Genomic DNA, 115,459 nt, shown 5'->3' on the forward strand with positions numbered 1-115,459 from the left:
CATTTTTTAGCACATTTAATATCGTTACTCCGGAACCGTGTCAGATCCGGACGAAACCCAATATTAGGCTATGGAACTGAGAGATTTTCGATTTGAATCTAGAGTGCAGATTTGCGTTACATACATACACGTATTCACTGACGTTTGACAATCTGGACGAACTAATTGTAATGTATATGACACTCGGGCCACTGCGTAAATTCGATATTTACAGAGATTGCATCTTGTTTTATGAGACAAGCAAAAACTACGAAATATCAACACACGAAACGCAATCCATCATTTCGGACAAGTAAATAGAGAAAATGTTCGGTTATAGATTATTTTATTCAAAATAGCATAATTGTTCACATTAATCAAATCGTTATTTACAAGAACCCTAAAGTTGTTGATAATGATTTTAATTTATCTCATACTATCCCCCTATTCAGTGCAACTTGCTTACGCATACAAATCTTCCCGGTCAGCACCGTTGCCGTCGCTTCCTTCCTCCAGACTGGAAAACAGTAGGAAATGTGACGGTCGGTGTACTTCGTGGTAGAATTCTTTCGGATTCGCTAGCTGCAGTTCGTACTTCATGTTCGGGTCATGCCGAACGCCCATGAAGTTGTAGTTCCAACTGCCCTGACCCGGTACCATGAAGAAGCCAAGGAATTTGTTCGACAGCAGCATCTGAACACGCTCGTAGTGGGACGGCAGATAACCCTTCGGGTTGTTGCCCTTGTCGGTGTTTTTGTGACCCCATTCGTATCCTGATGGCGTGAGTTTATACGCCGTTAGCGAACAAGATCCCGGAGTAAACGAACAGGTTATGATAATAGTTTTTTCGCCATCCCAGTTAGGATTCTCGGACATGATCTTAGCGTGAGTCGTGATGTCCTGGGGAGACAGTTGGGGCAACTCGTTCGGCTGAGTGTGAATCCAACCCAACGGCTCCATATCTTTTAGGTACTGGTGAGACGGGAGCGAATTAGGTAGGTTTATTTGCTGGTGAGTACCCCACTGTGGGGGCATGACTATGCAGCGAATTTCCTTGACCTGAGGGTTATCTGGTGGGCTAACGCCGTACAGGTAACCGGCAATCTGAGCACGAAGATCGGAGATGGTAACAAATTTCTTCAGGATGTTCTTAGGCAGAATGTACGTGTATCCGGTTTCTTTGATATCGTCCGAGCTGACGTAGATATGGTTGGTACGAAGATGCAGATTGGTAGCCGAGATAGCACGAACACGCCACTCGGTCTTCGAACTGAAAGTTGTCGTTTCGTAGTTACTTGTCGTTGAAGTAATGATTTCATCACCGTGTTTGTTTGTAGTCCGGGTGGTCGTGGCCGTCAGCTGAGACTGTTCCTTAGTTTGTTTTTCGATTTCCGCTATCTGCTGACGCTGAGCAGATGGAGCCGAAATTTCCATTCCCAGAATGATGTCACGAATTTCGGATTGGGTCAGTGATGCAACGTTCACATTGTTCTTCTTTCCGTAATCGGCGAGGATCAGATCCTTCAACTGAACTTCAACCTTGATCCATTCTTCGTCACTGAGCGTCGGCCAAATGTGATGAGCTTCCGTTATGGTTGTTTTATCCGGTTTCAAGATCACCTTCGTCCGCTCAGTATTGACATGCAATGCCCGAAGGATTAAAATCAAACGGGAGAATGCCGTGTAGGATGAAATCGTTTTCAACCAATCATCGTACAAGTTGAACAACACCATCTGCGGTTCAGTAGCTTTCAGAATCAAGTCACCGAACTTCTCCACCTTCAAGCAAGCCTGGAACGGCAACTGCAGCTCCGATCCTTTGATCACAATATTAGGGAAATCGAGCAGATGGACCTCAAGGGGATCCAACATACCCTTTCTGGTGACAATGATTTGTTTGGGCTGTTCTTCAACCGGAAGTGATCGGATAAGAGCCGCTACTTCTTCAGCTGTTTTCCATTTGGCCAACTGACCGAGACGTTTCTGACCGGCCCAAACCGACGTATGAATGATTTTCAAAAACAGTTGACCCGTGCGTGGATTGAAAATGAAAATCGCTCCGTTGATTGGTTTTGTGGTTAAGTTTCCTTCGAACGTTTTGTGGATGGTCACTCTGTACACGTTTGTGTCGTCCACAAACCAGATAATCTGATTGGAGAACAGTTCACCGTAATTCTGAGAGGAAAGGTACGGTTCCGTAGGTTCCGAACTGTACAGCTGTAGAGCCTTACGAATACGCTCTCGAAGTACATACAGGGCCGGATTGGCTTTCATAATTTTAGCCATCGCTTGCTGAATCAGTGGCTTGCATCCCGGGAACCAGTTTCCGTAGGCACTGTGCAAATTGTAGGCTAAATCAATGGCAATCAGCACTCCAGTCGGAGAAGGATAGATTGACATATTGTCCGTAGTGTAATCCAAAAACTTAGCACGAGCATACCGTTCAACGTCGTGGGAATCGTAGTCACCCCATCGTAGCTGAACATCCAACCAATATTTCTGAGTAGTCGTGTTGTCCATCGTATCCTTAGTATCTGCCAAAAGGGAGGGACGTGAAACGTTCCATTTGTATGCCGGAAACAGAAGGATATCTGCGCAAGACGAATTCATCTTGTATGACTTTCTGGGATGGATCGTTTCCTTCTGAACAGTTTCGATTTCCAGAGCATCCAATTCCTGATCAAACACCTGACACAGATCCATCACAATCGACTCGTGAATCTTCTGCCACAAATGGGCACGGAAAATCTGAATCAATGATATTTTCAAGGTTGGGATTTTACCATGCATGAAAATACCCGTCAGATCAAGCTGCACCTGGAAACCAACGTAGACATTGGCTCGGTTGATAGTGGGAGACCACCAGAGCGTAAATCGACGGTTCGGAATCTGATTCAAACCGGATCGCTGTGCATTAGTCAGCTTTTTGTATTTCATAGACTCTTCGAAACCCGAAGCCTTCTCCCAGAAAAGACCTTCCCATGTGGGGAAATATGTGCCCTTGAAGAGAGTATGCTCCAAAATACCTTCTACTCCTCCTAGTGCTTGGATCATGTCGGTACGGTAATTGTTCAGGTTCCACAGCTTACCATCGTGCCTTTGATGAGTCCACCAGAATGGATTCTGCTTCAGTACCTGATACTGTTTGAACTCGGTTCTTATTCTCCAACCCTTGTCGTAGGCCAACGTGTGGCGATCCTTCTGGAACAGTGTATTAATTCTAGGAATGCCTCTGTCCCAGCTGTCCTCCAAATCTTCCAACGTCAGTCTTCGATTCTGGGCGTTCGCTTCCTGTCTTTTCAACGCATACTCGGCCCATACTCGCTGGGAATCGATAAACTCGCTCTCCCAGGGTTGAATGTATCGATACAAATTCGGAATCAGCTGATCCTCATCGTGCGACATACCGGAACGGAAATGCGTAATACCCGTATCTGTCTGCTTCGACCATCGCAAGTCGGACTGAGGAATCAGCACGTGACCCATACTCAACATTCCTAATCCTCCTAATTCCTTGGGAGTGTAGAAAACCACCGGCGGAAATCTTGAGGGCATTTTTGAATTTAATCCAATCTTGATACGCGTTTGAATCTTGTTTTCGCATTTCACAAGTAAATCCAACAGTTCCTGGGTGTTGACAACAGCCTCGCGGAAGTAAGTCATCAGTCCAATCAGAGCCGTATTCCATTTGTTCACAATCTTCGTGAAAGTAGTCGATCCGGACGCCATCAGAATTTGACGGACACGGTTGTGGAATCTAGACAACGATTCATCGTCCACTCGGAGGAAACACTGAGCCGTACGCTCCTTGGTTACTTCATTCTGCAAGTTCCACACGCCGTCTCGGTGAGTGAATTCTTCATTTTGAGTGCGACACTATAGAGAATAAAACACCGTTAGATCAACTAAGGATTCATCAATATGAACTGCATTTACCTTGGGCAAAATCCTACACTCAAATCCACACATGTTAAACAAGAGATTAGGATTATCCTTCGAATATACTGAAACGAAAGTGTTATCCCACTGTACCGTCGTTACGGATCTCGGTAAGCGATTCTTGATATCCCAAAACACAGCTCGTCCCAAGTTAACGTCATGCTTCATCAGCCGCATTCGGGCGTCACGTGGCCAACACTTTTTATTGTTGTACCCGACGATGTTCTCATTATTCGGATCGGGATGTTCGGTTAGATACCGTTGAATCAAATCCCTCGCTTCCTCAGCCGTAAAACGGAAGAAGATGTGAATCCGATCCACGTACCGACAGTACAGACGAATCGGATGACACGTCTCGGTAGCGACATCCTGGAACGTCAGGAAATCATTCGGCATCTGCGGTGGACCGGCCATCTCGCTGGCCCGTTGCAGACCTAACACCAGCAGATCCAACACCAGTCCGTAGTACTGCACGATGAAGGAAGCAAATTGCAACCCACGAATAATACCGTAACTGTTTGTGTGGTTCATATCCTTGTAGTTGATGACAACGTTGTTTTTGGCCGTCATGTAATCGGCAATATTGTGATCGACAATCAGACGTAGCAATCGGTTCAGTAAGGTTAAATCGATTTTTTCGTACAATTTCTCGTAGCGGGATTCCAGCAGAACATTGCATTCGCCTTCGGAGACGTCCCATACTTCCTGCAGATTGTTGATGCCTGGAAAAAATGGTTACAGAATGGTCACTGGTTTTGATTTGCATTTATGTGATCAGCAAAATAGGTCCTAAATAACCTTGAAAGGTTTCCGACCGGTGTAGGAAACTCATTGAAAAAAAAATCAGGCGGTATTGATATACGACGAACACCTGCTGAAAGCAAAAGCTTTTATGACTCGTCTCATGTATTAGATATTAAATAGTCTCCCGTTAGAATAAACAATTTGCGACTGAACAGTGCTATATAATCACTTATTCATCCAAACCTAGAGCACGCGGATCTCACCTGTATATAGAAGGCGCCCCCATTTAACTCGATTCATGACTAAAAAGGCGGGTGGGTAATGTCAGAGACATAACTGGATGTCGTGAATACGAAAACAACTGACATGTTCCTTAACACTTCCGAATATCAATTAGTTGATCAATTGTATGAATTATGCAAGCATTCCCCTTTTCCACATTTTTCGCAAAAACAAAGAAGGCTTCACTTGATCTCGATTACTGTGAATTTCACACAGCGAAAAGTGCAAAAATCTAACCAAACTGTTCTACATTTGCACTAAACTGAGGATATTTTCTTTCGATTTGCGAACAACACATCCTAATAGTTCTTCAGAAAACTTTTAGAGCCATTAGAACGGCTGATTTTTTATAATGCTTTCCAACGTTGCTTTTTCATCCATCGAAATGACTGGCAGCTGTAACGTAATCGCTCTTGTCGGAAGCGAAACTAGCTTTGCAAACGGCACAAAATACATCTGCTCGCATTGGCGATAGAATCCAAACTGATGAGATTTTTGTTAGGAGCTTTCTTTTACGTGATTTCGTTTGTAGCTTTTTCACTAATGGGCGGTCCTATCGGCTATAAAAATAGTCGCATACAGAATATTAATGTCAATTATTTTATTTCGCATTTGCATAATTTATTGAAAGAAACTATCAATATGCTGTAGGAATTCGTTTCTAGCATTCAGAAGGACCAAATTGAGGAACTCACTACGATATTCACCACTTTTCGGAACATTTTTCTTGAACGATTTGTTGTACAGCAGCAGCTATTTTGTTCTCTTCCTCAGAACGCGTTCTGATTGGCTGGTGTTGACATGGGTCAAATGAGATAGGTTTTTCAATAGTGTACTATTGAAATACTTCAATGCTTTTGCTATACACGTTTAAGTTGAAAAATTTCGATTCTATTGGTAGTTAGATTATATAAATCCTTCCACAGATCACTGAGCTATGAGCTTTCAAAATACGAGAAAGGCAAACGCGCCATATGAATTATCCTCTTTGATACTCGTTTATACCAAACATTTCAGAAAAGTTTAATTTTGAACTATTTGAGATTATGTCACACAACTGAAAATTTTATCATAAAATTGTGATCATATTTCCGATGGCATGTAGCAAAAATTATGTTGATTCGTTAGATACAACAAGAGATATTCACGATCAAAAACTTATCACTCTCTCAGAGGGTAAATTTTGAAAAGGCACCCCATAGTAAAGTAAGTCGTATTCACGACAAAAGTACGCATGTTCGGCCGACATCAATCTTACATATCTAGAAAAATTCATTGATGTCCCGTGACGAAATTTACGTGTTGTGCACTGTATATGTGTTATGAAATCAGTTGTAACAGTTCGTTGTGAATGAAGATTAACGAGTGAGAAATGGATATTCGATTGTTTTTCAATGCAATGAATAATGATATACTTTTGGATAAGATTATTTAAATTAAATTTTTCCGTATCATCTGTACAATATAAAAATTCGGTGCTCTGCACATCGAGCAAATCTGTCAATAACTTCATCAATAAAACTGACGTTGTAACTGAGACAGCAATTTTTTTTCAACTGCCATAAGCATAAACCACTGAAGTCACGAGGCAAAGTGGTCGGGTTCAGAGAGCCACGTACTGCCTACGGCAATGCGATATGAAAAAGATCGCTTGGCTATTATAGACCAGCAAGCACAAGCAGCTTAGAGTGAATTTTAACATATTGTGCTGTGGACATAGATCATTATTTTACATTCGGTACCATCCGACCTGCTTTCATGGAATAAACTGATAATCTAAAAAATAATTGAACGCAGATGTTCTCCAAAATTTTATCACCATGCTCAGTTCACAGTTGTCGCCCAGCCTTGGTCGTTTAATTCATGGTTCATTCGCCTTCTCCAGACACCGTCTTACATCATTACTTTGCCAAAAACGCTTCGCAGCATCCTCCGTTCGAAATTATCTAGTGGATGTTGATCTTCCACAAGCGTTTATCAACACTCGTAAATGACGACGAACTTTGCTCGATTCAAGACTTCTGCGAAGTTTAAATTACTTTTCCCGAACAAGACGCGTCTCTGAGTTTCTCTGCTCGAGTCATTATTGGCTGCGCCACATTGCTAAATGAACGGACTCGCCGTCGGAAGCCCAAAGCAGTTCGAATCGTTTAATAACTAATCTAAAAGAGATTGTCTATAGTAAGGAAATCTGTTATCCACGTTTTTTCGGTTTTTTGTCCTTCAGCCTTCCGAAATTTCGGCCTTTTGAGTAAGTCTGAACGATTTCGGCCATTTGAGGGGCTCCCCTCCCTACCAACAGCAACACAAAATCTGAAATGCGATCTATCGGAAGAAATTTCTTCCATACATTCCTCCATTAAACACTCGCCGTCCTAAATTTTGTTAATGACCCAATGCAGTACACTCACAAGCTATTCACCCCTATACTGCACATCGATGGATTCGAAATATTCCGATTGAATGTGCAATTTCCATTCTGGATTCCGTTCGAATTGGGTATGAACTCGAATATCATTCGTTCGAGTTGTTCAATTTTCGAACATTACTCGATTGACTTGCGTAAGTATTACTTCTATTCGGTTTAGAATCGTTCTAATTTGTTTATTCAAGTGTGACGGTTTCGTTTACTAAGAAATTAATAATATAAATTATATAGAACCTGTAAGTAGTGTTGACAGCTTTGATGGTTAGTGTTCGAAATTTCAAGTGTTCCCGAACGAGAGTCGATCGAATCATACAAGTCGAACGGAATGAAGAATGCAAAATTCGAACTCGAACGAAAGTGTAGATTCGTTCGTATCACAAATCCGTCGGATTGCAGAATCGAAGTGATTATTTGGAGATTGATCAACGCCAGTGGGATCGTTATGATTTGATCGGTCTACCTCCTTTCTGACTTCTTGGAGATTTGAAGCAGACAATTTGTGCTCCATCAAACGTGTTCCGCTACATTACGCTACATTACGCTACATTACGCTACATTACGTGTTCCGCTACATTACAGTTAAAGGTACTGATATTCAAGAATAACCTAGGGAAGATCAGACTCTAGAGTAGCTGTGCCTTTTTACTTTTTTCTTAGATAGTAACATTTCCAGCTGCTGTGCGTTGTTTCGACGTGTGTTGTCTACCATTGGAACTTTGCCAGATAGTGATGTGTATCTATATTCGATTGATTTAAACACGGTAGATTGGTTTTTCAATTCTTTGGTTATAATAAGGTTGTGAGCAGTGTACGGTAATTATGCTGGAGTTGAAGAAATGATCATCAATTCAAAACTTGCACATCCTTGCGATAATGGACTGCCATTAAATCACTCGCCGAAGCGTCTTACCCAACATTATCAAGCCCGTCTTTCCAGCTCGTTCGTAGTGACATCGAGGTATACGGCATTACATTCCTTTTGTGGAATTTGGCCTTTCTGTTTCAACAGACCACGCAGCCGATTCTTAGCATACAGAATCATAGTACTACGATCCTTCTGACACTATGAATCCTTTCAGATCGGGGCTCGAACCTATGACAACTGGCTTGTAAGACCAGCGTCTTATGCATCGAACCACCAACCGGTTTATCCCGCTTTTAGAAGCCCGCTATCTTCTGTCCCGTCCAACAAAGCTTCTGCATCGCTACGACTCTGAAGAAGCCTGGATTTGGTTTGTCGAGGATTATCCTGTCGTAGCCTGCGAAATCTAACGACTTGCTGTCATATGTTGAAAGCTTAAAATCGTAACCCTTATTTCGTCGCGTAGGTCTATGCCGATTGTTCTGGGTCGTATTCTCACCTATATTTTGTTTGTTAAGCCAAAGCCAACTCACTGTCCAGTCGTGACTTCTCTTCGAAGTACACGTTCATCATTATTAGATGCATAGTTAAACACCGCAAGCGTGAGGTTTGCAACAAGGGGATGATTTCGAACACGAATCTCGTTGTCACAAAGCACACTCTTGCAATATTTTGTAGATGCTTTGATTGAATCAATCTGCTGTACGATAGGATACTATTTTAATTTTCAGGAACTCACCTTGACACCACTTGTAAACCAACAGCGGTGGTGGTTCGGTATCACTAGGTTTAATCCATGGTGGGAACAATCGACGTTTGTCTGCTTCATACCACAGATACTGATCCAGGTAGGCATCAGTGATCTTTTCCAGCGGCTCTACATCATACACCGGAATAAGATGGCTGTACAAATCCATAAACTCAATACCAGTCTGAAACGACACAAAAGATAAAAATCATTATTCAACTATTCTTCGTGCAATCATAAATTATAAATGAAACCTCTTTGAATGCTCTTTGAGTGAGCAAGTGACGCTTGATTCTGGACAAAGCTTCGTGTGGGTTATCGTAAGCTTGTTCGATCAGTCCCAGTTCTTCACGTTGGCTTTGATTTAGTCGAGATTTGACACTGTAAGCTTCCTTCAATCGTTCCAGAGCTAAAATCAACAATTTCGTGTCGTGTTTATACGACAACGGAGGGAACGGTATTGGAGCAAATCGACGGGATTCTAACCAGTGAACCGTTGTCGTATAGATTGCCACGGCCTCTTCCGGTGAAATGTACGGTCCATCCTTTAAGTAGTTATGCTGACGTTCTTGTTCCGCCTTCAGATAGAGACGTGTTAATCGACCCAGATTTTTTTTGCAGACAGTTTTGTCCACGGTGGCACCACGTCGGATACGTTCTCGATTGTAGTGGGCCGTATTGGTCCACCAATCGGCCTTCATCTTCACGTAACGTAGAATCATGTTCTCAATCGGAATCGGTAGACCAGGAACCTTCCACGGAATGTTTGCCTTCCAGCAACGCCAAGCCTCCGAAAGATGCTGCAAAATTGTACGAGCTTTGTTCTGCTTGATGCCCTCCGGCATCATATCGACAATGTCGTGCATAACAGATGCACGCAACTCCAGATCAAAGTGCGACTCGACCCGCTGTTTGGTAACCGTCTTTGCAACACCCTTCGAGTGACGACCTTCGAACTGACGCGACAGCAGATTACCGAGCCAACGTTCCAGCAGTGGTGTTATTCCGCGCATGAAGAAAAGCCACACGCGCCAACCTGGTGCCCAGAATCCACACCCTGGACCTTTTCCAACCGGACCCTGCAAAATCAAACATTTTCATAAATTGGAATGGCTCAGAGCTCGAGAAGATGACACCAACCGTGTTGAATCTATAGTAGATCAAATGCTTCAAATCCTTGCACATACGAATCTGTCGCATCAGTTTGTACTTGTACCGGTACATACCGGTCAGCTGTCCAACATGCGCAAAAATGTACTGTAATCCATCGGCCAGCTGGAAAGCATCCACATTATTCAACCGGTACTGAACATGCGAATCAATTATCAACTTGGTCAAACGGAGAATCTCACGGCACAGATGGAATGCGTTACCGAATCGAGACTTCTTACGTTCCTTAGTGGTCAGTGTTTTCACGGGCTTCAGATTGAAGTTGTAATCCAGATGGAGATAGTTTAGATTCTTGCGATGAATTAACAAATTAAGCATGTTGTAACCCTGACGGCACACCTGCAGACCAGCTTCGACCCAATCCAGTGTCGTAGTCTGGAAGAACTTGGTCGCTTTGAAAGAACGAAACAAATAGCGCTTCTTCTGAGGTTTCGGTTTGCGATGTTTCAGCGCATTCAGCACATAGTATTTAAGAAGTTTCTGGTAGCTCACACGAACTTTAACCGGATGTCCCGGAGGACAATGCTCTTTGTACCAACCCTTGACAAGTGGAATATCGATAGCCCGACGACATCGTCCCGAGCGCATATTGAAGGGGCGTGGAGCCCAAAGCAGAGAGATGCCATTGGCAGTATTGTCCGTATAGAGCGGGGTGTCCTGTAAAAACGGTTGTACCTCTTCCGGTAGAGTAAATTCTTCGTCATCGTCCGGCAGAGGTTCCATCGATTTTACGGCATGACGATGAGCGATCGGATTGATAAGCGGATCAAAGTAGAACGCCGGCAGATCGGGATCCTCGGTTTTGATGAACACCACATTCGGAGTGTGATACCTGAGAAAATTTTAAGCATCTTTCAACCAAAGATAGAAACTAGTTCGATAAAGAGATAGCAAATTCTATTGATGGGAATGTTCGTGACTTCCAACAATCGATACCATTAATTTTTTGGGAAACGATCAACATACAAGTCACAACCGACGAACACAATGAAGAAAATGGTAGAATACAGTTATACAAAAAGGTGATATTATGTAAAGTAGCATATTTGCGAATTGTAGTAAGTAGGTTCTAAGTCGGCTTTGTTTTGATTTAGCCATTGGGAATAGAAACGATCTATAGCTAACCGACCGTCTGATTTTTACAATGGCCTATCATACTGACAAACAACTGAAATGATTCAACTCACCATGACAGATGCACAAAATGGGGCATGTTATTGTACAGATACGGAAAGGCAATTCTGTACTCAGTTCGTATTGGTTGACGAATAATAATTTTGTTTATATCATTAAACTCGTTCCAATCCTCATCCCTGCAAAGAGAAAAGAAAACAGCACAATCAAGTTCTTTTCGGCTGTAGAATAAAAAGATGCATCCTTACCCAACGTTGTGATCTTTAATAAGAGGCTCGAACTTTGGTCCTCCCGGAATAGCCATATTTAGGGCCTTGGCCGTGAAAAAACTTTTCGGGTCAAAAAGGTAGAAGAAATTGCTATCTACCAGATCCGTCAGCAACTGGTTGGCTAGCCGATAAAGAGTTGCCATCTGGGGCAGAGCCAAGTTCCACTTTCGATAGGTTGACCCATTAACATACGGTGTGCCAATCAGAGGACGGTGTTCGTAAAACCAATCATGAACACTTCCGTCTTCTTCAGTATCCAATTCAATTTGGATGGCTTCCAAAGGTTCAACATCCAACACGTTGTCAGCATAATCCAACGGAGGTTCTTCGTCGTCAAATGGAGGAAATCGCATTCGTTTAAAATGTCTACGATCGCGCTTTTCGCGGCGCATCATTATCCACATCGTTCCCCACTGGGCTATATAAACGGGTTCGATCACCCACGGAATTTCGTTCACAAACGTAATTGCTCCCGTGATGTGATACAACACCGGAACATCTCGGATTTGCTCCCACGGCATAGGCATGTTCTCCAGAAGTTTCATCACAGCATGTGGCATGTACTTTAGCGCTCCCAAGTAAACGCGCTTATCGTGCCGATATTTTCGACTGGTCATATCGCCGTGATCGCGAATAATTTTGCGAATATGTTCCGGTGGCATGTCCTCCTTCTGTGCGTCAACAAACCCAAACTTGCGCTTCTCTGCGAATCGCTTCGTCTGCAATTGTTGCCATTTCTGGGCTTTCTCTATTAACTTTTCCTCCGACAGGACATTGTCCGGTTTAGGCGGACCCGGTGGTGGAATGTGTCCCATCGGTGGAGGAATCTGCATCTGCGTTGCGGCCAACTGCTGTGCATGCATCTGTGCTGCCGCGGCTTGATGTTGATGCTGGGCTTGAGCCTGCTGAACAGCGAAAGCTTGCTGCTGGGCCATCATATGGGCCGCCCATTGATTGGGCGGTATCATATAAGGCGGAAGAGACATTTTGGTAAGCTGCAATATACGAAAAAATCATATTTAAAAAATAAAATAAATTCGCTAAACATCGATAATTCCGTGTATCAAAACAGCAAAAGGAATCGATGGAAAATATGCTGTCGGCCATTACAGTTGCGGCGGTGGCGAAGGCCGGCCCGAAGCCTGCTTCAAACCGCATTCTCTTGCCGAAATAACTAAAAATATAGACAAATTCCATTCTTACCGCTTACACTATTCACTTAGGAACAAATTGATACAAGTATTCATTAGTTTTGAATGATTTTTTCACTAAAAATTACCAATAACACTACTATTGAAAACGCGTTCACGCTAAACGTTTTGGCAATTTTCGTCAATTTTCATTCCAGGTTGCCAGTCTCATTATCAGATGATCGTTTTCAAAGTGTCAAAGCATATTCGAGTAGTTCCCCATAAAAACATTCTTCCTCAGCAAGACGAAAATATTTTTAACGGAAGTGCATTGAACCTTTGGCCACCCGTAAAAAAATAAACCATTGATTTTACAGCAAAAACAATTGATTCACAATTAGATCTATGGCTTACAATACATTTTATTGTATCTTGACAAGTTTTTTTTTCTTTTCCAACGATTCAATATATTGTTTCTACGATTCTACAATTGAATTTATTGTACACGTGGTGTTTCAAACAATATGCAAACTGTACATTTGATTGTTTTCCAAGAAAACATGTATGAAAAAATTTTATGATTTGAATTGTTACAATTCTTAACAACCTATATATTCTATTGTAAGAAGTATGTTCACAATCAATTGAATAGTGTATAACCAAATACAAATTATAATACGGGGTACTTCGACATATTTTCGAGGACACCTTTTGCGCTATGTGGTACATTGACAAAGGTACATTGTCATAGTGACAATGTACTCTTCAAGAATATCCATAAAACTGGCAACGCTTCAAGCAGAAAATAAATATTGCTATAGATACCGTTTATTATTTACAAACATGAAAAATTGCTAGAAACGATGATATCTACTCCAACTTTGTTACAAGTGATATCGGATACGACAAATCACTCGTAAATAAAACTTTGTGATATTATTTCAAACAAATCAGTTGATCATATACAATTAATCTTCCCATGTAATCGATCGTCACACAGAAGGACCGACTTAATTTAAATTTTTGCTGCGAGGAAAATGAAAACCGTGGGTTCAATATCAACACTATATACGAAGCGGAAAAGGGAACTTCGAATGCTTTCTTTTACTCCACCATCACAGAATTTGTTTGTAATATTGATCTCAAAGAGCCAGTGTGAATATATGAATGAATCGGGTGTACACACTGTTCTAATCGTGGTCATCCAGAAGTTGACTACTACGAAAATCTCGTTATTTTGAATAAATTTATTATTATCGATTGAAACATCTCCTCTATATGACTGAATCACAAGATTTGATCTCGATTCTAGTGGTGTACAAGAATAATTTTGATTCAAGATCGCTCTAGTAATTCACCAAATTTCAGATTGTTCAGAACATGAAACTTTTTGTGAAGAACAATCAATCGGGTGGCGAGGTGACTGTTATCCATTGTGTCACAGATTAGAAAATCTTTGATGGATAACTTCCAGCGAGGGGAAGAAAAGTAGAATTAAAGAAAGGAACCGTTGACAAATGTATTTTTTTATACAAATAGAAACAGTTTTTGAGATGTTGTTATTAATTATTTAAAATAGCTTGCACCAATTGCAAATATAGTTCTTCCACAATAAATATTTTGAAATACTTCGTACTACATTGTCTAAAAATATACATCACTGTTAAAATGTCCCGAAACTATTTAACATCGTTTATCATCACGCCGTTTCTTTCCTTCCGGATGACAGAAACAAGTACAGCTTCGATATTCAGTATTTGCAGCATTGAAGTGTTTGAGCTTCCAACGATTTAAGAAGCGGTGTATGAGTTCTGCAATCTGTGGCGATAGTCAATGTATACTGCAACAAACAATAAATTCTTATACATTCTTACTGTATTATTTATTCTTTAGTTACCTGTTGAGCTACGATAAAATTGCTTCAAGCACATCGACTAAGACTGGCAAACGATCGTTGGAGTTTTTTTTTGTAAATAAAACGAAAATAACAAGATGAATATAACTTTACATAAAGTTGCCGGTTGGAAACATTTTCACTTCATTTCCGTTGTCAAAGCTTAATAAACCAAAAGGCTAGGCTAAACTGATCTTTTAGTGAACCAAACATTAGCTAAACGTTTGTATGGGACCTAGGCGTATTATAATTTGTATTTGGTATAACAATACAATAAAATATTTTTCAATGGCCAAAGCAAAATTGTGGCAGGTTTTGTAACAGTAAATCGTATTGTTTTTCTACAATATTTTTTATTCGGGCAACGATTCGAAACTTTTGTTTTCTGTTTTTAAAACGGATTCATTGACAGTTTTCGACAGTTTGAATCGTTCAACAAATTTGAAAGACACCAACACATTTGCGATATTACATCAAAATTGCTACACATCAACCCGGGTTTACGGGTTGTCGTATGTTCGAACCTTGACCCGGAAGGATTCCTAGTACAAGCCATGCAATGATTCTGTACGCTAAAAATCGGCTGCGGAGTCTGTTGAAACAGAAATGCCAAATTCCACAAAAGGAATGTAATGCTAAGACTTTGCTTTTGCACATCACTACTCACCACTGATATGCAGCGATTACGATATAATATCACAACCATCTCGGAATCGTTCTAAAGGTTGTATTTATTTCACGAAAAGATGCATAATTTCCTATTAGAATCGTCTAAGTATTCAGACAAGCTGATGTAATCTACTCAATACGTTGTTTCGATGTAAAAACGTGTGCTTTATTTGCATTATTTCTCGGAAACAAAGAACTAGTGCATTTAATGTTCAGTACATCTTAATATTTTCCGCATCGATTGATAATTATATTGAGATTGTTACAATTCTTTTTTTGCTGTGTATACTAAAGTATGGCGAATTCATGACACACTAATTACAATGCACAAATTAATAAGGCAGGACAACAGAGAGCAGAGATGTCCATCTCCTCTGTGTGACGAAGAGCAAGTATAATTTCTCCCATCGCACTGATAACATCAACGACAGCTCTTCTCTTTTACACATATACACCACTGTTATATAAAGTGTGCACGCATCATGAGAACGCGTGATTATTTTCTTTCAACTCTAGCACTGGATCACACCAAATTGCTAGAGCAGAGCTCTTAAATTATCTGAAGTGGATGGAGACTCACTCAAATTCTGTTTATTTGACACTAAGAAGACGTGCGCTTTCCTTTTTGTGCGATGTTTGCCGGCGGCCTCCTCAGTGTTGAAATGAAACTTACTCGATGGTGTATCACTCTAGTGAAATGCCATCACCTAGTCAAAGAGTACGAAATTGTTCGCCTGCAGAAGTACACACGGTACGAATTACACTAATTTAAAATATCAAAAATTTATTTAATATTGAATTTACTGATACTAACAGTCAACTCGCAGGCTAGAACGAATGAAACGTGTCAATGAATTGTGATAAATTCATATGCAATATTTTTGATTCGACACTAAGAAGCAATACCGCATAACAAGTAGTTCGAAAAGACTGCTGTTATAGGGAAGTGAAAATTCGAAGCGAATGCTCCTAAGTTCATCTTACTCTTGAAGTCAATTTTCGAACAGAGGCAATAGATCTCTAACTAATGGTATTCGTATACGAGATGACTTATGGCGCTAAGATTAATGGGAGTACCGTTACCCTAGTCCATTTTTACATTTTTACGTCTTCCAAGTATGAGAAAGACAAACGAGCGTCATAAGTTTTTCTTCTTGATTGTCGTTGATACCGAACAATTTTGAAAACTACAATTTTCAGTTATTTGTGGTTATTTCATATTATTGAAAATTGTATCATAAATTTCGATAGCAATTCTTGAACAGGGTAAATTTGGCATTCATGTACAGAATAAATTTTGAAAATACACCCCATAGTACAGTAAGTCGTATTAATGACAAAAAATATTTCGTACCTATAGACGATTCGTACTCCGGGTGGAAAAGAACTATTTCATAATATTGTTTTCTTTTATTTTGACTTAAATTGTACTCGAGATAATCTGCACAATACTGAAACATACTCACTAGTTTAGTGTTGATGACGGTCAATATATCATCTATTAACATTCGCTTTAAAGAAGAATCACTTATGGTTCAGTAATCGCTGAGAATCATTATTAACGGAGAACGAAGAAGAAAAGTATTCGGTTTTGTTTAATGTTAAAATCAAAATTTGGTTATCATTCACTTGCAGTTTTTATTCAAAGTGGCTTTAAAGATTTGAAACTTAGTTTTGCAAAGCTTTTTCAATTGTCGGAAAGTAACTATCGAACTTTCAGAAACATTCATTCACAGAACAAAATCTTACAAAAAATTCTAATTCAAGGTTTTCAGGAAAAATTACTTATGAATAATTTCTTTCTATACTTTCAGTAAAAGAAAGTAGCGCAATGAAAGGTTTCAATACGTTGTCAAACGAAGTAAGTTTTTCTCGAGGTTCTTCTTACGTACACTGTATTGCATTTATTGCACCACTTAATATCATTCAATTTTCAGTGCAAAATAAACCCAAATAACTTTCAATCAGTCAAACTTTGAAATGGGCCGCAGTTTTAGTTAAATTTAACTACTCGATTAAAAATAACTGCTCGATTGTCAAATTTTAAGTCAAAGTTACAATAATTTGCGAAATGGTCCACGGCATTAGTGATTGACATATCTCATGAATGTAACATTGGGGCCTGTGAATCTCGTTGGAGCAACACAGCAAAGCTAGAGAGATGTCGCATCCGAGTTTTTTTTTAAACGATATAAGTGATCCGCATCAGAGCTTAAAATTGTCACGCATTCTCAATGAAAGAAACCTTTCCAACAGTCTCATTTCCAATGTTTTACTGTCTCATTCGTAAATGACCGATACCAGAACAAACGAAGCATTTTCGTTTCTCATCGAAAAAATGAGAGAGCATAATTGCCAACGTCACTCTTTCCTCTGTGACAAGACGAAACCAAACTAACGTCTTCAGGTAGCAACAGCAGAATTTTAATTCTCATTCGAGGTATTGAAAATCTGTGATGCTTGGCTATAAAAAGTGACTAAAATATGACAAAATCAAAGTAATTACATCCCAGAACTTCTTTGGAAACCAAAACTACTACAGATTCGAGCACCAACAGTTAAAACTTATTGTGAAACCTTTTTCTGTCGTTTTCAATTCTCACAGCTTTGGTTGAATATCGATACTGCATACTATGGGATTTTCACTGAAAACTGCAAATGACTGAAAGGGCAAATGAAAGAAAAAAACACGATTTTGAAACTATTGTCCCGCTTATGTCATTGACTGGACATGAATTTCGTTCTCATGGTTTGCAAGCGGAGCTGAGAATGACAGTAATTTCTTGTCATTTTCGTCTATTTTTCAGTCAATGAAAATGACTTTTATTAGCTCTGATCCGCATGCAGCGAGTTGAAATTGATATTATAATTTTTTTCAGTGCACAATGCATATTCGAGCAGTTAATAAAATCGAACAGCAACATTACCCTTCTCCACCACCTGACATTAGCATCATCTTGAGCTGTGTATCTGTCACTTATTCATAAGATGAAAATTTTCTTACACGTAGATTTTCGTCTTGGCTGCTTTCAGAATCCCGTTTGTGCAAGTGATTTTATGTAAAATTTGTGGAAATTGTATCTTGTTACGACGTTTCAGCAGTAGTACAAAACTTTTTCCGTTTTTGGGATAATGATCGCCTAAAAGGTGCTTCACATGCGACAGTGGAAATGTTCAAAAAGTTGAAGGAAAAAATCACCGAAGAGGTGAAGCAATCGCCACAAAGATTGGAACAATTGTCCAAGGGATTACAGGTGAGGAACCTTACGGAAGGGGAAAGTGGATCTCTTGTGCCAAAGTCTGCAAAGAAATAGTTCAACTTTGCGGACAGTGCCTTATACTAAACGCTTATTGCTTCTGTATGTCTCTTGAATGACTCCCTTCGCTAATTGATATTTACGTGTCGTAATGGTTTTACGCTTCGATGTCGATTTCGAGCGAATGTTACGATGGGGCAGAAAACAAAATCAACCTTTGAGAAAATTTCTCTTGTTTTGCAAAATTTGTTTTCATTAACACACATTTCACGCCTCCGTGATTCAGTGATCGGCTTGGTTGCATTCGATGTAAAGATGCGCAGCGCTTATCGGTGACCACTCCTTATTGTATAAACAATTTATGACAAATTTTTGTTTGCTACGGAGGTACGCTGCCCACTGGTTGACAGTCATTGACTGAATTGCGAAATTTATAGCAAGAAAAAGTTATTTGTGGTTGCAAATCAACTAGTACTTTTTAGTTCTTGCACCGCAAATATTCACCAACGGTGATTTAATTGTCGTATGAAATCGTCTTGTTTGACGACGCGAGTTAAGATCAGGATTGCTTAGTTTGGTTTGTTATTTCTTATATTTTTAGGCTGCTGTTAGTTCGGCTTCTTCAACAACGTCGGAAATATCCGGGAGCGAAAATTTTTTCAGCATCACAGAAGATGGTATTTATTCGTTTTTTCGGCTATTTAGGAAAATAGATTAAGTCCTTTGTATTTTTTAGATACGCCTCAAAATTCTCCTTTCCGCAAATCACAAATCAACCTGAATAGCGGTTCCATCACCAGTACTCCGGTTCAACAAAACCAAATCAACAACACGCTGGGTAACAACAGCGCTTCTTCGGGATCGACATCTAATACATCAACCATCAGTAGTAACAGCATCAACAATAGCGGAAATTCTTACGCGTCCAACCTGACTGGGGCAAGTGTAGCCAACAACAATAGCAGTAGTAACAATGGCGTTTCGCCAACCGTCAACAGACTCCGGCGGTTGTCCAACTCGTCGATGGCAAGTGATGTGTCGTTTCGTTTGCCAGCCTATGATTCCCCTGCAGTGAGTTTTAATTTAAATCAGGAAGTGGAACACACAAGTGAATAGATTTTTCTTCTTCTGATTTTGTAGATCTACCACCTCGAAACCGATATCGACGTATCTGCCAGTGAAACAGAATCAGTGTCCGGTGCAGCGTCGACTAATGGGCAGTTGGATCTGGTGAGCAAAGACAAGCTGTTTCAGGCGTACAAAAAAGCCCTGGATCGATACCAGAAGTACCGGGAGCGGTATACCGAACTAGCCCGGCGCTATCGGGAACTGGAGAGGGATAACACAAAAGCACGCTCGGTGCTGGTGGAGACACAGGATAAGGCACTGCGACGAATCAGTGAACTACGTGAGCAATGTTCGCTAGAACAACAAGCAAAAGCGCACCTGGATTCGGCTCTTCGGATGGAAATTGACGAACTGCAGTGTGTTGTAAAAACATTAAAAACAAAATTGGAAGCCGTAGGGGACCTTCCTGATGGGAGTGGCAGAAGCGACGAAAAAGATTTGATATCCCTATCCGGTGATGATTCCATTAATTTGAGTGATAAAATAAATTCGTTGGAAGTCAAACTAGCGGAGGAGATAAAATTAAAAGAGTCTCTGTATTTAGAGCTGAATTTGTTGAAAAAGCGAGAAGAGGAACATGTGCTTACTGTGGCGGAAAATAAAATGGCCATTCATTCCGAGCTAGAAAGTAAGGAATCAGAGGTCCGGAAATATAAAGAACAACTGGTAAGCGTTGAGAAGAACATGAAACAGGTGTTGGCCGAGAAGGATGGCTTGGGAAAAGAGGTTTCAGAGCTAAAAAGTAAACTAACGGCGGCGGAGAAGATTGCATCTAAAGTGAAGGATCTTGAAGCTACCATCGGTACCTGTAACGAGCAGAAAAATAAGTTGGAATCAAAATTTGTAGATTTCGAGAAAAAAATCCTTGAGCTGGAAAAAGAAAAGCATCGCATAAACACGGATTGTCTGAATTTGGAAAAGGAAAAAGAAAATCTATCTAAAAAATTAACGGATCACGAGGCGAACCTTGAGAAAGTGACTTTAGAAAGAGAGCTCTCGTTAGCAAAGATAGAAGAGCTCGAAAATTTAATGAAAAACATGAGTCCGTCAACGGAAACCGAAGCTCTTCGGCAGCAAATTACAGATTTATCAACGAGCAAGGATGCTCTGGAGCGAACAGTTTCTGCATCGCTGGCGGAACTAGACAGTTACCGAGTGAAGCTAAACGAATCTGATGAATCGAAGCAGAATCTGGTTGCATTGCAAAAATCAGTAGTCGAAAAAGAAAGCACAATCAAAGAACTTCAAGATCAGCATAAACAGCACGATGGCAATCTTAAGGCATTGAGTCTCGATTTGGAAACGGCCCGAAAAAGCTTGGACGATAAAAATAGAAAACTAATTGAGCAGGAGGATGAAATTTCCAAATTGAGGAAAACCATTTCTATGGACCAGGAGAGGTTGGCAGAAGTATCTAAAGCACTTGATGCTCAGAAAGAGCTGCACGATCGCGATCGTGCCAGCAACGAAGCTAGCTTGAAAGAGGTATTTGATCAGAATAATCATCTGACATCCGAGTTGAAACAGTTCAAAGATAAGCTGGAGAAGGTGAACGCAAAGTTCAAGAAAATAACAGAAGAAAAAGGTAGCCTTAAAGCACAGAATGAGCAGTTGCATTCGGATATCAAAAGTTGCAAACAGGAAGTGAATGGTCTATTGCAACAAAAAGCTTCCCTCGCCGAGGAAATTCGGAACGTGAAAATAATCAACGAGAACTCAGAATCAGAAGCCCTGCAATCGCTGCAGGAATCGATGAGGGTAAGTCTAGCGCAGGCTGAAGAACGTTTACTGGAAGCAACGCGTGATTTGAATGATGTTATCGAGCTGAAGTCTGAGGAAAACCGACGACTGTTGGAGGAAAAAGATGAACTGATGGAGAAACTGGACGGAGCTCAGAAAGAGAAAGATGATCTGGCAACGGAAGCAGGCAGTCTGAAGTCGAAGGTTGAGTCGTTGCGAAATGAGAAAAAAGATTTGGAGAAAACGCTTGAACGAGAAATTCGTGAAAAGACTGAGCTTAAAGCTCAGGTCACCAATATTTTGCAGGAAATTGGACGCCTAGAAGATCAGTTGAAAGACGTCAAGAACTCTCATTCTAGCATCTTGAACGAAAAACAATCACTGGAGGAAAAGATTGAACGATTGCAGCGCCAGCATACCGAAGCCCGCAGCAAAGCAGACAAGGATTCGAGCCACAAATGGCAAACGAAAGTGAAGGAAAGTGAAACCAAGCTACAGCAGGTGGAGTGCGAAAATTCACAGCTGGCGGAGAAGAATTGTCTGCTGGAGGAAAGCAATCGACGAACTTCCGAAGAAATCAAGAAACTCCAGATGGCTTTACAAGAGGCTGAATCGGCGTTGAAACACGAGAAAAAGAAAACAAAAGACGCGAACGCAAATGCGGAAGAGTTGAAAAAGAAATGTCAAGAATTGGAAGAAAAAATCAAATCTACTGCCGAACAACTGAGTCAGTGCGCTGGAGACCACGCAAAACTGTTCAATGAAAAGGAGCTTCTTGATCACCAGCATCGTTCGCTCCAAGATGAACTGGAGGCCAAAGAAAAGGAAAAGTTGTGCGTTCTAGACAGCAATAAGTGTGCGATGGAAGAACTCGCTCAATTGAAACTGTCTAGTCGATCACTGGAGGAAGAGAAGCTAAAGTTAACCGAAGAGTGTGATGCATTGAAAGTGGAGATTGAAAAAGTGCGGTCGGAAAACGACTACCTTAAAAGCAAACAAGGTGAACTGAAAGCGAAGTTTGAAAAAGAAAAACAAGCTGTTCAGGAGCAGAACAATGCCCTGCACAGTGAAATTGATTCCATGAAAAACAGTAACCAAAATAGACTGGTAGAGCTTGAAAGCTTGATAAAGAAAGCAAACGAAGAAAAACAGTCATTCAGCAAAAATGCTACCGATTTGGAGAAAAAACTAGAAAACTACGAAGAGATTAAAATCGAGAACGAATACCTTAACACTTTGATAAAGCAGCTGGAGGGCGAGCTCCACAGCTTAAAGGAAGAGAAAACAAAACTTTTAGCATCCAGTAATGGTAAAGAGACCGAAATTACTGCACTTAAGTTAAAAATAAACCAACATGAATTAGCAGTGGAGGAAAAGGATCAGGAAATCAAGAAACTAATCAATGAGTTTGTGGGCAAAGAAAACGAAATGAAAGCGAAAATTCTGACCCTAGAACATGGGAAATCCGAGGCAGAGAAACGGTTATCGGAAGCTACAACGACCAATAGTAAAACCCTCGAAGAACTTAAAGTAGAGAAAGCTAATCATGCTCAGTTCGTCAGTCAATCTACGGAAGACAAACGGTCTCTGGAAGCCAAATTGGCAGACTACGTTCGGTCAGAAGAAGAAATGAAAATTAAACTGGAACAAACAAAGACTGAACTTGAAGAAGCTGTCACCAGAGCCGGTACGTCTCAAGTGCAAGAAATAACCGCACTGAAACAACAGCTAGCAACGGTAAGCGATGAAAATAATCGATTGAAATCGGAGCTGAGTGACGTTGCGGAGTTGAGACAACAAAATGAGAACTATGTCCGCGATTTAGAGGAGATGAAAAGTGAACTGAATGTTGCAATGGCAGAAAAACTGGACCTAGTGGAACAGCACTCGACATTGAAGGAAAAGTTTGATGCGTTTGGAGTCGAAACGGAGTCTAACGTGCAACGGTTTCAGACAGAAATCGAGCAGTTACGCAAGCAGACAACCTCCGACGAAGATCGCGAAGAGAAGGACAAGGCGTTCGACGAGATGCGCACCCGGAAGGACGAGTTGGAGAACAAGCTGAAAAAGATTATGCACGAAGTGCAGGACGTGTCGAATCGAAACTTGTTCTTGGAGCAAAAGTGTGAAAATTATCTCATCCTGGAGCAGTCCAACGAACGATTGAAGCTACAGAACGACAAGCTGTCCCGGCAGCTAGATGAAACGCTGGTGAGTTTGCCGAAATGATTGTTTAGTTTGGCACCATTTCATCCATCCATTTCATTCGGATCGATGAGTTTTTATGACTGAAAGTGTATATTTTTTTCATTATTTCATCGCATTGAATTTTTTATCTATTTTGTTTTTAAATAAGTTTTCATTCTCATACTTTTGGGCACTTCGAGAGCATTCAGCTTTTTGTTATTATAGAACCGCCCAAATTTTTAAAATAAATAAAACCCTGTTCGAGTCACCTTCCCTCACCAAAGAGGCTAGTTTAATATTTTAACAGAATTTGCTACAGACTCATCATTGTACGGAATAATTGCATGTATATCAGGGCCGCTTTTACATAGGGACAGTGGGGACAAGTGCCCGGGCCCACGGCCTTGGGGCACACAGAAAAATCTTGCCCCCGGGCCCATTATTACGTAAAAGCGGAGCTGATGTATTCTCCTGCTGATACTACGAATCCTTCCTGATCGAAACTCTACCATACAACACCTGACTTGTGAGGCCAGCGTATCATACTCTGAATCACTGGACTTTCTCAAATACTCGGTTCACTAATCGCGTCTTCGTCCATTGATTCGTCGTTGCTGCTTGTTTGTCTTTATTATTTTTTAAATTGTTTATCTCGTTGTTAGTCGTCATCTGGCATTTTATTTGTGACATTGAACTGTATGCATTTTGCGAAGAACTGTATAAAGTTTGTTCAACTGCAGATCGTGTATCTTTTTAATGACGATACGATTTTTATTCCTCCAGTAAGGTTTCACACTGAAGGTCGACATCGCAGTGTCGTTGCTTTTTATTTGCTCATCTCGATATCGTTCTATCACTGAGACCGTAGCGACATATCATATTTTTTACTTTTATTTATTTTATATTCAGTAGATACATTACTGTCCTCATGAAAATTAAAAAAAACTAAGCAAAAGATTTGCTTGCATTTTAATACGTAGAAGATTGAAATCGAACTCAGATGATACTCGATTGAACTGCTCATACTTTCATATTAGCCCCATATCATAAATCAAATAAACATAGATTTCCCAGTATAATAGTAATGTAGTTGAGCAACCCATGACAGCAAAAGCACCGTCTGGTGGAGAATGGGTGCGTAAATGCTCCTAAAATGCATGCATAAAGTTGCCTGCGCATTTAACACAACCACAGTAGCTAATGGAAAAAAGTACACCCGTTTCTCACTAGAGGTGCTGTTAGTGTCACCGTACAGTGAGAAATCTATGTTTATTTGATTTATGCACATATGTAATATCAGTATGTCGAGAAAAAGACGATCAAAATTTTATTTTCGAATTTTTGGATTTATTGTGCTAAATCATGGTATTATTACATGGAATATTGGTAATCCACCTTTGCTATTCTAATATTGCAACAAATAAAATTATTGAAATTTGCACTGAATGGGACTGATATGCGGGTACTTTGCGTTTGGGACAATGAGTTGATATTTTTTTCATATTTTACTGAATAAACCCTCAACTTTTATTGAAATTTTTGAGAGTATATTGAGGATAAATTTCATTCCTCAAGCTAACTCAAAATTGGCGAAAATCGTTATGGGACTGATATGCGAATATGGGCAGTTGATGCGGCGTAGTTGATGAAATGTAAAGGCTTGACGTTAAATACTTATCAGCCTAGCCATATGGTGTTATTTGATGTATCTAGTAAACGTCTTCAAGGTACTCTCACAAATTTTTTGCCGTTGTCTCTCACCAATAGCTAAGGAATTAGTAAGACCGTACCAAGCGGCTTTTACTGGAGCCCGCGCCACTACGGATCATATATTCGCAATAAGATAAGTACTCCAGAAATGTCGTGAATACAACGTACACATGCATCACCTATTGATTGACTTCAAAGCGGCATACGACACAATCGATCGAAAACAGCTATGGCAGATCATGCACGAATGCGGTTTCCTGGATAAACTGATGCGATTGGTGAAAGAAACGATGGATGAGTGATGTGCTACTACCGAGTATCTGGGACGCTCTCGAGTCCCTTCGAATCTCGGAGAGGGCTACGGCAAGGTGATGGATTCTCTTGTATTTTGTTCAATATTGCTTTGGAAGGTGTGATTCGAAGAGCGAGGTTCGACACGATTGGCACTGACGATATTGATATTGTGACACGTAACCTTGAAAAGATGACGGAAACCTACATCGGACTGAAAGCTGAAACTAGGCGTATCGGACTGGCCATAAATGCGTCAAAACAAAATGCATGAGAAAGAGACTCTAGAGAAGAAACACTACGCCGCCTACCACGAATATTCCTAGGCGGTGACGATATCGAGGTGGTTTACGAGTTCGTGTATTTGGACTAACTGGTAACCGCCGATACTGACACCAGCAGAGAAATTCAGAGGCGTATTTTGGTAGGAAATCGTGCGGACTCAGAAAATCCCTTCGAACGAGTAAAGTACGCCACCGCACGAAATTTACCATCTGCAAAACGCTCATTAGACGGGTTGTTCTCTATGGCCACGAGACCTGGACTATGTTGGCAGAGGACCAACGCGCCCTTAGTGTTTTCGAAAGAAAGGTACTGGCGGAGTGCAGATGGGAGACGGAACGTGGAGACGGCGTATGTATCACGAATTTCTGCAGCGGTTAGGATAACCACCCATCGTACAGTGCATATCATATCATCACGTATCAACGAACAGCTAAAATCGGACGTCTACGATTGACTGGGCATGTCATAAGGATGTCGAACGAAAAAGATTCTTGAATCTAATCCGACTGGTACAAGAAGGAGAAGGAGGCAGCGAGCAAGGTGGATCGATCAAGTAAAGGGTGATCTACGAAGCATCCGTGCCTTGAGTGGCTGGCGACGAGCAGCCATGGACATGGACCGAGTTATGTGGAGACGTATGCTTGATACAGCAAAGGACACCCCAGCAACTGTTGCAATTCGTGATTCATACTTTGTCTTCTCGTTCCGTCTTCCATCTGCACGTCACATGTGGCAGCGCTTTTCTTTCGAAAACATAGAACTGCTGCCACCTGTTGATCACCTCACATTCGTATCTCTTTATCATGTCAACCTGTGGTGTATGGCCTCTACGTGTGCGATTCACATTCTCATAGGAACATGCTTGGCTCTTCTAGTGAATTAGGCTATGTCTTCATGTGTTTTCATAGGCAGGGTAGTTTAATTGGCAATTTTTGGGTTCGAATCCCGTATCTGTGGTAACATTTTCGCGGTTTTCATAACATAGTTGCATTCGCTTGTCATTTTTCAAGCCCAAGATGACTACGTCTTAACAAGATTAAAACAAATCATATTAAAAGCTGTTTAAACGAGAGTTCCTGGCGTTGTATCTGGGTTTGGCTAACTGCCACAACAAGGTCGACACTTATATTGTGACAATAAGGTGTATTTCATCGACAGGAATATCAATCCACCCAAACGAAAAGTATTGGACCAGACAGAAGCAAAACTGGAAAGATAGCTTTGATAAGTTAAAGTCCGCGAGTTTACCTTAGCGAGGAGGGAATTTTAATTTTTAGTTTTAAAGTTCAATCAAATTTCTTAATTCTGATTTGTAGCAATTTTTCCTACCGCGGATGTATTACGTGGAATATCATCGTTCGACATCAGATCTGATTTGTTTTGAACCAACAACCAAATTGTTGGTACTATAATGACCTACACCGTAAATACAAACTTATGTCCTTTGTCATTTTCAGGTATCTATGCATCACAGTGAAGGAATAACAGCCAACACCGAGTTCGAATATTTACGAAACATTCTGTTCCAGGTTAGTTCGATTATTCTTGTGGTGAATTATGCATTAGTTAAAAAAACCTATCTTTCCAGTACCTAAGCGGCAACGTGACCGGCAACAACTCTACGCTGGTAAAAGTGATCTCGGCGGTACTGAAGTTCACCCCGCAGCAAACTCAAGTCGTGCTAGAAAAGGAAGCCCACCGGCGGTCTTTGGTAAGATATAAATATCGAGCATCCCATCGCCTGGGAAGGCCCTTGCTTTCATTCGAACTAATGCGATTATTTGTAGATGGGTCAGATCAACAATCTTCTATAGCAGGAAAAATCCAACACGGTCCATCAGCAGCGGTTGCCACCTCGTACTACGTTCTATCGGTACTACTAGCATAGTCGCCACCAAACGGAAGAAGGTTTGTGTAAATACATGTGTCTCCGCGTCCCTGTGTTTCGAATGAACTATGGAGCGTTCGTGTTTCGAGCGTTATCCCAGAATTCAGATACGCAATGTTTCCGATTGATCAAGACTGAACTCGGAACGCAGAAGTTTGGCTGAATTGCCGAAGTTTTGCTTAGGTAGAGTATTGAGAAACACACACTCTTCAATTGGTTCTGATTATAGCGTAAGACATGTGTTCAATCGGCAAAATTAAGTATGAAAGCCCCACCCTCCAATTTTATTGCGAAATGTTACCACGAACAAAGAAACATAACGACCATGTTTGTTAGATGTATTTAAATTATCTGAATATTCAAACAGAATGATTAGTCTAATTCGAAGGTAATCAAAACATTTATTTTACGTAACAGATGAATCTAGCTTATCTCCAATCATATGGTTATTAGCTGAATACAGTGCAATTGGCACCTAATCCTGGAAGGTGGGTTGCCAATTTTATCAAAAGTTATAAACTTATAACACACTGTAAAGTGTGCTCCAAAACAGGCTCCCTGTATTCAAAAGATTGTGAATTTGGTTTCTTCTTATAAAACAATTAGGTAATGACATATAGCTAATATCTACATAATGAAATCAAACTAAACACTGTAACTCAAGTAGGATTAGACAAACGCTACATCTAGTATCCTCAATTCAACATTTCACCCGGCAAGGCAGTGCAATTTCCCAAAGTTTGAAACTACTTTATCGCTTGTGCTAAACTAAGTTAGGTTGTATTTAACACGGGCCACCCCCCGTCTATATTCGTCGTTGTGCATTTCTTTGTCTGTGACCCTTCGGTTTATATGTATATTTTTCTGTTGTCTAATGCTTTTAATATGCAATAATTGCTGTTAGGGATATAGTTTAATTGTTAGGGTTTGTAACCGTGCTAGCTCTACTGGGTTTTTAACTACCGGCTTTTGAGAGAAAATGCTTTTAATTTGTTGTTCGTAGCCAAAAACAAAGGCATCAAAATAGAATGAAATGAAATACGTCGAGTGTTGTTTTTGAGAGGATATTGTATAGGGTGTCCCACGAAAAATGTCGCAATCATAAAAAACGGTTTGATAGTTTTCAATGATTATACATTTATTTGAAAGGTTTGAAATTGAATTCATGAAATTTTTATGAAAAATATTTTTGTTCAAATGATCCCCATGGCTGGCTTGGCAGTGCCAATGCGATCCACCCAATTGTTGAGTACATTTCCAATTGTTTCTGGCCTTATGCCATCAATAGCAGCTTGAATTTCGTGCTTGAGGGTTTCAATTGTTTTTGGATGGTTGGCGTAACACTTATTTTTAACCTCTCTCAAACGAAACTAATCCAGCGGTGTCAAATCACAGCCAAATCACATCACAATTTCTGCTGATTATTCGATTTTCAAAGATTGTTTGCAGAACATCGATTGTTTCGTTGGCTGTGTGGCACGTAGCACCGTCCTGTTGAAACCAAATATTTTTCATAAATAAATTTCATTAATCGACCTTTCATATAAATGTATAATCATTGAAATCTATCGAAGCATTTTTAAATTGAAGATTTTTCGTGGGACAGACTTTAGTTTTGACATGTGAATCTGGTTGGGATGATGTTCGATACTATAATCGCCATAAACATAAATGTTTACCTGAAAGTTGGTTCGACCATAGTTACTCTGGTCTTGATTCTGCTGATTAGATTTTAGCATATTGTAATATACAATGGATTTTGCAAAATAATGCCATCATTTATTTTTTTTTTCGCTTGTGTTTAGCTTCACCTTTTTCAGAGGCAGAAAATTGCGTGTAGTCTCCGAAAATAGCATTATATTAGTATCCCGTAGGGTTTCAGAGTTGCGAGATTGTAATGTAATTTTGCTATATTTATGCCTTTCATTCAATTCAAAGTATTGTTAATCACAATCGAAGAATTTGAAGTAACACAGTTTTTTTTTACAAGAATGGTTTCACGTTACTTTGAAACGATAATCTTGATACGAAATACGAACACTAAAACTATTCCGTATAGATAAAATTATTATGAAAAATATGTTATTATATACGAACGACAAAACACTGATGGTGCGAATGATAATAAGTTTTGCAGATTTAAAAGTTTCTATCGACGATTTGGTTCAGTGCATCTACACACTAACAGCCTAAGCTTCTCTTTGTTTAATTTCTCTTTTATTTATCACGAAATATTTTGCGCAAATTTGTAAAGCTATAGTACCAATAGTCATCGCATTAGCACAGCCGCCATGTTTTTTGCCGATTATTTGAATTTCAATCAACGAATTGTGAATTAATTGGATACAATATCTTTACTTCGGCTCTAAGAAGCAATACCGCTGGAAAAGTAGTTCGACAATTGTGCAGTACTTCAGTTATAGTGACTCGAAAACTCAATCTATTTTTATCTTACCCTGAAGTCAATCATAGCACATCTCACTAATGATTTTCTCATATGTGATGCCTACTAGGGCTGAGAAGACTTAATGCCGTAACCCTATAGTTTCAAGTATTATTATTAAGACTATGGCTTTTGCTTGAACACAATGCGTAGAGTTGAGTGTAGAACATTGGGGCAATCTAATTATTCGCGAAAGAGAAACTGTCATTAACAGTTAGGCCCTTTGATCGTGAAATTGTTTAAATGCAAATCCGTCTCAAAGAGATTTGTTTTCATTACAAAATCTATCTTAGGCCATCTGTCAACATCCACTTTGAAGAGGAATTTCTGACAAACCATGACTGTTTCAGTGTTAATTCTTACAGCGACGAAACCGAAAACATTTTTTGCCAAAAAGATTGTCGGTGTGAATTGAAAAAATGAAACCTACTAGTGTGCCCCTTTTCTGTCATAATTTTGAATGCTTATAACTCAGTCATTTGTTAATGGATTTATATAATTTACCTGCCAATCGATTAGTACACCATTGAAAAAAAAAACGGTTTGAATCGACCTATGTTTTCACGAGCCAATCGCAGCATGCCAAAATAATGTCATCCTCTTGATACTTCTAACACGGTCGGCAGTTTTGACCGTTGCTTTACATCAGGCATTTCATTCAGTAGCAGTAGTTCTACTTCGGTCGGTGTAGGAAGGCTTCGCGTTAAGCATAAAAAATACCGCACCCTTGTGCACCGTATGAAATTTTGCACAAAACGGAATATATAAATATATGCTCCGTTACATTTTGCAGTGTTGCTGCAATGTCACAAATTTTCGTAGATCAACGAATTCGGAGATTTTCTACGATACAACGGATCCGTAGAAACAATCTACGGAAATTGTTTTTTTTTTCTACGGAACACTACGGAAACTAGTTTACCTGGTGAGCAAAAAAAAAAGGTCTTCTCTAATACGCTCCTTGCTTGATTGACACCGCTAGAGTTTCCGGGAAAAATGTCAATCTACGGAAATAACACTACAACTACCGGGCATCATTGAACAGTATCGAACCGACTTGCACTCGGTGCGGTTCGATAATGCTGTAGAGAAGGTTGCTTGTGCATTTTTAATGTCATCATGATCGGTTGTGTCTAATACACAACCCTGTAGTTTTGTTCGAGTACTATTATGACACGCTTACTAATTCTGATAGACTATCCGAGCCACAGAGATCAATTTTGTACGTTAATTATATGACCTGTTCATTCTACCATTGGTTGTGTTGTTGGTAACGTAGAACCTAATATATTTTTGCCATTAAGTAAAACTTGTCCACGCGCGAAAAAAATATAAGAAAGCATTTTTTGTCAAAAAAAATCGAATAAAGTCAGTGCCCCATATTGGTTTCCGGGAGTAGAGGGAATCTTCGATCGACGGAAACCTTCAATGTCAGCCTGAAACAGAAGGTTAGAGTTAAAACAGAACTCAAGCATATTGCACGATCCAAAATCATTTATTTTCCTACTATTGTTTGCTCACAATGCAATAACCTAGCATGATATGTCTGTTGCGTGTTTAGCGCATCTGCCCGGGCACGAGCGATACGATTCACTATCAGGAACAACTACTCAACTTGTATAAAACGTACTAAAGAGCTAGCCTAGCCTAGGTTCGCATTATATCTTCTAGTTTAAGTAACATTTAGTGTTTAAAAAAAGTCTAGAAACAAATGCAGCAAAGGATTCAATTTTAAATTGAAGACAATTTATTCAATTTTTAACGCATTCAGAAATATAAAAAACATACTACAATTACAATTTAAAAAACAGAATCTGCTCTCTGTGAAAGAAATCACCATGCAACAGTCTGCTGTTCTTAACACAAATCTAAAAGTGTCATATCACAAATCGACATTTAACACAGATAAATTAAAATGCAACTGCCGAACTCATTATCTACTGCTGCTGCAAGGCTCAGCTGCCAAATCTGTCAAACAGGATATCACTTTTGCGTCAAAAAGTTCAGAAACGACTTTGTGTGGGGATTGATTTTTTGCGGTGATTCATCCTCCAGTGTCAGATCGTCCCAGGCAAGATTTTCGACGTTGTCCTCCTGGGCTGTGGTGGTGACGTGCAGCTTGCGACTTACGCTGTTACTTTGCGGACTGGAGTTATTGGCCGGACTTGTGGAATTTCTCGTGGGTCCCTTAAAGTTCTGCGTTAGAACCGTGGGGTTTTCCGGTGTTTTCGTTCTACTTTGACTGGTTGGTGTCTTGGGAGGCGTTCGGTCGGATTGCGTTGATTTTAGCTTCTCCTGTGGAGGTCGACGATGCGGAGGTGTTTTCTGTACCGCCGGTGGTTTCGGCCGTTGATCTTTCCTAGGTGAAGTATGGTGTAAAGGCGGTCTGTGGTTGATGTGAGTAGTCTTTTTAGGTGCTACGTTTTGTGTTTTGGGCGCCACAGGCACAAGCGGTGATTCGACTTTATCTTCTTTTTTCTTCGGCTTGGAAGGCAGTGATTTCGCACGTATCTTTTTTCCACTCTCAGTCTTTTCTGTGGGTTTGTTAGGCACATTATTGGATTCAGTTCCGTTAATTTCTGGCTTTTTGGTCGGTTTTTCCGTTCCGGTCTGGTCTTTCTTAGCTTCCGTTTGCTTCACAGTTTCCGACGATTGATTCGACGAAACGCTTTCGTCCGGATCGAACAGATACTTTCCATATAATTTATCTAGCAATTTCGTCCCGAGGCTAAAATTGGTGTAGAACAAATCTAGTGCCATCAACAAGTAGGCCTTCGTTCTGGAACACAATCCCCGAACGTTGATCAGACATTTCCGTATGGAATAGTTAAGGTCGTCAATCTCTTGCGTATGCTCGATCTTAGCTTCTCCTCCGTTCAACGTAACCTGCGAAAGTATTACCTTAGCAAACTCGGGATCGATTGTGTGAGTTTCGCTTTCTTCGCACATTTTAATTTCCTTTTCCAACTCCGTCGTCAGTAGCAGCAGCAAGCTCTGTCCGAGGATCCGTATTCTTTTACCGTTGGCGAACCTTTTGCGGTGGTAGTATTCGCCCAGTAGCGTAACGGAATTGTAGAACTTCCCGATGTTTTCCTGTTTCAGTGCGTCGATATTTTGGAAGTTTTGCTGCAGGATTGTTAGCATAGCGTTTCGCAGTTTTGTTTCTTTTATCACCAGGTCGTCCAACTGGCGCGAGGCAAATATGACGGCCATGGTCACGGCGAACTTTCCATCGCCCAATGCAATTCGATTTAGGAAGCCGAACAGGTCACTAAGGAGTAAACAGAAGAGAAAGAAATTTTGTTAATTTTAGGTAAGCAATTTCAATGTTGGACTACTTTCAGAAGAACAGGAAAAATCTAAAAAGGTAGATTTACATACATTGATTTTTCACGGGAACAAGACTGTGTTTTTCAAAAGAACATTCAGTTTTGCTTTGAAAGTATATTGAAAAATGAACAGCTGTAAAGTAACTTTCCATTTAATCGCTTGATCTAAATATGTGCATGAGAATTGATGTAAATTCACAAAATGGTTTTGTCTGTGTAGAAATGAAGAGTTTCCGTCGATTTGGTTTTCTTTCTGACTTCAAAATTGTCATCGCATTCAAATTACTGCAAGAGTTCGAAAAAGCCATTTGGTTTTGGTCAAATTAGACGAATAATATACTTCTTAAGAGATGTGATGTGAAGTTCAGCCACCATCAGTTCAAGGACTTTCCAGTGAATACGAGTAGACATTCAGTAGCCCCGATATGACTCATCCATTCACCTTCTTACTATAGCTGTTGCCGAAAAGCTAATAAAATGGATTGGGCGGATATGTAAGCAGAGTCACTTACTTGTATTTCGCGGGAATAAAAAAAGGTCTTCCAAACATAATATCCAGTTCATGGATGAAGCCTATCGCTATACATGTTTAAACCCGCCTGATGGTTTGTTTGAGAAGGGTGCATCAGACTCATTTCCAACCTTTAGAAAGAAACAAGTTTCTTTTAAAGGACTTGTACTATAACATAATATAATGTAATATATTATAATATAACATAATATAATTAATATTGTAAGTTTGTCAACAAAATGTGTGTGCTCGATTGGCGTCACCCGGTGGATACCTGCTCCCTTACATGTAACATAAAATATGCGACTTATAATCGAATCACAACACAATTAAATTGGCAATGATATGAACTGATGGAAAGAAATGATAGCATTGCTGACTAATCGCTATTTGAAAAACAGCGACAAGGGACGCGGACGAAGTGAGCTCACCACCACCGCTGTAATACTCCTAAAGAGATGAGTATATTCTCCTCTTATAGGCAGTTCATTCAATGTTCCTAATTTCAAATGAATTTCTTCACATTTACTAAAAGTCACAAAATTCATATTGCTATTTTGACATTTCTAAAAACCAAATGACAAAATCGAAAAGCAATCCATAAAGACTGTCCCAGAAAGTATGGACGCACTTTGATTTCGCTGTAAATAATTCACAAGTGTTAGATATTCAACGTTTATTCGATATACTGATAATATTAGACTACAACAACAGAATATTATTCGCAACATTTGCTGTTTAACCATTGTAGACTAGCTGGCGCACCTTCTTGCGAACGTTCCTCATTAAATTCCGTACAGACTTCTTGGCGACATGTTTTGACACTTTTTCCAATCGTTTTCGACCTGTTGAATGGTTTCGGCTGCTGAGACATGTTTCCTAAGATGTGGCTTCATTAATGCTTAAAATTCTTCAGTTGGTCGAAGTTGTGGGTAATTTGGTGGATTCATGTCTTTTGGGACGAAAGTGACATTTTTGGTAGTATACCATTCTACCGTTGATTTCGAGTAGTGGCAAGAAGCAAGATTTGGCCAGAAGACAACAGGATCCTTGTGGCTTCGAATCATGGGTAGAAGTCGTTTTTGTAAACATTCCTTGATGTATATTTCGCTGTTCATTGAAGCAGTGGTGATAAAGGGTTTCGAAATCTTACCGGAGCTACAAATTGTTTGCCAGACCATAGCTTTCTGACCAAATTTTTCGACTTCAATCGATGTCTCGGACTGGTTTAACACTTGCCCTTCTCGCACCGTATAATATTGTGGTCCCGGCTAGGATTTGTAATCGAGTTTCACGTAGGTTTCGTCGTCCATGATTATGCAGTTCAAATTTCCAGCAAGAATCGTATTGTACAGCTTTCGACCCCTCGGCCTGATCGATGCTTCTTGTTTCGGACTACGTTTCGGTTGTTTCTGCTTCTTATCGATTCGAAGATTCAAACGTTCTTTAGCACGAAGAACATTTGACTTCGAAGTGCCCACAAAGCTCCTTCTTTTGCTCGAACGCCTTCAGTTTACGTTTATCCAACTGAGGGTTTGCAGGAGCTTTTTTTTCGACCCGTTTTCGGTTTATCCTCACCGTACTTCCACGGCTTTTTCACTTACTCCTTCCATTTTTGCTATCTTTCTCAGTCACAGTCCGCGTTCTGTGCACCATTTGTACACAATTTTTCGACGTTGTTCTGCTGAAAGTCCACACATTTCGAAACAAACTAATGAAAACGAATAAACAACTGCACAAGTGGTTAGAGAAGGGTGTAAACAACAGGACGCAGCCATAAAAATTGACAGATTCTGAACCATTGCGAAATGGCAGCGGTTTTTGGTTGCGTCCATACTTTCTGGGACAGTCTTTAGTATGTGATTTATCGATAAATCGAATTACTGGAACGGGAAGGTGGAGTCGCCAGTTTTGTCCAGTTTTGTCAATTCACAAATCGAGTACTCCATTGCTGCGGCGTGTTAACAATTTCAATGTACTGATGAGTAAATATAATTCCTATAATTAATTCGTGGAATAGCCGGTAAACGAAACCGAATGAATGAATACTTCATACTCAATTCTCTGCTCTCTACTATTTCCGTTTTTTTCCATATGGCATAGCTTGTTTCTTTTCTGTGAGAAACCCTTCTACAATCGATATGGTTCTAGCTAATCAAAGTCACATTTGTAGTGAACTCGAACCAGTACCTGGGGTGGACACATCACTATCAAATGTTGGCATTACGTAAGGTGATAGTCACCACGATTTAATCACCTTCATGTCAAAATGGAGGTGATAGCAATTTGGTTATCACTTTTAGTAGTGATTTGATTTTTTGAGAAGTGGCTTTATAAATTACTGTCCGTTAGGTGAATTTTAAGCATAACCTACCAAAATTGGTAGGAGAGGATATTTTTTTAATAAAATTCGTACTGATATTGTGTCAAAATTAAATACCAAAATGAAAAGTAACTTAGTTTGTATAGTTTAAAGAATTCATAGAATGAACGGTAGTATTTATCAATTAAATCAATTCATTTATGTTGTAATTATTATTTGAAGGAATATTATTGGGGTATTTGTAGAGTCAAAGATAAATTGCTTTCTGTTGCACATAACGTAACAACATAAAAATCTATGCTATCATTTTCAGTAGAATTAGATGGTCGTGACTTAGTGAGCGACATATCAGTCTCGTTCAACTGAACGAGTAAAAAAGATTAAACTGCGTTCTTAATTTTCTTCTTGTGAGTTGAACTACATAAGGCAATATATTTGGACAATTAGTTGCTAACCATAGTGAATATTCGTAGTACCGGTGTGTAAAATTTCCAAAATGGAACTAGCATTCGAAAGCTCTGTGAAATGCCATAATCGTTAAGTGAATGAAAACTATACACAAAATTATTTAACGGATCTTTCTCATTCGAGAGGAATGCCTTCCGTTGTGGAACATCAAGAAGATCTAACAATTCGTGTCATTTTAAAACTAGCAAATTTATCCCAAAGAACTGACTGTGACGTTGATTTCCATTGAAAAATAAAAATCGGCATTAAATTAAACCAAGCAAGGGAATTTTTTATTTGTTTGTGCGCAGTTTGTAATACTCGCGAGGCAATTTTTTTCAACGTTACTCTTCGATCCATACAAATCATCATTGATAAACATGACTCGAATTAATAAAAAGGATTGAAAACTATAGGAATAAAAATTTAGATTTTAAAATATTATATGGGTATACGCCACTTTCATATGTTACTCCCCTGGGGTGGAATCATGTATTTTTTCAAACTCGTTTGAAAGCTACTTTATTAAGTTGTTTGATAAGCTTACGAGGATAGAAACTCATAAATGTTGAGTTGAGACTATCTAAATGGCACGATAAATGCATTATTACACCACTATGTGGATTAAGAAAGGTTTCTTAATTTTACTTGACGTCTGTCTTCGACTCATCAGTGCATCAGCAGTTTATGTTGCAGTACCATGCGGAACCGGATCCCTAAATGAATACCATCTGTTAACGACCAGAAAGCCGTCACAAAGTTTCTTTCTTTCGAAATGTCAGCAAACACATGGCACTTCGGTTCAAAAAGTGTATAAGTGTAAACAGTATTAATTTTACGTCTGCTTAGTATTTCATGTTGAACTGTTAGGTGGCATTAGCAGTTCAACACAAACTGCTTGATCCTGAGTAGCACAATAGAAACAGTACCCAACTGATCACGTTTACTCTTGTAACTTTAGAGCTGTATTTATGATGAAGAAAACAAGATGTAGAAGTCAACAGTTTTTGTGTAATATTTAAATCGGTTGGATTACTATAATCAAAGAGCCGTATGATTTTCGCAAAGCAAGCATATTTTAATTCAGTCCCTTTGAACACATGGTCAGGAAGCATCGAAAAACTATACTCATACCATATTGTTATTGGTATTTCTTAGTGCGGTAGCTCATTTAAATGAAATGTTTCCAAATTGGAACGATTTACAATATCTTTATCGGGAAATTGATCCCTTCCAGGCGCGCACCCAGAAAAAAATTTCGGGGGGTGTTTCAGAACATGTTGATCAATTTCCATACAAATGGAACTTTTTATATAATTATTTGAAATTTTTTTATTGTGGAGTCGTTTGTTGAAAATTATTCATTTTATTTTTTACTTATTTGAAAAAAAGAGTTTACATAATATCATACTTTTTTGAGTTTCGGAGGGGGTTTGAACCCCTAAAACACCCCCCTGTATACGCGCCTGATCCCTTCTTTTTTCTTTCGTCACAATTCTGACATTGACATTCCCATTCTCATACACACCACATTACTGTTGTTATATTGTTTTGTACCCGTTGATCGACTTTCTGATTCAAATTAGTGGTAAGAGCATTAAATTTTACATCAAGTCTTAAGAAGCCAGTATCGGGTATGTTTCACGGCACACATACTATGAAACGTGACAGCAATTGTATTCGAATTATTCGACACATTGAATCGCTCTGAGTCGTTCCTATTAATAACGTGTTATTAACACGTGAATGAGATATTTAGGGTGAGAGACCTATAATTATTTTGACTGTTTTTATATGTTGCCTTATTTTTATTCGACAATTGCTGCGAAAATCATATTATCACAATAATTATTTTAATTTTTCCATAGTATGCTCCAATACTGGCGAAATTTAACTCTGGAGTCTCGAGAATGTAGTGCTCAAGAGTTCGACACATTTTTTTATGCGGAGTGCCCCAACCTACATTTTCTATTCATGTTTCCAATACATGAGTCATACGATTCCTTCATTTTTTGACTACTCTTATAATACACGTAAACATGTTTTCTAATCCATTTACAAATTGTTTAAGGTTCTCAAGCACTGGATGTAATGCAAGCGATCGTTTGTGACCAGTTAATATTTTGGGAAACGGTGCCCAAAAGTAACTTTCTCGTCCAACGTATGCCTTAGTTTGTGTGGTTTTCGATCGCAAGCAAAACGTGTTTTCTGGGACTTTCGTTAGTGTGAAGAATGTGCTATGCTTTTCCCGTTTCGATCAATCACTCTGGAATTGAACACCAGCCAACCTACACTCACCTTAAAGTTTCATCGTCTACGATATGCCTCTGGAAAAGTGCTGCAAAGTTCCGCAAATGGTAGGACACTTGGATGGTATCTGCGTCGACATCTATCCGACGGATCTCCCGCTCAAGCTCCGCAAACTTAGTTGAATTATCCATCGTAGATCGTGGGAGATCTTGTTGACGTATTTGCTCACACTTAGGCTATCTGCCAGCCAGCTGGGAGATTTCAACTTCGTCAATTATAATGTTGTAGCGACGTCACTCAACAGCAAGAAAAAAATAGCGCAGAAATTATGCGCACATCTATCGCACTGTTGCACGATTTTGGGGTTACTTCATCCGATCAGAAATTAACAAACTCAATCACGCACCTACGGAACATTTACTGGATCCTCTCATAATTTTGTACTGTTTAGATAACAAACAATCCATATAATGTGTGTCTGCTTCCTGTTTTGGTTGTCGCAGACGAGCAACAGCCACTACGCTTCTCGAGTTACTGAATGGTGATCGGTCGGTCGGAAAAGCTTTCATTCACACCTTGAGAACAATTAAAGCAACACAGGCACAACGAACACACGGACGTGTTGAAGAAATACGACCAGTTGCACGTAAGAAGCGCGAGATGTTAACTCTACCAGATGTAAAACACAAATAAATTTGACATTTTTTCCACAGATTTGTATCGTCTTCGCGCACAGAACCTTGACCGGCTACGATGTTGTCGTACGAAACGCTCGCAGAGCTGTAAAGGTGTTACGTACATACGCTAGAGATGACTCCATCACAACTTTGTCTGGTGGCCTGTTGTTGTCGGTAGCCGTGTGGTGGAATACTATCACTAACACAGTCGACAGCATCCGTGATGGTAGTCAATCTCCCATCGGTAACCAGTATAGGTGAGAGTAGCTTAAGCCGGGTGCATTTCTTGAATGGTTGTAGAGGTAGAGCCGGTTTGACTGCAGCAGGCCGCATATTTATGCTGTGAGTGCTATGTGGTGGCTAGATGATCTACCTGTGTCGATGGACAACAGTCACACTGATCATTTGTCACCTGGGTACTTGAATTCCATGAATTCGTGCCTGGATGAAGCGATTATTTTAAGTCGCGTATCGTCCTACTAAGTTGTTCCACTGTGATCCTTTGCTAAAATGTGCGGAAAAATAGCACATTTTCCAGGTTGATCAGTCTTATAATAAATGTTAGATGTTAGAGCAATATACGATTGATATAAAAGTTTTTTTTTGCTGAGTGAAAAACAGTGAGAACTACTTTAGCCAAGACACAAACATTTAAAAACAAAATCGCCATAAAATGCATACGTACGTGAAGAACACCTGCAAAGTATGCTTGTATGTACCGTTCGCTGCTAACACAAGGAACCGTGAGCATAATTTGTGAGGAATGACGCAGATTTACCGTTCTAAATGCTGATAGTTTTACACGTGTAGGTAGTAGCAGAGTAACATCTAGAATTACCTGTAGGAATCTGGTGTGTGATATAAAATTTGTTTGCACAGCAATACCAACATCATCGGTCGCTATGACGTACGAAATCGTTTCACTTGGTATTGGTAGGACACAGTTGTTTTGATACATTGAGTACCATTTTTAAATGGCTCACTAATCATAACTAATGCTTTTATTTCACGCATCTAGATTTTTATATCTATCCGGAATGGACTGATGTGATAAATGTTACTAGAATGTTAGTGAAAGAAAAAGTAAACAAAGAGAAACTGTCATTTGCAGTTAGGCCCTTTTGTCGTGGGACGGTCGAATTGGAAAAAGTTTAACGGTATTTTGAAGGTTGGTGCTTTTATTATGATTTTTCAATAGTATAATCCGAAGGCTTATATTCATTGAGGACATTAAATCCCTTCAAATACAAATACCGAAATTGTGGGTTAAATTCTGTATGAATCAGTTATCTGAAACGAAAAGTAAAAAAAGAATTCTCGCCTTCAGAGAAAATAAAATCCATTTTATTCTACTCCAGCTCTAAGAACGTAATTAAAAAAACTAATTTCTGTTTATGTTTTCGATGTACTGATGTATGGCGAGATTTTATAAATGAAGAAATGAATGAAAAATTTCGTGTTCGTTCGAAACAATCCGATTCGAACGAAACACATAATCGGGGTGATAATCTTCGTGCTCGATCTACAACTCAATTTTGGTCTCGAACGAGCCTAAAATCATTGAAATCGGTTCATCGTTTAGGTCACTCATACCATTATATCTCCGGAACCAGAAGTGATGTTCGAACTTGATCAATGACCCAATAGTAGCTTTCAATCGAGTCTAAGCTTGTTAAAATCGGCTCAGTCATCTTTTAGGAAATAGTGCGTCGTTTTGATGTCAACAGATGATGTTAGTTGGATCCCTCTCGCCAAGACGCCGTATGAATTTGTTTACTTGGTTCCGAGCTAAAAACAGACTATCATTTCATGCCCAATTTTTACCATTTGCGGCATATGATGATTTTCTGTTCAAATCAAAAGAAAAAATCACCGGAAAGTTATCCAATTCTGGTTGTGACTTATGACAACCCTTCTCCAACCGTCAAAACTTGTGAACGCGGGTTTCAACGTTAAGAAAGGCGAAAATCGATCGAAATGACGGAGAAGCAGATGAATGTCACTCGGCAAGTCATTGTTGGACATCCAAGAGCCATGGAAAAAATTCAAATGATTTGTAAATTGGTTCCACATAAACTAAACGAACGACAGATGGAAATACGAAAAACCTAGTCCTTTTAAGCATCGAAAGAAAGAGTTTTTTTTGCATTGGATGGTTGCTGACGACGCAACTGCTGGATTTATTTTGAGAATCCGAAACGCTACAAAAATCATGGATAACGACAGGAATATCAAGGCCGAAAAACCAAACCGTTTTGAGAAAAAGACAATTCTATGTGTGTGGTGAAATGAGAATGGTAGTATGGAACTACCAGTTTCTTAAGCCCGACAAAACAGTTAGTTCCGTCCGCTACCGTTAACAAATGATCAATTTGAGAAACGCCAATGTCGAAAAATCGGACGGAATGTGCTCGAAGACACGACAAACTTATTCTGCAGCAGAACAAAGCTCTTGCATATCCAACCAAAGGGCTAAAAAAATAAAATTTCCACGCTTGGTTTGGAACATCCTTATACCAGTCATATTTACCAGACCTGTCACCTTCTGATTATCACATCGGAAATGGTTAGATGATTGGATACCAATCAGAGCTAATAAAAGTCATTTTCATTGACTCAAAACAGACGGATTTTCAGTGAAAATCCCATATCGACACATTCAACTGAAGCTGTGAGAATCGAAAATGACAGAAAAAGGTCGAATTTGTAGTAGTTTTGGTTCCCAAAGACGTTCTGAGATGTAATTACTTCGCTTTGTCATATTTTAGTCACTATTTATAGCCAAGCGTCACAGATTTCCAAAACATCGACGAAAGAATGAGATTTGAAATTCTGCTGATGCTCCCTGAAGACGTTAGTTTGGTTTCGTGTTGGCAATTATTCTTTCTCATTTTTTCAATGACAAACGAAAATGTTTCGTCCCTCTTCGTTTGTTCTGGTTTCGGTCATTTACGATTGAGACAGTAAAATATTGAAAATGAGGATTGGATTGGATTCTTTCATTGAGAATGCGTGAGAATTTTAAGCTCTGATGCCAATAAAAGGAGAAGATTTCTTTTGGGATGGTATCCATCGATTGCCCAAAAGATGCATATAATGTGTTGAAAGTGAGGGCCAAGGTGCACACTCTCATATCATCAGAGATTCATGCACACTCATATTTTCAGTAATATTACTAAGAGATTCTTTAAAAATCTTGAATGAAAAGAAGCAAAGCCATGGTATTACATTCCTTTTATGGAATTTAACCTTCTATTTCAACAGATTTCGCAGTCGATTTATAGCGTACAGAACCATTGCATGGCTAGTATTACGATCCTACAGACATTAAGAATGCGAGTTTGGGGCTCGAACATACAACTGGCTTAAAAGATTAGCGCCCTACGCATTGAACCTGGTTGTGAAAAGCCGGGAAGTGAAAAGAAGCTCATTTTGGTATAGCATAACCTGTTCAATTCGTAAACAGTGTTGAGCCAGATTTAGAATATTTATCTCCGTTTTTCGAAAATTCCGTCGCTCTAAAATTAGGGTTTGAAGGTTTGAGATCTGGATGAAATTCAAACCTAATTAAAGTTCTGTGAGATAAGTTTGAGAATATGTATTTGAAAATCAGCCTTACCAATTCTGAGAAAAATCAGTGATTTCCGTTTTAGAGATATTTATCACTATTTCAGGTACTTCAAGAAAAAGTTTTGTAAATGTCTTCAAGTTGTTTTAGCAGAAGCTTCATTTTTTTAAAGGCAGCGTTTTGCCAATCGAATACATCTTTGCTGTACGCGATCTATCTGTAGGATCCCGACACCAAGCTAAGCTTGCATTTTGCAGTATAAATCAAACAGAAGAATATAACGCCTTCAAGTAATGCGGTGCTTTGAAGTCACGTTAGATCTTTGCAACAAAACCTTTCGGTTTGCCTTTGAATTACCTTAACTACCTGACATTTCGCAATGGTGATAATAAGCCAGTTTCTACGACACCAGGCAACGGACGTATGAAGAAGCTTTTGATGTAGTGGATAGAGCAGACTACGAGGTACGATGTGGACGCTTTCAATCTGACATCAATAAAGAAAAGTGAGAACAAGAGTGGACTCATATTACAACCTTGAGATACAGCTGATGAATTTATTAGTAGATATTTGTTTATTTATTTATTTATTTATTTATTATCAACGGACATTACAGCCTAAATTATATGAGTGGGGAAAAGCCCGTTTGAGTGTACCAGAACATTTCAATGGCACTATTCTCAAAGAGGCATAAAAACCACTATCTTTTCCAATATTTGCACATAATACATACAAAATTGTCGTTGTTAATAAAGAAAACTATACAAACATCATATGTTAATCATACAAACACCAATAAATAATATAACACATGGATCAATAAGTCCCGAGACTAACAATGGAAACAACATTTTTTTTTGCAATTTTTTTTTATTCATCAACATAATCACCTTTTAGGGTGATACAATGGTTCCAACGTTTCTCCAATTTTTCAATACCATGTTTTTAAAAAAATTTATCTTTCGCTTCAAAATAAGCTTCAGTTTCAGCGATGACCTCCTCATTTAAGCCAAATCTTTTTCCCTGGAGCATTTTTTAAAGATCAGCATAGAGCCAGTAGTCACTGGGGGCTGAATCAACGAGTATGGGGGGTGGGGAAGCAGATCAAAGCCCAATTTGTTCAATTTCGCCATTGTTTTCATCGACTTGTGGCAGGGTGCATTGTCTTGATGAAAAAGGATTTTTTTCTCTGCATGTGCGGTGGTTTTTTTTTTGCGATTTCCTCCTTCGAACGCACCAGTAAGTCAATATAATAATCACTGTTGATCGATTTACCTTTTTCGAGGTAGTCAATGAAAATCACACCATGCGTATCCCAAAAAACGGACGCCATGACTTTGCCAGCTGACTGCTGCGTTTTCGGACGCTTCGGACGGCTTTCGCCAGCTGTGCGCCACTCAGATTACTGCCGCTTCGACTCTGGAGTGTAGTGATGTATCCATGTTTCGTCCATGGTCACGTAACGACGCAAGATATCTTTTTTGTTGCGAGTAAATAGCGATAAACTGCTTTCTGAATCATCGACTCGTTGCTGTTTTTGTTCCATCGAAAGCAATCGCGGCACCCACTTGGAAAAAACCTTTTTCATGCTCAATTTTTCATGAAGGATAGTAAATACACTTCCATATGATATCTGTGTCATCTGAGCAATCTCACGGAGCTTCACTTTACGATCTTTCATTATAATTTTTGTCACTTCACTCCCATTTTCCGGTGTAACGGCTTCCACAGGTCTACCCGAGCGTTCCGCGTCATTTGTGTCGGTACGACCACGTTTAAATTCGGCGAACCACCGACAAATCGTTGCTTTTATTGGACAAGAGTCTGGATAACATTTTTCAATCCATTGTTTCGCTTGCACGGTGTTTGTACCCATTAAAAAACAATGTTTTATCAAAACACGAAACTCGGTTTTTTACATTTTTTAAACAAACTACAAAACGACTTTACTCCAACCTCGATAACTCAGCTGTTTCTGGTCGGATCGACTTAAAATTTTGACCCGTTTCAAGCAAAGGTTAGTACTCTAGAAAGACGTGGTTACTGGTTTACTACGAGCGCCATCTCTGCTTTAGTCTCGGGACTTATTGATCCATGTGTTACATAAATATCACAGCAGTTGTAGTCTTCGTATAGAGGATGCAAATTTTTTTGATGAGTGGCCAAACTCGAAGGTACACTCTACTCGTGAAAAAGTACGTATTATTGAAGAGACTGGTTCGTGATATCCATAACTCATACGATGAAACCTCGTTGATAATAACGACACATCGTGAGTTCTTGCAGTTCAGGTGCATCAATTTCACCATTCAGAATTTTCGCAACTGTTAAGGCTTGTTGAATACGACGACGACGTTCCAATGATTCAAGACTTAGTAGCTGACAACGATCTTGATATGGCGGTAGGTTCTCCGGGTCACGCCATGGTAGATTCCTGAGAGCTAATCGTATGAATCTTTTTTGAACTCTTTCCACTTTTAGGCACCAAGTTAACTGATACGGACTGCAAACTGGCGATGAAAACTCAAGAATTGGATGAACTATGGAGCAATAAAGAAATTTTAAGCAATATGGATCACTAAAGTCACGGGATATTTTAGATATGAATCCCAGTTGTCGATTCGCTCTTTCAGTTATATGAGCCATGTGAGAGCTAAAGCTCAGTTTGTGGTGCAATATAATGCCAAGATAACTGATTTCATTGTCACTAAATTTCTGTTTGAGCTGTTAGTAGAATGTTCTCACTAATAGTACTGTTGTTGTACCGTTGAATTCCACTATGTTATATCACGTCATTACACTCTCACAAAGTCACTATTTTCACAGTCACTATTTTTCCGAAAGTGTATCAAACGTTATAATACAGATACGTATTTCGGAATGCTATTTGCATCCTTCTTCAGTGTATCGGTTTTATAAGTTTATTGAAACTTATAAACTTATAAAACCGATACACTGAAGAAGGATGCAAATAGCATTCCGAAATACGTATCTGTATTATAACGTTTGATACACTTTCGGAAAAATAGTGACTGTGAAAATAGTGACTTTGTGAGAGTGTAATGACGTGATATAACATAGTGGAATTCAACGGTACAACAACAGTACTATTAGTGATTTCATTGACTCTACGTAACGGGATACCGTCAATGCTGTAACTGAAGATGATCGGATCGCTCTTCTTATGAAAAGTCATTACGGTGCATTGAGCGATGCTAATGGTCAGCTGATTTGTTCGACACCAATCCACGAAGCTATTCAATAGTTTTTGCAATCGAACGCAGTCTTCGGTCGAATTCACTGTCAAATAGAGTTTGAGATCGTCAGCAAATATCAATTTACATGCAGTACCTAAAACGGAAGCTACATCATTAAAAAAAATTTGAAAAGCAGGGGACCCAGATTACTACCCAGTGGTTCTCCTGATACATTGGTAAATGCGGACGATTCGCAAGAACCCAGTTTTACACGAATGATTCTGTGGGTAAGGTAAGACCGTAGCCAAGTGGTTAGCTTGTGTGTGGTTGTTTGATTCGGTCGAATGCCGTTTTTAGATCAGTGTTAATTGCACCAATTTGCATTTTTCCTTTCAAACAGAAAATTAATTGAGTGCGACATCCTGCGTGTGTGTGAGCTAAGTACATGTTTTGTCTAGACAAATAATTCAAAATACTGACATGATGGTAAATGGTTGAGATTCAATGAATTCACTATTGCAAATAATGTGTTTCAAAAAACTTGTGGACGTTGTGCAGTCTTGGTTTATTTGTTTATTGATTTTTGAATTACAAAGTGACAAGTGACAACAGTATATCGTTGGATTTTCAAGCAGCACCTGTACGAATATTTATAAAACGAAGATGTTTGAATCGTTTAATAGTTCTCCAAGTAACGTACCGTCAGAAGCATTCAAATCTTCGACTTGTTCATTATTCGTTTTAATTTCTCTCTGTTAAGGTGGTCATTCTACCTTTCTACCGTAGAATGATGACTTTGGCAAGATTAGTTTTTCTTCTTTTTTGGTTAGCATGTATTGTATGCACAGAAAACTCAACTAATGACACTAACGCTGGAATTCGACCATACGTAGTAGGAGGTGGTGATGCCGGTCCAACCCCATACCAAGCGTCTCTTCAACGGTCTGGACATTATTGCGGCGGTGCCATCATTGATCGCCTATGGATCCTAACGGCTGCTCACTGCTTAACTGAGTGAGATCAATTGAAAAAAAAAATCTGTGAGGGTAATTCGGTGCATGGATAAAGTACTTACTCAGCGATAACCTGTAACAGATTGTTGTAGCGGAATTAGCGTTTCTTACCGATTTTTCCTTTTAGTCTGACTCCAGGCGAAATGACGGTAGTTGTGGGAACAACCCAGTTGAGCAGGGGAGGTTTGCGGTACCAAGTGAACAAACTGATTCAACATCCAGACTATGACAGGAGAAGGATGGCCAACGACATAGGGCTGGTTAGAATATGGGGATTTTTCGTATGGCTGCCGACGTTGATTGAAAAGATTGGTTTTTCTGAAGAGTATGTGACCAACGGAAAAGAAGCAATACTGTCCGGTTGGGGAGGTCTACAGCAGAATGGAGCGCCGCTTTCCGATAAGTTGCAATTTGTTCGGCTGCGTGTGCTTGGTGAGAAACAGTGCAAAGAGAAACTGAACTTCATTGGCACCGAACATATCTGTACTTTCACCATGGAAGGAGAGGGAATTTGCTCGGTTAGTAAAGTTTGAATAACGATTGACTGTCGCGTTGAGACTGAGCTTTTCGTTTCAGGGAGACTCCGGTAGTCCGCTGGTTAGCGAAGGTAACGCTATCGGAATTGCCAGCTTCGGGGTAGGTTACTCTCCTCAGAAACGGTGCGCCGTTGGGATGCCGGATGGATTTACCAGAGTGTCTTATTACTATGATTGGATTAAGCATACTACACAGCGCAATTTATTAGATATTTTTTTCGGATGAGAAATAATTGAACACACAACTTTTTTTTTCTCACACTTGAAAGCAACTTCATGTTCGTTTGATTTACTGTTAAAATACTGATGTTGATAATTTCACTGGCATCACACTTCAACGAGGTTTCATTATAACGTTTGAGAAAATGTCGAGCAGAGTGTATGAATTATTAAAAGTCTTTATTTTATGCGGTATTCTCCACCACGGCAAACTAGAGTTCACCTAGATAATATCAGTCGGTTGTCCATTCAGATGTTTTTCTTCTCCGTTATACCGTTGGGCATCGAAGGAACTACGGGAACTGCAGTGCACCCGTTCGCTTCTAAAATGTGCTTTGATGGCTGAGAGTTGTGCGTTTCGTTGGTTTCATTCACGATGAGATTATGTTGGCTAACCTGACCGGTGCTGTTCTGCGTTGGATGGCTGTGGTTGGCCAGATGGGATAATGAATTGTGATAAATGCTGGATTCTAGATGACTGCTGTAGTTGAACAGGGCCTTCAACCTGTGTCCGAAAAGAAATAGGACCGATATCGATCCCGAAAACACTGGGTTAAAGAACTAACACGTATGATGTGAAACTAGTTGAACTATTGATGGGATTAATATTAATGGTCGCGTTAAATGATAGCACGAAGAGTTAAATGGCAACGCACAAAACAGTTTATTTCTACAACAAGGTGAAGGTCATCGATAAATAAAAAATAAGGAAATAATCTGAACAACTGAAAATCTTTACTCTCTTCTACAAATCTAAAGCGTTCAATATTATAATATGTTGTTTCTTGTGTAAGAAAATATCATTCAATGTTTCACTTGGCAGATACCACTTAGCCTAATCATTGATAGGTTAGGAAAATTAAATATAAAAATAAATATAAAAAGTGTCTTCCGTGGGTTTTTACTACATGAAGAATGTAATAATGAAACAATCGATAATCGATAGTGACAAAAGGAATTAAATGCATTTGATTTACTTGGCAACGAAGCTTTTTTTCGCTTATTAAATTGTAAAAGGAAAATGTCGGCATATTTCCGATGCCCACGATAAACAATTTCATGCAGTTCTGCTTCTTTCCAACAGTCTTATTGGTGACGGAACATATGTGCATTTCGACAGAGTATACTTCGGAGACTAGATTGGAGGAGGACGTTCGAGGCTAAAATGGATCTGTACTTAGCCTTTACTTTTTGTTCCAGTATAAACGAATTGAGATTTAATCATCGGTTAAGAAAAAGTGGAACAGTTTATCATCCTTATTATGAATAACGACGTATTGGGTTTTCGATCGTATTTCATTTGGTTTCCCAGTACTTGCAAAATTGTTCAAATCGATAAAATCATAGAATCATGGTCGCGACTCTAGGCCTTCTTATAGGTTAGAAATCTATCGTTTCTTCCTTGGTATAAAAACATATTGACTGACGTTTCCATTGTGTGCAATTTGAAACCCTTTGCTTATCCTTGATAGATTTTAGCAGATTATTTGACATCCCTCATGTAGTGCCAAATTTACTTGTACTCATAAAATATTGCGATTATTCTGCATCCGGGGGTTGGAGATTTTATCAAATGTGCCTTTTGGCGCCTGCAAATCGTTCAATATCGCCCCACACTATCCGCTCCACAAATTATCTCCTAGTTCCTTTAATCCTTTCCTTCAGGAAAATAATGAGAAGCCATGGTAAGATACAAATCTCCAAATAACCAGGGGAACATGCTACTTGAGCCAATTTGTTCTAACACCTGATCCGTTACTTTCTATGATTTTCCATCAATCAGAAATTCACATCCAATGCTCAGTAGAGTATCCATTTGACTATTTTAGTTCACCATACTTCACAGTTGAGTCCTAGTGTATAGAACCATTGAATGGCTAGTAGTACGATCTTGTTGACACTAAGAATCCTTCTAAAAGGAGCTTGACTCGTAAGAACAGGTGACTATGCATTGAACCACCAACTATTAAGGAACTGAGATAAAACTGAGACAGGATCAGCCATCTCAGAGAAAATTGAGCGCACTCGAGCCTTTTTGCCTTTCTCATATAGAAAGGCTATTCAATCACTGTGAAAACCTACTTTACAACCGAGGCCCGGATGATCGAGTATCATATACCATTCGACTCAGTTCGTCGAGATCACAAAATGTCTGTGTGTATGTGACAAATAATGTCACTCTATTTTCTCCAAGATGGCTGAACCGATTTTTACAAACTAAGATTCACAGGTCTTATAGCTCCATACAATGTTCCTGAATTTCATTTGGATCCGACTTCCGGTTCCGGAATTACAACGGAATATGTGCAAATTTATGAAAATTATGCACTCCCAATTTTCTCGGGATTTTTTTTTAACACAAACTAAGAAACAAATAAAAGGTCTTGAAATTTTTCAAAAAGTCTTCGAAAAGTTGATCCAGGTCCGACTTTAGGTTCCTATATTGCAGTGCGATTAGCGAAAATTTTCAATTTCATGAGTATTTTTTCACGAGCGATGGCGAAACGAAGTGCACATTTCCATAAAACTTACTGCCAAATTCTTCCAGTTGGGGCAGCGCTTGTTAGTTAGTGAATAAATAAAACTACTTTTCAATCACTAGAAATTGCGTTGTCGCTCTGAATGTTTATGGCCAATAACTAACAAGACGTACACACTTATTTTTTTTCGCTGAATCTCAGTAAAATAATTGCCGAGATTTAAACAGACGAGTACTCGGTAATCATCTCGGCAAAAGATAAATTGGCGGAGTCTCGGCAACCTTAAGTTTGACCAACGTCAGTTATTACCGAAATTGTCAGCAAAAAGTTTACTGTACATTCGGCAAAACTTTTACTGCATGTTCAGCAAGTAGAGTTTATGAATTACCGAGATTCCAGCTACTGAAAGTAAACAAAAAAATCTATCTATCTATTTTTTCGAAATTATAAATGTTCAATGTGTGGTCAAGGTTTCGTTTTATTCTCGTATAAATGTAAAAAAATACAAAAAAAATAAGATTAAGGATTTTTTTACAGGTAGTACTCAATGCCTCTACTTCGAAGCAGAAAGCTTTGAAAAATTAAAAATAGGCTCGCATTTCACGCAAAAAACAATAAATTTAGAACATATCCGATTCAATAGGGATTTCGATATTCCTCCAGATAGAGAGCAATCACCATTATCAAATTCGTCTGATATTACTACCAGTCGTGGCGTCTCGTAATTTGGCATCCCGTAAAAACTTTTTGATTGTAAGAGCAGGCTATGGAAGGCGATTTCTATAATTAACAATTTTTAGTTATTGTACTTACTGAAAAGATAGTAAATTCTCACATCTTCCTTGTGGACTACTTCCAAAATATACCCCATGTTTTCGAGTGATCATCGGAAAACTTCTGCAAAATATTGCGTCAGAAAATAACTGCTTCCTTACGAAAATGTAAAGCGTAAATGACAGTTGTCTTGCCGAATTTCATCAAAAGCTAACACATATTTCAAAATTTCGACAAACGTATTTGCTGATTCCGGAATAATCATCATTCACTGATGAATTTAGCAAAAAGTTATGCCAAATTACGGTAAAAAGATGCACTCTGCCAAAAAATCAGAAAACTTTTCATTTGAATCTAAGTTTGTAAAAATCGGTTCAGCCATTTACAAGAACATGGAGTGCTTATTTTTGCACATATCACTCTAGAACTCTGAAAACCGGAGCGTTCTATGGGAAAGCATGACCTTTCATATGAATCTAAGATTTTGAAAATCGGTTCTGATATCTCAGAATAAATGAAGTGCATGTTTTGTTGCCATTTTTCACACATATCACCCGGTAATTCCCGAACCGGAAGCCCGAATCGGATAAAATTCAATAGCGTTCTATGGGACCATAAGACGTTTCATATGAATCGGTCAAGACATATCCGTGAAAATCTAGTGCATATTTTTTGCATATACACACGCACAGACATTTATACACAGACATTTTTCGATCTCGACGAGCTGAGTCGAATGGTCGGCCCTCCGGGTGTCGGTTCCTTCTGCTTACTTAAATGACACTTGTCACGTCTCACTTTTCCCCACTTTATCTTTACATCCTTGTTCTCTCTAGTTAGTTTGATATTATTAAAAACCGAAAAAAGTAAAAATTACCGAAATTAAAAAATTTATAGTGGAATGTAATGGAACTTTCTTTTTTGTTTTAAAAAAGGGCTTCATGTAATGTTTGAATCCATTTGATGAAAACAATGCAAAGAGGCGGGGCTGGTCGATGGAACGGTGACCTCGAAACACGATTTGTTCTGTATACGAAATAGATCATCCAAATTTAATTCAGTTAACATCTCCCTGACTGTTGGACTAAAGTTATTTACATGTATAAACTAAACATATGGGAACATCTTTATTCTGTAAGCCCCTGCTAGACTGTGGTGCTTAAGAATGGTTAAATTTTCACACTAAAAGTAAATTGGTACGCCCTTCACGAATCGAAAACCTGTGGTTTGTGACAGTGGTTTGTATACATTGCTATAGAGAACCACTGGTACAAGTTAACTGGAAACCCACAAGGAAAACCCTGAGTGTGGGAAAGAATCAGTGGATTTTTGAAAAAACTAGAACCAGGGATCATCAGCAGCGCAGCAAAATGTTGAGGTTCGGTTAAACCAACCCCGATCCGAGATGTTGCTAGCTTTAAAACGGTGCGGAACATCCTTTCCATGGAAGGATATTAGTCGTACAAAGCCAATCAACATCCGGACCGATACATGAAGCATAATTCCGTTGAGCTGCACTGTTATTGATGACGAAACATATGTCAAATTTGATTTCAAGCAACTTCCCGATCGAAAGTCTTACATCGCGACCGGACGAGGGGATGTACCGAGAATATTCAAGACTGTATTTACCGACACGTTCACAAAGAAGCCCATGATTTGACAAGCGATTTGCAGTTGTGGTCAGTGTCACATCCTTGACGATGACATCTCAAGAACGTCAGAAAATCGTGCCGTTCATCCGCAAGCATAGGTAAACTTGGCATTACATTCCTTTTGTGAAATTTGACCCTTCTTATTTCAACATTCTTCGCAGTCGATTCTTAGCGTACAAAATCATTACATGGTTAGTATCCAACTGACACTAAGCATACTTCAGATCGGGGCTTACGACAACTGGCTTGTAAGACCAGCGCCCTATACATTGAACTGCCAACCTGGGATGATAGGGGCAAAGAAATCTTTTGGCTTGATTTAGCCAGCTGCCACTACTCCAACGTGTTTCTGGAATGGAATGTTGCCAACAAAATCGATGTTGTTCCCAAGCTAATAAATTCTTCGAATTACCCAGAGCTATGTCTATTCTGTACATTGGCTCAAAGGATAAAGTGAAAATACGTGCTTTCGCATTGAACTTTCACGTAAATAAAACAGAAGTATTGCACCGTTTTCAGAAACATTGCTTCTTAGGACCAAAGCAAATATACATAGATCGATTACAACGCAATCCGTTGATTGTAGAACGAGTACGCTCTGCACAATACAATGTCAAATAAATAAAGAATTGACAAGCTTCAGTGAGAAAATCATAAGAGTATTTCGCGATTAACTTATGCAAGATGAAGTGCCGTTTATTGTCGGTACTGGGATTCCGTTTTCATTATTATAATTTAAAATTTAGTACAGTTTCACCAGTTTTTCTTATTTAGGACAGACGTGGTTTTAGACATAAGGTTTAATGACTCGACAAGTAAGTCTCTTAATAAAAAAAAACAAGGTTTTAGTACATTCTTATAGCAAACCTGCAGGATGCCGAAATGTTTGGTATAGTACCTACTCTAAGACTATCAACAGGAATGGTTTAGAACTGTAGTCCTCGTACATTTCATGCGTCTTCTACGACCGAACTATATTTTTGAAAACTATGTACAATCAAAGTTACAGCGATATGTACATGGATGTCTGAATGTTTTAAACAACTACTTGTTGTATAATATAAAATTGCAAAAATTCTACTACTTTGAGTAGGTATAATTTAGTATCTAAAATAATTAGTTCGCTTCATTTCCCACAGTCGATTGCTTATACAGTGCGCTTACTAATAATACAAATAAAATAGCTTAGTTTATTACCTGAACTGTTATGTAAACAATAATTCAAAATATGTATAATAAATAAAAATAATTTGCAACCATTTCGACAGCATTGTGCATGCTACTAAACATATCTCGCTACTCATTTCCGTACTCACTCTCACACTCTTTCTATTTCTCACTATCACGCACGTAATCTCATTCAGTGTGCAATTGTTTTTGTGCACTGGAAACCTATGACTCGAAGCGCCAAAGCGTAGCAAGTGTGCACTATTGGCTGGGGTGTGGTGATGTGGCAGTAAGCACATGACTCTGAGCTACAAACACTTGCTAATTGATGATAAACGAGAGGTAGCTGGTGAAAATGAAATAATTTTCCACTAACCGTGCGCACAGCTCCCGCCTCACGGTCGCGGTGAATTTGTTCACCAGGCAGAGTGTGGCCGCCGTACCAAAGATCACATTGTACAGCAGCACAATCAGGAAGTTGCCCAGCCACTCGATCTGGCCGAAATCGCCCAGAAGATCGAAATTTGTGATACCTGGAAATAGGGCGGAATAAAATTAGTTTTGTTTTTCGATTCCGATTGGAGTTGTTAAGCTCAGCAGACTTACCTAGAATTCGAGTCAGTAATGGCAGGGCAGAACTTAAAATCAGCACAAGCGCACAGTTGGATATTAACTGCGAGAGCGAAGTTTTTCGTCGCTGAGGCCGAACGTTCCGCATGAATGGCATTGTGTAGAGACCTACCGCCGACGTCACGCCCAAATACATGATGATACAGACCTCCAAAGCCGCCCCCAACGGACCCAGCTTGGAAAGGGATGTAATTCCCAGGGTAAATTGCTGCAAAGTAGAATCAGTGGTCAGTGGAAGGGATAGTTCAATCTAGTTCAATTTTACCCGTGTACTCAACGGCACTGCTTTGATCCCAATCAGCAGTTCCAGTGTGTTCTGTACCACCAGCAGCACTGTGATTCCGGTGAGAAGAAGCAATAGCAACATTGCTACCGGATACACAAGGTTTCTTTGTAGCGCAGATGAGCTTCGTTGCTTATCTGTAAAATATTTGTACGTTCATATTTGATTGAAATTTTGCGATGAACATTGAAATACCTAACGTTTTCCGCTCGGATTCGAGCGATCTCAGTCTTTCGAAGAGTTTTGTCGACTCACTGATACCGTTGGTGGCTGGGATTTGATACAAATCCTTCAGTTCCGAGACTAACTTTGATGGACCGTAGTCGATCGATGTGACGCTTTTGAGTTCTGGAGATACAAAGAGAGACGGTTCATGAGAATCTGGTTAATTACAGTTATTGAAATCATTCATTATTCTCTTACCAATGTTAATATTAGCATTCGCAAGCTTTCGTCGCACGGTTGCCTCCTCCAAATTGAAGACGTGGAATTCTTCGTTTACGTCCCGCAGTAGATTCGGTTTGACCAGTACCTGACCGACGACACCGAACAGTCTTACGAATCCCATGGGAGTGCATACTGGAAGAAAAACAAATCGGAGTATTATTACGCTTTTTTTATATCTAGTTTTGTTGAATTTATCGTTGGCTGGAAATAGATTCATTCTTCATCTCGGTGGCATCAACTCATTTGAGATGACGCCGGCTGATAGAACAGCTGTGATGCCAGCTATGTTTTGCTCATAGTTCGATGGACTTAACTTTCACTTACTACCAGTAATAGACCAGCTATGACACAATGACGCAGAAAATCATCGGGCAAAAACACGAAATGGACCGAAGACTTTCAAGAAGCTGAAAACCCAAAATCAAGAGAAAACGAGCCGCACCTGCCAAATCGAGGGAGTTATACAATCAACTACTGTGCGGGAAATCAGCCTGCGTAATCATCTTGGATGATTATAAGATGCTTCCGGGTGACCAGTTCTACAAGGTCCGCGCTGAACAAAGTATTGAAGATGCCGATAAATCGATTTATACAGAAAAAAATCGGTAAAAACCAATGATCAAGCCAAGCCATTTGTAAATGTGGAATGCTTTCGAATCTATTTGTGACAACAATGCTTGCAACGGCGCCTACTTCCCATGATCCGAAAACATCATAATCCAGCACTGTGGTGGCCGGATTTAGCATTACTGCATTACGCGCAAAGGACACGGTAGCCTAGTACAAAACCAACAACGTCAAGATCGTACCTAAGAAGATGAATCGTCCAAACTGTCCCTAGACAAGAACTATTGAACCGTTTTGGGTTCTGATAAAGGAGTATTTGCAGGCTGTGGATTCCATTACCACTCTCGAAAAATAACACATCACTCAATAAGTCGTGTGAATTACCAAGAGAAACACATCTGTCTTAGTCAAAAATCGGTTTTAATTATCAATCTCCTTCAAGAGCAATACAACCATTCTAAAGTTTCTCTAACTTTTCTTGTAGTACGATTTGCTTCAAAACAGGCTTCATATTTAGCAATTGTCTTTCATTTGAGCTAAATTTCTTACCGGTGAGCAGTTTTTTTAATTGGCGAATAGTCAGTCGTCACCGGGAGCCAGATTTGTACTATACGGTGGACGAAGAACCATTTCGAAGTTCAATTCGTTCAATTTAACCATCGTTGCCATCGACCTGTGAACCGGTGCTTTCATTTGGAGAAATAATGGATTTTTGCATTCAAACAATCGAACAACGCATTGTAGTATTCACAATTGACTGTTTTTCCTTTCTCAAGATAGTCGATGAAGATTATACCATGTGCATTCCAAAATACTTAAGCCATAATCTTCCCAGCTAACTGTTGTGCTTTTGGACTTTACGGAAGTGGTTCACCAATTGCAGCTCACTCAAATGATGATCGTTTTGATTCCGGAATGAAATGATGGATCCATGTTTCATCCATTATTTATTACTTGTAAACATGGCCAAACACTACTCTGAATCATCAACACGTTGTTGTTTTTGATCAACTGTGTAAACAATGCGATACCAACTTTGAAAAGAGCTTTCTCATGGTCAAATGTTCATGTATAATTGTAAATACACTACCTTCTGATATCTTTACGGCCTCAGTTATCTCACGCAATTTCAATTGACGATATGATATAACACATTTGTGAACTTTTTTATGTTAATTGGAGTAACCACCTCAATTAGACGACCAGAACGTTCACCATCATCGATATCTGGACGACCACGTTCAACTTCAGCAACCCATTAACAAATGATTCTTTTCGATAGAGAAGAGTCCGGATAACACATTTGAAGCCATAGCTTAAAAACGATACAAAATTGCTGCAATTGAATAATGTCATTAAATTTAGCACATAGCCTTTTAAAAGTTGGCACCTTGAACGTCAAATGGATTTGACAATGACAGCGCTATCTGTGTGTCAGTCACACGACTGATTGAGTGATGTGTAAGTATTCAAATTTTGTAGCAAACAATATGTGCTGATATGCTAATGAGCACCGGACGATCGATGGTCCGCTCCTTAGCGTACAATTGAAAGGATCTCGGAAATAATAAGTGGAATGGTAGTAGAATATAATAACGGATGTTTTTTAGGTTTTGTTTTTTTTCCAATTCTATTGTCTGATAGTTTTTTCAACTCTTTTGTCTGAAAGTTGTTTTGACACTTGTCGTATGTTCCAGTCCCGACCTGGAAGGATTCGTAGTGTCAGTAGAATCGTAGTACCAGCCATGCAATGGTTCTGTACACTCTGAATCGGCTGCGAAGTCTGTTGAAACAGAAGGTCAAATTCCACTACAGTAATGTAATACCAAGGCTTTGCTTTTTACTGTTTGGAAAATAATCATGAATAGATTAATTTCAGAACAACGCTTCCAAATCGTGAAAATTTATATTCAACATCAGTGTTCAATTAAAACTGTTTATAGCGCAAAATTTTCTTCAGTGATGAGGCGCATGTTTTGGTTGGATTGATACGTCAACAAGTGAAATTGCCGTATTTGGAGCAAAGTTAATCCACACGCCGTTCAAGAATTACCGGTGCTTCCCGATAAATGTACTGTTTTGTGTGGTCTATGGGCTGGTGGAATCATCGGTCCTTATTTCTATAAAAATGAGGAAGTCACCGTGAATGAAAATCGATACAGAACCATAATCAATAAATTTTAGTTGCCAAATCTTTAAGATGTGGTTCCAACAGGATGGTGTCACTTGTCATACTGCGCCCGAAACAATCGTCTTATATTCGGCCATATGCCCGAAATCATATTTAAATATTAAATACCAAGAAATTATCTAATTGGAAATATGTTATGATTTGGACACTAGGATGACTATTTTTATGGTCATCTCTAATTTCGTAAAGCGGTAGTGGACTAAACTTTAAGCAACTCAAAAAAATCCCTAGGCAAAATTTAAGCTAAATCGGATATGGGTAGAGGGAGTCACCTGGCGGTCAAAGTTTGAAAATTTTCGGTCTTAAAAATTACCATAACAGATCGGCTGAAAAGTTCGTATCGTTTCTATGAAAGGGCGCCACTAGAATTGAATCCATACCATTTTCAGTTAGTACCAACCTTCAAAAGATACGTGTATAAATTTGACAGCTGTCTGATTATTAGTTTGTGAGATATTGCATTTTGAGTGAAGCTACTTTTGTTATTGTGAAAAAAAATGGAAAAAAAAGAATTTCGTGTGTTGATGAAACACTACTTTTTGATTAAAAAAAAAGTGCCGCCGCTACCAAAAAATGGCTTGATGAGTGTTATCCAGACTCTGCACCGGGCGAAGCAACAATTCGTAAGTGGTTTGCAAAATTTCGTACTGGTCATATGAGCACCGAAGACGATGAACGCAGTGGACGTCCAAATGAGGCTGTTACCGATGAAAACGTGAAAAAAATCCACAAAATGATTTTCAATGACCGTAAAGTGAAGTTGATCGAGATAGCTGACACCCTAAAGATATCAAAGGAACGTGTTGGACATATTATTCACGAATATTTGGATATGAGAAAGCTTTGTGCAAAATGGGTGCCGCGTGAGCTCACAATCGATCAAAAACAACAACGAAAAACCATGCTGAAATTGAACGAATTGGGCTTCGAATTGCTCCCTCATCCACCGTATTCTCCAGATTTGGCCCCCAGTGACTTTTTCCTGTTTTCAGACCTCAAGAGAATGCTCGCTGGTAAAAAATTTAGAAGCAATGAAGAGGTAATCACTGAAACTGAGGCCTATTTTGAGGCAAAAGACAAATCGTACTACAAAAATGGTATCGAAAAGTTGGAAGATCGCTATAATCGCTGTATCGTCTCTGATGGCAATTATGTTGAATAATAAAAACGAATTTTGGCAAAAAAATGTGTGTTTCTATTAAACGATACGAACTTTTCAGCCGAACTGTTAGTACATGAGATTTCCAAATTTTTTGATGCCAAAAGACTTAGAATTGCATGAAACATGGAGATCTGTTAACAAACAATAACAAAAAAATCGATGAATGAATACACAGTAGGGCGTTGAATCTGAAGATAATTTAATGAGCGCAAAATAAATGAAAACGTGTTCGAATGGACTGTCTGTTGGATTGTTTTCATAGTGCGTGAGTGTTGTCTCGAAACTTCACGCCCTGCAGTACCAAACAATTGATGTTGAAACTGACTTTAAAGTCTTTATTGAAGACTATTTGATTGTTTCGCTACATATTAGGAATGTTTTGCTAAAATTCTTAGTAAATTAAGTTTTATTGAGTGATGAAAAGTTGAAAAAAATATGGATATTAATTTCAAGATATGTTTCAAGAATCTGTTGAGAATTTCAAGTCAAACATTATGTGTCCGGTTGAATCCCACTTTTTTGTGTGGTTTATCTTCGCACTGACAATTCGTTTTCGAGACGCAATAATAATTTTATTTTACACGTAATCTAAAGCACCCAATAATCACTGGATTCAGCACGAAATGAACATTTGAGAACACTAACCAGAACGTCATTACAACAAAGATAAACTCAAGATTACAATGTCTCATAAGATCAATTGAAAAAGGTGGGTCAGTAATCGTGAACCAGTAGGCTCAATAATAATGTAATTTTATTCACCCTTTGTTAATAAGCGTCGACTAGCTCCGGTAAAATGCCATGGAAACAATAAAAGATACAAAAGAAGCAAACATATGTTCACCTTCAGCACATCTTGCTTCAATTGAATTTAATGCTTCGTGGAATGATACAATAACAAACTAAACAAATTCTAAGAGCAAATTCAGCAGTTAAAAGTTCTATATGGAAGATCTATAATAGAACAGAAACTGGAACAAACGTGTCCCCAGCAAGCCGTTCTAGTTTTATTTATTCGACCAGTTCTTCTGTCAAATTTAAAACTGGTCTACGATGCCGTTCTATTTTTTGTATATCTGAAACACGAATAAAACACTGTTGGGGCTGCCAGTTTTTCTTGTTATAAAATTCAGATTTAAATTTTGTAACTGGCACAAATTATGCATCTAGAACTAGAACACTACTGAATGTGCCCTAAGAGCAAATTCAGCAGCTACAAGATTCATATGGGTGGTCTATAATGTAAATGAAACTGAAACAAACGTAGCCCCAGCAATCCGTTTTAGTTTTATTTATTCGACCAGTTCTACTGTCAAATTTAAAACTGGTGTACACTGCCGTTCTATTTTTTCTATATTTGAAACACAGATAAAACTCTGCTGGGGTTACCAGTTTATTTTGTTATAATTTCTATATTTAAATTTTAAAACTGAAATAAATTATGCATCTAGAACTAAAACACTCCTGAATATGCCCTAAGTAATTTTAACTTTCTTATTTTAAGAATCGCTGAATATGCAGCAAAATCACTCAATATAGTTCGTACTGAAACTTGATATTTTTTCCAAACATAAACAAACATTGTCATGGTTACGACGCATGTAGCGATCAGATGCTTGTTTTTTATAAATGCATTCATTTCATAGGGCAATATACATGAGTTTTTCTTCGCCGTAGCATCCACAATACCTAATTTCCTAATTTCGAACATCATGTTGATATGTTTAAATTCATTAGTTAATATAAACACTATCACTATCAAGCGATAAATTACATTAATACCCGCGGACCCATAAATACGTGCCAACGTCACCTGGAGGACTCACGGGTTATTTTCAATCCACCGGCCATTTGCCGATCACCAGCTGAAGGCTGGATCTGCCAAAATCGACCATTGCGACCCCAATACGACATCACCTAATGATACTATCCTAGTTTAAAGTTAGTTATTAAATAAAATCAGAAACTGCCCTTGGCATCGTATAGCTTAAGCAGTGTGCCTAAAATATTATGTTATTGAAAAATAAAAAAAATTACATTAAAAATAAACATTTATTTAGTACATGATCCTATAACTGTTTCAGGTTTGTTCGTATCAGTTCATAACTTTCTTTCCATGTAAGATAGCTGTCTATTGGTTGAACTCATGGAAGAGGAAGGAGTCTAACATAAACATAAAATTGGAACTCCAATGCACTTAATGAAACGATAAAGAAGTTTCATGTAAGAAAGTTCACGACAAGCAAGAATGTCGCGAACTGGGACATTGGATAGTCTGCCTTGGGTACGCAAGGAATTTTTTAGTTGAGATCTGACATCACGCTACTCCTCGCATGTCCAAACGACACGATCAATATCGCGATAACCTTCGCCACAAGCACAATGATTAGTCTCGGAAAGTTTAATTCGAAGGGGATGTGCAACTAACGTGTAGTGATTGGACATGATTCTGAACATCACACGAATGAAGTCGCTACTTACATCCAGTCCCCTGAACCATGTTTTTTGTCGATATTTTAGGAATAATTGAGTGCATCCACCGACCCAGATTATCTTTATCCCAAAAAGCTTACCAGCTGGCAAGTGTGCTTTGGTCAGACACGCTATAGTATTCGTTGAACGCAATCGGTCTCTCATAAGTTTCACCTTTAACGTTAGGCAAAACTATCTGCTCTTTCATTGCCTGGAATGGAGCAATGAGCCAGAACCCAGACTATAGTGATTTGATAATTATTATTCAATATGACGTCCAGGCACTAGACTATCTGTGAAGAGGAAAAAATGGTTTGGAGATAATGTGACGATTATACTCAAGCTATAATGAACTGCTGCTAACTCTGCTATATAAACAGATGCAGGTTCTTGAAGCCTAAATGAGGCCGAAACATTATTGTTGAACATACCAAACTCTGTCGTCTCTTCAATTCGTGATCCGTCCGTGTACAACATTTTCTCAGAGTCAATATTAATATGAAAAATATACTTCCTATATAATGTTTATGACTCTGCAATATACATCTCATCTATCACTATTATAGTTTTCATACGAACAACTTTTGAATTCCAGTATATAAGAGAAGTTATTTTTGTCATAGAAATTTCGCACAATGTTCCTGAAAACTTTGTATGAATTTCATCAGACTTTTCATTTCCGATTTCCGTGACTTCATAAGACGTTGTTATGATTCACATGAAAGCGAGTGCATGAAAGCGCGTTTACAAAGTCAATCCATGGATCGAAATAAAATATGAATATTTACTTCTGGAAAACAGTTTCATATCCCGAGACAATAACATTTACTTCAGTTCATTGACATGGATCGAAACAATTTAAATAATAGGAAAACACAATCAACCAAAGTTAAAATGGTAATGTCATGAAACAAAGGAGTGAAACGGGTGGTAGAGATCTACCTAGCAACGGTCATCGTTTACATTCATTGTGGTATCCAAGGGGAATACTGTCGTCACAAATCCGGGTGTAGAAAGTAGGCTATGTACTGTCTTGTCTTGTTACCAGACAGTGTTTGCTACTTGAATCGAAAGGTAGTGGAATCCGCTCCGGGCAGAGTTAGGGTTTTTCCAGTATGTCTAGTAAAATGGACGACGATGAATTTCAAGCTTCCATGAGCAAGGTTGACGAAGTAATGAGGATACTCGGTATGATGAACAGTGGAGATAAGGACAAGGAACAGATGGGAATTGCTTTCGCGGATCGGTAAGTTCACTGTTGTTCAGCTGAGTGTGCCTGTGTTGACCGTGCTTTGATTTAGATTTTTGGGCGAAGACAAAAAGGACCTGGAGAAAATCGATGTCAATAATTTCATAGTTCGTGTCAATCAGGAGCGAACAATGATTAACAAAAAAGATGATCCCTTGGAAAAACCGTCGTCGGATAAATTTGCATTTATGGCTGATGTTGAAAAGGATGCGGCACGTCGTGCGGCAGAACGGAAGGAACGCGAACAAACTGCTCAGGGATTGAGGCGAGCCGGAAACCGTGCCTTTCGGAAGGGAGAGTACGAGAAGTCAATCAGTATGTACACGAAAGCGATTGATTACCTCCGGGACAGTCCGATACTGTACAACAATAGGGCGTTGGCCTACATCAAAATAAAGCTTTATAAACGAGCAATAATTGATTGTGACTTTGTGATCAGTAAGCTAGACGATAAAAACCTGCGGTCGTGGATTAACCGGGCGACGGGTTATTATCTACTGGGCGAAACCAGAGTATATGAGAAGAGCATTGCCGAGGCAAGAAAGAATAACCCCAAAGATTTGGACTACATTGATCGGATTGTGCAGAAGATTGAAGGGACGGTAGCAGGCGAAGGCAATGATTCGGAAGGATTGGAAGCTACTGGCGGCGGAGGAGATGCCGCCGAAAGACCTCTGCCGATGGACGATGTACAATCCAATTCATCAAACGATTCATAAACGATGCTAATGCGACAGGTTATTCCGTGACTGCAATAAAGCTATGACTTTCATCAAATCCAATCGCTGACAAATGAGTTTGCTTATTACACAGGGGCTGCTGTTGCAAATGATGGCCTCAGTTTGCTGTGCAATTTTATCGATAAAACTTTCCCAGAACATCAACTTGTTACTCACGCTCAACGGTGAAGGGGTGTGGTAAAAAGTTTGACTGCAAGGAAACAAACAAACCGCATGCAAAACCAAATGTTGTTGTTGGCTCCAGGACAAGCTTGTGGGGGTGCATCCGTTATGGTGGCTATGAAGCAAGAGTTGTTTACGTGCTGGGCGTACACTGAACTGTTCTGTGTTACGTGTTTTCATGAAGACGCACGTAGAATGAAACTTTTTTTTTTAAATTATGCAGGCCAGGAATTTCCTTCTTCTTGTTGTTATATTTTATACTGTATTTATTAAATCATTTATCAACTTACCTAGCAACAATAGCACACCCAGAAATGAAACGCATGAGTACAAAAATGGCAGGTGATATTTTCCTAGATCTGGAAAGCGAATGTAATGGTAAAGAATGTGATATCAAAAATATTTTTAAAAAATACTCACTAAATAAGGCTTGGAACGTACTCCGTTCGGGATCACGGAGCGCCGAGATGATATATGTCAATCCGAACACAATGAAGGCGAGCAACGAAAACACGGTAAATGTTTCGTAGACCCGTGCCATCACACCCTTTTTATGGCCACTGAAACCGGATGATTCGGTGAACAGATATGCGAACGGTAGTAGGACGAACAACGCCAGATTGGAGAACAGAAACACGTGATTCCAAAGACCTGAAAACAAACGCATTCGTTTCAATCAGTGCTTCCCGGAGCGAGTTCCGTCGAACCTTACCTTGAATCAGTGAACTGTTAAGCCACTTCACGTAGTAGCTGTTGGGGTACAGTATCAGAACCTCGTTGCTGGCAATCGATATCGGTAGGAGCAATGCCGCACCCACGGCGACGGCCAAGGAGAATGTGCATAGCCATAAACTGCAACGTGAATAATAATAGAATTGTTAACAATAAAAGCGATTTAAATAAACAAACAAAAAAATTAACCGATCTTATTTAACTGCCATCGATTGTGATCGTCGGGATTTGGGTGGGTTTCAAAAAACAACAAAAAAAACAATGCTATTATTGCTCAAAATAGCCTCATTTCCTCACCGGTAAATGAGAACGACGAGTAGCAGCGGAAGCACCTAATTTTGCAATATTGCAACGGTGTTCTGTACCTACCTAATTCTATAAACTGTAATCTCATCGTCGTCTGTGGAAAACAAATCCTCCCGGTCGCGTCGTCTGAAGCGGCCGATTAGTGCAAAACTGCCAAGGTAAAGCAGCAGAAACAGCAATAGAAATATCTGCGGATAAGGGAAAAAGAACAAAAGAAATTAATTAGTTTACCGTCGGTGTGCATTAAAGGCTTGTAAAAATGTACTTTTTATTACAAATAGACTTTTAGACTGTTTCTCGTTTGAGTTACTAATGCGTAACGAACAACAGCAGTCGAAAAGTATCACTGAAACTATTTAATTCAAATAACTTTCCACAAACACACAACACATGAGACGCTTCCACCTGTTGAAACATGTTTATTGCCTCTTAGTACCAAGTGCTTCAATTGTTCACCGGTAATCTATTGCGTCATATATGGCGCCGTCTACATCAATGAACAAAGTGTCTATTTCTGCTCCGAATCAAAGTTCAACATGCAAAGTTCAGCACACACAACATACGACGAATAACAATGACATTTACAAGGTGAGATGAAAAAACTGCAACCAACTTCAGACTGCTGTCATTTCTAAACCGCTCGTCCCACAGCTGTCAGATTTATTCTAGTGACAGCTCATTATATTATTTACAAGCGCACAAAAGCATTTTGGTGGGAATTTTTCAGAAAAAAAGTTATTTGTGATGGAATTCAAGTGTGATAGTGTGATTGCTTTGCATTTGGCTGGAAAACCACAAGTGGCTATCGTTAGAGCCCTCCAGCATTCAAAAGTGAATAAATCTTTTGTGTCTCGTACCATCGCTCGTTACCGTGATACTGGTAGCGTAGCCCGACGTCAAGGAAGTGGACGAAAAAAAACAGCAACATCGGCAGAAATGGTTCGAAAAGTGAAGAAGCGAATTGAACGAAATCCGCGTCGCAGTGGCCGAAAAATGGCTCGTGAGCTGAACATATCGCAATATGCCATTCGGCAAATATTGAAAAATGAGCTTGGACTAAAGCCATTGAAGTTCCAAAAAGTGCAAGATCTTACTGATGCGCAAAAAAAAGTTAGACTCGAAAAAGCTAAAGAGTTGCTTCGCTTGGCCGAAAGTGGTGAACTGCCGAATTTGGTTTTCTCCAATGAGAAACCATTCGTTATCCAGCAGTTTGTAAACAAACAAAATGATCGTGTTTACTTGCCAGAGAGGTCAGCTGAAAATTTGCAACTTCGGTTGGCCACCAGAACTCAAAAGCCGGCCATGGTGATGGTGTGGGCCGCCATAACAGCCGATGGTCGCTCGCCGCTCGTATTCATAGACCGTGGGGTCAAAATAAATGCGCAAATCTATCGCGAAAATATTTTGGAGGGAGTTCTGAAGCCCTGGGCACGCAAACATTTCGGCCGCAGACCTTGGACATTCCAACAGGACTCAGCACCATCGCACTCAGCACGCGCCACCCAAGAATGGTTAAGAAATGAGGTTCCTCGCTTCATTTCCACCGCACAATGGCCACCAAAATCTCCGGATGCCAATCCGTTGGACTATTGTGCCTGGGGTATTTTGGAAAGCAAGGTTGGCACTAAAAAATACCAAAGTGTCGATCATCTCAAGCAAGCGCTTCGCCGAGAATGGGACAGAATACCGCAGAGCCACTTTCGGGCAGCGTGTGATGGTTTCATTGGCCGTTTGAAGGCCATAGTTCGTGCCAAAGGTGGCCAATTCGAACAAATCTAAACCGATTCTCAAATTTGATGTTATTTCCGACATTTTTTGCTTTCATTCAATAAAATTAAAAAAAAAATGAAAAAATTATGGCGTTTTACTTTGTTGCAGTTTTTTCATCTCACCTTGTAGTGGATGAGTTGAATGGCTGTCTATCTATCTGGTCGTGTGTGTGCTAAAATTACAATTGATGAGCACTCTTGCTGTGATAACATCCGAGCAGCGTGAATGAAGTGACTAAAACGGTATTTTCTCGGCCGATGATTTCGATGGTCACTGAAGTGTGTTCAAAGACATGCTCCTCGTTAAATCGTTGCGGGTACGGTTTGAAATAACATAAATTTTATTGTTTCTTTATTCATGACATAAAAGTCCCAATAAATTATTTTCAAATAGCGATCAATATTGTGGTTGAGAATAAGATTCCACCTTTTGCCTTTCTCGTATAGAAAGGCTATGCAATCACTGTGAAAACCGACTTCGGAAGGCCGAATGTCGTATACCATTCGACTTAGTCCGTCAAGTACGCAAAATGTCTTCCAGCTCAGAAGTAACAAGGGAAAATGTGAAAAAAAAAACCTTTTTTAATCCACCTAGTGGTGTAATGATGCCTTTCTCATATGTCTCATATTCTCATACATACCTTATGATCAAAAAAGACCCGGAATTTTCATTTTAAAATTCCCGCGCTTGTCCAATCGGTAAAGTTTTATTCTATCAACGTTGGCAACACTTTTATACACATTCTGTCAAATTTTAACGCATATCGTACGATTAGTTTTTGTTTGACGTCTATATAAAGAAGTTGAAAAATTTTCGTGTGGCGATTTTTATAATGGATGAAAATTTAGAACAACGTGCGTGCATCAAATTTTGTGTTGCAAATGGATTTAAGTGTTCCGAAACGTTGAAAATGTTAGAAAAGGCCTTTGGTGAATCGTGTCTAGGAAAAACACAGGCATACACGAAATTTTTTCAACTTCTTTGTATAGACGCCAAAGAAAAACTAATCGTACGATATGCGTCAAAATTTGACAGAATGTGTATAAAAGTGTTGTCAACGTTGAGAGAATAAAACTTTACCGATTGGACAAGCGCGGGAATTTTAAAATAAAAATTCCGGTTCTTTTTTTATCATAAGGTTAATGTGTGGTATTATTTAAAATAACTTTGATTCTTGGAAAACAAAAAGGTTTGTCCATAAACTAGTATAACCTACAGAGTGCAACAACACTCAGGTCGGTTAGGCCATCTCGGACTGAGTAAACGGACTGATTTTCACTATTGCAGATACTTCCGGAACACGTATAATCGAAGTCGGTTCGAGAAAAGTTACTGGGATCCATTTTTGAGTCTACAGCTACAATCTCCAGCCGTTAATCGAAAAGCAGGAACCAGGAAAGCCGAAATTAATTTATTTGGCCGTCTACCGACAATGACTACAGATTGGAATAGTTTTGAAAGAAGTAAAGAAATTCTTTTAGGTTTTTTACTTCGGCGCTTTTAGTTACGGTGATTATTTGAAGGATTTTCAACCTGTAATTCCGAAACCAGTTGTCGGATCCGGATGAAATTCAGAAACTCAATATGGGACCTTGCATTTGGATTTAAATTTGTGAAAATCGGTCAAGCCATCACTGGGAAAAGTGAGTGAGATCCATTTCTCAATATATGATCACTATTTTGGGTGCTTCCGGAAGCGGAAACCGGGAATCAGGATAGCCGGAATCGGCTACAGATTGAAGTAGTTTCGAGACCAGATTAGAATTTTGTTTCGCCACTTTAAAAGACGGTATCAAATTTTAAACACACTTTACCTTATAATTCCGGAACCGGAAGTCAGATCCTTGTGAAACTTGGAAGTTTTGTATAGAACCATGAGACCTTTCACTTGAACTTAAGTTTGTTGAAATCGGTGGCGCCATCTCTGGGAAAAGTGAGGAAGTAATTTGAAATTGAATTTTTAAACCAATCAACCTGTAATTCCGGAATCGGAGGTCGGATTCGAATGAAATTCAGGAACTTTGTATGGGGTTACCTTTCATTCAAATCTAAGTTTGTGAAAATAGGTTCAGCCATCTCCGAGAAAAGTGAGTGCAGAAAAATGTTACTGTTCCGTAGAACAAGAACGCGGGGCGCGTGGGAATCCCGAAATGCTTTAGCAAATCAAACCACCGTTTCAGTGTAGTTCAATTTTAGCTGTAATTTATTTTCAATTTAGATTAAGTTTTAGTAATAATTGTAATTTTACTCACACAAATCGATATGCCTTTATAATTTTACGCAGTCTCTCGCACCTAGTGTAAACTTCTAGCTCTATGTAAGGAAAATGTAGGTTAGAATTGAATTTTTACATAAGTTTCAATTACTTACAATAATCTTTCTTCGTAGATTTAAGCTACCAATAAGTTTTAACTAGGTTCTAAGTTTAAACAAAATTTTAAAGATTGTAACTTTTAATTACTTTTAATATTAGGTTTAAGTTTTAATTCTTCACAGAGATACTCGTGTTCGGTTTTAGATTAAACAATTTCTGACAGTTCTTTTCGCTACACGCTTAATAATTTCCCGCCAATCGCTTCGTTAATTGTTTCATCGATAACAGTGCTGCCAGTTTCAACAGTTACATACATACATACATACACACACATACACACATACAGACATTTTGCGTACTCGATGAACAGAGTCGAATGGTATACGACACGCGGCTCTCCAGGCCTCGGTTCAAAAGTCGGTTTTCACAGTGATAGCATAACCTTTCTGTATGAGAAAGGCAAAAATGGATTTTATTCAGTTTGGCCAGAAATAATGGTCAAAAATTCGATAAAGGACCTCACTTAGTTTGCTGAGACGGCTGAGTCGATTTTTACAAATAGAGACACAAATGAAAGGTTTCATGGTCTATAGATTGCTTTTTTTTCGGATCCGACTTCCGTTGCCAGAACAAAACTGTTGATGAATTGAAAAGGTTCTGCTAGTTTGTAAGCAAGCGAACTTTTTTGTTCTTATTCAGGATTCAAAGAAAAGTGTGTTGAAGGATCCCTTCGTATTATTTATGAAAACATGGTTTATATGAGAAAGGCATCATTACACCACTAGGTGGACTAAAACAGGGTTTTTACTAAATCAATATGTTTATCGTGATATTCCTGAAGATGAAATGATATTAGCCGTCTCCAGAAGCAACGAGTGTCTGATTAACACTCCTTGCGATATTGTTATTAACCGTTTAATAAAAGTATAAGTATGAACAGTGAAAACGATTTGCATCGTCCTGATAGTTCATTACTGGTTTGTTACTTCCCGAAGTGCAATTATTGACTGTGAATTTCAGCCGTGCAATTTCAAAAATCAGGATCGACTTCTTCCGATTGGGATGAAACTTTTTCTACGCATGAACTAGCATGAAAAAACAATTCGATTTGTGCACCAAATATCCCTCAGCCATTGCTACACGGAGCGACCGAAATTAGCTCTGCGACTAATTTGCATCACTGTTTTTTTTTTCTAATTAGTTGCTTTTAACAACAAAGTTTCCAAAATAACTATTAAATTACAATTTAATGTACTGAAAACACTTTTGTTTTTAGAGAATGTGTTTAGTTGGCGAATATCCTGGACACAAACCAGTAAAATTTCAATCCAACACGAAATTCTCATTGGCAACTAATTTTGTAATTAAAATCATAAAATTTCACTCTAGCTATCTGCTGTCACCATCACTGCTGAAAGACAGCACAAAGAAAACAAAAATGAAATTGGTTTTATTAGCAAGTTTACTAGCCAAAAACTTATGAGAAATGTCAAAGCAAAATAATTAATTAAAAAGCTCAAAACTTCAAAACTGCTTGCAAATTGTTTTGATGGTTTTCGCGTGCGTTACGATATATCCATATTTAAATTTGTAAACCGATATGTAAAAATGCCGTTAACTCTTAGTAGAAAGTGTATTTATTAAGAATTTATGCACATTTGATGCGATTGTACGTAATAATATTTTTACGTGGAACAGTGAAGTGAGTTACGGACGTAGCACTCTAATTGTATATGTCTAAAGGTGTTTGTTGTATCTTCCAAAGTATATTGCAACTGATTGTAGTTTTTCCAGCTGAAGGTTATATCGGAACAAAAAGAAAGGTAGGTTTATATTTGTTCAAAACATAGTTTTGGGTCGAGAAATTAAGATCCTTCACAATTTGTGTAGAATACTCGTAGTAGGCGGTTACTCTTCTCTGTGTCTTCTTGTTATTTCATGGTATGTTTCGCTCGGGTTACGCTATCTGGAGTACTACTTGTATTTGGTTTTTGCTTTCCGAATGCTCAAAGTTTTAAATGAGAGAGTCTATTTCGCTGAGTCGAATGAAGAAAACAGTGATTTAGAAGAGAAATTTTATGTTTAGTTTGCTTTTTCCTCCAATACAACACGGTAAGTCGCTATCGTATTTTTATCTGCCAATATAGAAAAAAACCGCGACAGCAAAATTATTTTCGGTAGGAGTGTGGGCTTAGTTGTAAAAAACATTTTATTTTTCTAGTTCAACTAAAAAAATAGTTTAATGAGAATGGAGTGTGCCTTAGCTAAGAAATGACAGCACGTTTAATTGGTGAATTCTACTAAAAATAGTTATTTCAACTAATATTTTATCATTATTAAGGGAATGAGAATCAAATAATCTAAATTAGCAAAATTAAGATTTTTTTAGCGTTTTCAAAAAATAAAATAAAAAAATCAACGAATTTTTTCGCCAAAATGCTGATTTCGGTCTTTCCGTGTAGACATCAATAAGAATATCTCTCCTCGAGCCAATTAAGACTTTTGAGCAGTGTCAAATAAATAAGTGAATAACAAGAAGGAGCACTGTGGGGAGTAAAATCAGTGATCTTAAAACCTACTGGTTGAGGTAAGAAGTGTCCTCCCTACCTGCCAGAAAGCGCAGCAATCGCAAAAGAGATTATGATAACTTATAATCCATTCCTATTTAGATTAACATGACAAATTTCAGTACGATACAGTAAATTTTGGTTTCACGAGTTTGGCATCATGTTAAGTAAGGGAATATGCAAATGATTTTCGCCATTTGCATATTTCAACAGTTGAACAACTTTTATAGCTCTTTCGTAAACTTTTATAGCCCTTAGAAGGGCTGATTTGTGGCTTTGTGTCGTTGTTCGCTTTTCTGTGTATTTTGCTCCAATACAAACTCATACTGCGAACAGTGAGCAAAACAAATCGCCCCGTATTTTTTTCTCAGACCAAAGCGAGCACTGCGGGAATTACGAACGGCGTCCAAACCTAATATGCAAAAAGCCGATTTGCTACTACCAAAGGAAGAAAATATATGCGAGGATCTCACTTAGGAGTGATTTCCATGAGTGGGTTCATATATTCTTCCGATTGCTTCCAATCACATTGGCACTTATGTGAGATGACTAATTCAGAAAAGGAATTAACAGTTTCTCAGAATGAGCAACTCTCCCGGTAGTCGACTGCTCAGAGCTTTACGAATTTTGGAAAGAAGTCGTTTCGTGCCTCTTATTTTCCCCACAAAGTGCAAAACAAAATTTCAAAGCATTCGCGATAGTCAGCTTCACAAAGCAAAAAACACATGACAATATTAATGGGACATTTTCTTTTCTTCCTTTCTCAAGTAGGGTCTGCATTCGGAAGTGGCCGGTTTCGGTGGTTCTCAATATGCAGGGGTCCATGTAGTGTAGTATATTGTGAAATAGTTCGTTATTTCCAAACAGGTTTGCTTCAAAAGATCATTTGTAACCTCAATTGGTCCAGATCAAAGACGGAATAGCATCACTCTAATGCAACTGTTAATTCCAAAATTGACATCATTTTGTTAGGATATAAAACAGTTCTGCAAAACGTAGCAAAAGCAAGTGCGGACTGCCATTTGATGTTAATTGAACAAAATATACAACACAGATTTCTAACCATCGTAAAAATGTATACCAAAAAACTTAACTAGAAATAGACTCGTCGAACAGCCGACACACCTTACATAGTAATAATGTCTTGGTTGAACATTCTGATGCGGAACTTGACCTTCCGTTTCGACATATTTCACAATCGATTCTTAGTGTAGAAAACAATTGCCGGACATACCGATCCTAACAAAGGAAGATGTTCGGACAATCGAGGCTCTTATAATTACTCTTTGAGGCAAATAGTCACCTGTTGGAGGCCGCCAGTTCTGCGAGTGATACGATAGCAACCGCTTTTCTCCATTCGCGTGACTCACGAGACTCGCACCGGCAGCTAGCAATAATGGAAACATGAATTGGTTCGTTCGTTTCACCTCGTTTTGAATTGACCCGATATCACTTATTTGCCAACAACGTTGATTGACTGACTTGTTGCACCGTCCGTTCACGGGAATTCCTTGTGTGTACTCTGCAAACTACATTTGTATTCGTTCGAAAACAGAATTGAGTGAACGATTAAATGAAATTTGTTTACTCGGCTTAGTCGGTATTATTAGTTATTATCAGTCGCTAAAACTTGACTTGAGCAATACTCAGTATGGCTAGTGCAACTAATCTCACTAAAAATCTTCCCGCGATGGGGTTCCAATGAATGACAACTGTACATGACAGGCGGTATGATTGTGTTATTACATTCAGTCAAAGAGCATGTCCCATTCCTCTACTGGCGTCCCTATAGTTTTCTTCCAGCGGTATTCCCACCAGCGTAGTGGCGTAGTGTGGCACACGATGCACTCTGCTTAGCATGTAATTGCTACTAAGTTATATTATAATATACAATTCATTCGCTTGATTGCATCCACCGTGCGGCGGCGGGTTGGTCTACCCGAGTACTGTACGGTTCAATAACCGTTTCACAACTCATTGCTTCGTTTGGCGTTGCTTGTAGCACTTTATACTATCTCTGTTTCTGCTCTAGTGTAGTAATTTATTAATGTCAATCCGTCTTTTCGGTATTCCTCCAATTCAGTAGTTTCATATTATTTATACTCTAGAGATGGGAAGATGTGGTTAATTTTCACTCAGTATATTTAATCTAAAATCTAGTTCTGTTAGCTTCGTCACAGAAAAGCAACCCGCACGAGGCAGCGTTTTATATGTGGATGAACAAACAAAAATTGTGAGTCAATTCCGTTGTTCGTTGTTGACTATTAAATAACATAGTCGCGTAAAACTGCACTTGATATAAATACAAACAGAATGATGCGGTATTAAATTGCAAACAAAACATGCACAGCTAAGCAGCAGGTTACACAGACAGATTGATAGATTCTCTTCGATCGATTCGGTTATTGTGATGCGATTGTAATGATTAATTTTTTCTACACACTAAACATATTTATTTAATTTTAACGGATTTTGACTCTTCATTATGTATTATGTAGAATTTTGTATGCAATGTTATATACATTTCAAAACTATATTATTCAATGTTATGTTTGTATCGATATTATGTTTGATTACAAATTATATTCCACACAGTATTCTTCTTCTTCACTTCTGGTGGCGTCACCTCATTTTAGATGACACCGGTTCATGGCACAGCGACTTAGCTATATTGCCAGGTATTTTTCGTTCATAGTCCAATGGACTTTCTTTTCACTGGACTACAAGACTACAAATACCTCGCTATGTGACAACGTGGAGTCGCCAAAGTACGGATGAAAATCCTTTCTTTCTAGCGATACACTCTAATTTCACCGCACTAACACGATACAACGTGTTCACTCGTTGAGGGTTTCACCGGAAGTGACACACAGTATTAACTTTGAAATGAATCAAACACATTGCTTTGTTTACCAACGGTATTTTACGTCATAACTGATAGAGTTTTACATGTTTCTTACGTAACTTCCACTCGCCTAGCACTCAACTATACTGCCCATACTCGCATATCAGTCCCATATCGATTTTCTCCAATATTGAGTTAGCTTGAGAAATTAGATCTATTCTCAATATACTCTCAGAAATTGCAATAAAAGTTGAGGGTTTTTTTTTATTCAATATTATAATATAATTTTTAGGCAGGTCGTCAAATGGTGAGATAACTAAGTCCTCACAAGTCCCTATCTCATGCCTCCCCGAGCGTCTATTATGACATTTGGTCAATAGAACGGCGTCGACTGGGTGCTATCGCCTTCTGCGTTAGTAGCAGAATGAGAGGGTGCGAAATGCTTGTAGGTTGAAGCCCATCCTAAAATGCAGTGTTTATCATAGTATATTACAACATATAATTCTGTTGTTTATTACATCATGTATTATTATTATTATATTAATTATTATTATTATTATTATTATTATTGTTATTATTGTTATTATTATTTTTGTTATTATTATTTTTATTATTATTGTTATTATTATTATTAGAAGAGCGTAACTTACACTGCGACATTAACTGTTATATCGTATCGTAGCATATTATTTCATATATTATCGTCTTACACTATTTTATGTTATTATATACTATGTTGTATGGTATTATACTGCATTGCATTATATCACATTATATTGTATTATATTATAATATATTTTATTATATTATATTATATTGTATTCTATTATATTATGTTATATTGTATTGCATTATGTTATATTATATTATATTATATTATATTATAGGGTTTATTATGAGTAGTACTACGTACCTCTGCGCAAAATATAAATTTGTTTTCCTTATAAGTTATCATTTTTAAAGTAACTTTCAACTAAATATCAAGGTCGTCACAAGGTGAGCTTGGTTCTCACTGGTTCCTGTTTCATGCCTACACGTGTGTCTGTGGTGACAAATGGTCTATGGAATGCGTTGATGGCAGAATGAGAGGATGAGAAATGACATATAAATTCAAGTAATATAATATCATAGAATATCGCAACATATCATTTTATTTATTCTATTATTTATTATATAATTCATTGTACTATATTATATTGTTTTTTATTGTTATTTTCATAATTATATTTATTGTTATTATTATTAATTTGTCATCAATAATAATAACATATTATTTTTATAGATGTAGATATTATTATTATTATTATTATTAGAAGATAAATATTCTACTTCCTGCAGTATTGCGAAGATAGAAGAGCATAACTGACATTCTACATTAACTGTTATTTTATATCATGTTTCGTAATATATTATATTATATTATGTTATATTATATTATTTTGTAATCTATTATATCATTATGTTATATTAATTTCATTACACTATGTTTCATTGTATTTATCAATATAAAACATTTTGCACGGGAGCGTAAAGAGGAGGGAGCATCAGGGCATCGGACGAATTGATGACTGGACGAGGGATTGTGGATAGCCAGCCCAAGTCACTGGAAGGAAACTTGTTTCCTTCTGAAGGTTTGACATGAGTCTGACGCGCCCTTCTCCAACAAACCATCAGGCGGGTTCAAGCATGTATAGCGATATGCTTCATCCATGCACTGGATATTATGGTTGGAAGAGCATCTTTTATTCCCGCGGAATACGAGTAAGTGACTCTACTTACGTATCCGCCCAACCCTTTTTGTTCGCTTTTCGGTAACAGCTATAGTAAGAAGGTGAATGGATGAGTCATATCGGGGCTACTGTAAGTCTACCCGCATCCACTGGCAAGTCCTTGAACTGATGGTGGCTTCACTTCACATCACTTCACTTCACATCACAATATTATAATATAATTTTTAGGCACACTGCTTAAGCTCTAAGATGCCAAGGGTATTTACTAATCTTAATTACGACTAACTTAAAACTAGAATAGTATTATTATGTAATGTAGTATCGGGGTAGTGGATTCTCGACAATTCAGCTTTCAGCAGGCGAGGTAAATTGAATATTGAATGAGGGTCTTCCAAATGGCGAATATCCATGTTGGCCGCATCCTTCGGTCCGTGTGGGTCCGCGGGAAACACCCCCAGGCTACGAAGGCCCGGCGGGTGGCCCGCATGCTGGTTTTCGACTGGAGCGGTCTAACGTTGACGATGACGGTGATGTTGCGGAAGAGAATGAAAAAAAAGGAAATATTGTGGAAACGGGGTAAAAAGGGGATGTGGGAACAAAATGTCTGAAAACAATAGAGATCTAATTAGTTGCCATCGAGATGGTGAAGAGACAGGGAAGGGGGAACGAAAAGGTTAGTGACAAAAAAAATCTTGTTAGTTCCAATGAAGATGGTGGACAGGGACGGGGATCGAGAGAATCGGGCGGATGTTAGTGTCGAACCTGTGGGGGGAGTTTATACTTTCTGAGCGAGGGATAACACATTACACTTGTATATCAATGTGTCTAAGGTACTGGTATATGAGAAGCATATATGAACTATCCCGACTCGCCAACACATCCCGAACCGGAATCTCAGGCGGTCTACCTCGGGCCCTGAGGGATTCAGTAGCTTCGACCTGGCGTCACGATACTCTACGCACGACCACACGACATGCTCGATGTCCTGATAACCGTCGCCACAGGTGCAGAGCCCGTTCTCCACGATCCCGATACGCCGGAGATGTGCGTTGAATGTATAGTGATTTGACATGAGCCGTGACATAACGCGAATGAAATCACGACTCACGTTCATCTCCTTGAACCAAGGTTTCGTCGATACCTTAGGGATAATGGAGTGTAGCCATCGTCCCAGTTCGTCATTCGTCCATGAAGTTTGCCAACTTTCGAGAGTTTTCCGACGAGAGATACTGAAAAATTCATTGAAGCAGATTGGTCTTTCATAAATATCACCTTCTAATGCGCCCACCTTATCTAATGAGTCTGCCTTTTCATTTCCCGGAATGGAACAATGCGAAGGGACCCAAACTAACGATATTAAATAAGACGTTATTGCCTCTTAGTACCAAGTGCTTCAATTGTTCACCGGTAATCTATTGCGTCATATATGGCGCCGTCTACATCAATGAACAAAGTGTCTATTTCTGCTCCGAATCAAAGTTCAACATGCAAAGTTCAGCACACACAACATACGACGAATAACAATGACATTTACAAGGTGAGATGAAAAAACTGCAACCAACTTCAGACTGCTGTCATTTCTAAACCGCTCGTCCCACAGCTGTCAGATTTATTCTAGTGACAGCTCATTATATTATTTACAAGCGCACAAAAGCATTTTGGTGGGAATTTTTCAGAAAAAAAGTTATTTGTGATGGAATTCAAGTGTGATAGTGTGATTGCTTTGCATTTGGCTGGAAAACCACAAGTGGCTATCGTTAGAGCCCTCCAGCATTCAAAAGTGAATAAATCTTTTGTGTCTCGTACCATCGCTCGTTACCGTGATACTGGTAGCGTAGCCCGACGTCAAGGAAGTGGACGAAAAAAAACAGCAACATCGGCAGAAATGGTTCGAAAAGTGAAGAAGCGAATTGAACGAAATCCGCGTCGCAGTGGCCGAAAAATGGCTCGTGAGCTGAACATATCGCAATATGCCATTCGGCAAATATTGAAAAATGAGCTTGGACTAAAGCCATTGAAGTTCCAAAAAGTGCAAGATCTTACTGATGCGCAAAAAAAAGTTAGACTCGAAAAAGCTAAAGAGTTGCTTCGCTTGGCCGAAAGTGGTGAACTGCCGAATTTGGTTTTCTCCAATGAGAAACCATTCGTTATCCAGCAGTTTGTAAACAAACAAAATGATCGTGTTTACTTGCCAGAGAGGTCAGCTGAAAATTTGCAACTTCGGTTGGCCACCAGAACTCAAAAGCCGGCCATGGTGATGGTGTGGGCCGCCATAACAGCCGATGGTCGCTCGCCGCTCGTATTCATAGACCGTGGGGTCAAAATAAATGCGCAAATCTATCGCGAAAATATTTTGGAGGGAGTTCTGAAGCCCTGGGCACGCAAACATTTCGGCCGCAGACCTTGGACATTCCAACAGGACTCAGCACCATCGCACTCAGCACGCGCCACCCAAGAATGGTTAAGAAATGAGGTTCCTCGCTTCATTTCCACCGCACAATGGCCACCAAAATCTCCGGATGCCAATCCGTTGGACTATTGTGCCTGGGGTATTTTGGAAAGCAAGGTTGGCACTAAAAAATACCAAAGTGTCGATCATCTCAAGCAAGCGCTTCGCCGAGAATGGGACAGAATACCGCAGAGCCACTTTCGGGCAGCGTGTGATGGTTTCATTGGCCGTTTGAAGGCCATAGTTCGTGCCAAAGGTGGCCAATTCGAACAAATCTAAACCGATTCTCAAATTTGATGTTATTTCCGACATTTTTTGCTTTCATTCAATAAAATTAAAAAAAAAATGAAAAAATTATGGCGTTTTACTTTGTTGCAGTTTTTTCATCTCACCTTGTAGTGGATGAGTTGAATGGCTGTCTATCTATCTGGTCGTGTGTGTGCTAAAATTACAATTGATGAGCACTCTTGCTGTGATAACATCCGAGCAGCGTGAATGAAGTGACTAAAACGGTATTTTCTCGGCCGATGATTTCGATGGTCACTGAAGTGTGTTCAAAGACATGCTCCTCGTTAAATCGTTGCGGGTACGGTTTGAAATAACATAAATTTTATTGTTTCTTTATTCATGACATAAAAGTCCCAATAAATTATTTTCAAATAGCGATCAATATTGTGGTTGAGAATAAGATTCCACCTTTTGCCTTTCTCGTATAGAAAGGCTATGCAATCACTGTGAAAACCGACTTCGGAAGGCCGAATGTCGTATACCATTCGACTTAGTCCGTCAAGTACGCAAAATGTCTTCCAGCTCAGAAGTAACAAGGGAAAATGTGAAAAAAAAAACCTTTTTTAATCCACCTAGTGGTGTAATGATGCCTTTCTCATATGTCTCATATTCTCATACATACCTTATGATCAAAAAAGACCCGGAATTTTCATTTTAAAATTCCCGCGCTTGTCCAATCGGTAAAGTTTTATTCTATCAACGTTGGCAACACTTTTATACACATTCTGTCAAATTTTAACGCATATCGTACGATTAGTTTTTGTTTGACGTCTATATAAAGAAGTTGAAAAATTTTCGTGTGGCGATTTTTATAATGGATGAAAATTTAGAACAACGTGCGTGCATCAAATTTTGTGTTGCAAATGGATTTAAGTGTTCCGAAACGTTGAAAATGTTAGAAAAGGCCTTTGGTGAATCGTGTCTAGGAAAAACACAGGCATACACGAAATTTTTTCAACTTCTTTGTATAGACGCCAAAGAAAAACTAATCGTACGATATGCGTCAAAATTTGACAGAATGTGTATAAAAGTGTTGTCAACGTTGAGAGAATAAAACTTTACCGATTGGACAAGCGCGGGAATTTTAAAATAAAAATTCCGGTTCTTTTTTTATCATAAGGTTAATGTGTGGTATTATTTAAAATAACTTTGATTCTTGGAAAACAAAAAGGTTTGTCCATAAACTAGTATAACCTACAGAGTGCAACAACACTCAGGTCGGTTAGGCCATCTCGGACTGAGTAAACGGACTGATTTTCACTATTGCAGATACTTCCGGAACACGTATAATCGAAGTCGGTTCGAGAAAAGTTACTGGGATCCATTTTTGAGTCTACAGCTACAATCTCCAGCCGTTAATCGAAAAGCAGGAACCAGGAAAGCCGAAATTAATTTATTTGGCCGTCTACCGACAATGACTACAGATTGGAATAGTTTTGAAAGAAGTAAAGAAATTCTTTTAGGTTTTTTACTTCGGCGCTTTTAGTTACGGTGATTATTTGAAGGATTTTCAACCTGTAATTCCGAAACCAGTTGTCGGATCCGGATGAAATTCAGAAACTCAATATGGGACCTTGCATTTGGATTTAAATTTGTGAAAATCGGTCAAGCCATCACTGGGAAAAGTGAGTGAGATCCATTTCTCAATATATGATCACTATTTTGGGTGCTTCCGGAAGCGGAAACCGGGAATCAGGATAGCCGGAATCGGCTACAGATTGAAGTAGTTTCGAGACCAGATTAGAATTTTGTTTCGCCACTTTAAAAGACGGTATCAAATTTTAAACACACTTTACCTTATAATTCCGGAACCGGAAGTCAGATCCTTGTGAAACTTGGAAGTTTTGTATAGAACCATGAGACCTTTCACTTGAACTTAAGTTTGTTGAAATCGGTGGCGCCATCTCTGGGAAAAGTGAGGAAGTAATTTGAAATTGAATTTTTAAACCAATCAACCTGTAATTCCGGAATCGGAGGTCGGATTCGAATGAAATTCAGGAACTTTGTATGGGGTTACCTTTCATTCAAATCTAAGTTTGTGAAAATAGGTTCAGCCATCTCCGAGAAAAGTGAGTGCAGAAAAATGTTACTGTTCCGTAGAACAAGAACGCGGGGCGCGTGGGAATCCCGAAATGCTTTAGCAAATCAAACCACCGTTTCAGTGTAGTTCAATTTTAGCTGTAATTTATTTTCAATTTAGATTAAGTTTTAGTAATAATTGTAATTTTACTCACACAAATCGATATGCCTTTATAATTTTACGCAGTCTCTCGCACCTAGTGTAAACTTCTAGCTCTATGTAAGGAAAATGTAGGTTAGAATTGAATTTTTACATAAGTTTCAATTACTTACAATAATCTTTCTTCGTAGATTTAAGCTACCAATAAGTTTTAACTAGGTTCTAAGTTTAAACAAAATTTTAAAGATTGTAACTTTTAATTACTTTTAATATTAGGTTTAAGTTTTAATTCTTCACAGAGATACTCGTGTTCGGTTTTAGATTAAACAATTTCTGACAGTTCTTTTCGCTACACGCTTAATAATTTCCCGCCAATCGCTTCGTTAATTGTTTCATCGATAACAGTGCTGCCAGTTTCAACAGTTACATACATACATACATACACACACATACACACATACAGACATTTTGCGTACTCGATGAACAGAGTCGAATGGTATACGACACGCGGCTCTCCAGGCCTCGGTTCAAAAGTCGGTTTTCACAGTGATAGCATAACCTTTCTGTATGAGAAAGGCAAAAATGGATTTTATTCAGTTTGGCCAGAAATAATGGTCAAAAATTCGATAAAGGACCTCACTTAGTTTGCTGAGACGGCTGAGTCGATTTTTACAAATAGAGACACAAATGAAAGGTTTCATGGTCTATAGATTGCTTTTTTTTCGGATCCGACTTCCGTTGCCAGAACAAAACTGTTGATGAATTGAAAAGGTTCTGCTAGTTTGTAAGCAAGCGAACTTTTTTGTTCTTATTCAGGATTCAAAGAAAAGTGTGTTGAAGGATCCCTTCGTATTATTTATGAAAACATGGTTTATATGAGAAAGGCATCATTACACCACTAGGTGGACTAAAACAGGGTTTTTACTAAATCAATATGTTTATCGTGATATTCCTGAAGATGAAATGATATTAGCCGTCTCCAGAAGCAACGAGTGTCTGATTAACACTCCTTGCGATATTGTTATTAACCGTTTAATAAAAGTATAAGTATGAACAGTGAAAACGATTTGCATCGTCCTGATAGTTCATTACTGGTTTGTTACTTCCCGAAGTGCAATTATTGACTGTGAATTTCAGCCGTGCAATTTCAAAAATCAGGATCGACTTCTTCCGATTGGGATGAAACTTTTTCTACGCATGAACTAGCATGAAAAAACAATTCGATTTGTGCACCAAATATCCCTCAGCCATTGCTACACGGAGCGACCGAAATTAGCTCTGCGACTAATTTGCATCACTGTTTTTTTTTTCTAATTAGTTGCTTTTAACAACAAAGTTTCCAAAATAACTATTAAATTACAATTTAATGTACTGAAAACACTTTTGTTTTTAGAGAATGTGTTTAGTTGGCGAATATCCTGGACACAAACCAGTAAAATTTCAATCCAACACGAAATTCTCATTGGCAACTAATTTTGTAATTAAAATCATAAAATTTCACTCTAGCTATCTGCTGTCACCATCACTGCTGAAAGACAGCACAAAGAAAACAAAAATGAAATTGGTTTTATTAGCAAGTTTACTAGCCAAAAACTTATGAGAAATGTCAAAGCAAAATAATTAATTAAAAAGCTCAAAACTTCAAAACTGCTTGCAAATTGTTTTGATGGTTTTCGCGTGCGTTACGATATATCCATATTTAAATTTGTAAACCGATATGTAAAAATGCCGTTAACTCTTAGTAGAAAGTGTATTTATTAAGAATTTATGCACATTTGATGCGATTGTACGTAATAATATTTTTACGTGGAACAGTGAAGTGAGTTACGGACGTAGCACTCTAATTGTATATGTCTAAAGGTGTTTGTTGTATCTTCCAAAGTATATTGCAACTGATTGTAGTTTTTCCAGCTGAAGGTTATATCGGAACAAAAAGAAAGGTAGGTTTATATTTGTTCAAAACATAGTTTTGGGTCGAGAAATTAAGATCCTTCACAATTTGTGTAGAATACTCGTAGTAGGCGGTTACTCTTCTCTGTGTCTTCTTGTTATTTCATGGTATGTTTCGCTCGGGTTACGCTATCTGGAGTACTACTTGTATTTGGTTTTTGCTTTCCGAATGCTCAAAGTTTTAAATGAGAGAGTCTATTTCGCTGAGTCGAATGAAGAAAACAGTGATTTAGAAGAGAAATTTTATGTTTAGTTTGCTTTTTCCTCCAATACAACACGGTAAGTCGCTATCGTATTTTTATCTGCCAATATAGAAAAAAACCGCGACAGCAAAATTATTTTCGGTAGGAGTGTGGGCTTAGTTGTAAAAAACATTTTATTTTTCTAGTTCAACTAAAAAAATAGTTTAATGAGAATGGAGTGTGCCTTAGCTAAGAAATGACAGCACGTTTAATTGGTGAATTCTACTAAAAATAGTTATTTCAACTAATATTTTATCATTATTAAGGGAATGAGAATCAAATAATCTAAATTAGCAAAATTAAGATTTTTTTAGCGTTTTCAAAAAATAAAATAAAAAAATCAACGAATTTTTTCGCCAAAATGCTGATTTCGGTCTTTCCGTGTAGACATCAATAAGAATATCTCTCCTCGAGCCAATTAAGACTTTTGAGCAGTGTCAAATAAATAAGTGAATAACAAGAAGGAGCACTGTGGGGAGTAAAATCAGTGATCTTAAAACCTACTGGTTGAGGTAAGAAGTGTCCTCCCTACCTGCCAGAAAGCGCAGCAATCGCAAAAGAGATTATGATAACTTATAATCCATTCCTATTTAGATTAACATGACAAATTTCAGTACGATACAGTAAATTTTGGTTTCACGAGTTTGGCATCATGTTAAGTAAGGGAATATGCAAATGATTTTCGCCATTTGCATATTTCAACAGTTGAACAACTTTTATAGCTCTTTCGTAAACTTTTATAGCCCTTAGAAGGGCTGATTTGTGGCTTTGTGTCGTTGTTCGCTTTTCTGTGTATTTTGCTCCAATACAAACTCATACTGCGAACAGTGAGCAAAACAAATCGCCCCGTATTTTTTTCTCAGACCAAAGCGAGCACTGCGGGAATTACGAACGGCGTCCAAACCTAATATGCAAAAAGCCGATTTGCTACTACCAAAGGAAGAAAATATATGCGAGGATCTCACTTAGGAGTGATTTCCATGAGTGGGTTCATATATTCTTCCGATTGCTTCCAATCACATTGGCACTTATGTGAGATGACTAATTCAGAAAAGGAATTAACAGTTTCTCAGAATGAGCAACTCTCCCGGTAGTCGACTGCTCAGAGCTTTACGAATTTTGGAAAGAAGTCGTTTCGTGCCTCTTATTTTCCCCACAAAGTGCAAAACAAAATTTCAAAGCATTCGCGATAGTCAGCTTCACAAAGCAAAAAACACATGACAATATTAATGGGACATTTTCTTTTCTTCCTTTCTCAAGTAGGGTCTGCATTCGGAAGTGGCCGGTTTCGGTGGTTCTCAATATGCAGGGGTCCATGTAGTGTAGTATATTGTGAAATAGTTCGTTATTTCCAAACAGGTTTGCTTCAAAAGATCATTTGTAACCTCAATTGGTCCAGATCAAAGACGGAATAGCATCACTCTAATGCAACTGTTAATTCCAAAATTGACATCATTTTGTTAGGATATAAAACAGTTCTGCAAAACGTAGCAAAAGCAAGTGCGGACTGCCATTTGATGTTAATTGAACAAAATATACAACACAGATTTCTAACCATCGTAAAAATGTATACCAAAAAACTTAACTAGAAATAGACTCGTCGAACAGCCGACACACCTTACATAGTAATAATGTCTTGGTTGAACATTCTGATGCGGAACTTGACCTTCCGTTTCGACATATTTCACAATCGATTCTTAGTGTAGAAAACAATTGCCGGACATACCGATCCTAACAAAGGAAGATGTTCGGACAATCGAGGCTCTTATAATTACTCTTTGAGGCAAATAGTCACCTGTTGGAGGCCGCCAGTTCTGCGAGTGATACGATAGCAACCGCTTTTCTCCATTCGCGTGACTCACGAGACTCGCACCGGCAGCTAGCAATAATGGAAACATGAATTGGTTCGTTCGTTTCACCTCGTTTTGAATTGACCCGATATCACTTATTTGCCAACAACGTTGATTGACTGACTTGTTGCACCGTCCGTTCACGGGAATTCCTTGTGTGTACTCTGCAAACTACATTTGTATTCGTTCGAAAACAGAATTGAGTGAACGATTAAATGAAATTTGTTTACTCGGCTTAGTCGGTATTATTAGTTATTATCAGTCGCTAAAACTTGACTTGAGCAATACTCAGTATGGCTAGTGCAACTAATCTCACTAAAAATCTTCCCGCGATGGGGTTCCAATGAATGACAACTGTACATGACAGGCGGTATGATTGTGTTATTACATTCAGTCAAAGAGCATGTCCCATTCCTCTACTGGCGTCCCTATAGTTTTCTTCCAGCGGTATTCCCACCAGCGTAGTGGCGTAGTGTGGCACACGATGCACTCTGCTTAGCATGTAATTGCTACTAAGTTATATTATAATATACAATTCATTCGCTTGATTGCATCCACCGTGCGGCGGCGGGTTGGTCTACCCGAGTACTGTACGGTTCAATAACCGTTTCACAACTCATTGCTTCGTTTGGCGTTGCTTGTAGCACTTTATACTATCTCTGTTTCTGCTCTAGTGTAGTAATTTATTAATGTCAATCCGTCTTTTCGGTATTCCTCCAATTCAGTAGTTTCATATTATTTATACTCTAGAGATGGGAAGATGTGGTTAATTTTCACTCAGTATATTTAATCTAAAATCTAGTTCTGTTAGCTTCGTCACAGAAAAGCAACCCGCACGAGGCAGCGTTTTATATGTGGATGAACAAACAAAAATTGTGAGTCAATTCCGTTGTTCGTTGTTGACTATTAAATAACATAGTCGCGTAAAACTGCACTTGATATAAATACAAACAGAATGATGCGGTATTAAATTGCAAACAAAACATGCACAGCTAAGCAGCAGGTTACACAGACAGATTGATAGATTCTCTTCGATCGATTCGGTTATTGTGATGCGATTGTAATGATTAATTTTTTCTACACACTAAACATATTTATTTAATTTTAACGGATTTTGACTCTTCATTATGTATTATGTAGAATTTTGTATGCAATGTTATATACATTTCAAAACTATATTATTCAATGTTATGTTTGTATCGATATTATGTTTGATTACAAATTATATTCCACACAGTATTCTTCTTCTTCACTTCTGGTGGCGTCACCTCATTTTAGATGACACCGGTTCATGGCACAGCGACTTAGCTATATTGCCAGGTATTTTTCGTTCATAGTCCAATGGACTTTCTTTTCACTGGACTACAAGACTACAAATACCTCGCTATGTGACAACGTGGAGTCGCCAAAGTACGGATGAAAATCCTTTCTTTCTAGCGATACACTCTAATTTCACCGCACTAACACGATACAACGTGTTCACTCGTTGAGGGTTTCACCGGAAGTGACACACAGTATTAACTTTGAAATGAATCAAACACATTGCTTTGTTTACCAACGGTATTTTACGTCATAACTGATAGAGTTTTACATGTTTCTTACGTAACTTCCACTCGCCTAGCACTCAACTATACTGCCCATACTCGCATATCAGTCCCATATCGATTTTCTCCAATATTGAGTTAGCTTGAGAAATTAGATCTATTCTCAATATACTCTCAGAAATTGCAATAAAAGTTGAGGGTTTTTTTTTATTCAATATTATAATATAATTTTTAGGCAGGTCGTCAAATGGTGAGATAACTAAGTCCTCACAAGTCCCTATCTCATGCCTCCCCGAGCGTCTATTATGACATTTGGTCAATAGAACGGCGTCGACTGGGTGCTATCGCCTTCTGCGTTAGTAGCAGAATGAGAGGGTGCGAAATGCTTGTAGGTTGAAGCCCATCCTAAAATGCAGTGTTTATCATAGTATATTACAACATATAATTCTGTTGTTTATTACATCATGTATTATTATTATTATATTAATTATTATTATTATTATTATTATTATTGTTATTATTGTTATTATTATTTTTGTTATTATTATTTTTATTATTATTGTTATTATTATTATTAGAAGAGCGTAACTTACACTGCGACATTAACTGTTATATCGTATCGTAGCATATTATTTCATATATTATCGTCTTACACTATTTTATGTTATTATATACTATGTTGTATGGTATTATACTGCATTGCATTATATCACATTATATTGTATTATATTATAATATATTTTATTATATTATATTATATTGTATTCTATTATATTATGTTATATTGTATTGCATTATGTTATATTATATTATATTATATTATATTATAGGGTTTATTATGAGTAGTACTACGTACCTCTGCGCAAAATATAAATTTGTTTTCCTTATAAGTTATCATTTTTAAAGTAACTTTCAACTAAATATCAAGGTCGTCACAAGGTGAGCTTGGTTCTCACTGGTTCCTGTTTCATGCCTACACGTGTGTCTGTGGTGACAAATGGTCTATGGAATGCGTTGATGGCAGAATGAGAGGATGAGAAATGACATATAAATTCAAGTAATATAATATCATAGAATATCGCAACATATCATTTTATTTATTCTATTATTTATTATATAATTCATTGTACTATATTATATTGTTTTTTATTGTTATTTTCATAATTATATTTATTGTTATTATTATTAATTTGTCATCAATAATAATAACATATTATTTTTATAGATGTAGATATTATTATTATTATTATTATTAGAAGATAAATATTCTACTTCCTGCAGTATTGCGAAGATAGAAGAGCATAACTGACATTCTACATTAACTGTTATTTTATATCATGTTTCGTAATATATTATATTATATTATGTTATATTATATTATTTTGTAATCTATTATATCATTATGTTATATTAATTTCATTACACTATGTTTCATTGTATTTATCAATATAAAACATTTTGCACGGGAGCGTAAAGAGGAGGGAGCATCAGGGCATCGGACGAATTGATGACTGGACGAGGGATTGTGGATAGCCAGCCCAAGTCACTGGAAGGAAACTTGTTTCCTTCTGAAGGTTTGACATGAGTCTGACGCGCCCTTCTCCAACAAACCATCAGGCGGGTTCAAGCATGTATAGCGATATGCTTCATCCATGCACTGGATATTATGGTTGGAAGAGCATCTTTTATTCCCGCGGAATACGAGTAAGTGACTCTACTTACGTATCCGCCCAACCCTTTTTGTTCGCTTTTCGGTAACAGCTATAGTAAGAAGGTGAATGGATGAGTCATATCGGGGCTACTGTAAGTCTACCCGCATCCACTGGCAAGTCCTTGAACTGATGGTGGCTTCACTTCACATCACTTCACTTCACATCACAATATTATAATATAATTTTTAGGCACACTGCTTAAGCTCTAAGATGCCAAGGGTATTTACTAATCTTAATTACGACTAACTTAAAACTAGAATAGTATTATTATGTAATGTAGTATCGGGGTAGTGGATTCTCGACAATTCAGCTTTCAGCAGGCGAGGTAAATTGAATATTGAATGAGGGTCTTCCAAATGGCGAATATCCATGTTGGCCGCATCCTTCGGTCCGTGTGGGTCCGCGGGAAACACCCCCAGGCTACGAAGGCCCGGCGGGTGGCCCGCATGCTGGTTTTCGACTGGAGCGGTCTAACGTTGACGATGACGGTGATGTTGCGGAAGAGAATGAAAAAAAAGGAAATATTGTGGAAACGGGGTAAAAAGGGGATGTGGGAACAAAATGTCTGAAAACAATAGAGATCTAATTAGTTGCCATCGAGATGGTGAAGAGACAGGGAAGGGGGAACGAAAAGGTTAGTGACAAAAAAAATCTTGTTAGTTCCAATGAAGATGGTGGACAGGGACGGGGATCGAGAGAATCGGGCGGATGTTAGTGTCGAACCTGTGGGGGGAGTTTATACTTTCTGAGCGAGGGATAACACATTACACTTGTATATCAATGTGTCTAAGGTACTGGTATATGAGAAGCATATATGAACTATCCCGACTCGCCAACACATCCCGAACCGGAATCTCAGGCGGTCTACCTCGGGCCCTGAGGGATTCAGTAGCTTCGACCTGGCGTCACGATACTCTACGCACGACCACACGACATGCTCGATGTCCTGATAACCGTCGCCACAGGTGCAGAGCCCGTTCTCCACGATCCCGATACGCCGGAGATGTGCGTTGAATGTATAGTGATTTGACATGAGCCGTGACATAACGCGAATGAAATCACGACTCACGTTCATCTCCTTGAACCAAGGTTTCGTCGATACCTTAGGGATAATGGAGTGTAGCCATCGTCCCAGTTCGTCATTCGTCCATGAAGTTTGCCAACTTTCGAGAGTTTTCCGACGAGAGATACTGAAAAATTCATTGAAGCAGATTGGTCTTTCATAAATATCACCTTCTAATGCGCCCACCTTATCTAATGAGTCTGCCTTTTCATTTCCCGGAATGGAACAATGCGAAGGGACCCAAACTAACGATATTAAATAAGACGTTCAGATAAAGTTCTCAAGTGTTCCCGTATTTTCCCCAGGAAATATGGGGGATACTTTCCTGGTTTCATTGCCCGGAGAGCTTCTATTGAGCTTAGACTGTCCGTGACAATGAAGTAATGGTCTTTGGGCAAGGTTTCAATGATCTCAAGGGTGTACTGAATGGCAGCTAATTCTGCGACGTAAACTGAAGCCAGATCACTGAGTTTGTACGAAGCGGTGATGTTCTGATTGAAGATACCGAAGCCTGTGGACTTGTTGATGTTTGATCCGTCAGTATAAAACATCTTTTCACAGTTGACTGTTTTAAATTTGTTATTAAAGATAGTAGGGGCCACTTGAGGGCGTACGTGATCCGGAATTCCATGAATCTCTTCTTCCATGGATGTATCGAAAAACACAGCAGAATCAAAAGTATCCAAGAAATGAGCACGGTTGGAAACAAACGAAGAAGGATTAATATTCTGAGCCATGTAATCAAAATACAAGGACATAAAACGGGTTTGAGAATTAAGCTCAACTAACCTTTCGAAGTTTTCAATCACCAGAGGATTCAAAATGTCGCATCGAATGAGCAAACGATATGAGAGATCCCAGAAAAAGTTGAGGGTTTGTTCAGTAAAATGTGAAAAAAATATCAACTCATGTCTGCCCCGTATGCAATATATCCGCATATTAGTCTCATTCAGTGCAATTTTCAATAATTTTATTTGCTGAAATGTTGGAATAGTAAAGGTGTATTACCGATATTTCATGTAATAATATCATGATTTAGCTTTAGGTAGCACAATATATCAAAAAATTCGGAAATAATATTTTAATCATCTTTTTCTCGACTTGTCGATTTTCCATATGGGACTGATATGCAAGTATGGGCGGTATAGGTTGTGCAAATCCAGTGTTGGCAAAACCATGATCAGAAAAAGTCCATTTCATTATCACTCGTGAAAAAAAAACAGATTTTCCTAAAAAAACTCAGTAACTGAAGAATCCTTCTGAGATTTTCATTTCCAAACTCTGAACCTCGAAGTTCACAAGTGATTTTTTGTGTCAGTGAAACATGAAACACGAATTTTCACCCACAAAAATATCGCTTAAGAAATAATCGAAAGGAAGAAAAATCAGTGACGAAATTTCGATACTGAATTTCTCCTTCGACACCGAAATGATTTGTGAAAAATTCAATTATAATATTGAAATCAATAAAAAAAATCTCTGCTAAATACATTTGCAACTGATAAATAATGATTGCGATATTTCGATACACGATTGACAACTGTCAATATGAAGAAAAATATTTTTTTACTATCGAATCATTGCTCTGTTTGTTCGACTCAGTTCGTCAAGTACGCAAAATGTCTGTGTGTGATTTTCTCGGAGATAACTGGAGCGATTTTCACAAATTTAGATTCAAGTAAAAGATCTCTTGATCTCATATGTTGTTATCGAATTTTATTCGGATCGAGCTCCCGGTTCGGGAGTGACAGGGTAAAATATGCAAAGAAATGAAAAAAATGCGCACTCGATTTTCTTAGAAACCGCTTAATCGATTTTCTTCAACTTAAATTCAAATTAAAGGCCCTATAATCCCAAAGTCTGCTATTGATTTTCATTTGAATCCGACTTCCGGTTCAGGAGTTATGGGGTCAAATTTGCAAAATGAACTAAAAAATTGCACTCGATTTTGTAAGAGACCGCTCGTGTGCTCCAAACCGGAAATCACTCCAATTTCTCAGAAACGACTAGACCGATCACTTCGAAAACTCAGAATCAAATGAAAAGTATTATGTTTTCATAAGTCAATGTAGAATTTTATACAGATCCGGCTTCTGGTTCCGGAAATACAGGGTAGTGTGTATGAAATTGAAACCTGTCATATAGAGCGATAATGCAAAAAATGTAAAAATACAATATTTAGTTCAAATCTGTTTCCATTTATAGGTTATATTAGTTGCTTGACAAACGAATCGATTTCAGCTAGGCCGATTCCTAGCTCCCGGTTCCGGAAGTACCGGATATAGTCGTCGAAAACTCAAAAACGGAGCTCTCTTCATTTTTTTCAGGAACAGCTAAGTCGATTTTCACAAACTTAACTAAAAGGGTCAACGTCTATAAAAATAGACTGCTTTCAACCTTTGTTCGGATCTCACTTTCGGTTCCAGAACAACAGGGTGAGATGTGTTTAAAATTTTAAACTGTCATTTAGAGCGAAAACGAAAAAAAAGAGAATTCCTATCAACTTGAGATAAATCTGTTTAAAATTGAAAAGGTTATGCTAATTTATGCAGAAAAAAAATTGTTTTGTCCCTATTCAATATTCCAGTAAGTTTTTTGGAGAATTCCTTGGTAATATTAATATATACATGAGTTGTATGAGAAAGGCATCAGAGCACCACTAGGTGGATTTAAACAGGCTCTTTTAAATACCTGAATCGATTTTACGAATCTCAGGCTCGTTTGTAAAGCAACTCTAGTTTCATTTATAAACTTCGGAGGGCGCATGGCTTCGACTTCAAAGACATAATCGCAAAAGTGACGTAACCCACAAACAGCCATCTTTAACATACGCTTAACTTTTTCGGAGATGACTCAATGGATTTCGACGAACTGAGGCTCATTCTAAAGTTGCTATGAGTTCATTGATCGAGTTTGAAAAGGTCATGGCGAACATTTCCGTAGTGGAAGATAAAATCTTATATATGGCGTAACCGACGAAACGGAGTTTTTTTTAACCGTATACATACCTTCCAAATATTTTTCTCTTTGCACAAATTTCTCGGAGATGGCTGAATCAATTTTAAAGGTTCTTTTGAAAGCTACTTTTGTGTTGTGAATCAAGTTCAAAGATCAATTTTTTTTTCTCTCAGCTCGTTTATTGATCAGAGCAGCCCGAGAGCTGACCCAGAGTCGCCCAAACAACTTTTGATGTGTTTGTTTTAGCAACCTGGGGTCGCTCTAGATCGGACTCCAATTGCGTAGTTTCGCTCTGAACATTTTCTCGGATTGCACCACGCATCCATGCGAGTTTGTTTATTTTTTCATTTTTTATATGAGTAGTTGTTTAGGGCGCGGACTACGTGTTCGTTTTACTCGGAGTCAGAGTCGCCCGCGTGTAGGTTCAAAAACGAAAACGGTATATGAGAGATATGCTAAGCCGATTTTAACAAGCTTAGGCTCATTTGAAAGCTACTATCGGGATGTGAAATAAGTAAAAGTCTTGGTATTATGTTCCTTCTGTGGAATTTAACCTTCTGTTTCAACAGACTTCGCAGTCGATTTTTACCGTAGAGAACCATTTGAATGGCTGTTGCTACGATCCTACTGACACTAAAAATCCTTCCAGGCCGGGGCTCGAACATACGACAACTGGCTTATAAGACTAGCGCCCCATGCATTGAACTGTCAACACGGGTGAAATAAGTTCGAATATCAATAAACTGTCGCTTCCGAATTCGGAGATATACAGGTATAAGTGACGTAACCGAAAAAAACGCATTTTTTCTCTGCTCAACTTCCTCAGAGATGGCTGAACCGAGTTATACAAGCTTTGGCTCGTATGAAAACTACTTTTGGGATGTGGATCACGTTTCAAAGTCGAATGGCTATTATTGCTGGTCCCGGAGCAATAACAGTTTGATTGTCATATCCCACATAACGTCATTTCTCGTCTCCGCTAACTTTTCTCGAGTCTACTAAACCGATTTTAACAAGCTTAGGCTCGTTTGAAAGCTACCATCGGATCATAGATCAAGTACGGAAATCAAATTGCAAATATATTCAGTTCTGAAGATATAATCGTATAAGTGACGTAACCGACAAATCGCACATATTTACAGAAAGTATCTTACGATTAAATTCTAATAAAGAGGAGAGTGTTCGGTTACCGGCACCCTTTTCGTTCAAGCTTATAACTTCTGACTAAGTGCACATTATGCGGAAATATATACATCAATGGAAAGCTAAAGTCCCTGAATAAGAAATTAAGTTGATTCCATCGATTGAAAAAAACTTTATTATCAATTTAGTAAAGTAAAACATTTTGGCCATTTCAAAAAAAGTGTTCGGTTACCGGCTCCCCAAGAAATTTCGCTAAATATGGAAAAATATATGTGGACTGCAATTATTCGAAGAAAAAACGGAATTTATTCTTTTTGGAGGCGTTTTGGACCAAAGTCTTCATTATATGATGATAACTTTGCATTGGCTCTCTTGGCCGATGATTTGGATGGTGGCGCCTTTGAGGTTGATTTGAACACGTTGCTGCAGTCGAATTTATTGGTTTTTTATTCACTAAACAACGTTTAATGGCATTAGTGTAATCAAGTTCATTTTCCTTGGCTTGAACGATTTGTTTGAAGTCGTCATGGCTTACAGAAACAGAGAACCAAAGTTTTTACTTATACGACGGATGTATTGAATCCGTCAAGTTGTCCACGTGTTGCATATCTCCACAGATGCCAGGCAATACAATAACTTCAGCTAGCAAAACGAAAAGATCGCGCCAATTAATTTCTGACGAATGTCTGCAAACAATCGAAGTTTCAAAAATGTGTAAAAAGTTTTTAGATGAAAAAAAGTTTTCATGTTAACTAAGAAATTTGATAATTTACAGACAAATTTGCAGACTTGGCATATCACTGCCAATTTTTCGCGATTTGTCGAAAAAAAGGGGTGCCGGTAACCGAAATCGGTAGACATTTTGAAAATGACGAAAAAAAACTTTGGTTGCGAAAATTTTGATAGCATCCGGTATCAAATCACGAAATAGATCGATTTCACCTCATAAATATTCAATCCACTCACCTGTTCGATTGATGCTTCTCAATTTATGATACTATAAAAAAATCACCAAAAAACTGGTGTGTTGGTTTTCACGCAATTTAAATTTTTTTTGAGCAGCAAAAAGTACAAACGTCTGTTTGCACGCTTTTGTGAATTAACCGAAGCAATCTGAATGAATATGTATTGAAAATCAGCCCTAATTCGTGTCAGAAATTTCCTATTGAAAAGAATATGATTTAATGAGACTGTTTGAGTGATAAGAGAAAGGGAAAAGGCACGCCCCTAGGTGGATTAAAAAGGTTTTTTTTATTTTGGAAATATTTTTGACTTCGTGCTGAGAGAGGAATTTTTCGTATATTACATTGTTAGTTACATTCAGATGAAACACTTACACATAGATGGTATTTGATTTAAAATATTCCTTTTAATGATGGCCAAATTCATTAAAAAATTGAAACTAATGACAATTGATCTTGGTTGTGGAAGTTTTAGTCTTTTGTTAATTAGGTTTACACTCAAGTTTTTATGCGGTCTTTCCATGCTTGAATGTATTATTCTCAAATCCATCTTGTTGTACGGAGCACTATCTTGTTATTTGTTTTTGTTGTCTCGAAGTGTTTTCTACTATTAATAATACTGAACTGAAATCAAGTAAAGCCAGATGTGTTCATTGTATATCAAGTCTCATATTCCCATGCCCAGATCACAGTTGGATATATAATGGTAGAGGGTTTGTAAGTTAGATAAGCAAAGTTGTATGTCACACAGAATATTATGAATGCAAATTTTATAGCATAGAAAAAAAAAAATGGAATTTATAATCTAAACATAATGCATTACTCCCACTAGCAAACTACTATTAACATAACGTTACAAAACACTTGCACTCATCTTAGAAACCGTGTAACCTGCATGTTTGAATAGTCTACTTTCCAGGGGGAGAAAAAAAATTAAGTGTGGTCTGTAAACATTTTTCCCGCTAGTCTAGTTCTCCAGCATGCCGGTTTAGTGATATAAAAGGAGGTAAAAACAGTCCATAAAAGCATCATCTGCTTTGACTCGGGTCGATTAGTTGGTTCTTCTTATTTTCCAGCCATCAGCCGGCGAAAGCCGGTTTCGAACTTACGGTAAATGGTTGGTTAGTGCAAGTTATAATGGTTTTGCGAAATTCCGCACCGCCGGAGTTGGTTGGAGTGTTGGAAAAATCGTTCGATGCCATAGAGCAACGTTAAAACGGTTGCGTCAATTACCGTTGTGTATATTTTTTTTTATCTATACTGCGATGTTTGGTGAAGGTCGAAAATGGAAACAGTGACATAAATGTTTATATTCTAGTAAGGCAACGATATCGAAATAGCGTGCAAGTGTGTCGGAGCGGACAAGCAACATTTCCAAATAAAGAATTGTGTCAAGTTTTTCTCGTAGAACTTGAAAGCAATGGCACGGTTCATCAGATCTTTTCTTTCTTTATATGCGTTACTCATAGAAAATTTCATAGTATGACCAACGAATTACGCATGAGGATGCTTTGTATAGGAACGTAAAGCGACAGCTGAGAAAATGTAACAATTTGGCGTGAAATATATGAAGTAACAATCAACCAAAAATAAAACTGCATCGCACGGTACTAATTTGGGTCAACCAGTAGAAATCAATATCCAAATGCATTGTGACGACGACTTTCCGCGTGACTTTCAATTTATGAATTTCTCTCGTGACTGTTCGCACCGGGGAACACGAACGAACCTTTCTCTTTTCGGTATCGACAGTTATTGTTAACAACGCAGAGAGTTTTGAAGCGTACTTCCCTCAATCGTCGATAAGTTTTTTTTTTCGAAAAAGAACACATGTTTTCACAGAGAGCTCTGGCATTAGTTCGATTAAGAGGGAAAGAATTTATCTGCGGATGAAATTCGCAAAAAAAAAAAACAATTATGGTTGGTTGACTTTCGAATTTTCATTGTTGACAGAAAGACAAGGGTTTCTAAATCATTTATTAAAGATAGCTTCGCATTTATTCGAACAGATGTCTGACCACGATTACTCGAGTACAACACACTGACTTTACCGAATTATTGTCGCAAAAAAAACATCAACGGTATTACTACGGGTGTTTGACCAAAAATAACCACACCGCAGTTAAAATTAGTATTTATCTGTAACTAATTTTATCCGCCATGCGTTTGAGACGTTTCTCACTTTCGCTTTCCATTTCCTCGGAACCGTTTAGTCCGCATAACCGAATACAAAGTAAAACCGGTTAACACAAACGATCAAATATTTATGTTGCTCTCGACGTCAACGTCAACGTTGTATTCCGGTACCTTCCAATATTGGTTTCGGCAGGGGGATGATGACTGAAAATAAGATAAACCGTTTAACGTACGGTTTTCCACCCCGTCAATGTTGGATAGTCAAATGTAAACAAAACTATCGGAATAGAGGTGTGTGTTGGCATCTGGCGCTGAACGACGTCAAAGTACTAATAATATTTGTTTTGACGTATTTGCTGACTCCGTCCCCACTTGATTGTTTCAGTTTTGGATGCTTGAAGTTCATTAACTTTCCGAGAGGTATTTGAATAAGGAATATTGGCTATTTTCAAACATCGTTGAAGTCATGGTCCAGTCTTGATGTAAACAAAATATGAGGGGTTTCAAGAAACTACTTAGACTTGAATAAGGTTTGCATTGACACCTGTGTTATCCAATTTTTCTTCCGTGGTTATGGTGACTGTACCGAACTAAGGTAAAATGCGCCATCTCACGAGTCATACGGTTCGAGTCGTCCAATGACTAGTCGGAAGTTCTCTTTTATGGGATACGGACTAGGCTACGATGCCCACATGAACACTAGTAACACTATAGGAAACCGAGGCCATCGTCGAAATGATAAGTTTCTTTCTATCGAGATGATTCTATCGAGTAACCCAAATGACAGACTCCTTTGCAGTAACCAATTTGCAATGAGCGAAACGAATCTCTTCTAATGCAAGTTAACCAGAGAATTTGACACTTGGGTAGGAAATATGCTTCGCCCGGTCACCAGTCCTGCATCTGTATCGTATCGGTATTTTGTCATCCTATCGACTGCTTCATTGATTTTAATGTACTCGTTAGTGAAACTTCGAAGAATTTCATATTGTGTCCGCTTCGGTCTCAACCATGCTTTCGTATATAGTCTTCTATGTCTGAGGCGGTACCAAGCATTCTACAACGCAATCAACTCTCACAGAAAAGACGTGAATAGTTTCAAACCGGGTATATTTTTGCTGAGAATAAGCCCCTAGATCAGTGGTTCCCAAACTTTTTCGGTCGAATGCCATTTTAAATATAATAATAATATATAATAAAGCCCCATGGGGTTGTTTGAGCCATTGATATGGAACAAGGCTACCAAAATTTCTATTGATCGACATTTTCAGTTAATCGTCACACTTTTGAATCCGCAAATGCACGATAATCTGCTTAGATTGATCTTTATTAGGAACCAAAATCGAACCCGCGAACCCAGAATATAGACTCTATTTGTCATGATTTGTATTTGTTTTGTAGCCGACGAAATTACATCAATAGCCCAAATGTATGCAATTATATGTTTGTACATGTTTGCGATACGGATATCGATATTTAAGCTTCTCTTCGCCAAGCATGTGTTCAAGTTTTGTATGCAAGCAGTTATTTTTGTAGTGTTTCTCTACCATTACTACCATTCTGCGATTTCAGTTGAAGCGATAAACTATTTCTCATTATCAATCGAGTTCATCTTATATAAATTAAAAATTAATTTTAAGTACTCAAAATTTATCCTAGGATAGTTGTCAATTTCTCAGGTGGAACGACATAACATGGAATTTCATCCGAGCTTGCATGACACAAGATCAGAGCATACCAATTAAAGCTTCAAATCGCTTTATAGCGCTTTCTGTCTTACTGTCTAGCAACAACGTACCTTTGGCATGCTACATGTAGGACTGGAAGCTATAATTTTGCTTCTATTTATAGATTCACGTGCTTCTAACAGCTTCGCTTTTGCATCGATTGATCAGCGATGCTTTCCCTTTGATATATCGCTCACTCCTTCAAAACCGTCGACTATGGCAGGGAAATCCGGTATGGGGATTTTTTGCAGTCAAAATAGGACATTAATCAACATTTCAATGATATACAATTAAAAATACATGGCTATGAACATTCAACTCAATACGTAGAAATATTTCCAATCAAATGTCACCATAATATTAATAATTGATACAAAATTGACTAAGCTGTAATTGTTCAAAACCTGCCCACATTTCTACGTGTATTTTTCTTGAGTTTCTAATTTGCACCCCTATATAGAAAACAAAAATGTGTTCCACATTAAAAATAATTTGCTTTCCAATCCCAACGCGATAGAAATTATTTGTTAATTCAAGACCAACAACAAAATCTCACATAGCATTGCTCAACCGGAGAAATAAAGTGACATCGACTAGTTGAGGAATGACGTTTTTGAGTGCGAAATTGCATCACAGAGGATCAACAAAAATGTGAACTTAACCGACCGTGCATAGTCAGATCAAATACCAAGTTCTTTTCTAGCCGGAAGTCTTCTGCGTTGTGTATCATAACATCCACAGTAGTTAAGTTGGTAGAGCGATTTCTCCGGATTGTAGAAGGTTGTGAACGGAATTATAACTGTCTCTGAAAGCTTATGTCGTCAGTTTTTGGATTTCATTATTTTCATTTGATCAGTCATAGTTTCAGACTGTTTTTTCGTTGGGTAATGGAGAAAAGTTCTGCAATAGGCGTGTTTGCTTGTGGCGCTTTTAAGAGCTTACTCAAAAGTAACTTTTCGAGTCATTTCTAATTCTGGTTTTACTTCTTGTGTGAGAGACAAAAACGAAAACATTTTAAGCCAAACAGTTTTTTTCAGATTTTCCACAGGAGATTTTAAATCCGAACTTCTGGTAGAAACCTTAACCTAGATTCTGGACCTGAGTTCTGCGTCAGAATTCTGTTTTCTGAACTTCTGACAGAGTTTCCGAAACTAAACTTTGAACCTATTTTGCACTTGGACTGCGAGCTTGAACCTGAATTCTTGACTTGAGCTCTCGATGAAGGTTTTGGGTCTAAATCTGGAGCAGGATTCTGGAGCTGGATTCAGGATTCCAAACAAGATTTTTGCATAAAAAAATTTGACAGATATACTGGGAATGCACCAGAATCGTGAACCTGGAATTTGACCTTAATTTTGGATTTTGAACCTGAAGCTGAATTCAGAAACATAACTCTGGACTTGGATTCTGTGCTAAAATGTTGAAGTATGATTAAGGACCTGGTTTCTGGATTTGAGTTCTGGACCTGCATTCTGACCTTGGATCCTGATTCTGTATTCTGAAACTGATACAGAATTATTCATTTGGATTCTGAATCTGGACCTGGATTCTGTATATGGATTCTAAGCCAAGATCTGAATTCCAGACCAGTATACCGTACTATAATTTGAACTCAGAACCTGGACCGGAATTGAGTAACTTTAGGTCAAGTTACTCAACTCAGGGCCACAGGTTCCTCTGAACATGATTTTTTGTGGTCTGAGTGCAGAATCTGAATTCTGAACCTAAATTCAGGACTTCAATTCTGGTCCAGAATTTTCAGACTGAATCTGAATTCTGGAACGGGATGCTGGACCTCAATTCTTGATATATGAATATGAATTCTGAAATTGGACTCAGATTCTGAACTTGAATTCTGCCTCATAGATTTTGGAATTTAATTTTCAACATGGACTTGAACTTTGGTTCTGGGCCAGAATTATGACCCTGGCTCTTGACAGTTTTTGTACCTGAAACCTGAATTCTTGAGCGAAAATCGGGATCCGAATTCTAGGCCTGCATTTTGGACTTGGGTTATAGATCTGAACTTCTGATAGGAATACATAGGTTTTCGTGTGTTTTGGAACTGATTTGTGATCCCAGGTCTAGATTCTGCTTTGAATTTCTGACAGTAATTTTGTATATGAACCTAAATTCTGAACCTGAACTCCGAACATGAATCTGAATTCTGGGTCTGACCTCAGAATTCTGAACAAGATTTTGGACTCGAATTGTGAAAATCATGTCTATATAAACTTGTCATGGATACATTCAAGCAAGTTCTAGTTTTCATCAAGCTGTGGAAAAATACGAGTTTCAGCATTCAACATAAAAGTAACGGTGAAATTAAAAGATTGGTCTACCATCCCCCGTATTCTCCAGACCTGGCCCCCACCGACTATTATCTATTTCCAAACCTGAAAAGGTTTCTCCAGGGAAAGAAATTTTCGTCGAATGCTTAGGTCATAGCAGAAACCGAAGTCTATTTCTAAGGCCTTGACAAATCTTTTTTTTTAAAGGGTATCAAAGTGTTGGAGGACCGATGGATCAAGTGAATCGCTCTAGATGGAGATTAAACCGAAGAATAAAAAAGTTTTCACAGTAAAAAATTGATTTTTTCTTTGTTAGGCTTTTTTCTCATTCCGTGTAGTAATAGAAAGCTACGTTCAACATGCAACTTAATTACTAGGTTTGTTGTTGTTAGTCGGATCCAAAGGAATTTTATTAAATTTTGCCTTTCTCATATAGAAAGGTTATGCAATCATTGTGAAACCCGACTTTTGAACCGAGGCCCCGAGTGTCATATACCATTCGACTCAGTTCTGTAACATTTTTTGCACTCACTTTATTCGGAAATGGCTGAACCGATTTTCATAAGCTTAGATTCAAATGAAAGATCTCATAGCCCCATACAAAGTTCCAGAATTTTGTTCGATTCTGACTTCCGGTCCCGGATTTACATGATATATTCGAAAAACGTGCTTAATCCACCTAACAGTGAGATGATACCATTCTTTTTTATCAATCAGTATGGATTTTTCGCATGAATATTCTTTGATGTTTTTAGTTTTCATGAAATTATTTTAATGAAAGTCGTTTCAAATGACAGTTTGAAATTTAGATCACTCCTTACCTTGTGATTTTGGAACTGCAAGATGAATCGAAGAGAGAAATTGTATGAAACTCTACATTTTTAGTTCTAAAAGTGTGACAATCAATCAAGTATTCAATGAGATGTAGAAGTGAGTTTCTTCTTTAAAGTTTTTGTTATTCGTTCGGTATTCAGAAATTAGCAAAACCAATAATAGTTCGTAGTTTCCATGAATTGGTATGACGAATAAATGTATATAGTTTTGAGCCCAACGTTGAAGATTTCTCGGTATCGTCATCTATGTGGCCGAATGTCAGTTGAATTCGCCTAATGGATTGTTAACCATTTCATTAGATTCAAAATTTTTGAATATCAGTGTAGCCATCTTAGAGAAATCGTAGTGTGTTCTACATAAAATTTTTGTGTACCTTCCAGAATCGAAAACCAAATATCGGTAAAACTGAAACAAGTTTATTTGATCATCGACTTTCAAAATCTGTGAACCAGATAAATTTATGTGAAATTTTTACACTACAATCACCCTGTATCTCCTGAACCGGAGGTCGAATCTGATTAAAAAACAAGCGGTTTTTATAGGACCTCAAGATCGTTTATAGGAATGTTAGATGAATGAAATCGGTTAAGCCATCTACTAGCAAAATGAGTGACATTGTTTTAATATTATCATCCTGTATTTTCGAAACCAGAAGTTGAATCCAAATGAAATTCAGAATCCTTATTTAAGAGCATAGGACACATGAGTCTAAGTTTGTAGAAATCAGTTGAGCCATCTCTGAGAAAAATTATCGAATTATTCCTCACACACAAATTTGCTTCTCTCGACGATGTTCTTCGAATGGTATAAGGGTGTAAGAAGTTGTGTTATTCCAGCAATTATCGTTGCAATATAAATATCAATATAAATCAATATAAATATTAATAATTGTTTTGAATTTGAAAATACTGCCATCTTTCTAAAACATATGTCATATTCGAATGATTATGTTGCCAAAAAACGAACCGTGCTAAAATTGAAACGTCATGAAAAAGGGTGCTGTGCATAGTCTTTTAGGCATAAAACAGTATTGAAAATCGTGTTCCACTTTGCTCCGAAACATCGCTTTATCATCAAACGCATAAAACTCCTACTAATTAAATAAGGCGAAAAATCACGTCGATATCTCCGTTAAATATGGACGGATTTTGACAATCTATGGCTTGTTGGATAGCTATTACCGTGCGGAATTGAAGTCTAAAAATTAATTAATTATTAATATTAATGAATTATTCTGTTTTCAAGGTCAGTTGTGACAGATATTGTCAAAAAACTGAAAATGTTGACATAAAACTTCGTGTAACTCACGAAGTAAACATCCGATCTCAAAACCATTCAATAGCGTTCAGGGTGGAGGGAAAACCTGTCATTTGCGACAAGTTTGATCAAAATCGCTCCAGCCATCTCTGAGATCTCGACCTCTTTGTTGACAACACACACACAAACACACACACACACACACACACACACACACACACACACACACACACACGGACATTTGCTCAGTTCGTCGAGCTGAATCGATTGGTATATGATACTCGGCCACCCTGCCCTCGGAAAATGTTTCTAAAGTTTGAGCGAATTCTATACCTATTTTTTTATATTTATAAAAAAGGTAAAAAAATGAAAATAGGTGCACTAATCTTCCTCAGAGATGGCTGAGCCTTAGACTTAGATTCAAATGAAATGTAAAAGTTTCTGAATTTTATTTCGATTCGACTTTCGGTTTCGGAGTTACAGAGTGTTAAAATTCTAATTTCAAATTACTTGCTCACTTTCCTCAGATATGGCGCGACCGATTGTAACAAACTTGAGTTCAAATAAAAGGTCTTATGGTACTATACAAAACTTTCCAATTTCTTCCGGTTCCGCATTTATAGAGTAAAGTGTATTAAAAATTAAACTCACCTCGAAACTATTCAAATAGGTAACCATTATCAGTAGGTAACCATACAAATCAATTCCGGCTATCACCGGAAATAGTGGTTATATATTCCAAAATGGATTTATTTTAACAATCTTAGGCTAAAATAAAAAGTGATCCCTTACAAAATTCTTAAATTTCATCCGAATCCAACTTCCGGTTCCGAAATTATAGGGTAAAGTGTGTTAAAGATTTTGTACCCTCACTTGAAGCGGCGAAACAAAAATTGAAAAAAAAATTGAACTTCTCAAGCCATTTTTGAACATAACATATGAGAATATGACTGATATGAGAAAGGCATCATTACACAACTAGGTGAATTAAAACATATTTGTTAGTATAATGATTTGCTCATATTGGGCAATCGATTTTCTACGACCTTTTCTTGAACACCATTTGTGTACAAATTCCGGCTTCCGAGTTACAACGATTTTTAAAGTGGGGGCATGCCAAAAATGCATTCGCCCTTTTTAATAGTCGTTCTGGAGTCGAATCGATCTCTCTATCAAAATTAATGGCTTGCCATACTGGAGATTTGCATCAAATTCCTTCGGAATCGGAGCAAATCGATCCAGATGTTCCTCCTTTTTCTACTGGTGATTAATAGAGTTGCTCTAAAAGTAACAGAACTAATAGAAGGAGAACGACAAAAAATCTCATGGCCGTATTAACATGTTCAAAACTTATTCCAATTCATTTTGGGAATTGGTTACGAATGAATACTCTATGTTAGGGTGCATAGTAATTTAATTTTTTTACGTTTCGTCTTTGACATGTTCATATTATTGCAATTTGTTTTTTCACACGAGCACGATACAAAACGTACATGTTTAAATACTTAATCGATGTTTGAAAATAGAATAAATACAACATGTCCACGTATTCAGATCACCAATCATCAACCAATGTGATTACAAGTCTCAAAAATAATAAATGAATCATCGATTTCAATCTTTTAAATTGAAACGCGAGAATCGTGAACATAATAGAAAAATAATGACTTCAACTTCCTCTCCGTTTGAAAATCGAATACTCGATTACAGCATTGTCTGATGCTTAGTTGGTTACGTCAGGCATATCTCTACAAAGTAGTTGAGTACGATGAATATCAATCATCCTTATCAGAACAATGATTTTTTCAATCGACGATTGACAATCTTCCACCATTTAAACTTCCCTACTGCATCATGCTCACCAACAGCACAGTAAATTAAATCGTTGTGATTGTGACATACAATCGTTGAAAAAAACGAACTGAACCGAACCGTTTTTCTTGGAAGTTAGAAGCAGCTACAGTGCATAAATTGGCAATGCCAGTTTGCGACACCCAAGTGGAACGACAAGAATTGCAATTGGAACTCAAATGGCAACAGGCCTTCGCTTATCTTAAAAGCAGAAAGTTACTGCAAATTGCTACACGTTGGTAAATGCGTAGGAAAACCGATGTTTACCAATTAAATTCAGACATTCCTCGGTAACCTAAATGCATAGAACATGGTGGGTAAGCCAGAACTTGCCGAGTAGCAGATGTTTCCATGTTTTGTGCTATGCACTTCGATTGGTTTCTAGAAATGAATTAATGAATAAGCTTAGCAAACCCCCAGTGCGGAAAGGTGTTTGCAATTGCAAGATCAAACTCACAGATGAAACCTGGCAGAAGCAGATGTGTTAATGGATTTTTGTTTATCAGAGAAATCAAAAGAACGACGAAGACAAAGAATGCTACCAAGTAGGATCCGTTCGGATCGACCGGAGTCTTCAGTTGAAGGTCATTTCAATTTGGGTAATATTAGATTCACACGCTGCACCGGAGAAGGAAGAGTCACGAAGAAGTAGAAACAAAAAAATACGAGTTTAATCCTTTTTCGTTATCTACATCAGCTTTTAATTTTCATTCATTACGCTTTGGTTTCATTGGTTTCAAATGGAGCAAACTTTGATGTATTTAATGTTTTCAACTAATGTGAAACGATGATATTCGCGTTTAATTGATACGTATGTACGTTTTCAGAAGTAGCCGTAAGGAAATAATGGATAAATAATACGTCGAATCCAGGGGGAAATGGGCCTTCCGAGTGAAAGCAACATCAACTGGAGCAACCACGAAAAAAAGCCAAATCGGTTTTGTACATGCTCAGGTTGCAATGCGCTACATTCTCTTTTGCAATGAACAAAAAAAAACTGCTAAAAAGTTCACTTGGAAATCAGGTTTGACGGGTATACGAGCTTTTGCTGAGACTTTTTTTTTGTTACCGAATAAAAAATTATGCCTTTAAGGGGAGTGAAAGATGCAACAGTATTCTGTTACAATTTATTCTGAATATAGCTTCGCTTTCGACGATTATGTCGACAATAGAATGAAGAACTGACGAATTAATTAAGTCTCATGTTAGCGACAACAAACAAGACAGACATATGCGCAGTCAATCTTCGCTGGTTCTTCGACATTTTTCGATACCTTTTGTGATGCCACAAAACGACTTGAAAAAAAACCTGTTTTAATCGACCTAATGGTGTGATGATGCCTTTCTCATATAACTCATGTTCTTAGAAATGTAACTGTGGTATCGAACAGAAACAGGAAAGTTTTTTCGGTCCTAAACTGGCATAGCCTACAAATCGAAATAGTTTTGAACCAAATAAAGCTTGCTTCAGATATAATTGGAACAAAGACAATTGCCTGTATTTAAGTTATTTATTATTGAATTCAAGATCTTTTTTTATACAAATGTAGCGTTTTCTTCATACTTTTAAGAAAAAATACGGATAAAATTATTCGTCACGGTTTCGAAGGAATTCTCGAATTTTTCCTGTAACACGGCTCATTAGGCGGCGCACACCTTCTTCGTACATCGTTTTAGCTATCTTATTCCACCAGGTCGTCATCTGATTGATGTCTTTGACAACCTTTCCCTTTGCCTTGAGTCTCCTCTTCATGATTGCCCAGTATATCTCAATAGGGCGGAACTGGGGGCAGTTTTTTCGGAACAAACTGGACCCTTTTCTCTGCATACCATTCTTGAACGACTTTGCTGTAATGACAGCTTGCCAAATCTGGCCAAAACATCACGGGATGGTCGTGGGATCGAATGAACGGCAAAATTCGTTTTTGGAGACCCTCTTTCTGGTATAGTTCCGATGTCATTGTCTTATTTGTAACGAAAACTTTCATTTTTTTGCCACAGCTGCAAATGCCCTGCCAAATCATAAATTTTCTTGGAAATTTGTCGGCAAAAATAAATTTAAATTCGGCTGGAACATCCCTCCGAGCCGTTTCCAAGTACAATTTTGGACCTGGGATCTGCCGGAAGTCAGCCTTGACATAGGTTTCATCGTCCATCAGAAGACACCCATCGAACTTGGTCAGCACCTGGTCATATAGTTTCCGAGCACGAATTTTGACCACACTATTCTTTTTTATGGTCCGATTTGGCTGTTTGCTAGCTCGATACGACTTGATTCCTTCCCGGAGTCGAATTCTCCTCACGGTAATATGGGCCGAATTTTCTGGCCAAATCACGTTCCGACAGATTAGGATTCCTCTTAATCGTCTTCGAAATCTTACCACGCAGTTTCCGGTCGACAGTTCCACTCCGACGATTGGCTGGAGGCTTCCGAATCGTCGTAATGTTTTCTTATACCGTTTGATAACGCGCCATACGGTATTTCTGGGCAATTTCAGCTGTTTAGCTAGCCTAGATGAAGACCACAATGGATTTTCCAAATAACTGTGCACAATTTTTTCCCTTCTTTCGGCTTCCATATTGATTGTTTACAAAGTACAGTCGATTTGTGGAATGTCAAAAATCATACGTGAAGTTGACAAAATTCCCGACACGTGGGCGCCAAGAACTTCCAAATCCGTCCACCAGGAGCGCCACAATATGAGCAAAAGTTTGTTCCAATTCTAAATGAAGCAAGCTTTAAGAAGATCTCTTTTCTATTTTTTTGCAGCATCGGTCTAAATGACAGTTGGAAATTTCAAACACACATCACACTGTCAGACCTGGACCAAATTCAAGAATTTCGTAAAACGTTAAACTTTTCACTTGACTTTTAGTTTGGGAGAATCATTTTGTCCGTCTCGGAGAGAAGTAAGTGAGTTCCTGTTTTGAAGGTTTTGGACCACTTTTTCCGGTACTTCTGGAACCGGCTTCCGGAGACCGGTATATCCGATGTGAGTTTGTGTGATACACTTGCCAGACCCAAGAACTAGATTCTTCACACATTGTTCTATAAAAGCAAACTAATAAATTTGCAGTTTTTTTCACTCGTCACTCTGTAATTCCGGAACCAGAAGTCAGATGCATATGATTTGAATATCATTTGAGCAAAAGTTTGTTAAAATCGGTTAAGCCATCTTGGAGAAAAGTGATTGCAAATTTTTTTTATAAAATTATCTAGTAAATTCTTCTAGTTGGCAGATATTGTTAGTTGGTGGATATATAAATCTATTTTGGCACTGCTAGTGCCCGATTTCCAGTTCCGAAAGCTCCGATAATAGTGAAGAAAAACTCCGAAAACGGAACTCACTTCGATTTCTCAGCAACGGATAAATTGATTTTCGCAAATCTGGATTCAAATTGAAGCTCTCAAGCATATCCTTGGTATTACATTCCTGTAGTGGAATTTGACCTTCTGTTTCAACAGACTTCGCAGCCGATTCAAAGTGTACAGAACCATTGCATGGCTGGTGCTACGATTCTACTGACACTACGAATCCTTCCAGGTCGGGGCTCCAACATACGACAACTGGTTTGTAAAACCAGTGCCCTGTGCATTGAACCGCCAACCCGGGACAAGCTCTCGTTGTCTTGAAAGATACTGCACAATTTCATCCAGATGCGACTTCCGCTTCCGAAATTATAGGGCGACGATTGTCAAAACTGTGTATGAAAGAACGAAAGCTTACAACGTATTCAAGATACAATCGAATTCATTGCTTATAAATGATTATATCATATCATTATATCACAAAGCATGTTTCATTATGCTGCTTGAAAAGTATTTCTACCCATTTCACTTGAATTTCTCATACAACAGTAACAGGAGCACAGGTTTTCGTTCGGTTTCATTTTCATTGAATTGACTCATTCGAAAGAGTGCATAAAAGCTGAATCAACCAGCTTTAATTCAAACAAAGTCATTGTCGCTATAATCAACATTTGAATGAATTAGGTTTTCCGCTGAACGTTGTTATTATGTTGGTAAACGCTTATATGTTGGTAAAAATGTCTAATCAAAATTTTCTATGCAGATTTTATAACTATTTTAACTGGCCTGACTATTCGATGACCGCGAAAACTTTTTACGACTGTGATGGTTTTAGAGTTTCGGCTCTAGAAATAGATCGTCAAAAACTCCATCGGAACTTGTATCGAATTCTAAGGAAATGTTCATTAGAAAGGCTGATGCACCAGAAGGTTCCTGACACGAATTTTGGGCCGATTTTTAACATAAATTCATATTTGGGTTGTTTTGGTTAGTTCACAAAAGTGCTATACGTTATACGCAACGCTTGAGTCATATATTCGACCACATTCTCGAATCCAAAAGTAATTCGAGTAGTAATTCACAAACCAGTAGTAGCTTTCAAACGAGCTTAAGCTTGTACAAAATTGTGCGAAGAAAGAAAATTTGCGTTTTGTCGGTTGCGTCCCTTATATCTTTATTTCTTTGGAACCGAAAGTGACAGCCATTTGATTTTCGAACTTGATTCACAATCCAATAGTAACTTTCAAACGAGCCTAGGTTTGTTTAAATCGATTCAGCCATTTCAGAGAAAAATTAATAAAAAAAAACCACACATACACAGATATTTTCCGATCTCGTCGAATAATGTATATTACTAGGGGTTTCAGGAGCTCAAAAGTCGGTTTCTTCAACAATTCTATTTTCTTTCTATCGAGAAAAGAAAAAAATGCCTTTCACTTGAGCTTAGGTTCGTTAAAATCGGTTAAGCCATCTCAGAGAAAATTGAGTGCATATTTTTGTCACATACACACACACACACACACACACACATACCCACAGACATTTTGCGATCTCGACGAACTGATTCGAATGGTATATGACACTAGTCCTCCTGGGCTTGGATTAAAAAATCTGTTTTCACAGTGTTTGCATAACCTTTCTTTATGAGAAAGGTGAAAAAAATTCGACAAAAAGTTCGGTTTATAAACGTAACTTGTTTTTGATGCTTTTGATCAAATGTCTCGTTAATGTTCATGAGGAGAGATTCCAGATACGAGAGTAGGAATGTATGGCTTCGAAATTATTATTATGTCATTCCCTAAGACTATTATTTTCAATCTTACAGATAGCTTTTTATCTTTTCTTTATAGAAACGATCTAGAATTGTTAAAAAACAGACTTTTGATCGGATATATTTATATTATACAGCTCGACTCAGGTCACTTAGAGCCGCAGGTAGCCTTAAAATTAGAACCACGCGAAAAGTGTTCCATCGCATTTGCACTGAGCTTTCTTTTTACGCGGGGGTTACGTTCCATGTAAAAAAACCGCGCACGTTCGGAAATCTGCAAAAAAAACTTCGTAGCGTAACTTCAGAATTCCGCGTAAAAAACGCAAAACTAAAGAATACTTTTTATGTCAAATATCTTAGAGTTGCATGAAACGTCCAGATATGGTGTAAACTGAAAAAAAAATTGAAAAATATCCACTGAACAATTTTGAGATTTCCGAAATCGAACAATTTTTTTTGATGCCGAATGTCTTAAAAATGCATGAAACGTTGAGATATGGTGTAATCTCAAGCAAAATTTTTTGGAAAAAAGTGTGATACTTCTGAGAATTTGAGACCGCGTAACTTAGACAAAACAAGAAAACCCGATAACTTTGAAATCTCACGTTAATAAAACCTCGTAACTTCGGAAATCCGCGTAAAAAAACAAGTAACTTCGGAAATTCGCGTAAAACAAGACCTCAGTGTAGTGCAATTGGTAGAAGGTTTTGAGATCTGAGTTCTGCCACTCAATAAAATTTTTCCGTAATTTTTCATTTTCATGCTTTCTTTCATCTTTCATCTATACTGTTTTATTTATAACTAGGCACTAGAGATGGACGGGTTTCGGGTATTTTTACTCAAAACCCGACGATTTGGGTTCAGAAAAAAAATGTTTACCGGGTTCGAGTTGGGTACGGGTGACAAGTTTTGCATTCTAAACGGGTACGGGTCGGGTCCGGGTTCAACAATTTTGTCGGTTTTCGAACCCGACTACCACAGTTTTATCGGATTGGGGTCGAGTACGAGTAAAGATCTTTATTTTTTAACGGATATGGGTCGGGTTCGGGTTTGGATGAACATTTTTTCTCGGGTTCGGATCGGGTACGGGTAAACTTTTTTTTTTATTTTCGATCGGGTAAAGGTAAGGTTCGGTTTTAAGAAAATGCTTACCCGTCCATCTCTACTAGGCACTACCTCTCTCAGGAGGTAGTCAAATTTTGCAAGACACCATAGTACACTTGACAAATTTACTATGTTTGCAAGTTTTACTGCATATACTTCTAATTATTTTTTTTTCATATGAAATTGGCGAAGCCGCCCTTCCAAATATGCTTCAAAACAAATCGAAGCCCAGTGAATAATTTGTTGCTAATTAGTTACGGTAATTTTGAATTTGTTGTCTATATTTTATTCATTTTTTTGGGGTATTTCGCTAAAAATAAAAATAAAAACAAAGGAGGTGAAGTGACTACCCGAACTCCGCCAGGTCCCATAAAAGATGGAAGTCTTCATCGTCGTTGTACATAATTTTCGTCTAGTTAAGTGTCATTACTGTCGTCCTACACATAAAACCTGTAAGGTAATGCAGTAACCTAAATTTTAACCACTCTTTTTTGAACTTGTAAAGTTTTGTCTATTCGAATCGAGACGTATAAGTGTTTACTAGAAACCCATGGAAAAATATTACTAATTTATATAGAATTCAAAGACCTGTAAAGTTCAAAACCTGACAACTTTTCGCAAAATTTTTCAAATTTGGGAACGAACTATTTCAGATAGTAAATTAAAATGTGTCTCACATCAAAACAATCGAAATTGAGAAAAATCCCATCGAGTATAAATAAACATTCACCAATCTGCTTCCATAGTCCATGTGTCTTATCAGTGTGCATGCACATTATTTCAGATTTTGCGTCAAACGTCTAACGTACAGGATAGACGCCAAGCGTCTATTCAGTAAACTTATCTTCGAGTTTTGTATACTCTCAGGCCAGTGCCGAACGTTGCAACCAGTGTTGAAGGAACACGTATCGACTTTTCAAGTTTGCGTTGTTGCTTATCTGTTATTAACAAAAGTTGAAGCAATTAAATTTCATTATTTTTTACTGTTCTACCACACTCCAACAATACTAATACAAGATATTCAGAAAATAAAATATATACCTGTCAAAACTTAACATTAACCGCAGCAGAGCTGTACTCATCTTTCGTGCTGAGGAAAAAAACGAAGCTGGGCTTATGGTGGGACAAACGCTGGGAGGCCAAACTAGATTATAGCCTATTTACGTTATTATGAGATTCTGTTGATTGTGCTGTCACCGCGTCCGTACGTAACAACCGTGTGCACGGTAGCCTATAGAACAAAACTTGTGTACACGTAAGCTGATCTGATGATGGTAAACTGAATGGCCTCTATACAGGCGGGTGCTTCCCGTATGCTATTACGTATCTAGTGCACAGCATCGAGCTCGATCGGAAAGGGATGGGTTGTTTGAATGATTGTCGACCAGCAGAAGGGAAAATCGATAACAATGCTTGCCTTATTACGTATCAGATGATAGTCGCGATCGAATAAAGAAATAAAAAAAACACTTTATATTCATTTAAACTCATCTGGAGATGAATATGATATGTTTGAAATTATTTCTAGCCAAAACATTTTGCGTTATGAAGACTTGATAAACAAATCGAATCCACTTAACAAAGCTGCATTTAAAAAAATCGTCAAAATGTTAAGAAAATATAAAATTTGAAATAGTTTATTCAATCATTATGTAGCTAATGGCCCTACACAAGGCACGATGATAAGCATATCATGAGCATAACTGGTTAATCAAACAATACTCATTATCATTCGTGTTATCACAGATTGTTCAAGTTCGAGACAGGACGCACGGTACTAAATCGAAAGATTCGAGTGAAGTAATAAAATTAAGCCAACAAGAAAAATACAGTCGTGATCAAACTATCAAACTCCGGTCACCTATTTTATGCGATTAGCCGCTTCATATCGATGCAAGTTTTGAATGTTGAACTAGATACCTACATAAAAACGTGACACTTACGATATGCTCTCGAACCGTGTTGTGAAATATCTGCTCCCGAATATCGGCTACCTCCTCTTCCTCTTCCATTTCGGCAACCGGAAGAAGCAACGAGGCTGCCGTAAGGTTTGTGTTTAGGAAAATTGTGACCTCGTTCGGTTCGGCAATGGAAGTGTATCTCCCTGTTTTGCGTAGTACTGACGGTATTGGTAAAAATCTTCTGAAAATTTACATCACGCTTCTTTTTCTTCTTGTGCCTTTCCTATCCGCGGATTCAAATATTACGTGCACTCCTGTGTATAATTCTTGCGTTGCACTTTCACTCCAAATATTTCATGCACCAACAATATTTGCTACGCCTACTTTTCTTGAACAATTTTAGGCAGCATTAAATGCACATCGCAAACTACTCCACACCGAACGACACTTTGCTTTCAAGAGAACGTTGATTTTAATTGTGACTGATATGCGACGACATGTGGAATTTTGAAATAATCAACCTGACTATAATTTTATGCACGTACCACTGCACACACTACTGAGTAAGAATCAATCGATTTTAGGCACGGCGAAGTAAACACTAAACACTAAACTGCGAGCTACCGACTACAGACGTGCAGCTGCTATGTGCGAACCGACGCTCTTTCTGATGATGGGACTGCGATAGTGCGTTCGCTCTCACGTACTGTCTGAATAGATTCGCACATTCCTTCTCTTTTACTCTCATTGTTTAGTGATACAACATTCCTGGCGGGCAAGAGAGTAAATTTAACGGTCGTTCTTTGACAGTTGGCAGCGACGGTGCAAAAAGGTGCGTTCAGTAGTTTTAGCGTACCTGGAACGTAAAGTATTTACCAAATGCTACCTAAAATGCCATCAAAAGCTACGTAGTATAATTAAGCTTAGTGAAACAACAAAAGTTTAACTATAATAAAACCTAAAAAATATATTTTTTGAATATATAATTAGTTTGTTTTTGATTTTGGAACATTGTCCTTGCTGATAGCTAATTTACAACCTCAAATGCACATTCGCCATTTTGAAATTTGGTTGTTTTAATCACGATACACCTACCATCAAACAATTTACTGTACGATTCAAACGATCAGTCAATTTCCGTAAACGTTAAGGGGAAAGACTCCTTGCAAGCGTATAGGCAATGTCAATAATGTGTGCGTAAAAACCAGTTCCATCATCTTTTTTCCGGATTTGATCAGATAAAACCAAAGATGGAGTAGTCTGCGATTTCTTATGTATCATTTGAATAGGACCCCTCGATGAGCTCGGTTCACTGTCAGTTTCAGTCTTTTGAAGCAAAACAACAAGCGTCTGATCGCTGGAAGCGTCGTAACTATGACAATAATTGTTTATGTTTGAGACAATATCAAGTTACAGTATGAACGATATTAAACAATTTTGCATCATATCCAGTGATTCTTACAATAAGAAAGTAAAAACTACTTATAACCATTGCCTAGAATTTATTTAGTTTGTTATTTCCTCATCCCATAAAGCATTAAACTCAATTGAGGCAAAAAATCATTATGTGCTGAATGTAAACATATGTTTGCTTCTTTCCTAACTTGTATTGTTTCCATGGCATTATGTCGGAACTAGTCGACGCTTATTAACGGAGGGTCAATAAAATTACATTATAACTTAACCAACTGGTTCACGATTACTGACCCAACATTTTTCAATTAATCGTATGGGACATTGTAATCTTGAGTTTATCTTTGATAAAACTATCATATAGTTGAAAATGAAACAAATCAATCGTTTCTGCTTATAATAGCAATTCAAGAAAAGTAGAAGGCTGAAAACTGCTAGTGAAAAATAATTTGGTGTCAGTTTCCTTGCACTACCACACATTCCGTCAGTAACTAACACATTTCTATATAGATTTTCTCTCGCACTTTCTGGTTCAAAATAAAGATTTATATACCTTTAATAAAATTCGAGCTAAATAGAAACCTTTGCTCGAAGAAGCCGAAGGCAATAAATACGGTATGTTGTTGAAAAACACTTTATTCTTTCGGAAAACTGCTTTTTCACAAATTTTGTTTATTTTGTATAGCGCAATCCAATACAGATGCACTGAAGCAGTGTAGCTAAACTTTATAATATATAACAACAAATCAAAAACAAAGACTGTATGCAATTTTTTATCAAACATCGACGAAATATTCAAATCAATATTTCAATATAAAACAATGTCTTACATTTGTTTGAGGATATATTATTGAAAAAATAGAATGTTTGAAGTTAAATTGTAAACGCGTCTTTGATAAACTGGTTGCACTGAACATATAAATTCGGTGGAATCAGCAGAAGTTCAACCGGCTGCATCACATGAGTGTAAGTGTCCCATGCTATAATGAGAAAAAGTATCATACCAACAAAGTTATCAGCTGATAGCAGCACCT

At 38.2% G+C, this 115,459-nt stretch overlaps 6 protein-coding genes across 7 annotated transcripts; 3 read left to right on the forward strand and 3 right to left on the reverse strand.

Moving 5' to 3' along the window:
• Positions 1–308: 308 nt before the first annotated feature.
• Positions 309–12,887, reverse strand: LOC131434648 (pre-mRNA-processing-splicing factor 8). Its single transcript, XM_058601590.1, has 8 exons — positions 12,759–12,887; positions 11,535–12,550; positions 11,340–11,465; positions 10,123–10,984; positions 9,237–10,061; positions 8,974–9,166; positions 3,916–4,640; positions 309–3,855 (listed from the first exon to the last, which is right to left on the reverse strand). The coding sequence occupies exons 2-8, from the start codon at positions 12,539–12,541 to the stop codon at positions 442–444; spliced, it is 7,152 nt and encodes a 2,383-aa protein (XP_058457573.1). The 5' UTR covers positions 12,542–12,550; positions 12,759–12,887; the 3' UTR covers positions 309–441.
• Positions 12,888–18,221: 5,334 nt separating this feature from the next.
• Positions 18,222–31,665, forward strand: LOC131433652 (golgin subfamily A member 4). 2 transcript variants are annotated; one of them, XM_058600140.1, is made up of 7 exons: positions 18,222–18,502; positions 19,107–19,182; positions 19,242–19,576; positions 19,646–23,584; positions 27,304–27,375; positions 27,435–27,557; positions 27,634–31,665. In XM_058600140.1, exons 1-7 carry the CDS (start codon positions 18,419–18,421, stop codon positions 27,658–27,660), a joined length of 4,656 nt encoding a protein of 1,551 aa, XP_058456123.1. In that variant the 5' UTR covers positions 18,222–18,418; the 3' UTR covers positions 27,661–31,665. The 2 variants fall into 2 exon arrangements, with proteins under 2 accessions (XP_058456123.1, XP_058456124.1); XM_058600141.1 differs by having other exon boundaries at positions 27,643–31,665.
• Positions 31,652–39,761, reverse strand: LOC131433653 (uncharacterized). Its single transcript, XM_058600142.1, has 2 exons — positions 39,086–39,761; positions 31,652–33,448 (listed from the first exon to the last, which is right to left on the reverse strand). Exons 1-2 carry the CDS (start codon positions 39,226–39,228, stop codon positions 32,161–32,163), a joined length of 1,431 nt encoding a protein of 476 aa, XP_058456125.1. The 5' UTR covers positions 39,229–39,761; the 3' UTR covers positions 31,652–32,160.
• A 7,179-nt stretch (positions 39,762–46,940) lies between these two features.
• LOC131434267 (chymotrypsin-1-like) lies at positions 46,941–48,360 on the forward strand. The gene is made up of 3 exons (XM_058600931.1): positions 46,941–47,493; positions 47,620–48,010; positions 48,069–48,360. The coding sequence occupies exons 1-3, from the start codon at positions 47,267–47,269 to the stop codon at positions 48,252–48,254; spliced, it is 804 nt and encodes a 267-aa protein (XP_058456914.1). The 5' UTR covers positions 46,941–47,266; the 3' UTR covers positions 48,255–48,360.
• A 28-nt stretch (positions 48,361–48,388) lies between these two features.
• On the reverse strand, positions 48,389–113,673 carry LOC131434266 (protein Lilipod). Its single transcript, XM_058600930.1, has 11 exons — positions 113,055–113,673; positions 65,328–65,452; positions 64,939–65,078; positions 64,647–64,877; positions 64,517–64,585; positions 55,660–55,815; positions 55,432–55,584; positions 55,219–55,373; positions 54,930–55,161; positions 54,700–54,856; positions 48,389–48,752 (listed from the first exon to the last, which is right to left on the reverse strand). Exons 1-11 carry the CDS (start codon positions 113,121–113,123, stop codon positions 48,497–48,499), a joined length of 1,743 nt encoding a protein of 580 aa, XP_058456913.1. The 5' UTR covers positions 113,124–113,673; the 3' UTR covers positions 48,389–48,496.
• On the forward strand, positions 63,010–64,541 carry LOC131434268 (tetratricopeptide repeat protein 12-like). The gene is made up of 2 exons (XM_058600932.1): positions 63,010–63,321; positions 63,377–64,541. The coding sequence occupies exons 1-2, from the start codon at positions 63,191–63,193 to the stop codon at positions 64,041–64,043; spliced, it is 798 nt and encodes a 265-aa protein (XP_058456915.1). The 5' UTR covers positions 63,010–63,190; the 3' UTR covers positions 64,044–64,541.
• Positions 113,674–115,459: the final 1,786 nt, after the last annotated feature.

Source organism: Malaya genurostris, chromosome 3 (assembly GCF_030247185.1).
Source record: "Malaya genurostris strain Urasoe2022 chromosome 3, Malgen_1.1, whole genome shotgun sequence".
In the NCBI taxonomy this organism is placed as follows: domain Eukaryota; kingdom Metazoa; phylum Arthropoda; class Insecta; order Diptera; family Culicidae; genus Malaya; species Malaya genurostris.

Coding starts and splice junctions, on each gene's coding strand:
- LOC131434648 (XM_058601590.1), bottom strand. CDS start 12,541: ATGTCTCTTCCGCCTTATATGATACCGCCCAATCAATGGGCGGCCCAT. Junction 11,466..11,534: donor ATTAAAGATCACAACGTTGG/GTAAGGATGCAT, acceptor TTCTCTTTGCAG/GGATGAGGATTGGAACGAGT. Junction 9,167..9,236: donor CTCAAAGAGCATTCAAAGAG/GTTTCATTTATA, acceptor GTGTCGTTTCAG/ACTGGTATTGAGTTTATGGA.
- LOC131433652 (XM_058600140.1), top strand. CDS start 18,419: ATGTTCAAAAAGTTGAAGGAAAAAATCACCGAAGAGGTGAAGCAATCG. Junction 19,183..19,241: donor TTTCAGCATCACAGAAGATG/GTATTTATTCGT, acceptor TGTATTTTTTAG/ATACGCCTCAAAATTCTCCT. Junction 23,585..27,303: donor GGCAGCTAGATGAAACGCTG/GTGAGTTTGCCG, acceptor TGTCATTTTCAG/GTATCTATGCATCACAGTGA.
- LOC131433653 (XM_058600142.1), bottom strand. CDS start 39,228: ATGGATAATTCAACTAAGTTTGCGGAGCTTGAGCGGGAGATCCGTCGG. Junction 33,449..39,085: donor GTAGACGATGAAACTTTAAG/GTGAGTGTAGGT, acceptor TTTACTCCTTAG/TGACCTGTTCGGCTTCCTAA.
- LOC131434267 (XM_058600931.1), top strand. CDS start 47,267: ATGATGACTTTGGCAAGATTAGTTTTTCTTCTTTTTTGGTTAGCATGT. Junction 47,494..47,619: donor GCTGCTCACTGCTTAACTGA/GTGAGATCAATT, acceptor TTTTCCTTTTAG/TCTGACTCCAGGCGAAATGA. Junction 48,011..48,068: donor AAGGAGAGGGAATTTGCTCG/GTTAGTAAAGTT, acceptor TTTTCGTTTCAG/GGAGACTCCGGTAGTCCGCT.
- LOC131434268 (XM_058600932.1), top strand. CDS start 63,191: ATGTCTAGTAAAATGGACGACGATGAATTTCAAGCTTCCATGAGCAAG. Junction 63,322..63,376: donor GGAATTGCTTTCGCGGATCG/GTAAGTTCACTG, acceptor GCTTTGATTTAG/ATTTTTGGGCGAAGACAAAA.
- LOC131434266 (XM_058600930.1), bottom strand. CDS start 113,123: ATGGAAGAGGAAGAGGAGGTAGCCGATATTCGGGAGCAGATATTTCAC. Junction 55,816..64,516: donor GGGTGTGCTATTGTTGCTAG/GTAAGTTGATAA, acceptor TTTTTCTTCCAG/TATGCACTCCCATGGGATTC. Junction 54,857..54,929: donor ATTACTGACTCGAATTCTAG/GTAAGTCTGCTG, acceptor CCCTATTTCCAG/GTATCACAAATTTCGATCTT.